General features: G+C 33.9%; 15 protein-coding genes and 1 pseudogene across 21 annotated transcripts; 14 read left to right on the forward strand and 2 right to left on the reverse strand.

Moving 5' to 3' along the window:
• The first annotated feature begins 217 nt into the window (after positions 1-217).
• LOC109800185 (endochitinase) lies at positions 218-1,611 on the forward strand. The gene is made up of 3 exons (XM_020360923.3): positions 218-574; positions 739-886; positions 1,068-1,611. The coding sequence occupies exons 1-3, from the start codon at positions 286-288 to the stop codon at positions 1,438-1,440; spliced, it is 810 nt and encodes a 269-aa protein (XP_020216512.1). The 5' UTR covers positions 218-285; the 3' UTR covers positions 1,441-1,611.
• An 847-nt stretch (positions 1,612-2,458) lies between these two features.
• On the forward strand, positions 2,459-3,337 carry LOC109800471 (uncharacterized). Its single transcript, XM_020361252.1, has one exon. The coding sequence runs from the start codon at positions 2,459-2,461 to the stop codon at positions 3,335-3,337; it is 879 nt and encodes a 292-aa protein (XP_020216841.1).
• An 11,330-nt stretch (positions 3,338-14,667) lies between these two features.
• Positions 14,668-15,975, forward strand: LOC109800179 (uncharacterized). Its single transcript, XM_020360918.3, has one exon. The coding sequence runs from the start codon at positions 14,882-14,884 to the stop codon at positions 15,797-15,799; it is 918 nt and encodes a 305-aa protein (XP_020216507.1). The 5' UTR covers positions 14,668-14,881; the 3' UTR covers positions 15,800-15,975.
• Positions 15,976-17,542: 1,567 nt separating this feature from the next.
• LOC109800181 (uncharacterized) lies at positions 17,543-19,485 on the forward strand. The gene has a single exon (XM_020360920.3). The coding sequence runs from the start codon at positions 18,475-18,477 to the stop codon at positions 19,345-19,347; it is 873 nt and encodes a 290-aa protein (XP_020216509.1). The 5' UTR covers positions 17,543-18,474; the 3' UTR covers positions 19,348-19,485.
• A 444-nt stretch (positions 19,486-19,929) lies between these two features.
• On the forward strand, positions 19,930-25,868 carry CMT1 (chromomethylase 1). Of its 2 annotated transcripts, none has more exons than XM_020360913.2 (20): positions 19,930-20,165; positions 20,261-20,363; positions 20,458-20,565; positions 20,652-20,771; positions 21,017-21,116; positions 21,263-21,483; positions 21,568-21,633; positions 21,721-21,981; positions 22,820-22,878; positions 23,003-23,069; positions 23,177-23,506; positions 23,633-23,701; positions 23,785-23,871; positions 23,998-24,085; positions 24,410-24,528; positions 24,604-24,705; positions 24,815-24,858; positions 24,943-25,012; positions 25,276-25,379; positions 25,547-25,868. In XM_020360913.2, exons 1-20 carry the CDS (start codon positions 19,969-19,971, stop codon positions 25,710-25,712), a joined length of 2,481 nt encoding a protein of 826 aa, XP_020216502.1. In that variant the 5' UTR covers positions 19,930-19,968; the 3' UTR covers positions 25,713-25,868. The 2 variants fall into 2 exon arrangements, with proteins under 2 accessions (XP_020216502.1, XP_020216503.1); XM_020360914.2 differs by having other exon boundaries at positions 21,269-21,483.
• Positions 25,869-27,966: 2,098 nt separating this feature from the next.
• Positions 27,967-28,993, forward strand: LOC109800180 (uncharacterized). Its single transcript, XM_020360919.3, has one exon. The coding sequence runs from the start codon at positions 28,037-28,039 to the stop codon at positions 28,913-28,915; it is 879 nt and encodes a 292-aa protein (XP_020216508.1). The 5' UTR covers positions 27,967-28,036; the 3' UTR covers positions 28,916-28,993.
• A 2,863-nt stretch (positions 28,994-31,856) lies between these two features.
• LOC109800183 (uncharacterized) lies at positions 31,857-33,035 on the forward strand. Its single transcript, XM_020360922.3, has one exon. The coding sequence runs from the start codon at positions 31,883-31,885 to the stop codon at positions 32,753-32,755; it is 873 nt and encodes a 290-aa protein (XP_020216511.2). The 5' UTR covers positions 31,857-31,882; the 3' UTR covers positions 32,756-33,035.
• Positions 33,036-36,862: 3,827 nt separating this feature from the next.
• On the forward strand, positions 36,863-38,449 carry LOC109800182 (uncharacterized). The gene has a single exon (XM_020360921.3). It carries the CDS (start codon positions 37,577-37,579, stop codon positions 38,447-38,449), a length of 873 nt encoding a protein of 290 aa, XP_020216510.2. The 5' UTR covers positions 36,863-37,576.
• A 7,984-nt stretch (positions 38,450-46,433) lies between these two features.
• LOC145953043 (uncharacterized) lies at positions 46,434-52,700 on the forward strand. The gene is made up of 2 exons (XM_083066521.1): positions 46,434-47,378; positions 51,078-52,700. The coding sequence occupies exons 1-2, from the start codon at positions 46,810-46,812 to the stop codon at positions 51,382-51,384; spliced, it is 876 nt and encodes a 291-aa protein (XP_082922647.1). The 5' UTR covers positions 46,434-46,809; the 3' UTR covers positions 51,385-52,700.
• Positions 52,701-53,069: 369 nt separating this feature from the next.
• Positions 53,070-56,219, forward strand: LOC109799772 (uncharacterized). The gene has a single exon (XM_083066520.1). It carries the CDS (start codon positions 53,178-53,180, stop codon positions 54,048-54,050), a length of 873 nt encoding a protein of 290 aa, XP_082922646.1. The 5' UTR covers positions 53,070-53,177; the 3' UTR covers positions 54,051-56,219.
• A 5,648-nt stretch (positions 56,220-61,867) lies between these two features.
• LOC145953520 (uncharacterized) lies at positions 61,868-67,455 on the forward strand. Its single transcript, XM_083067496.1, has one exon. It carries the CDS (start codon positions 61,868-61,870, stop codon positions 67,328-67,330), a length of 5,463 nt encoding a protein of 1,820 aa, XP_082923622.1. The 3' UTR covers positions 67,331-67,455.
• A 16,711-nt stretch (positions 67,456-84,166) lies between these two features.
• Positions 84,167-85,523, forward strand: LOC109800468 (uncharacterized; annotated as a pseudogene).
• A 2,428-nt stretch (positions 85,524-87,951) lies between these two features.
• Positions 87,952-96,046, reverse strand: LOC109799888 (uncharacterized). Of its 5 annotated transcripts, none has more exons than XM_083066438.1 (15): positions 95,896-96,041; positions 95,658-95,784; positions 95,142-95,412; positions 94,932-95,024; positions 94,739-94,829; positions 94,094-94,160; positions 92,492-92,535; positions 91,315-91,485; positions 91,117-91,215; positions 90,072-90,140; positions 89,645-89,783; positions 89,085-89,283; positions 88,642-88,739; positions 88,501-88,537; positions 87,952-88,319 (listed from the first exon to the last, which is right to left on the reverse strand). In XM_083066438.1, the coding sequence occupies exons 2-15, from the start codon at positions 95,763-95,765 to the stop codon at positions 88,162-88,164; spliced, it is 1,644 nt and encodes a 547-aa protein (XP_082922564.1). In that variant the 5' UTR covers positions 95,766-95,784; positions 95,896-96,041; the 3' UTR covers positions 87,952-88,161. The 5 variants fall into 5 exon arrangements, with proteins under 5 accessions (XP_082922564.1, XP_082922562.1, XP_082922563.1 ...); XM_083066436.1 differs by having other exon boundaries at positions 95,647-95,784; XM_083066437.1 differs by having other exon boundaries at positions 95,647-95,784; positions 95,893-96,041.
• Positions 96,047-103,476: 7,430 nt separating this feature from the next.
• On the forward strand, positions 103,477-105,969 carry LOC145953521 (uncharacterized). Its single transcript, XM_083067497.1, has one exon. It carries the CDS (start codon positions 103,477-103,479, stop codon positions 105,967-105,969), a length of 2,493 nt encoding a protein of 830 aa, XP_082923623.1.
• A 4,594-nt stretch (positions 105,970-110,563) lies between these two features.
• Positions 110,564-114,931, forward strand: LOC109799796 (lysine histidine transporter-like 8). Its single transcript, XM_020360426.3, has 5 exons — positions 110,564-111,073; positions 112,210-112,346; positions 112,791-113,218; positions 113,835-113,966; positions 114,169-114,931. The coding sequence occupies exons 1-5, from the start codon at positions 110,652-110,654 to the stop codon at positions 114,655-114,657; spliced, it is 1,608 nt and encodes a 535-aa protein (XP_020216015.1). The 5' UTR covers positions 110,564-110,651; the 3' UTR covers positions 114,658-114,931.
• Positions 114,932-116,860: 1,929 nt separating this feature from the next.
• Positions 116,861-122,599, reverse strand: LOC145949340 (protein S-acyltransferase 10). 2 transcript variants are annotated; one of them, XM_083067559.1, is made up of 11 exons: positions 122,125-122,595; positions 121,892-122,006; positions 121,629-121,703; positions 121,409-121,480; positions 121,135-121,272; positions 121,014-121,047; positions 120,222-120,331; positions 119,184-119,270; positions 118,644-118,727; positions 117,823-117,888; positions 116,861-117,590 (listed from the first exon to the last, which is right to left on the reverse strand). In XM_083067559.1, exons 1-11 carry the CDS (start codon positions 122,216-122,218, stop codon positions 117,416-117,418), a joined length of 1,050 nt encoding a protein of 349 aa, XP_082923685.1. In that variant the 5' UTR covers positions 122,219-122,595; the 3' UTR covers positions 116,861-117,415. The 2 variants fall into 2 exon arrangements, with proteins under 2 accessions (XP_082923685.1, XP_082923686.1); XM_083067560.1 differs by lacking the exon at positions 119,184-119,270 and having other exon boundaries at positions 122,125-122,599.
• Positions 122,600-130,987: the final 8,388 nt, after the last annotated feature.

Genomic DNA, 130,987 nt, shown 5'->3' on the forward strand with positions numbered 1-130,987 from the left:
TAGTGCATGAAATGATGGCCGAAAGAAAAAAACTAAATACTTAGTGCGTGAAAGAAGTCGTTCGTCCTAAATTTCCACAAACACAAACTCCAGTGCTAGATATTTTTCAACATGATGTCACATAGTCTATTTCAAGAACGGAAGTTAAGGAAAGACAAACCACGAAGATTGTCACCATATATTTTTTTGGGTTTCAATTGTCACTATATATATACCTACAAACTCTCACCTACAAAGCACACAACACACACACTTACTACTTTGAGTACTCATAACATCACAAATATGAAGTTAGACACTATCATTGCCTTAACCTTAGCTTGTGTCCTTGTTACCTCTTCGGAGTTCCCTAGTGTTGCTGGGGACGATGTTGGAAGCGTGATCGGTGCTTCTCTATTTGAGCAATTGTTGAAGCACCGAAACGATCCAGCTTGTGAGGGAAAGGGATTCTTTTCGTACAATGCTTTTGTGACCGCTGCTAGATCCTTTGGTGGGTTTGGCACCACGGGTGATTCCAACACTCGTAAGAGGGAGGTTGCAGCTTTCTTGGCCCAAACCTCTCACGAAACCACAGGTTATATCAATCACTCGTTAATCGCTAATAATATGCATAACAAAATGTCCAACACACCATGTCATACACCATGCATTATTTTACTAAATTTTTCCTTAGTTTCTAAAATATATGTGACATGTAAAATTTTAAATTACTCTTTATTAATGTGGTGTGTGATACAGGAGGAGCGGCAGGTTCATCAGATGGACCATATGCTTGGGGTTATTGCTTTGTGACTGAAAGAGATAAATCCAACAAGTACTGTGATCCCAATGCACCATGTCCCCAAGGAAAATCATATTATGGCCGAGGACCCATTCAACTCACCCAGTAAGTAGTATAAAATAAACAACATGCACTATTTTGATTTCTTGATCTCATAATAAGGGTCATTTTAAGTTATTTTACTAAGTTCCATAATAGTGTCCCACATGTTATGGAACATTATTTTTGTCACACAGTTAGTTAGTGACTACTATGTTGTTTATCAATGTTTTTGACAAATATGTAGTAACTACAACTATGCTCAAGCTGGAAGAGCCTTGGGAGTGGACTTGATAAACAATCCAGACTTGGTAGCACGAGATGCAGTGATATCATTCAAGACAGCAATATGGTTCTGGATGACACCACAGGGTAACAAGCCTTCATGCCATGATGTGATCACTAACAGGTGGAACCCATCTGCAGCTGACAGAGCAGCTAATAGAGTGCCAGGTTATGGGGTCATCACCAACATCATCAATGGTGGGCTTGAATGTGGGAAGGGTCCTACTCCTGCTTCAGGGGATAGGATTGGGTATTACAAAAGGTACTGTGACATTTTGGGGATCACGTATGGGCCCAACTTGAATTGCAGAGATCAGAGGCCCTTTGGTGGATAAGTTGGGCTTGGACTTCTTGCTTGTGTTTGCCACAGGTTAAGTAGTAATAAGAATAAGAATGTTGCCCCGTGTTCTGTGGTTTTCAATAAACTTGTCTATGTAATGAAAGCTACTGTTGAGGGTATTGCAATAATAAATTAAAAATTTACAGGCGCATGCTGGCAATAATAATATGGTAAACGATACTGCCAAATGAGTTAAAGCCTCTATCCTAGCATGAATTACTATACTTTTTCCATATATTTTTTTTAAACTCTCATATAATTGATCTTATCCTATAAATTTCTCTCTTTCTTCTTTATTAAAAAAAATTATTGTTAGAATTTTAAGCGAGAACAAGATTACCCTGTTTTGCATGACCATAGTATTTTGTTGTACGTACCTTCTTCAGGGATACAAACACAATTTGACTCGAATCTTCCAGCACATGGAATAAAAGTTTAGAATTAAATACCCAAACACGAAAAATGCATTTGCATTATTAAAGTTAGACGGAATAACCCTATACCTCCCCATACCAAAACCTAGATTCTTAGTCTATATTTCGTGCTAGATCCTGCTTTGTTTGTCATTTTCGTTTCACAATTACTAATCCTCTTTCATTTACACAGTTATATTTTATCATCATTAAAAACAAGACAATCATGCACTGCCAGCTTGTGGAATTCGTGAATTGTATCTTTGGATCAGATTCTACTGTTAATTATTGGGGAGACAAGTGAGAATGCTACTCCTCCAATTAGTACATGTCTGCACTTACAGGCACCTAAACAATTTGTTATACACCATATGTTGCCACTGAAATGACCAAGAGATTAAAGAAAACATTTGGTACTGAAAATTGTTGGCCAAAAAATGATAATAAAATCTTCAATATTGGTAAGAGTATACTTAATTGTAGTATTAGAACACAACATATTACTTGGCATACAGGGTCTATAGTGGTCTCATCCTATGTTTATATATATGTCTTGTTCCAAACCTAAGTAATTCAGAACAAATTAGCAACATAGAAAAAATGGCTAAGGAATTTCACTACCATGTTAGATCCATTAGCTTGCCTTGTAGGCTACACCCTTCACTACCCAAGATTGAAAAAGAGCTAAAGAGGCTTAAAACATGGGAAGCTTCATCATCACATTCTCAAACTGAGGCTATCAAATCAGGTTTAGCAGGGCTCACAGGGTTGTACAATTGTGTGGAGGAGCTTGTTGGTTGTCCACACACTCAACAAGCTCTTCTACACCATGAAAAGCATGTGGAGAAGCCACTTGACATGTCAGTTGGTTTGCTGGACACGTGTGGATCAGCAAGAGAATTGTTGTCACTGATGAAGGAGCACGTACTAGAGCTCCAATCAGCCCTACGCAGAAAGGGTGTGGACTCAAGTGTCAATAACCAGATTTGTGCTTACATTTGTTTTAGGAAAAGGGCAAGAAAAGACATCACAAAAAGGCTCAAAGCACTTAAGACAATGGAAAATTGTTTTAAGTCTTGTTCATGCCCTCTCTTGGATATAGACCACCATGTACCAATGGTGATCAATGTTCTAAGAGAAATAAGCAAAATCACCATCTTGTTTTTCAAGAAACTATTACTTTTCATGTGTGCACCCGTGTTAAGCAATAGTGGGAGGTCATTGTTGGGAAGAATAGTGTCCACTAGAGATGATAAGGAAAAGAGGGTGATCAATGAGATGGGGGACATTGATATTGCTCTATGCTCCTTCCATAGACGTTTTAAGAAAATTGATGCTAAGAGTGATGTACAAATTGTGAAGAGGAGATTAGGGGAAGTAGAGGGGAGTATTAGAGAATTGGAGGAGGGATTAGATTGCCTCTTTAGGTGCATGATACAACAAAGAGTGTCACTTCTTAACCTTCTTACAAAATTTTGAATTTTTGTACTGTAAATGTCAGAATGTTGTACTTTTGTTTTGCGACTTTGAAAATGTTTTGTTTTCTAATTTGGTAGGATCAGGATGAAATTTGTCACGATATAGATGATGATAGTGCGATTGGTTACACTTCTTTTGGGGTGATAGAACCATGATAAGGTCCTTGTTTTCCACAAAATAATGATTACAAAATTTGAAGGAAAAAAACTGTTACAGATATGTATGGTTTGAAGTTATAGTACTCCTTTATTACTATGACGAATCACGGTTAAGATTGCAATTGATTGACTTTGATATTGCCCTAACCAAACAACACTGCAAAAGCCTAGCTATTAATAAAATCAGAGAACTGAACACTTCCTTTTAACCTCGTTTATAATAAAAATTGTCTTTCGTTCAATTAGCCTTCTGTTTTTACATTTATTTATGAAATTAAACCATATATAAATAAATAAATTATTAGTTCTAAAATAAAATTGTGTTCCGTTCAATTTGACTTCTGTTTTTATATTTATTAAATTAAACCATATATATATAAATAAATCATTAGTTCAGCAAAAAAAAAACATTATATGCTTATAATGATGAATTAAACCATATATATAATTAAAACCTTATATACTTATAATGATAATATTTCAATCCAATGTGTTTGTAATGGGAATTTTTTTTTGGTTAATCAAAAGTTTAGATTAGGAGAAAACACAATCTCATATAAAAACATAATTAATCAGAACCCTTTTGAAGATTTATAATAGGATTACGGATCGTGTAACACATCTCCAACGTAAATATGCAAGATAAAAAATATAAAGAATAAAGAAAATCGGATTCAATGTCGAATCCTAACTAGTAGAGCAAAAGGATTTAATTACCCGTGCCAATGAGATTTTTATTTGTAATAAAAACAAATAAACAAGCAATAATAAAAATTTTAGTCGCATTACTCTTTTTTTAATGATGATTTACCTATCAATATTTTTTTTCACCTAAAAATTAATTGTTTGTTGAACATCAAGAATTAGTAACTAAAATGTGATAAGAGTTGAGATAATATATGTAAGATCTTAAGATGAAACTTTGGTGTCCTCATTATTATCATTTCATAATTGGAAGATAAATTTCTTAAAATAAGTGAAATTTGTCCGCAGCAACTCTTTAAGTAAGTATATACATTTCACTTAAATAATTTACTGGGGTAAAAACACAAGCCATTTGGTCCTTTGCGGTGGGATGAAATTGTGTCAATAGTAGTGGCAAGGGCTCAGCCTCACAATCATATTAGTATTTTTCACTTTATACATTATTTGATTCAAGCAAATGCCACTAATGCAAATATATCAACACAGATTCTTTTAATTAATGATGTTGCATTTCAAATAAAGCTATATATCTACAAAATAGTTTCCATGCATGCATTTATCAATTGAAATCGTACGTATTACCATTGGTTATATGTATGTGATTAGTAGTTTTTTTTCTTCTTGGTTTTGTTTTCTGCCTGTATCGTTATGCAATGTCTCAATGAAGATTTTATTTTATTGTTAGGTCATTCTCCACCCTTCACAAAATCGACTACTTAAAATTGAGAGGATGCGAGACTACAAGGGTTTTCTAATTGCTAAATATTTTGTGGGCCTGTGAAGGAGAGGTGTGTTTAGCACTTTGCTGGATTCAGAACCCAACGACGTACTGGCCCATTATCAATTTTTGTCACTTATTAAGTTTTTCAGTGAAATCATATACTAAATTCTTTTATTTTTTGGCCCTCAATTGTCTTGCCCAAACTGAGAATGATGACGATTCAAGTTGAGATTGTTCCCTTCTCTCTGCCATTATGTTAAACTTTTCCATTTCTATTTTAACTTTCTATTTTTTTTTGTTGGTAAAAGTTGTAAAAATGTCTGTGTATGTACAACATTGTTTATAATGATATATTATAAGGTTCGCTTTTGTAATGGTCTTGCAAAATTTAAGGTGCAGTTAAAAACAAAATGTATTTAAGATTTAATGAAACTAGAGAACATTTCATCAAAGCTCTAGTTATAACTTAATAAAGAAAAGCTCTTATAAATATTTATTCATGTGAAGTTACTGGAAAATGGATGTAAACTATTATATTGTGTCTTTAGATTGATAAGTACTAAGATTTATATTTTCTATATCTTAATGAATCAAATCACGAGTTTTAATGAAGGTGCAGCTGACCAAATGGACGATAGTATACATATTATTAATATAAAATATGGGCGTCAGAAATGACTAGCCAGTAGCCACACTAACTTGAACATAAAACTTTAATAATGTTTTAAAGTTATAGCTATGATTGATTAGGGTTTGGTTAATTCATACAAATCAAGTCACATGTAAGTCTTAGCATCATACATTGGAAGATCATTAATCAATGAATGGCGGTTACATCACATGCAGCTTTGAAGTGTGCATATTTATTGTCATATTGCACATTATAATTCAGAGTAGATCCTTTCTTCAACTGGAGAGACAAACAAATTTATAATATAACCGATTTCTTTTTTTATTATTTATTTTTTATTTAGCTATATTCGTTTGTAATTTGTAACCCTACTTAATATATGGGATCAATCTAATATTTCTAAGATTAATTATATCATTATTACAAATAATACTTGACTAATAAAAATTATATTTCAAGACAAAAGGGGAAAAGTATGAATAAAATAAAAAAAATTATAAACCTTCTTTTAAGGGATAAATTTATCAATATATTTGTAGATTGCATCTTCTATGTATTCTAGTTGACAAAGTCCAAATGTAGAAGTAACCGTTATCGAGAAAAACTCAAGTCTCATATCGATTAGAGATTAGGTAATTAAATAATATATAAGTGAAAAACAATCTTCATCTTATAAGCCGGTTAAGCCGGTTTTGTAGGGTTGAGTTAGGCTTAATCCACTATTCTAACATGGTATCAGAGCCATTTAGATCCACTTTAAAAATGGGTCACCCATCATTGATGCATGCCTCATAGGTGTGAGGGGGTGTATTGGGAAAAACCCAAGTCCCGTCAATCCTAGATCATTAAAAAGGGTCACCCACCATTTATCCACGTACCAAGCCCAATAGTGCTGGACGTGAGGAGGTGTATTGAGAAAAACTCAAGTCTCACATCGACTAGAGATTAGACAATTGAATAAAATATAAGTGGAAAGCAACCCTCACTTTATAAGCCGGTTAAGCCAGTTTTGTAGGGTTGAGTTAGGCTTAATCCACTATTCTAACAACCGTGTTGTTTTGGAGTATGAAGATATTAAATAATACTTAATAATCTATATAAAACTCACATGCAAACATTCTCAAGGATCAAGTTGTTTAAATCGAAAAGTAAAAAAGCCAGGGTTTTTTTTAATAGTTTTCCTACGCAATTTTACCAAAATGAATATTGCTTATTACCTATGGACATCTACGAAATTCTGCTAAATAATATGTACATATAACTATTGTTTTACCCGTATTGCAAACAAGAGTTATTAACTAGTTATTTCTTTCTCCTCATGTCATCAGGTGGTGTTTTCTTTAATAAATATTAAAATGATTTTTTTCACTAAAAGTATTTTATTTTTTTAAAATTTGAATTTTTTTGTATATTTATTTTTATATAATAAAATAAATTTTTATTATTAACAATAAAAATATATCTTAATTATATTATATTACGAGCTTAACTACACTCTTAGTTTTGAATTTAATTTTGTGTGTTTTTAGTCTCTTATTTTTTTTAGCTAATAAAGTTTTTTCTGTTTTTAAAATTAAGTAAAATTGGAGCTGGTTGATTTGTTTCTAATTAAAAACCCTTAAAGTATTATCTTTTGTCCAAATATTTGAAAGTTTATATTTCTACGGGCATTTTTTTTAAATGTTTTTAATGTTTTTTTCTCTATTTTTTTTATAAAATTTCTTCTATATATATTTTTGAAATTAAAAAAAAAAATAACACAGTGAATAGGATGGACCTAATTATAATGAGTTTGAATACTTTATACAAGACACACATAACCGTTGGATTGAAAATTCATATCTCTTAGATCATATATATGAAATTTTATATTAATTCAAAATGATTTGATACTTCATTTTTATAAAAGAAAATTGACGTAATATATTCATTTCAAAATATACTAAAATATGAACACTTTGATTACTTTCAAGTTGTTGTTCAATTTTAACAAAATTTGATATACACGTATAAAATGATATATTATTATATATTCTTTTTTCGATATATCTATAGAATCGAATTAAAATTATGATTCTATAATATATATAGAATATTTTTATTTACTTTTTTAAGAAAAAATTTCTAATTAATAATAAATTGAATTATAATTCTAAATTTTTATATTAATTATATATTCTATATTTTTTATATTAATTAATATACCACATATAAATAGATTTCTAGTATTTTAAAATTAAAATATTAATCTTATCTTATTCTTAACTAATCTTATCTTATTCTTATATAATAGAATAAATAAAAATAATAGAATATAATATAAATAGAGTATTCAAATTGAAATTTTAAATTTTTTATAGTTTATTTGATTTATTTTATTATTTTGAACTTTCAATCTAACGGTTAGATTTACAAAATTCATAATTAACATAAAGTTATTGAGCGATATAATAATTAGTAAAAATTACATTGATGTAATTATAACCTCCTCACATCTATATATATATATATATATATTAGAAAACGAATAGTACCAAAACATGGTGAATTCTCTGAAAGACCACCTTCACAAGTGGTCCATGGGTGCATCATCAATTTTCACCCTTAGATGCATCTAAACTAGTAGACCATAATACACCTTACCACACTGGATCTAAATTTTTGATTTTTTTACTGATTTTTTTTTTAAATTACCCACAAAAAAAAAAAACACGTGGCAACAGACGCAGCTGCTACTGACACTCGGAACGGGCCGTTCTGAAATCAGAACGAGCCGTTCCAAATGAACAAATAACACATAAATATTGGACCAGAACGGGCCGTTCCAGATGACAAAAAAACACATGACGAATGGAACGGAACGGCCCGTTCCAACATCAGAACGGCCCGTTCCGAATTCAAAAATGACACATCAATAATTAAATCAGAACGGGCCATTCTGAAAACGGAACGGCCCGTTCTAACTACAAATTTGTCACACGAATTTTTTAAAGCAAAATAATATATTTTTTTCCATTCTACTAAATTACATCTACACCCTAAGCCCTAAACCAAAAAAATCTTATACTAAGGTCCATAATACAATACCAAACAATATAAACTCTTGTACTACCAAATATATAAGAAAAGTGGTCATCCACTAAGGCTCATAATACAAGACCAAACATTATAAACTCCTATACTACCAAATATATGAGAAAGGCGGTCATCCATGTAAAGTCCAAGTAAAGAGAACCTTAGGCCCACCAAACCCATTGGGCTCACTAAGCTCAGAAGTAAACAAAAGCCCAAAGGCCCACAAAGCCCAAAACTAGGCCCAATAAGCTTAAAACCCAAAAAGTCTTATACTAAGGCCCATAATACAAGACCAAACATTATAAACTCCTATACTACCAAATATATGAGAAAGGTGGTCATCCATGTAAAGACCAAGTAAAGAGAACCTTAGGCCCACCAAACTCATTGGGCTCACTAAGCTCAGAAGCAGTCAAAAGCTCAAAGGCCCATGAAGCCCAAAACAAGGCCCAATAAGCTTAAAACCCAAAAAGTCTTATACTAAGGCCCATAATACAAGACCAAACATTATAAACTCCTATACTACCAAATATATGAGAAAGGTGGTCATCCATGTAAAGCCCAAGTAAAGAGAACCTTAGGCCCACCAAACTCATTGGGCTCACTAAGCTCAAAAGTAAACAAAAGCCCAAAGGCCCATAAAGCCCAAAACTAGGCCCAATAAGCTTAAAATCCAAAAAGTCTTATACTAAGACCCATAATACAAGACCAAACAATATAAATTCTTATACTACCAAATATATGAGAAAGGTGGTCATCTATATAAAGCCCAAGTAAAGAGAACCTTAGGCCCACCAAATCCATTAGGCTCACTAAGCTCAGAAGTAATCAAAAGTCCAAAGGCCCATGAAGCCCAAAACTAGGCCCAATAAGCTTAAAACCCAAAAAGTCTTATACTAAGGCCCATAATACAAGACCAAAACAAAAGCCCAAAGGTCCATGAAGTACAAAACTAGGTTAGTGAGCCCAATGGGTTTGGTGGGCCAAAGGTTCTCTTTACTTGGGCTTTACATAGATGACCACCTTTCTCATATATTTGGCAGTATAGGAGTTTATATTGTTTGGTCTTGTATTATGGGCCTTAGTATAAGACTTTTTGAGTTTTATGCTTATTGGGCCTAGTTTTGGGCTTCATGGGCCTTTGGACTTTTGATTGCTTTTGAGTTTAGTGAGCCCAATGGATTTGGTGGGCCTAAGGTTCTCTTTACTTGGGCTTTATATAGATGACCACCTTTCTCATATATTTGGTAGTATAGGAGTTTATATTGTTTGGTCTTGTATTATGGGCCTTAGTATAAGACTTTTTGGATTTTAAGCTTATTGGGCCTAGTTTTGGGCTTCATGGGCCTTTGGACTTTTGATTGCTTTTGAGCTTAATGAGCCCAATGGGTTTGATGGGCCTAAGGTTCTCTTTACTTGGGTTTTACATAGATGACCACCTTTCTCATATATTTGGTAGTATAGGAGTTTATATTGTTTGGTCTTGTATTATGGGCCTTAGTATAAGACTTTTTGGGTTTTAAGCTTATTGGGCTTCATGGGCCTTTGGACTTTTAATTGCTTTTGAGCTTAGTGAGCCCAATGGGTTTGATGGGCCTAAAGTTCTCTTTACTTGGATTTTACATAGATGACCACCTTTCTCATATATTTGGTAGTATAGGAGTTTATATTGCTTGGTCTTGTATTATGGGCCTTAGTATATGACTTTTTGGGTTTTAAGCTTATTGGACCTAGTTTTGGGCTTCATGGGCCTTTGAGCTTTTGATTGCTTATGAGCTTAGTGAGCCCAATGAGTTTGGTGGGCCTAAGGTTCTCTTTACTTGGTCTTTAGTATAGGAGTTTATATTGTTTGGTCTTGTATTATGGACCTAAGTATAAGACTTTTTGGGTTTTAAGCTTGTTGGGCCTAGCTTTGGGCTTCATGGGCCTTTAGACTTTTGATTGCTTTTGAGCTTAGTGAGCCTAATGGGTTTGATGGGCATAAGGTTCTCTTTACTTGGACTTTACATAGATGACCACCTTTCTCATATATTTGGTAGTATAAGAGTTTATATTGTTTGATCTTGTATTATGGGCCTTAGTATAAGACTTTTTGGATTTTAAGCTTATTGGGCCTAGTTTTGGGCTTCATGGGCCTTTGGACTTTTGATTGCTTTTGAGCTTAATGAGCCCAATGGGTTTGATGGGCCTAAGGTTCTCTTTACTTGGGCTTTACATAGATGACCACCTTTCTCATATATTTGATAGTATAGGAGTTTATATTGTTTGGTCTTGTATTATGGGCCTTTGTATATGACTTTTTGGGTTTTAAGCTTATTGGACCTAGTTTTGGGCTTCATGGGCCTTTGAGCTTTTGACTGCTTCTGAGCTTAGTGAGCCCAATGAGTTTGGTGGGCCTAAGGTTCTCTTTACTTGGTCTTTAGTATAGGAGTTTATATTGTTTGGTCTTGTATTATGGACCTAAGTATAAGACTTTTTGGGTTTTAAGCTTGTTGGGCCTACCTTTGGGCTTCATGGGCCTTTAGACTTTTGATTGCTTTTGAGCTTAGTGAGCCTAATGGGTTTGATGGGCATAAGGTTCTCTTTACTTGGACTTTACATAGATGATCACCTTTCTCGTATATTTGGTAGTATAGGAGTTTATATTGTTTGGTCTTGTATTATGGGCCTTAGTATAAGACTTTTTGGGTTTTAAGTTTATTAGGCCTAGTTTTGGCCTTTATTCATAAGATGTTTGATGTCATTGAGGAAGGGGCTTCATATCTCGCTCAATTGAAAAACTATACTTAAATTTTAAATGTGATTTAGTAGAATGAAAAAAAAAAAACAAATATGTAGCCAGAACGGGCCGTTCCGAATTCAGAACGGCCCGTTCTGGTTTAAGTAATCATATGTTATTTTTAAATCTGGAACGGGCCGTTCAGATTTCAGAACGGCCCGTTCTGGTGTAGTTTATCACGTGTTTTTTTTCCTTCTAGAACGGCCCGTTCTGGTGCATTATTCTTGTGTTATTTTTTCATCTAGAACGGGCCGTTCTGGTTTCAGAACGGCCCGTTCAGAACGGCCCGTTCTGGAAGTGACAGCTGCTGCGTCAGTCATCGTAATACGTGTTTTTTTTTAGGTAATTTAAAAAAAAAATCCAGTAAAATATTCAGAAATTTTATCCGGTGTGTAAAGGTGTACAATATATCTTCTCACTAAATCACAATCTCAACCATTCATTGTTTTTAATATTATATCTATGGTGATTTTAAATGCACCATCCATGGACCACTTGTCCAACTTCTCCATCATAGACATCACCGTAAAAACATACTCAAAAGTCAAAAGCCTCATCGAATGCAATAGTGAACCAACTTGCTAGACCATTGACCACGGACTTTGAAATTTGAAAGGTCGGATAAATTTTTCAAAAGTATTTTAAGAAAAGAAAAGAAAATATTTTTAAAATTTAAATTAATTTATTTATAAGTTATTTTGTTAAAGTACTATTATATTAAAAATTTTAATATTTTTCATTTATGTATAAATTCATTTTAATTTATACAGAATTTTATTTTAAATATTTTCTTCTGCTAGAAATTTATTTACTAGAGAAATTTATCCAAATAACATTATATGAAGTAGAAAGCATTTGATATTAATTTTGAATTGACAGTGGTTTTTCCGATTTAACCCTTTTGAATTGGACAATGTCATGCCTTCTAAAAAAACAACAGGTTTAAATTAGCAGTGCATCAAAGGGAACAGATCGATTACAGAGCATTATCAAAATGTTTTTGCTCACGAAAAATAGACATAGAACACGACATATTTTTATTGGCTAACATAGATCTGACATGTTGATTAGTGAAAGATGGTACACTATTCACTAAATGTTGACAGGTATAACGTGCACCCTTCATTAAAAAAAAATAATGATTTTGTTTTGTTTTTCAGAAAAAAAAAAACCCTATCATTTACAGCAAACAAATCTGTCTGATAGAACTATTATTAATAATAAAGTTTTTTTTTTTTAAATTTGTGGAAAATTGAAATGCATGGCGTGTTATAACAATTCATTCATCTTATTCAACATTCATCAAACTGAACATTCTGAATATTTAATTTTATTTAATTTATTAAAGTATTTAAATATTATTCTAGTCTATGAAATGTGTATATCTTTTTTATTTAATTTTAAAACAAGTATTATCACTTAATTTAAATGTAGATTAAATACATTTTAATCTGATAAAATACATGAGTTTTAATTTTGATTTGAGGAAGATAATTGCATATGAATGTTATGTGAAATATATACAAAGAATGTTTTAACTTAAGGAATAGTTTTGTTACATCTTTGGTAATGTTTTAATAATATAAAGCTGTACACGAAAGATATAAGTTCTTTTTTTTAATTAAATTTATAGAATTATATATATATATATATATATATATATATATATATATATATATATGAATGAGGTTATAATTACACCGGTATAACTTTTACTAAGTATTATACCATTCAATAATTTTATATTAAATGTGAATTTTGTAAATTCAACCGTTAGATTGAAAGTTTCTTACTCTTAGATCATATATACAAAATTTTAAATTAATTCAAGATGATTTGATACTTCATTATTAGAAAATAAAATTGACGTAATGTATTCATTTCAAAATATACTAAAATATTAATATTTTGATTATCTTTAAGTTATTGTTCAATTTTAACTAAATTTGATATACACATATAAAGTGATATGAACTTTTAATCTAACGGTTGAATTTACAAAATTCACATTTAAAATAAAGTATTGAGTGGTGTAATATTTAATTAGTAAAAATTATATTGTAATTATAACCCATATATATATATATATATATATATATATATTACAAAGACTAAAATAATAGCATTAAACAATTCAGATAACAACAAATAACAAAAAAATGTTAGCAACATGATCCTTTCGATTTATTTCCTATCATCAAGCAAAATTTATTAAAAACTATAATATTATAAGTGAAACTAAGTAAATAAAAATGAGATTTATAATTTTCTGTTATTTTTAATAAATTTTAGTTTAAATGTGTTCAACATTAAAAAGCGTACAAATCACTACATTAGGCATAATGATAGGAAGTTTGAGGGTGGTTTGCACAAAATCTTGTTAGAGCGTCATTTAAATCTTTCCTACAAATTAAAAATAAAATAAAATTAAAAAGTGTACTAACATCTCTCATTCAAACATTTGTAAGTACCCTGACACAAGCGACTTAATATTTTATTCATCAATTTGATGGAAAAATGTGCAAGTTAATTATCATAAGATTAACTTTAATCAAGTTTCTTAGTCCTAAACTAAACTGGTGTCTGCCAGAGAATATGATTCTTAGATACATCGCTCTTGAAACATAATGTTGTTTAACCTGCAAATATCTGAAGAGCTGAAGAACCCAACAAAGAGATTGAACTTCTCTATGTCCAATCAACATGTGATTCTTGTACGTGCACCTTTCTTTGGGCTATTCTGGATATAAACCACCCACCAAACTTAAGTACCTAAAATTATTCATGCTGCGACGTTTTCATCATGCAAACACATCAATTTCCAAAGTAGAAGAAATGTCATTGTTGATTGCCCCCTTTTGTCGCCTAGTAACAGTAAATGCACTAGCAGCACAACACCTTATAGCCACAAAAATTGAATTGATTATGGCAACTTGAACCCAATAACCTAGATTCCAGGTGTATGGTGCAAACTTTAGACTACAACCACTTCATAGTTTACTTGCCATGATTATTTAAATCTGTCCAAACTCATCTTTTGAATTAGGACATGAATTGACAAGATAAGCCGATAAATTTCAAGTTCAATAATACACATGATAATTTGGAAAAAAAATCTTATATTATTGAAAAAGGGTTGAGAAGATGGAATTATTGATGCCTAACAGGGGAGCACACACCATCAATTCTCTCAAAATTCTACGTTACTCTTCTCATGGCCATGAGATTAAAAAAAAATCTCTAGTGCTGCCAAATTGCTGACCTAAAATGTCAGAAAGTCATATGAAACTTAGGATGACCCACATTGCCATCACATGTACACATCATAAAATCCAAATAGTCCACGTTCATAAAACATGGTACCATGTTTAGGTCCTCCTAGACCATGTTCCTATAAATAGATTCATCTAAGACTAGTTGTAATTCAAGCATTCTTGTGTTACCTAGGAACACCATTCTAGCAAAAACAACAAAGATGGAAACCATTTCTAAGTTTCCCTGTTCAAATCAACCGGTAAGATCCATTAGTTTTCCTACTAGAGTACACCCAGTTGCAAAGAGAGTTGAAGCACTTCTAAACCACCTAAAGCCTAATCATTCTCAACCTGTGATCTCAAGCACTAGTTGTTTGGAAGCTGAGACAATTCAGAGTGACTTAGTTGTGCTTGCTGAGGTATACAACTGCATGGAGGAACTCTTCCATTCTCCACAAACTCAACAAGCTCTTCTACGCTACCATGATGGGAAACTAGTAGAAGAAGCACTATGTGGCTCCGTCACATTGCTAGACACGTGTGAATCCGCAAGGGATTTGTTGTTGGTTCTAAAGGAACACATGCAAACTCTTCATTCAGCTACACGTAGAAGAAAGGGAGATTCAAGCATTGAAAGCAGCATTTCTGCATATGATGGCTTTAAGAAAAAGGCAAAGAAGACAATTGCCAAACAACTTGGACTACTGAAGAGAATGCAGAATAAGGGTTGTTCGTTTTCTTTCTTGGATCAAGATCAGCAACTAGCATTTTTGGCTAGAGTGATAAGAGAAGCAAGCACCATCACCATCTCTATACTACGTTCCGTGTTATTATTTCTTTCCATGCCAACAACATTTGGAACAAAAGGGTCCTCCTTGATCTCGAAGTTGAAGCCAACGGTTTTGTTTTCTTCCCAGAAAGAACAGAAGAACACCAATGGGGTTGCAGATCTCAACAGCGTTCTTTGCTCCCTTCTCAGAAGAGAGAAAAACAGCGATTCCAATGATGAACTTCAAAGGGCACTAGGAGTGTTGGAGACACTGAATGTTAATATTGATGGCCTTGAGGGTGGATTAGATTGCATATTTAGATGTTTAGTGAAAAATAGAGTGTCCTTTCTGAATATGCTAGCTCATTAAAGTAAAAATACACTCTTGTAAATGTAAGAATGATCATGTAGTTCCCATTTTTTAAGGGTTTGCTCTACACAAATCAGTACATGTTTGAACAAGAACATCATGATTGGTTCAGAATTCTATTATATCTTCTCAACATTTCCCTATTTTAGTTTATTTATTTTTTATTTCTTGCAAATTATTTTTGAAAACTGATAGTTGAAAGGCCTTCTACCAAACTAATGCTGGTGTTCAAGATTTATTTATTTTTATAATTTGGCTAATACACACTTAACAGTTCATCAGCCATCTTCCACAATGGTGGACTCTATCAATAATAGCTGTTGCTTACAAATATCGGTAAAACATAGGCAATTGATTCAATTTATACTATTAAAAAAATGAGGTCTGCCTATTTACTATTTAGGACGAAGATGTAAATTAAATCGTCATACAAGATCTTCCTTCCAAGCCTCCATAAAGAAAATAATGAATGCTTTTAAAGCTTATAAGATGAGAAATTCTGCACACTCTTATAAAATTGAGGGATTTTGGTACTTGGTTGTGCTAATTTTTATACCAACTGCATTTTAGTTTTACCATATCAATTTTTTTTACATAATTTATATTAGAATACAAACAAGTCTTATATTAATAAAATAAAATAATAAATAATAGTTTATATAGTACAAACATATTTTAATGATTGAATTTTTTTTTGAGTGATGATTAAAAATAAAATTATAAAAACTTAAACTTAAAATAGATAATATCTCATTATTATAAAATATGTTTATGTAATAATTTTATAAAAATAACCCTCTGTCAGATAAATTATATAAAATAACCCATCAATTTACTAAAACATCTGAGTTAACCTCTCAATAAACATGGTGCCAATGTATTGATAAAAGCGAAATTACTAGAAATTAGTGTTAGACACTATTCCGAAGGTGATTGAGAGTACAACCTTGAAAATGAAGTGCACAACTACTTATATCTTTAATGGTAAAACAGATGACATGACAACAACTTTCATCTTTATTTGTCTAAGTCACCTTTTTAAAAGACCTCGATTTATGGAATATACTTACTTTTTTAATTTAATGCTTTCTTCATATAAAATATTCATAAGTAATCTTGAAGCAATCTGTTACCTGTTCATAGTTTCATACCACCAATTCAATTGTGCCAAATAGAAGCGTACACTCACACTGGAACTAATTCCACCAGCCCACTATAAACAATATCCATGGGCCTTAGTGCCATTTTCAAAAAACATATCCTTGATGAATTTTGTCTTGAGTTGGCCATAAGAGGATCAGAACTCGAAATCCAGAATAAGCCCTTCCTTAGGCTGTCATTTGTGCCTGGACCTAGCAGAGTACAAGAGATTTCGGGCCACTGGGCCTCCATCTTATTTGACATTCACAGTAAACACAGTAGCAGAGTAGCCAATCGATAACAGGTCATTAGGTAAGTATTTTTTTTTTTCTTTAGAAAAAGAGAAATCATTTTTCTTTAAAGGCTAAATTATCATATTTTTAACAAGGTCATCTACGTTATTATTATGTAATAAAATCACAATCTCATCAACCACTGTAGCTCTCTACACTACTCACAGGTTTCCAAGTCAGGTAAATTTTACGACTTAAATTAATTTAAATATAAATTCTCAATTGCATTCAATAATTCAAATATTAAAAATTGAATGGTAAATACACGTGTAGAAGTCCTCCGTTCGGGAAGTGAATGCTAAATAGAATGATTTGAGAAAGTTATAGTTTACAACTTTACATCATGAGAAGTTTTTTGCATATAGCCTATATTACTTGTTAGCCTTTTCTAAATAGTATTAAGTATTAACACATAAAACATATCTTCTTCCCTTATTCATTGTTGTGTCCCTGTCCCAGATGCATTATGATTGGGTTCATGTCTCATGTTTAATTCGTTATCTTGTTTCTCCGGAGCACATAATAACAATGGGGCCGTAGGATACTCGTCCTTTGTATGTACCACAAGATTTATGATGAAAAGCAAATATAGGAATGGGATTCTTCTTTGGTTTTAAACAGAACAAAATAATGAAAAAGTTGGTATCGGTAAAATAAAAAGCGGAGACATAAGGCTAAATGACCTATCTTTTGGTTCTCCAAATTGCAATCACGTTATATATAACTCAATTTGTTGTCGATTTATTTGTCATAACCAACAAGATCTGGATCTTATCGATAGAAGAGCCATTTATTAGACAATTTTGCAGCTCTAGCTCCTTGCTGTTGAGACAAGCCAGGTAATGGATATCACTGAAACAAACAACATCATTTTTATATTTGAAATGAAGAGGCAATGTGGCAGCAAAGGAGGCAAAGTAGGTGATGACTAATGAGGTTTTCTGATTGCCAACACTCGGAGGACATGCCAGTTATGCATCACAAACCCATTTCAATATTATCATGCATGTATTATATCACAAATAATACTGCACAATGTTTGGCAGAGATGTGACAAGTTCACCAAATTATTAGGGAACACATGCAGGTACCACATGCTCAAGTTGATTATGAAATGTTAATTGCGTTGCCTATTATGTTGACCAATAGGATTAAGTTATGAATTGCACCTATATATAGAGATTGAAGGAATTGGTGAGAGCACAAAAACATTAAGCTTCCTTTGTAACAAAAAGAGTAACCATGGCAAACAAGTTCCATGTTCGCTCAAACAGTTTTCCTTGTGAATCTCATCCTACCACCACTAATGTAGAGGAAGAGCTGAACAAGCTCAAAACTTGGGAAGCCACATCCACATCCTCATCAAACTCCATCGCCACCGGCTTGTCCTTGCTTCAAGATTTGTATATTTGCTTGGAGGATCTTCTCAACTTGCCATCAACCCAAAAGATGATTTCCAACCATCAAGGTGAGAAATGTATGGAAGAGTTGTTGGATGGTTCAGTGAGAATTTTGGATGTATGTGGCATCACAAGGGACACCATGTTACAAATTAAGGAAAACGTTCAATCCCTTCATTCTGCTCTAAGAAGGAGAAAGGGGGATTCAAGCATTGAAAGAATTATAGCGGAATATAACTTATTCTCAAAGAAAATGAAGAAGAATGCCAAGAAGTTGATCACATCTTTGAAGCAGATGGAGACCAAATTTGGAGTATCCACACTCTTGAATCAAGACCAACAACTCGCTGCTTTGGTTAGAGTGCTTAGGGAAGTGATTGTAATGAACATGTCTATCTTCCAATCCTTGCTAGCTTTCTTGACCGTGCCTGCTTCAAAGTCAAAGGCGACCAAATGGTTACTAGTAGCAAAATTGATGCACAAGGGAGTGATATCATGCGAAGAGAACCAAGAGAATTCCAATGAGTTGAAGAGTGTGGAAGCATCTTTAAGCCACCTTCAAAGTGAAGGCAGTAATGTTGCAAAGATGCAGGTTGCACATGAAAGATTGGAAGCATTGGAGAATGCCATTGAAAGCATTGAAAATGGATTGGAGAGCGTCTTTAGGCGCATGGTTAAATCGAGAGCTTGCCTTTTGAACATGATGACTCAATAGAAAATATTAGTCATAATTTTCTCCCCAAATCCTGCAGAGCATCCAAAATTTAGGGATCTGCTAAGGGTTGGAAAATTTTGCCTCCATCAATTTGTACATTTATACAATTCAATTTATAGAACAAGTGTTTATACTCTACATATTTCCATATATTTTTCACATTATCTCGAATCTTTGGTTAAACATTATGATTTCACCTAAAAAATATTTTAAAATCTTGTTCGAAAATGAAAAAAAATAATTATGGAACATTACTTGAAATAGTATATATATGTAGAACTAGGTTCGACCTCTACTACAACATTCAATATATATATTTTTTAATTTGATTTACTATATAAAATTTTGTTATTTATAGTATTTAAATAAAAATAAATATCTTAAAATTTTTTTTCATTACATTTACCTAAACAAAAATTCATTCTAAATATAATCAATTATTAAAATAATTTAATTCATTCTAAATGTAAATATCTTAATTTTTTTTTTCATTACATTTACCTCAACGTTTGAACTTCCCTACACGCTACACGTGGAATTCAAGTTCCCGCGTGTGTGCCTTTTTTAAAACCCCTTTCTTCTTCACCATTGCTTCCCTCACTTTTTCATTTCCTTTTCGTCATGGCCAAACGCGGAACACCCAATGCATGCGACGACACCGTATCGCTTCTTCCCTCCCACCGGAAGAAAGCCAAGCCCTCCGCCTCTAACCCCGACGTCTGCTTCGTCGGAAAGCCCATTCCGGCCACCGAGGCCCGCGCTAAGTGGCCCCACCGTTACCACGCTGAAAAGAAAGGTTCAGCTCCAAACTCAAAACAGTGAGTCTTTTATATTTATATTTATATTTCACTGTTATTTCATTCCTTGCATGGCAACTACGATTTAACACCTATGTATGCATATGACTCTGTAGAGGTGCCTGCGAGAACAGTGAGGTTATGCTTGCATTGCGTCATTACCGTCAAGCAAAGATAGATGGAGTTCTGTATAGCCTCTATGACGATGCTTATGTTAAGGTATTTGCTTTTCAATTCTATGCTATGAGATCATGTTAAAAACGAAAACCAAAACTACTTGAAAAAAATTAACGTTCTTGTTGGATTATTTCAGGCGGAAGGTGATAAACCTAATTATATTGCGAAGATTGTTGAGATGTTTGAAACCCTTGATAAGGAATTATATTTTGTGGCTCAGTGGTTTTACAGGGCTGAGGATACAGTGAGACTCAATGGCTTAACTCTTTTCTCTTTTTAAATCTTTATTATCTTTGAACTCACTCGTTTTGGGGTTTTGAATAAGTGTAGGTTATCAAAAACCACGGTGAACTTGTTGACAAGAAACGGGTGTTTATATCTGATGTAAAGGACGCGAATCCGCTGGATTGTATTGTTTCCAAAGGCAAAATTGTTGAAGTATCTTCGCATGTACGTGAGGGGGGTGTTTGGAAAAGTATATTTGAGCCTTTGGAATATTTTTATATAAGTTCTTGGAAAATATTGTCAAGATGAGTTCTAGCTTATTTCAATAAACTTTGGAATTTAGCGTATGAATGAGTAATTATTTGACGAGAATTTACTGAATAAATAGTTTATTATACTGTTTACTTTACCTTAACATGTCCTATAAATTTATCTTGAGATTGAGAGAGCTTAAAATTTGCCTGTTACAGGTGGACTTGACCGGAAACAAGAGAAAAATCCCGTCTTGTGATTTCTACTGCAACATGAAGTATACTGTGCCGTACTTGACCTTTTCAAACCTCGTTAATGGCAAGAGCGATATGATGTTTTGAATGAAATTACTGCACGATTCGTAGTCTCTATTGTTTAATAACTGCACGATTCAGTCTCTGTTGTTTTTGCACTACACATTGCTGAATTTGCCATCTTATTTGTGGTTCCCTCTGATTATCCAGAAACAGCCAAAATAGAAAGCGACGCATCTTCGACAATCTCTAGTGAAACGGGTTCTAATGGTGTTGTAAACGATACTAATAATCTTGCTAATGGAAAGAATAATGAAAATAACAGCTCTGATTTGTCGGAGTGGACTTTGCTGGATTTGTATTCTGGTTGTGGAGCCATGTCCACAGGGCTTTGTTTGGGTGCATCTTTGGCAGGCATCAAACTTGTCACGGTATGTAGAATATTTTACATCAATCAAACTTATTTGAGTTGTTCTTTTGAGCAGTTTATAATGAATTTGTATTTGATTTTAAAGAGGTGGGCCGTTGACATTAATCCACATGCATGTAAAAGTTTGAAGTTAAATCACCCTGAAACTCAGGTAAGGTTTTGTTAATATGCCATAGTTTGCACTTGTCATTATATTTTCAGTCCTATGCTGACATTGCTTTGCTAAAATGACAATCAGGTCAGAAATGAGCCTGCGGAAAACTTTTTAAATCTAATAAAAGCTTGGGCTAAACTTTGTGAGGAGTTTTACTTGATAGGATCAGAACGTTCAGATTCTGATCCAGACATGGATGAAGACGGAGTTGATAATGATAGCGGTGATGTGAAAAATGAAGACACAGGAAATCAATCTGACTCTGAGGATTTTGAGGTGGAGAAGTTGCTAGCTGTTTGCTATGGAGATCCCAATGATATCAAGAAACCCGGACTATATTTTAAAGTATGTTGGCTTTATGTTTGCACTATACATTAATTGGTTTACATATTTAGTTTAATGTGTTAATGTTATTTGGATTGACTTATTCACCAAGAGTTCTTTGCTCCTCTTATGTTATTCTTTAAAACTTAATTGGTGTCTAAGGGAAAACAAATGCATGTGTGAATGAGTACCAATTTAGGTTGTAACCAAGCAAGCACGTACAATCCAATGCAATCATCATAGAATTTATGGCTTTGGTTTTTACATATCTTGAAGGGTATTTATTAGGCGTTATAAATCATTAATTTCATCGAAGCATGCTACGAAAATTTTCTCTGTATTAATGTAGATAGCAGTTCCTAAAATGGTGCAACATGTGCGGTATAGATATGACTATATTTATTGTGTTTGTTGAGATAAGATTTGTAGATAACTGTTTTTACAAATGTAGGACATTGATATGACCTAATGTTTCAAAAGAAAATGAAATATAGTTTGATATTAAACGATCAATAGTTTATACGCTTTTTTTAAAATCATAATTAACAAACTAAAATTACTAAATAATTGCTATTTGCAATAACTATTCTACCAATTAAGTTGATGTGGTGCTTGAACTTTGATTTTAACTGGCTTCCTCCTCTTATCTATTGAGATACTAAGAACACCTTTAGTAGTAAACTGAAAAAACAAATGTTTTTCAAAGGTGACATTAGTTTTTGGCAGCATGTCCCAATTTCATTGGATTTGATTTTATTCGATTTTCAAGTGTTAATAGAGCCTCCTATATTTTTTTTCATGTGCAATGAAAAAATTCCAGTTAATGATCAATCAGTCATTCTGCTGTTAAATCACGTAGGTGCGTTGGTTGGGTTATGATTCTAGTTACGACACATGGGAGCCAATAGAGGGATTGAGGTGTGTCCTTTTCATCAAAATTATTATTCTCCTCACCTTTGCTTTGTGATTTTTTTTTTGTTTGCTTCATAACACATTCAGCCAAATTCTTGCAAAGTTCTGACTCTAATTATGTTTGTGCCAGCGATTGCAAGGAGGTCTTGAAAGATTTTGTGACAAAAGGATACAAGAAAAAGTTATTGCCGCTTCCTGTTAGTCTCCATTCTTGAATAAACTTAAATTCTTGGCCTACACTCGAGCACTTGGTTCACTTATAAAGGTTTGTCAATTGATTTCGTGATACCTAACCCTTGTGCAGGGTGATGCTAATTTTATTTGCGGGGGCCCTCCTTGTCAAGGAGTAAGCGGTTTCAACCGTTTCAGGAACGCAGAAGCTCCATTAGAGGATAAAAAAAATGGGCAATTGATTGTTTACATGGATATTATTGATTTTCTGAAACCAAAATATGTCCTCATGGAGAATGTCGTTGATATTTTGAAGTTTTCTGGTGGTTATCTGGGGCGTTATGCCATAGGCCGTCTTGTGGCAATGAATTATCAAGCTAGAATGGGCATGATGGCAGCAGGGTCTTACGGCCTTCCACAATTTCGTATGCGTGTTTTCCTTTGGGGAGCTCGTCCTACTGAGGTAACATTATTGTGTATGCTTATAGGTTTTTTATTTTTTATTCTTTTCCTGTTGGTTAGATAAGGTTAATGTATGTTGTGAATGGTAAGGTACACGATTTATCTAATTTCTCTATTTGTTGGACAGAAATTGCCTCCATATCCGTTACCAACGCATGAGGTGGTTTCAAGAGGTTGGGTACCCACCGAGTTTGAAGTAAGGACTGGTAGATTCAGACATATTTCCTCTGTTGTCTTTGATTTTAAAATCAACTGGGTCTGATAGCTTCCATAATGCAGGAAATTACAGTAGCTTATGAAAGCAAAGAAACCTGTCAGCTGGCCGATGCTCTTGTACTTGAAGATGCTATATCAGATCTCCCACCTGTATGTTTATTTTGATCTGAAGTACATTTGTTAATGAAGTTTGTTGGATTGATATGAAAGTTTGATTTTTATCCCATTTCTTGCCTTTTTCTTTTTTTCTTTTTTCATTTTGCCCCCATTAATTAGGTTTCAAATGATGAGAGCCAAGATGAAAGGAAGTATGGAACTGTTGCTCGAACCGAGTTTCAGAAATATATTAGATTGAAGAAAAATGGTTCGCCTTTATATTTGTTTTTGCGTTTTAGAGCATGCTTATGTTATTTATACTTTGGTTTGATGTGCTTTCTTCTATATGCATGCGAAACTAATTAGCTAAGAACATCCTCCAAGATATTGTCGAATATTTCGTCGTGCTCTACGTTGCTTTTGTTATATATAGAATCGTGTTGTGGTGGTTGACTGTAGGGAATAATATTTGTCACGTTGCTTTCTTTTCTTGCATCATGCATGTAATGTTTACGTACAACATGAATATATATTTTTTTGTTTTGAGGATGTACAACATGAATATTGACATCATACGTTCTCTGTTTTGAAGAAATGGTGGGTAATTTGGCTACTGCTCAAAGAACACCATGTAGAATGCTGTGTGATCATCGTCCTCTGCAATTGAACAAAGATGATTATGACAGAGTTTGTCAGATTCCAAAGAAGAAGGTTTGATCTTATGCACCGTCAGAAAATTCTTTTAACTTCGGTCTAAATTTAGATTGTTTTTTATCACATTTTCAGGGTGCAAACTTCAGAGATCTATCTGGAGTACTTGTGAAGGATAACAAAGTTGAATGGGATCCATCGGTTGAAAGAGTGATGCTAGACTCAGGGAAACCTTTGGTATCAATCTTTTGCCACCTTTTCTTAGGGAGATTATTTAATACTAACCCTTTGTTGAGTACCAAAGCATTTTTGTCAAATTTGTATATTTTTTTATGGTCATGAATAGGTCCCTGATTATGCTATGAAATTTGTCCACGGGACCTCTTCCAAGTAAGTATATGCATATCACTTAATTTTTTTATGCTTTTGGTCCGTTTCTATAAAAAATCTTAATATAATGGGGAAAAAACACAGGCCATTTGGTCGTTTGTGGTGGGATGAAATTGTGCCAACAGTGGTGACAAGGGCCGAGCCTCATAACCAGGTTAGCATTTTTTGCTTTGTACATTATTTGATTTAATTTGGAAAACTAATGTCAATTATACAAAAATCAGTACAGATTTTTTTAATTAATGGTGTTGCATTTCAAGCAATGTTATTTTCAAAATGGTTTTCATGCATGCATTTTATAATTAAACTCATGTCTCTGGTTTATACGAATGTGAGTGGTAGTTTTCTCTTGGTTGTGTTCTTCTGCATGTATCATCATTATGCATTGTCTCCATGAAAATGTTATTTCATTGCTAGGTTATTCTCCACCCTGCACAAGATCGAGTTCTTACAATTCGAGAGAATGCGAGACTACAAGGGTTTCCTGATTGTTATAAACTTTGTGGGCCTATCAAGGAGAGGTATGATTAGCACTAATCAGGATTCAGAATCCAGTGATGAATTGGTCCATTTTTACTTTTTTAATTAGTTTGATTTTTTCTACGTGTCTGATCGTCACCCATTAAGTTTTCCAGTTAAATCATATACTAAATTCTTTTTCTTTTTGGCCCTGAATGTTTCTATACAGGTACATACAAGTTGGAAATGCTGTTGCTGTTCCTGTTGCTCTTGCATTGGGATATACATTTGGTTTGGCCTGCCAAGGATTGTGTGATGACAATCCTTTGAAAACACTCCCCTTTAAGTACCCAAGTTGTCTTGCCCAAACTGAGAATGATGACCATTCAAGTTGAGGCTGTTGCCGTTCTCTTTGCTGTTGCCATGTTAACCTTTTCCATTTCTAATCTAACTATTAATTTGAAGGCCGAAAAGTTGAACCAATGATTGTATGTACACTTGACATTGTTTATAATGATTTGAGATTCGCTTTCGGTGATTGTTTTGCAAAATTTAAGATGTATTTAGAATCTAGATATTGATCAGCGTAATGTGTGGTTTATATAATGTAAGTGTTAATATATACATATTAGGAGAGATTTATATAATTTAAGAGTAAGGTTATCTTAAATTTATTTTATAATAATTTATGATTTATATTAAATTTTAGCAGTTTAATCGATGAATTAAAAATTTTAAATATATAAATTAAGTTTGTAAGTTTTTAAAAATTTAAAATCTATCTAATACTTCATATTTAAATTTAAACCAATATATAAAATATTTTTATTTATTGGTTAATTAGAATTAATGAAATAAAATATTAAATAATTTTTATTTTTATTTTTAAAATCTGTTGTCTTTATTTGTATGTCAAGAATTTTTAATTTAATATTTAACGTAAGTTTATTTAAATTTATTCTATTCAATAATTTATATATATCAAATTTTAATGATATTGTCATTGAATTAAAAGTTATTAGTTCAGAGTAAATTTGTAAATTTTTTTAAAAAATTAAAAATTATAGAATATTTTGTTTCATTAATTCAAGTTTATTTTTTTTTAAATTTGTATACTTGATTCATGTGTTAAATATTTTTAATTTAATTATTGAAATACTAAAATTTGATATAAAATATAAGTTATTAAGTAAAATAAATTTAAATCATTAAGTAGACTTATTTTAAAAGTAAATGAATCTCTTTTATCTCTATATGATTTAGTTTGATGATATTAAAAATATTTATAAAAATATAACAAACATTTAAATTAAATAGTAGTAAAGTAATTGTTGAATTTATACAATAAAGACTCGTTAAAATTATATTAATTAAGCAATTTTTTAATTAATATTTGTATATAATATAATTGAGAGATATTAGAACATTTGAAAAATTAAAAATTACATTAAATTATAAAAAATATTTATTGTAAAATATTTGTTGAACTTATACGTAAAAGATGTATATTTATTAAAATTATATTAATTGTACAAATTATTTGTAAATTTATGCGTAATTTTTAATTTATAAATAAAAAATTGCATATTATAGAAAACATATATTTGTCAAATTTAGGTGACAATTAAAATTTTTTTATGTTAACATTAATTAGATATAAATTATCAATATTAAACTCCCACAAAGTTCTTGTTTTGAACTACTTAGAATTTTTAATATTAAAAAACTACTTTTTGAAATGTACTTTTGAAGTTTGTAAATAATTTTATTCACTACCTCTACATGGATATGGTTATCAGTCATAATGTAATAAAAACCTGTTTATGAACAAATTGATAAAAGCCTATTTGATAATTTGATATATATGATCATATTTCTTGCTTCACATTCATCTCTATAGCATGTACAGTGATAGAACTTCAAAGAAGAAACGTAAAAAAGAATGATGTTTGACTTTAAAATGTTATGATCTATAGTATCTATAATAACATCGCCCCCTTGACAATGGGACCGTAGGATACTTGTCCTTTATAGGTACCACAAGATTTCTCAAGAAAAGCATATAAGGGATACATTAAAACAGAATGAAATAACGAAGGAGTTGGTAACATCAACAAGGGAGACATAAGGGTTACAAGTCACTCGTGCACACGCCAAATAACCCATCATTTTGTAATGAAAAATTCAAAACTATATATAACTCAAATTGTTGTCCATTTGTCACATCCCACGAGATCCAGATCTCATCAATCTATCAGAAATTAAATTATTAGACCATTTTGCAGCACTAGCTCCTTGCAATTGATACAAGCCAGGTAATGGATATCACAAACTTAAAACAACATCATTTTTATATTTGAAATGAAGAGGCAATGTGGCAGCAAAGGAGGCAAAGTAGGTGATGACTAATGAGGTTTTCTGATTGCCAACACTCGGAGGACATGCCAGTTATGCATTACAAACCCATTTCAATATTACCATGCATGTATTATATCACAAATAATACTGCACAATGTTTGGCAGAGATGTGACAAGTTCACCAAATTATTAGGAAACACATGCAGGTACCACATGCTCAAGTTGATTATGAAATGTTAATTGCGCTGCCTATTATGTTGGCCAATAGGATTGAGTTATGAATTGCACCTATATATAGAGATTGAAGGAATTGGTGAGAGCACAAAAGCATTGAGCTTCCTTTGTAACAAAAAGAGTAACCATGGCAAACAAGTTCCATGTTCGCTCAAACAGTTTTCCTTGTGGATCTCATCCTACCACCACTAATGTAGAGGAACAGCTGAACAAGCTCAAAACTTGGGAAGCCACATCCACATCCTCATCCTCATCAAACTCCATTGCCACCGGCTTGTCCTTGCTTCAAGATTTGCATATTTGCTTGGAAGATTTTCTCAACTTGCCATCAACTCAAAAGATGATTTCCAACCATCAAGGTGAGAAATGTATGGAAGAGTTGTTGGATGGTTCAGTGAGAATCTTGGATGTATGTGGCATCACAAGGGACACCATGTTACAAATTAAGGAAAATGTTCAATCCCTTCATTCTGCTCTTAGAAGGAGAAAGGGGGATTCAAGCATTGAAAGAATTATAGCGGAATATAACTTATTCTCAAAGAAGATGAAGAAGAATGGCAAAAAGTTGATCACATCTTTGAAGCAGATGCAGACCAAATTTGGAGTATCCACACTCATGAATCAAGACCAACAACTTGCTGCTTTGGTTAGAGTGCTTAGGGAAGTGATTGTAATGAACATGTCTATCTTCCAATCCTTGCTAGCTTTCTTGGCCGTGCCTGCTTCAAAGTCAAAGGCGACCAAATGGTTACTAGTAGCAAAATTGATGCACAAGGGAGTGATATCATGCGAAGAGAACCAAGAGACTTCCAATGAGTTGCAGTGTGTGGAAGCATCTTTAAGCGACCTTCAAAGTGAAGGTAGTAATGTTGCAAAGATGCAGGTTGCACACGAAAGATTGGAAGCATTGGAGAATGCCATTGAAAGCATTGAAAATGGATTGGAGGGCGTATTCAGATGCATGGTTAAAACGAGAGCCGGCCTTCTGAACATCATGACTCAATAGAAATTATTAGTCATGGTTTTCTATCCAAATCCTGCAGAGCATCCAAAATTTAGGGATCTATTAAGGATTGGAAAATTTTGCCTCCATCAATTTGTACATGTATACAACTCGAAAATTATACAATCAAATACAACAAATGTTTATACTCTACATATTTTGATATATTTTTCATATTTATGGTGTTTCTCTGCCTAAACATTATATGGTTACTGATTAATATTGTCTGGAGAATAATGTCTAACTAGCAAACCCCTTCAACATTCCACAAAACCGGAATCAAGAGGCAATACACCTGAAGAAACTCTGTAGAACACACTAATATAAATATAAATATATATATATATATATATATATATATATATAAAATAACAGAAAAAAGAAAAAAGAAGAAATACATAGCTATTCTGAGATGCAATCAACACATTCTCTGCTGGAGACTTGTTAACAGGAAAGTCATCCACCACACAGATAGCCTATCTCTCCCTTAGGACAGCCTCCTAAGCAAAGAACAATCACCCAATTTTCTACTACACTTATTGCCTCTGTGAAACTATAGGCGTAGAAGCAGCACAGTTCCATAATTCCAGACAAAAAGAATGCTAGCGACACTCTATAATCTTTATTTTTGGTTAAAAATTTATTAGAAATCACATTTTCGTGAGTTTCATTTAATGAGTATTTTTTCTGATCTACATGTTGGACTAATTAAAATTTGTGATTTCTTATAAATTCCAAGTTAAGGAGAGAACGTTAAGGAGATTGATATTAGCTTTCTTCTTTTGGATTTCTGGTGAACCCCAAAGCAAAAAATAAGAAGAAATCTGTAATCCAAAAACTGCAATAGCCGTTAACATAACTCCAATCCAGCAGCATCAGCCAACAAATACTAGCTAATGCTGCCTACAATAAGGCACAGGGTGATTGTCAACACTTCAATACAGAACATTTTAAAATATCATGTAAAAGAAAAAAAGACACACTATACAAATACTTCTCTATTCAACAATAGCACCCAAAATGCTAGCAACAAAATTTTCACCTCAGGAATTGAAATTGAAAATTTAAAAATTTCTTTTTATCACACTTGTTCAGTTGCATGATGCTAAAATCAATAAAGGTCCAACTAAAATCAATAAAGGCACTTCTTAAACTAATTTCAATATATGCAGATTTCACTAGCTAACAACCCATTGGAACTATGTCAACCATAGGTGCAGAAGGGATCTCAGTGAAAGAAATTTGTATAGATCACATTCTAGCCAAATTGAAATGCAATTATATGGACAAAATCACTTCATTAGGAGTTCCTATCTAGTTGATAATCTATTATCTATCTTAGTTTCACATAGAAATTTCACATATAAGACAAAAATACGGGTCTAAGGTGAAAGAGTATGAGGACTAATATTGTCGTTTACTTTTCGCTGCTTTATGATACTGTACTTAAAACATACAAGTGTTATATTTTCTACTCTCCCCTCCTTCCCGTAATAGCTAGCCTAAATAAGAGTATGATACGGCAGGATTAATTTATACAACAAAGTTGAGAGGATGGAAACATAATAACATTGCCAAATGTGATTAGAAAAATTACACGTAAAGAAAAGGTGTTTAGTTGTTTCCACAACCATTTTATTTTGAGTGAAGAAGATAGTGGGTCCTATAGGTTAAAAATTTACCCTCTAAGATGAGGGGATTGTCGCAGAATTGAGGAGAAAAGACAAAAATAGTCTTTATTTCTTTTGTATTATATGCATTCGTAATTGAAGAAGCAAAGCTCCATTCCATGTGTGATGCATTATTAAAAACAAAACTCCCTTCAGTGAGTAATACAATACGGTAATGCATTATGCTAATAGCTAATAACTAATAAATTATGCGTGAAAATCATCATATTTAAATATGGTAGAATCAGTAATACCATTACTAATAACTAATAACTAATAACTAAATCCTAAACCCTAATACATTATATTCATAAATATAGAAACAAGCGTGATAAAGAAAAGGGTAAAATTGTAATTATATATAATATTTACTTTTACATAAAAACTTACCTACATAAAATACAATTTTAAAATACTAACTTCCTGTTATTTCTCATCTAATTCTATCCTACCAATCAATTATAAATTCTATTCTATTTTCTATCAAATTAATTCTGACATATTCCTTCCCTTTCTTTTCAATTCCTCCCTCTCCCCGGAGCATAAGTCTCTCGCAGGATACTTGTCCTTTGTATGTACCACAGAATATATCATGAAAAGCAAATAGAGGAATGGAATTCTTCTTTGGTTAATTTAAAACAGAATGAAACAATGAAAGAGTTGGTAAAATCAATAAGGAAGACACAAGGGCTACAAGCCACTCGTGCACATGGGAAATAACCCATCATTTTGTTCTCCAAATTGTAATAAAAAAATTCAAAATTATATATAACTCAAATTGTTTTCCATTTGTCATATCCCTCGAGATCCGGAACTCATCAGTCCATAAGCCATTAAAATATTAGACCATTTTGCAGTTCTAGCTCCTTACCGTTGAGAGAAGCCAGGTAATGGATATAATTGAAGCTGAAATAACACCATTTTTATATTTGAAATGAAGAAACAATGTGGCAGCAAAGGAGGCAAAGTAGCTGATGACTAATCAAGTTTTCTGATTGCCAACACTCGGAGGACATGTCAATTATGCACCTCAAACCCATTTCAATATTATCATGCATGTATTATATCACAAATAATACTGCACAATGTTTGGCAGACTTGTGACAAGTTCACCAAATTATTAGGAAACACATGCGGGTACCACATGCTCACGTTTATTGTGAGAGATTGTAGCTGTGATGCCTATTTTGCTCACCAATAGGATTGAATTATGAATTGCACCTATATATAGAGATTGAAGAAATTGGTGAGAGCATAAAAACATTGAGCTTGAGTTTCCTTTGTAACAAAAAGAGTAACCATGGCAAACAAGTTCCATGTTCGCTCAAACAGTTTTCCTTGTGGATCTCATCCTACCACCACTAATGTAGAGGAAGAGCTGAACAAGCTCAAAACTTGGGAAGCCACATCCACATCCACATCAAACTCCATTGCCACCGGCTTGTCCTTGCTTCAAGATTTACATATTTGCTTGGAAGATCTTCTCAATTTGGAATCAACCCAAAAGCTGATTTCCAACCATCAAGGTGAGAAATGCGTGGAAGAGCTTCTGGATGGTTCAGTGAAAGTTTTGGATGTATGTGGCATCACAAGGGACACCATGTTTCAAATTAAGGAAAATGTTCAATCCCTTCATTCTTCTCTTAGAAGAAGAAAAGGGGACTCAAGCATCGAAAGAATCATAGCCGAATATAATTTCTTCTCAAAGAAGATGAAGAAGAATGCCAAGAAGATGATCACAACTTTGAAGCAGATGGAGACCAAATTTGGGGTATCCCCACTCTTAAATCAAGACCAACAACTCGCTGCTTTGGTTAGAGTGCTTAGGGAAGTCATTGTAATGAACATCTCTATCTTCCGATCTCTGCTAGCTTTCTTGGCCGTGCCTGCTTCAAAGTCAATGGCTACCAAATGGTCACTAGTAGCAAAATTGATGCACAAGGGAGTGATATCATGCCAAGAGAACCAAGAGAATTCCAATGAGTTGAAGAGTGTGGAAGCATCTTTAAGCCACCTACAAAGTGAAGGTAGTAACGTTGCAAAGATGCAGGTTGCACATGAAAGATTGGAAGCATTGGAGAATGCCATTCAAAGAATAGAAAATGGATTGGAGAGTGTATTCAGGTGCATGGTTAAAACGAGAGCCTGCCTTCTGAACATCATGACTCAATAGAAATTATTAGTCATGGTTTTCTATCCAAATCCTTCAGAGCATCCAAAATTTAGGGATCTGCTGTGGATTGGAAAATTTTGACCCATCAATTTGTACATTATACAATTCAATAGTTATGGAATCAAATACAATGAAATATGTTTATACTGATATATTTTTGTTTTAAGTCACTTTTTTCCTTGAGAAAATCTTATTTTACATTTATCGTGTTTCTCTGGATAAACATTATAGTTACTTGATAGGAAATATGCGAGTAAAAACACTAGGGTATCATGTTAAGGCATTAAAGTTTATGGGTCCTAACTCAACTTGTGGATGTCTTCCCAGTGTGAGACTACTTCACTCACAATTGTCACTCCAACATTTGTTATTTGGCTACCAATTGTCTTTGGTTTAAACATGAATTATTATATGATTCTGAATTAATGTTTAGAAATTGGAGATCCTGAATATTGCTTCGCTGAAAATTGTCCTCATCCTATTCAGAGCATATGACAGTTCATGATCTGATGTGTCCAAGAACCAAAACTAGGGATTCAGTTCTAATTCATCATTCATGCTTTGAGGTCCCAACAAGTGTCGGAGAAGATCTTGGCTGTAGCTCTCTTTGATTCATCTTATGTAGATCAGCAGCTATGGAATCACAATCATAAGGCCTCTATTTGGTCAAATCCGGATATAAGTTGTTTTTGGAGATATTAATCATTTTAAGGTGGATGGTGACTGGAACTTAATCTGGAATTTGAAAGTGCCTATGTAGAGGATATCCTGTCCAGCATATTCTGTTTTATGTGAGGAGTCTTTGGAGAATTATTTCCATTTATTTCACCTACTCAAGCAAAATATCAGTTTGGGCGCTATTGTTCTTTGGTCTTGGATGGGTACTATTATAACAGAAGTTGATTCTTTTAAAGACATGGTCTTTAAATTGCGTGGCTTATTGAATGATAACAATAGTTTTGCAATAACCCTGTGGTGTCTTTGGAATAGAAGGAATTCTAAATGCTGGAATTCGGTGATAGAGCATGATGTGGGGGTAATTAATAGAGCTGAATTAGTTTTGGATGATTGGCGGTTGATCTAGCTCAATCTTTGGAGGAGGGGTTGATGTGATTTGGTTTAGGGTTTGCTGGAGTGGAATACTGATGCAACATTCTTCAAGGAATATGCATGATAAGATTTGGTTACTGTTTAAGGAATGATTTGGGTGAGTTCATATCGGCTAAGAGAGGTTGGATTAATTCTTTTATAAATGTCCAGGAGGGTGAATTATTATTAGGATACAAACAAGTCCTACATCGATAAAATATGATAAAAAATAATAACTTATAGCATAAACATACTTCAATGATTGAGAGGCCTTTTGGGTGATGACCAAAAGCAAAACCGTGAGGACTAAGACCCAAAGCGGATAATATCTCATCATTGTGGAGTATGCTTGTGTAATAACCTTATAAAATAAAACAACCCTCATAAAATATCCCCTCAAACGAATACCATAAAAATAACCCCATCAAATCTTATGTGTCACTAATGGTTGATCTTGGCTTTTATTCAGTGATTTTTAAATCTGATTGCAAGGTACTGGTTGTTCATATCCTAGTAATCAATGATTGAGAGGCCTTTTGGGTGATGACCAAAAGCAAAACCGTGAGGGCTAAGACCCAAAGCGGACAATATCTCATCATTGTGGAGTATGCTTGTGTAATAACCTTATAAAATAGAACAACCCTCATAAAATATCTTCTCAAACAAATACCATAAAAATAACCCCAACAGATCTTATGTGTCACTAATGGTTGATCTTGGCTTTTATTCAGTGATTTTTAAATCTGATTGCAAGGTACTGGTTGTTCATATCAAGGACCGAGCAAAAATATTTCTGAATAGGGAGTTTTGATCAATCATATTAGGAAGCTTTTTGAAGTCAATCTGAATTTTCAAGTTCTTTTTGTTAAGAGGCAAATTAATACAGTAGTGCATACTCTTGCTAGTTATTCTGTTGTTAATCCTAGTAATCAATATTTCTATTTTATTCCTTTTTTTTATTTACAATGGAAAAGAATTGAATTTGCTACTGTAAAAAAACGTAAAACTGAATGTTGAACCAATGAACTTTAAAAGATAAGTGGAATAGTGGGTGCAAGTGCCAATTCTACTGGTGTGTGTGCCATAACAGTTGAAGCAAATGGAGTAGGCGTGTCTCTTAACCATCAACTTTTTTAGGATGTCTCTATGGTTGAATTTGAAGTTTTATATACATCTAATTTTTAACATTTATGGTATGGTTAATATTTTATCTGGTACGATGCATAAGCTAAATATTTTTAGTACCTTATCATTTAAAATTTCATATCTACAATAATTTGTTAAAACTTAAAACTACAAAAACTGCCAAACTCATAGCATGCTTTGCCAAGTAATTAAATATTTATTAGAACAATAAAAATATGACAAAAGTCGTCAAGATTCAATATGCTTACTTCCACTGAGGTGCTGAACAAGCAGGGGGATGCAAGCTGTAGACCACCACCATTTGTTTCTACTACTGTGCCTAACAAGTGATGCAGAGACATGCCTTCTCGAGCCACTTACTACCTGATGCTGGCTGCAATAAAGCACAGGGTGACTGTCAACACTTGATAAAAACATATTAAAATATCATGTTAAAAAAAAAGACACTGTACAAATACTTCGCTAGTCAACAATAACATCCAAAATGCTAACCACAAATTTTCCACTTCAGGAATTGAAATTGAATATTTAAAAATCTCTATTTTATCACTTGTTCAGTTGCATGATGCTAGCCACTCACTGTGCAACTAAAGTCAGTAAGTTCTTCTTAAACTAATTGCAACATATGTAGATTTTCACTAACTGCCTATGGGAACAATGTCGACCATAGATGCAGAAGGGATCTCAGTAAAACATACTACTATAACTTATTTCTTACAAAATGAAATTTATTAAATATAAAATTATTTCTTGACTTCTGAGTAGTGCCTTAAATATCATAATTATCACTTATTGTTGAAAACATAACATTAAAAGAAAAAAACCGGGTGTATGACTAAACAAAATATAAGAGATTTGAACTATAAAATCTGCAACTTCACAAAAAAGGAAGCAAAAACTGATATAATATATTTGAAATATGAACTTAGTTTTGCATACATTAAAAGTGTTACAACAAATACTTAAATATTAAAACTAATTAACCCCCCATTGGATTAAGCAAACAGCTAATGATGATTAAGTAAACAAACAAAAATTATTTTCCTGCAACTGCAATTTACTTTTTTTATATAAACAACCTTCAACCAAACTTACAAGTAAAATAAAAAACGACAGAAACTTTAAAATATTTAATTAGGATAATGGAAAATTTCAACTGCCAACACCTATACTATTTAATTCTATGAATATTTTTGGAATAATATTCTAGCCAAATTTAATCATTTAGGAATGCAATTATATGGACAAAAATACCCCTCTTAATAAGAAGCTCCTGGCTGGTTTATGATCTATCCTAGCTTCACATACAAATTACACGAGACAAAAATATGGGTCTAAGGTGAGAGAGTATGAGAACTACTGAGGTCTTTTGCCTTTGGCTACTTTATGATATTGTGCTATTTTAGGGGTGTAATATTGTGAACTCTTCCCCTTAATAGCTGGTCTAAATAAGAGTATGTTAGAGCAGGTTTATATAAGAAAGTTGGGAGGACAGAATCATGGTTGGCTGTTTGTTCGTTTTGACTACATGTTAATTAGTCATCTGTGGGTATCAGTGAAACAGTTTTAGTAGGTGAATGCTGATAGACTTTATACAATATTCTAGTATTCGGAGACACCATGCATGCATTTATATTTAATCTGTCTATCATTATTTGAGTAACTAAATGAAAATAAGGTCAGTTTGGGTGAAAGAACTGTCTGATATTGTTGTACTTGCTAATCCTTGTCTATGCCGATGCTTTGTATTCAATGAGAACAAATGTTATATGCTTCATATTCAATGTGATTTCTTATGGAGCTTTGGTGTTGGTCTTTGTGTTGATTCCTTAATATAGATGTTTAGGCCCTGTTTACAATATTAACATGGTCCCCTTGACAGTGGGACCGTAGGATACTCGTCCTTTATAGGTACCACAATATTTCTCAAGAAAAGCAAATAAAGGAATTAAATTTTCTCGTTTAAAATAAAAAGAAATAATGAGAGTTGGTAAAATCAACAAGGCAAACCCTAAACCCTGTTACTATTGTTCTATAAATTGTATTCAAAATAATACGTAACTCAATATGTTGTCCATATGTCATAGCCAACAAGATCTGGATCTCATCGATCAAAGAGCCATATATTACACCATTTTGCAGCTCTAGCTCCTTGCCCTTGAGACAAGCCAGGTAATGGATATCACTGAAACTTAAACAACAACGTTTTTATATTTGAAATGAAGAGGCAATGTGGCAGCAAAGGAGGCAAAGTAGGCGATGACTAATGAGGTTTTCTGATTGCCAACACTTGGAGGACATGCCAGCTTTGCATCACAAACCCATTCAATATTAACATGCATGTATTATATCACAAATAGTGGTGCACAATGTTTGGCAGAAAAGTGACAAGTTCACTAAATTATTAGGAAACACATCAGGGTACCACATGCTCACGTTGATTGCGAGATTTTAGCTCTGCTTCCTATTTTGCTCACCTATAGGATTGAATTATGCATTGCACCTATATATAGAGTGAAGGAATTCGTGAGAGCACAAAAACATTGTGCTTCCTTTGAAAAAGAACAGAATACAAAAAGAATAACCATGGCAAACAAGTTCCACGTTCGGTCAAATAGTTTTCCTTCTGTATCTCATCCTAGCATCTCTAAAGTAGAGGAAGAGCTAAGCAAGCTCAAAACTTGGGAAGCCACATCCACTTCCACATCAAAGTCAATTGGCACTGGCTTGTCCTTGCTTCAAGATTTGCATATTTTCTTGGAAGGTCTTCTCAACTTGCAATCAACTCAGAAGATGATTTCCAACCATCAAGGTGAGAAATGCATGCAAGAATTGTTGGATGGTTCGGTGAGAATTTTGGATGTATGTGGCATCACAAGGGACACCTTGTCACAAATTAAGGAAAATGTTCAATCCCTTCATTCTTCTCTAAGAAGGAGAAAGGGGGATTCAAGCATTGAAAGAATAGTAGCCGAATATAATTTCTTCTCAAAGAAGATGAAGAAGAATGTCAAGAAGTTGATCACATCTTTGAAGCAGATGGAGACCAAATTTGGAGTGTCCCCACTCTTGAATCAAGACCAACAACTAGCTGCGTTGGTTAGAGTTCTTAGGGAAGTGATTGTAATGAACATGTCTATCTTCCAATCCTTGCTAGCTTTCTTGACCGTGCCTGCTTCAAAGTCAAAGGCGACCAAATGGTTACTAGTAGCAAAATTGATGCACAAGGGAGTGATATCATGCGAAGAGAACCAAGAGAATTCCAATGAGTTGCAGTGTGTGGAAGCATCTTTAAGCCACCTTCAAAGTGAAGGTAGTAATGTTGCAAAGATGCAGGCTGCACATGAAAGATTGGAAGCATTGGAGAATGCCATTCAAAGCATAGAAAATGGATTGGAGAGCGTATTCAGGCGCATGGTTAAAACGAGAGCCAGCCTTTTGAACATAATGACTCCATAGAAAATACTAGTCATAATTTTCTTTCCAAATCCTGCAGTGCATCCAACATTTAGGGATTTGCTGAGGATTGGAAAATTTTGCCTCCATCAATTTGTACATGTATACAATTCAAAAGTTATAGAATCAAATACATCAAATGTTTATACTCTACATATTTCGATATACTTTTCACATTTATCGTGTTTCTCTGGCTAAACATTATATAGTTACTAATTAATATTGGCTGGAGAACAATATCTAACTACCAAACCCCTTTAGTTACAAAAATTCCACAACCGAGCAGAACACACTAGAGAACAGAAAAAATAAAAATAAAAATAGAAAAAAAAACCGCATATAGATGTTAACAGAAAGAAAAGAATAAAAAAGATAATCACAGGAGCAATTCTGACATGCAAAATCCTTGCATCAACACTTCCTCTGCTGCTCAAGACCAGTTAGCAGAAAAGTCATCTACCACGGATAGCCTATCCCTTAGAACAGCCTCCCAAGCAAAGAACAATACCAATTTTCATTCCCACTAATTGCCTCTTCGAAACTATAGGCATAGTCACTATAGTTCCATAATTCTAGGCAAGAATAATGCTACGGACACTCTTTAACAATCTTTATTATTGGTTAAAATTTATTAGAAATCACATTTTCGTGGGTTTCATGTTTCATATAATGAGTATCTTTTCTGATTTCCAAGTAAGACTCACCAAAATTTGAAATTTTCTAATAAGTTCCAACAAGTTAAAAGGAGGGTGTTAGAGAGAGTGTTACTTAGCTTTCTTCCTTCAGCTTTAAGGTAAATCCCAAAGCAAACAGACCAGAAGAAATTTGCCATCCCAAGACTGCAAAGCCAATAACATAACTCCAATCCAGCGGCATCAACCAATAAAATACTAGCTGATGCTGGCTGCAATAAGGCAGGGTAACAGTCAGGACTTCAATACAAAACATATTAAAATATCATGTAAAAGAAAAAGATACAATACAAATAATTCTCTATTGAGCAATACTACTAGCACCCAAAATGCTAACCACGAAATTTTAACTTCAGGAATTGAAATTCAATATTTAAAAATCACTATTTTATCATTTGTTCAGTTGCATGATGCAAGCTACTTACCTTGCAACTAAAATCAATAAAGGTTCTTCTTAAACTAATTGCTATATGTAGATTTTCACTCAGCCTATGGGAACAATGTCAACTATAGGCGCAGGCGGGATCTCAGTGAAAGAAGTTCAATAGATTATATTCTAGCCAAATTTAATCAATAACGAATGCACTTATATGGACAAAGTCACCTCTCTTCATGAGAAGCACCTAGTTAGTTTATAATCTATCCTAGCTTCATATAAAAATTAAATGAGACAAAAATATGGGTCTAAGGTACAATATGAGAACTATGGTCTTTTGAGCTAGTCAAAATAAGAGTATGTTGGGGCATGTTTATATTAGAAAGTTGAGAAGATGAAATCATGGTTGGTTTCCTATTAGTTGTATCAGGTTAATTAGTACCATCATTGTAATTATGGTGGATAAAAAAAATGTTAATTAGTCATCTATGGGTATCAGTGGAAGAGTTTTAGTAGGTGAGGGAAATGTTGATAAATCTTGTACAATATTCTAGTACTTTGAGATACCATGCATGCATGTATATTTAAGAAAAAATCACTCTCACCTCCCATGAGGTCTGTTTAAATGACACACTTTTTCTCTAGTTTTTAAAAATTACTCATCTCCCTAAGAATAACATCATTAGTTAAAGTGAGAGAAAGAGAAAAAATAAAAATTAATTCATATATGTCTATCATATATGTGTTTATCATTCATTTATGAATTATATACAATGTTATGTCTTTTTTATGAAAATTTTCATTGTTTCTCAATTTTGAAAATAATAACTTCTCAACTCGTTTATTAAAATTATTTTTTGAAGTTAGTATATTTTTTAAAGCACAATATGCACGATGTTTAGTATATAATTTTAAAGTTAAAATTGAGTAAAAGATTAAATCTCATTCAATTATTTGACACTAATACTAATAATTTGTTTCTATTTTTCATAATAATGCAAAGATGGTATTATCTTTATATAAGAGATTGTATATGTTACATAAATAAATAAGAATTTTTTTTAAACACAAAAAAAATTGTATACTCTTTTTCTATTTCATTATTGGGTGTCTGAAATGTATTATGATTGAATTCTACTATCAAGTTTTGCAAAAAAGCTCAAATAGCTGAGAGGTAGAGATTGACGAGCAAGATGCGTCCTGAAACTACTTTATTGGCTACATGGTATCAGGAATAAAAAGAAAAATATTGGGAAGAAAGTATATTTTGTGATAGTATATACATGTTAGGGTTATTTTGTCAGTGTTTGTGTCATAAAGGTTATACCTGCTAACCTTGGTTGCACTCACTCATTCACAATTCTCTTAGAAATTGCAGAGGAAACTGAATACTGAACTTCTTATTTTTCATAATCCAATTCTGTACAATAGGGTCTATTTATAATTCTGACTTCCCACAGATACCCTTTTCCCTGGGCCATAATCCTAATTTCAACCGAAAACAACTAATAACAGAATCCAAACAGAATTAATCCTATATTTTTAATTCCCTTAATTTCCCATTATTACAATTTCCCCTTCTTCAAACTAGGATTTGTCCCCAAATCCTTACTCCACTTGCCACTTAAAATCCGGATATTGGATCTGCAACTCATGTAATTCTTTCCATGTTGCATCCTCAGGGTTGGTGTGTTCCCACTGTACTAATACTTCAGTAATAGCTTTATTATTCTTCTTCTTCACTCTTCTATCCAATATGGCCAATGGTTTGATCAATAAGTCTCCTTCTTCATTAAATCTGGGTAATTGTTCTGAAACTACATGGCTGCCATGGTGCTTCTTTAATAATGACACATGAAATACATTGTGAATTCTGGTGTCTGCAGGAAGGTCCAATCTGTATGCTACTTTCCCAATTCTTTCAATAATCCTGTAAGGACCATAGTACCTAGCTGAAAGCTTGTGAAAAGATGTATTTGCCAAAGAGTGCTGCTTAAATGGTTGAATCTTCAAGTACACAAGATCACCGTCCTTAAATTCTTTGTCTGTCCTCTTTTTGTCTGCATACATCCTCATTCTCTCTTGAGCCTTATAGAGATTTTCTTGTAACATTCTTCCAATCTGCTCTCTTGTCTTCACCGTATACTCCACTGCCTCGATTAACGTCTCTCCATTGTCCACTAAATTGGGCATCGAAGGAACATAACCATATAAGGCCTCAAAAGGTGTCATTTGGGTGGCTGTATGGAACTTGGTGTTATACCATAATTCTGCCATTGCTAGATGATTTGTCCACTGTTTGGGCATACTTCCTGTAGCACATCTCAAGTAAGCTTCTAAAGACTTGTTAAGGTTCTCTGTCTGTCCATCAGTTTGAGGATGGAAAGCTGTGGATCTTAACAACTTAACACTATGTGACTGCATCAACCCTGTCCAGAAGTTGCTTAAGAAAATTGTATCTCTATCTGAAATGATTTCCTCTGGCCAGCCATGCAATCTCACCACTGTGTTCATGAATAACTCTGCTATTTTTGCTGCACTAAATGGATGTCCTAAAGCTATGAAATGAGCATACTTAGTGAATCTATCTATGATTACTAGTATGACACTCATCCCTTGAGACTTAGGCAACCCGGTGATAAAGTCCATGGAGATTGACTTCCAAGCTCTATTAGGTATAGGCAGAGGTTGAAGGAGCCCTGCAGGTAACTGATTTACTCATTTGAACCTTTGACAAGTGGCGCATTCCCTGATCCACCGCTTTACATCCCTTTGTAATCCTTTCCAATAAAATTGTTCCTTAATTCTTCTGTAGGTAAGGTCCACTCCCGAATGTCCACCAATGGAAGAATCATGAAAATGACTGAGAATTTTGTTTCTTAAGTCCTGTTGAGCACCTACAACCACTTTACCTTTTCTTTTTAACAGAACACCTTGAAACGTGTAGTGCTTATAAGGCTGCTGTGTAAGTCGTATCTTATCCACCAATTTATGCAATTTTGGATCTGTCTTCCAAGATTCAATGGCTTCAGTCATTAAACGAGATGAAAAATGTAGTATTGCAGCTACACTTGCATTCTGTCCCACTCTTGACAATGTATCGGCCACCACATTCTCCTTCCCCTTTTTGTATTCTATGCTGAAATCAAGGCCCATAAGTTTCTCTAGACCCCAGTTTTGCATCAACGTAGTTGGAGGCTGCAATAATAAGTGCTTAAGAGCTTTTTGATCAGTCTTTATGAGAAAATGTTGTCCCCATAAGTAGTGCTGCCATTTTTTTATAGCAAATAAGACTGCATAAAACTCCTTCTCATATGCAGAAAATAACTTGTATTTAGGTCCCATTGCTTTGCTGATGTACGCAATAGGGTGCCCATTTTGCAGAAGAACAGCCCCAATGCCTCCCCCCGATGCATCTGTCTCAATGGTGAAAGGTTGTTTGAAGTCAGGCAGCCTTAATACTGGTGCAGACATGAGTGCCTGTTTAAGCTTTTGAAATGCAACCGCTGTTTCTTCAGTCCACTTGAATGCCTTCTCCTTTTTCAACAATTCCGTTAATGGTGCGGCAATCTTTCCATAATTCAAGATGAACCTTCTGTAATAGCCTGAGAGACCTAAAAATCCTCTTAATTCCTTAACTGATGTTGGTGTTGGCCATTGTTGAATTGCTGAAATCTTGTCATTGTCTGGTTGTACCCCTTGAATTGAAATCACATGGCCCAAATACGTTATTTTCTTCTTCCCAAAACTACATTTTTTTATAGTTGACCACCAAGGCATTTTCCTCCAAAATATGTAATGTTGTAGTCAAGCATTCCAAATGATCACTCCAGGTCTGGGTATAGACTAATATGTCATCAAAGAATACTAAAATAAACTTCCTTAAATAACTTCTGAAAATATCATTCATGATTGATTGGAATGTGGCAGGAGCATTACATAAACCAAAAGGCAAAACAACCCACTCATAGTGTCCACTGTGGGTTCTAAAAGCTGTTTTATGTATATCCTCCTCAGCCATTCTTACTTGGTTATACCCACTTCTGAGATCCAGTTTGGAAAAGTAACATTCCCCATTTAATTCATCCAGCAAATCCTCTATTAATGGCATAGGGAACTTATTCTTGATGGTGAATGCATTAAGTTTTCTAAAATCGGTGCAACACCTCCATGAGCCATCCTTCTTTTTGACCAACACCAAGGGAGAAGCATAAGAGCTAGTACTTTCCCGTATAAATCCCTTTTCTAATAATCCCTGCACTTGTCTTTCAATTTCTTCTTTTTGGGCATGTGGGTATCTATAAGGTTTCAAACAAACCGGTGTGTCGTTGATCAGAATGATCTTGTGATCACTTTTCCGCCTAGGTGGCAATTTTGTTGGTTCCACAAATAACTGCTGAAATTGCTGTAGAAGTGTTGTGAGTTCCTGTTGTTGTTCTGTTGTTAGTGTCTCTTGATCCCCTGTATCAGCAACATTCAGTAAAGCTGAACCGTGCAATGCAAGAAACATGCAGCTACTTTGGACCATTTTAAGCTTCCCAGTCAATTCTTGAACTTCTGCACTTGGTTGTTCACCTTGCAATGTCACCTCTTGGCCTTGATGATTAAATCTCATAGTAAGAGTTGCACAGTTCCAGTAAATTTCTCCCAGTGTCTTGAACCATTGCATTCCCAAGATGATCCCGAATGTTTTGCTAGGTAACACTAAGAAGTCTGCTGTAAATGTATGATCACTGAATCTCCATGTTGTCTGTTCACACTTCCTAGTGATTAGGAGTTTTTTATCTGAAGCCACAGTTACCGGGAAATCCTTGACAAATTGTGTTTTCAACCCAAGCACTTTTACCCACTTGTCACTGATAAAATTATGTGTACTCCCAGTTTCCATCAGAAAAGGTACTTTCTGGTGTTTGATTAATCCTTTCAGCTGTAATGTATTGCCACCCGCTATGCCTTGTAAAGCATTGAGTGAAATGTGGACCTCTTCATCTTGAATCATGGCTATGCTTCTATCTACGATTGCTTGTTCTTCCTCACAATCCTTGTCCTGCATGATATCCTCAGCTATTTCTTCTTGAGCAGAAAAAATTGCATTTAGTTTACCCCATACTTTACATTTCATCTTATGGTTTTTATCCCACTTATCTCCACAAAATCTACACAAACCCTTAGCAATCCTATCGCTAACTTCCTTCCTAGAAATAGAAGCTGATGTGTTAATTTTAGAATCTGATGTTACCGGTGAAGACATTGATGACATAGGATGGTTTTGTTGCAGATTTGTGATAGAATGGCTCCTTTGAGAAGTACCTGGTCCTGACCACGATCTTGTGTATCTTGTTTGTGTTTCAAGACTGCTAGTTTTTCTTTGTTGCATCTTCTTTTCCCATTCTTTAAGAATTTCTTCTTGGAGTCTTGCAATATGCACAGCTTCTTGCAAGGACTGAGGTTTGTGGACTCAGATGGATTTTTCTAGATCACTCTTCAATCCGGACAAAAAGAAACTTAATGCCATGGATTCTGTCACTGCTACACGAGCCAGCAAAGAATCAAATGTTTCCAAATATTCCCCCAAATCCCCTTCCTGTTTCAATCTTGCTAACTCCGCAACCGGGTCATCAAATGCACTGTCATCAAACCGATATGCCACATCTTGTAGAATTTGTTCCCAAGATTTATCCTTGAATCTGGGTTGCTGCATATAATGTCTTTGCCATGAGAAGGCTTTGCCATCCATGGATAAAAGCAGTAACTTCCCACGTTGTGCCATCGGGGTATCCTCTAATTCAAAAAACTGCTCAGCTTTTGCTCTCCGTTCCCGAAAGTTGGTTCCATCGAATGTAGGGAATTGAATGTGCGCTCGTTCTATTACTGATTGACCGGAATCTACTGTGTTTGTGACAGCTGCTTCGTTTGTCACGATTATGTTGCCACCATTGATGGATGTTATGGAAGAGACGAGACTCTCTATCGTTTTCTGCAGCGAATCCAAAGTTTTCTGGGTTGATTCTTGTGCGTCTGTAAATTTCTGTTCAAATGTCTCCATGCGGGTTTTGAGTTCCTTCATGGTCACCATTGTCCCAACGTCCCACGCTAACTGATACCAATGTCATAAAGGTTATACCTGCTAACCTTGGTTGCACTCACTCATTCACAATTCTCTTAGAAATTGCAGAGGAAACTGAATACTGAACTTCTTATTTTTCATAATCCAATTCTGTACAATAGGGTCTATTTATAATTCTGACTTCCCACAGATACCCTTTTCCCTGGGCCATAATCCTAATTTCAACCGAAAACAACTAATAACAGAATCCAAACAGAATTAATCCTATATTTTTAATTCCCTTAATTTCCCATTATTACAGTTTGAGGGATATTACACAACTACTAAATTAAGGTTTATGACTAGGCAATAGTAGAGCCAAGAGTAAATAGAAATGATGTGTGCACACAAAATCTTTATCACCTTTGATTTTGAGAGTTGGAAATTTGTGATGTTTCCGTAATCATGTTTTTTTGTTTAACCTGACCAGTTAAAAAAATAGCATCGCCACCTTGACAATGGGACCGTAGGATACTTGTCCTTTATAGGTACCACAAGATTTCTCAAGAAAAGCATGTAAGGAATAAGAGATTAAAACAGAATGAAATAACAAAAGAGTTGGTAACATCAACAAGGGAGACATAAGTGATACAAGCCACTTGTGCACAACCGAAATAACCCATCATTTTATTCTCCAAATTGAAATATAAAAAATTCAAAATTGTATATAACTCAAATTGTTGTCCATTTGTTATACCCCACAAGATCCGAATCTCATCAATATATAAGCCATTAATTTATTACACCATATTGCAATTTTAGCTCCTTGCCATTGAGACAAGCCAAGTAATGCATATTCTTGAAGCTGAAACGACACCATTTTTATATTTGAAATGAAGAGGCAATGTGGCAGCAAAGGAGGCAAAGTTGGTGATGACTAATGAGGCTTTCTGATTGCCAACACTAGGAGGACATGCCAGTCATGCATCACAAACCCATTTCAATGATTATGGCCTTATTATATCACAAATAAAAGTGCACAATGTTTGGCAGAGATGTGACAAGTTCACCAAATTATTAGGAAACACGTGCTGGTACCACATGTTCACATTGATTACAAAATGTTAACTGTGCTGCCAATTATGTTGACCTAAAGGATTGAATTATGAATTTCACCTATATAGAGAGAGTGAAGGGATTGGTGAGAGCACAAAAACATTGAGCTTCCTTTGTAACAAAAAGAGTAATCATGGCAAACAAGTTCCATGTTCGCTCAAATAGTTTTCCTTCTGTATCTCATCCTAGCATCTCTAAAGTAGAGGAAGAGCTGAGCAAGCTCAAAACTTGGGAAGCCACATCCACTTCCACATCAAAGTCAATTGGCATTGGCTTGTCCTTGCTTCAAGATTTGCATATTTGCTTGGAAGGTCTTCTCAACTTGCCATCAACTCAAAAGATGATTTCCAACCATCAAGGTGAGAAATGCATGGAAGAATTGTTGGATGGTTCAGTGAGAATTTTGGATGTATGTGGCATCACAAGGGACACCATGTTACAAATTAAGGAAAATGTTCAATCCCTTCATTCTGCTCTTAGAAGGAGAAAGGGGGATTCAAGCATTGAAAGAATTGTAGCCGAATATAATTTCTTCTCAAAGAAGATGAAGAAGAATGCCAAGAAGTTGATCACATCTTTGAAGCAGATGGAGACCAAATTTGGAGTATCCCCACTCTTGAATCAAGACCAACAACTCGCTTCTTTGGTCATAGTGCTTAGGGAAGTCATTGCAATGAACATGTCTATCTTCCAATCCCTGTTATCTGTAGAAAAACTAAGAGAGACGAGTAACACTAAAATTGTGGGTGATCGTAGCAACTCACTGTGATTTTTATTGAATAAGAGATGGCCTTTAAATAGCCATTGTACAACGTACTGAATTAACAAGAAGATAATAAAATATCTTATCAAATCAAAACTTACCAAAAAACTATCTTATCTAATCTGAAACCAAATAACTCAAAATCAAATAATTCCAGATAACTAAATCGGATATCCCGGATATCTTGGATATCTCGAATATCTCGGATATCTCGGATATCTCTAGAAATTTAAGATTATCCAACAAAACTCCCCCATAATCTTAAATTTCTCCTTCTTCTTTCATTTCGATGCTTCTTCCACCAGAGCGCGATACTCCTCTGTGTACCATGGCCCCGCGAGCCATGCAACGTCCAGCACCCCCTGCGTCGAGGTGGCCGATGCCTCTTTTGGGACACAAAAATACCCGTTGCTCTTTGGTCCACCTTTAAACCCAGAAAGTACTTCATGATGTCCAAATCGGTCATCACAAACTCCCTCTTCACTTCTTTAAACTCCTCAACTAGCTCAGCTTTACTTCCCATCTCACTCTTCTCAATTGATCCGATCTCCTCATCCGTTGCTTTCTTCCATCTTTCATCAAGTACCACCTCTTCAGATTTTATGTCTTCTGTTCTTGTCAATAGACATACTACATGTAACTCGTCAGTGGAGTTGTAGATGTCTTGCAAGCTCCGAGTTCTAAGTTGCTCAGGTTCATCATCTTCCTCGGAATGCTCATTGGTCCTATCCGAGCTTCTCCCTATTATCTCCGAGTTCTCCCTTTCAGAGTTCGAGCTCCCCGAGGTCGTTTCCGAGTTACTCCAACTCCACTCACTTTCCTCATCTACTTGGACATCTCGGCTTACCAGAATTTTACCTGTAACAGGGTTATACAATTTGTAGGCTTTTGCCTTTTCATCATACCCGATCAAAATGTACTTCTTGCTCCTATCATCAAGCTTCGTTCTGAGCTGAGCTGGAACATGACCGTAAGCAAGGCTTCCAAAGATCTTGAAGTGACGTATACTCGGTTTTTGTCCACTCCATGCTTCTTGAGGTGTCACATCATCCAATTTTGAATGTGGGCACCTGTTCTGTATATATATAGCACACTGTACTGCCTCTGCCCAAAACTTCTCAGGCATATTCTTCCCTTTAAGCATGGTTCGGACCATTTCAAGAATAGTACGATTCTTTCTTTCAGCTACTCCATTTTGTTGTGGTGAATATGGAGCTGTGAGAAGACGCTTTATACCTTGCTCTTCACAGTATTCCATAAACTCTGCCGATGTGAATTCTCCACCTCTGTCCGACCTCAAAGCTTTAATTTGCTTGTTAGTCTCTTTCTCCACCATGACTTTAAACTTCTTAAAAGCTTCAAATGCCTTTGATTTTTCTTGCAAAAAATATACCCAGGTCTTTCGAGAGAAATCATCTATGAAAGAGATGAAATATTTCTTACCACTGAAAGATGCTGGAGAGATTGGTCCACACAAGTCAGTGTGTATCAGCCCAAGTTGCTCCTTCGCTTTGTGCTCGGACGAGCTCGGAAAACTTGTCCTTGTATGCTTTCCAAGTACACACGCTTCACAAAACTTCTTGTCAAACTCAACACCACGTAGTCCGAGTACCAACTCCTTCCTTGATAGCTCGGCCAAGCCTCCAAAGTTTAAATGCCCAAAACGAAAATGCCACATCATGGCTTCATCCTTCACGTCCAGCTTCAAGCACTTATTTTGAAGGATGTTCAGCTCCAGTTTATACATCCTATTCTTTTTCATCTCCACTCGGGCTATCAAACGATCATGCTTGTCCTTCAAATAAAGCACTCGATCCTTCATCAGAACCGAGTTTCCTTTCTCCATCATCTGCCCCATGCTTAAGATGTTATTCTTAAGCTCGGGAACGTAGTAGACATTCCTTATTTCTCCAACTCGTCCATCCTTCTGTATAAACTTGATGGTTCCACGCCCTTTTACCGCCACCTTGGAATCATCCCCAAATGACACGAATCCAGCCTTTACCTTGATGAGCTCATTGAAGAAACTTTCTTCTCCACACATATGATTGCTCGCTCCAGTGTCCAAATACCAGATCGAGTTGTTTAGGCAACTCGAATCAAGCTCGGCTTCTGACTTCTCATATGAGCTTGGAGGCTCAATTGTTGATCTCTCGACGCAACTCAAGTTTAGCTGGACCTCGGAGGCAGAACTCGGACGTAGCTTGGTCTCCGAGCTCTGCGTCATCATCAAAATTCCTGCTTCCTCGTCCTCTTCTTCTGTGAGAAGATTCTTCCCTTTTTCTTCACTTCGGCTTTTAGCTCGGCAATACTTTGCTATGTGACCGTATTTGCCACAGTTGTAGCAATTTGCCGATCTGCATTCCTTTGCGTAGTGGCCGAGTTTGCCACACTTATAACATTCCACCTCGGACCTCGGCTGACTTCCTTGGCTACGATCACCTCGTCCTTGTCCACCTCCATGGTCACCTCGTCCTCGACCTCGTCCTTGATCACCTCCATGATCACCTCGTCCTTTGCCTCGTCCTCCATGATCACCTCGTCCTTGTCCTCCTGATCTTCGGCCCTGAGTGTTCCGAGTTTCATTCAAATCAAGTTGCGCCTGTAATGCTTGATCAAGAGTATTCTTCATCTTCCTCCTCCTTTGTTCGTGGGCTTCGAGTGACCCAGCGAGCTCTTCCACTGAGAGAACTGACAAGTCCTTTGACTCCTCAATTACGCATGCAATACTCTCGAAATCATCTGTTAATGATCTCAAGATTTTCTCCACAATTCTACTTGCTGGCATTGGCTCCCCATTCCTTCCTAGTTGGTTAGCCACCTTCTCCACCCGAGTTATGTACTCGGATACTTGTTCCTTATCCTCCATCTTCAAACTCTCAAACTCTCCTCGGAGAGTTTGAAGTCGGATCTGTCTGACACGGTGGTTACCTCTGTGCGCAACCTCTAAGATCTTCCATGCTTCCTTTGAAGATGCAGCGTTTGCAATCTTCTCGAAACCTGACTCATCCACGGCATTGTACAAAAAATACAAAGCCGATTTGTCCTTCACTCGTGTCTTTTCCAATGTGGCAATCTGAGCCACAGATTGGTCTTCGTCCTCCTCGGGTTCTTGGAACCCCTTCTCCACTATGTCCCATAGACTTTGGGAACCCAACAGGGTCTTCATTTGTAAACACCAATTATCATAATTGGTTTTCTTTGACAGTTGTGGTACGGTCATTCCATTCACAACCTTTGCCATTACTCTCTCTTTCTTCTTTCTTCCCCCTTCACAGGCGCACACTGTTTTCCTCTCACACTCGGCACTCAGAGCATATAGCTCTGATACCAATTTGTAGAAAAACTAAGAGAGACGAGTAACACTAAAATTGTGGGTGATCGTAGCAACTCACTGTGATTTTTATTGAATAAGAGATGGCCTTTAAATAGCCATTGTACAACGTACTGAATTAACAAGAAGATAATAAAATATCTTATCAAATCAAAACTTACCAAAAAACTATCTTATCTAATCTGAAACCAAATAACTCAAAATCAAATAATTCCAGATAACTAAATCGGATATCCCGGATATCTTGGATATCTCGAATATCTCGGATATCTCGAATATCTCTAGAAATTTAAGATTATCCAACATTATCTTTCTTGGTCGTGCCTGCTTCAAAGTCAAAGGCGACCAAATGGTTACTATTAGCAAAATTGATGCACAAGGGAGTGATAGCATGTGAAGAGAACCGAGAGAATTCCAATGAGTTGCAGTGTGTGGACGCATCTTTAAGCAACCTTCTAAGTGAAGGTACTAATGTTGCAAAGATGCAGGCTGCACATGAAAGATTGGAAGCATTGGAGAATTCCATTGAAAGCATAGAAAATGGATTGGAAAGCGTATTCAGGCGCATGGTTAAAACGAGAGCCAGCCTTTTGAACATCATGACCCAATAGAAATTATTAGTCATGGTTTTCTATCCAAATCCTGCAGTGCATCCAAAATTTAGGGATCTGCTGAGAATTGGAAAATTTTGCCTCATTGTAAATATATACAATTCAGAAGTTATACAATCAAATACAGCAAATATTGATACTCTACATATTTCGATATATTTTTCTTGTTTTAAATAAGTTTTCTTTTTATTTTTTGTAGAGAACATACTTTCACATTTACCATGTTTCTCTGGCTAAACATTATATATTTTTACTAATTAACTGTGGCTGGAAGATAATGTCTAACTGGCAAAAACCCCTTTACAAAACCTTGCACAAAACCAGAATCAAAAGGCACTGTCCCTTAACAAACACAGAAGTACACACTAGAGAAACTGATAAAAACTCCAATTTGGAAGATAACAGGGAAAAAAAAAAAAACTAGTTTTGACATGCAAAATCTGCATCAACACTTCCTATACTCAAGACTCGAAAACAGAAAAGTCAACCACCATAGATAGCCTATCTCTTACTTTGACAGCCTTCCAATCAAAGAACAATACCCAATGTTCACCTATACTAATTGCCTCCGCAAAACTATAGGCCTAGTTCCATAATTCCTGGTTCTTAAGAACGTGTGTTTAATTATAACTCAATCCTAATTTGCTACTATAGTGTTTAACCATAGATATAGTTTCATATTTCAAGGTTCTTAAGAACATGAGTTTAGGATAACTTAATTCTATAAAACTAATCTACACTAAAGGATGGGTACTCCTAAAATCATGTCTTACATGTTGGGTACTCACGGGTACGTATCAAAAACATTTTTCAAAATTTTTTTTGAGTACTTTGTTAGGTACTTATGAGTACTATTTGGGTACATATTAATCACGTACCTATAGTCTGATAAATAAAAGTATCATCCTTTAGTGAAGAAATTTTTTTAAAAAAAAAATATTTGTTCTTGCTATATCATTCATGTTGTAGTTATGTCTCCTTGCTATAAGGTGAGGATTTTCCTTACTTATGTACTTTATTTTTCAACTGTTTTAGATTTTAAACTATTATTAATGTAGTAACATTCTTCATCATATACTTAAAAGTGAAAACTCAGCACAAAGCAAAGGAATCTCTGGTAAAATAAAGTGAGTACAAACATGGGCAAATGCCACTCGTTCACACACGCACCAAACTAATCTAATTCTATAGTTTGCGCATCATTTTGTCCTTTGAATTGCAATCAACTTATCTGTCACATCGATTATTGTACATTTTCTTATATGATGAGTGATTAGGATCTCAACCTACCGAAAACAGCTTCAATTCAATTTTTCAGCCCATGCGCCTTCATATTGAGACAACTCAGTGGACATCTCTAAAGCAATAAGCAGCACCAAATTTTATAAGAAATCAAGAAAGGTAACGTGGCAGCATAGGAGGCAAACCACAAAATAATTGATGAGTAATGAAGTTTCTGATTACCAACACTTGGAGGACATGCCAGTTATACACCAAAAACCCATTTTACTACCATTGTGTCTAGCAAAATATCACATGTAATCTCAGAGTGTTGGGCAGAGGTGTGACAGTCTTACCAAATTCAAAGGGAATCCCATGCGGGTACCACATGTTCTCTCTACACGTTGATTAAGAGAGGTGAACTTATCTGTGTTTTTGGCCTATAGGAATCAAAAGAACATGATTAATGAATTATCAATGGCCACTATATAAAGAGTTAAAGGACTAGTTAAGACCACAAAAACATTGAACTTTCTCTTAAAATAGAACAAACAACAAAAGAGAAATAAACCATGGCTAGCATGTACCATGTTCGCTCAAATAGTTTTCCTTCTGGATCACATCCCAGTTCCATCAGAATAGAGGAAGAACTAAGCAGAATGAAGACATGGGAAGCCACGTCCAAGTCCACTTCTGAGTCAATTGGCACTGGCTTATCCTTAATTGAAGATTTGTATATTTGCTTGGAGGATCTTCTCAAAGTGGCATCAACCCAAAAAGTGATTTCTAACCATCAAGGTGAGAAATGCATGGAAGAACTGCTGGATGGTTCAGTGGGAATTTTGGATATCTGTGGCATCTTAAGGAACACTATGTCACAAGTTAAGGAAAATGTTCAAGCCATTCATTCAACTCTTCGAAGGAGAAAGGGGGATTCAAGCATCGAAAAAAGTGTAGCCGAATATACTTCCTTCACAAGAAAGATGAAGAAGAATGCCAAGAAGTTGATGGTATCTTTAAAGCAAATGGAAACAAAATTTGGTGTATCCCCTACTTTGAATCAAGATCAAGACCTTGCTGCTGTGATAAGAGTTCTCAGGGAGGTTATTACAATGAACATGTCCATCTTCCAATCCCTTTTATCTTACTTGGCTGGACCTGCTTCAAAGTCAAAGGCAACTAAATGGTTGATGGTGGCAAGATTGATGCATACGAGGGTAATATCATGTGAAGAAAACTCTGAGAATTTCAATGAGTTGCAGTGTGTGGAAGGATCTCTAAGCACCCTTCTGAGTGATGGTACTAATGTTTTGAAGATGCAGGCTGTGCGTGACAGATTGGAGGCTTTGGAAAATGCAATTGAAATCCTAGAAAATGGTTTGGAGAGAATGTTTAGGCGGTTGGTCAGAACGAGAGCCAACCTTTTGAACATAATGACTCAATAGAGAGTGCTCAATTGTAATTTTCTCTCCAAATCCTGCTAAGCATCCAAATTGCAGGGTCCTGCTGAGGATGCAGAAATTTTGGCTCATCAATTTTGTACATGTATATACAATTCAATAGTTACACAATCAAATACAACGAAATGTTCATAGACTAAGTTTTGATTTCTTCTGTTTTAAGTCACCTTTTTCTTTAAAAACCGTACGTTCCTACCTTTATGTTTGTTTTGTTAACCTTTATGAAAGTAATTTCCAGAATATTAACAAAACTCTTCCAAAAAGTATGATTAACAAAAACAAATCAAGTACTCTCTTAAAGAGTGAACGATGTTTGGAAAAGTACTTGCTAGAAAAATGAATAATATGTTCCCTAAAAGCAAGTGATTATATTGTTTCAAAAAATATTTTTCATGATTGAAAAAATGAGGATTTGCTTCATACCTCATTGTACAATGTGGATGTTGATTACAATAGAACAAGTACAAATAAAAGTGCATGACTTTGACATAGTATCCATTCCTAGATAATACCTTTTAAGGTATTCTACTGTAAAATTAGATGCAGATAAATTTATCACTAACAAAAAAATGATATTCTAAAATGTAATATTAGACAATGCAAGTCTGAATCTTATTGTAGAAAAGCACCGATATCTAATTTAGTATGGTGAATTGGTGATAACATCTCATAAGGGCAGCATTATAGAATATAGATGAATGATTGAGAATTGGTGTAACTCTTTTAGAGTTGTACAGATATCAATTTGAACCCTCCTCATAAAAAAAAATTTACATGAATTTTTTGTTTCAATTTTCTATACCTAAAATATTCTTTATAGAAATCTTTTTAAAATAAATATCAACATAATTTTATTATTTATATGCATTTTAAAACTACTTATAATTAATAATTAATAATTAATATAATTAATATTTCATCATGTTATTACAGTTTTAACTTGCTATATTTATATTCGTTTAAAAACTATTCATCATTAATAATTAATATATCATGTCATTACAGTTTTAATTTGCTATAATGATTTTTTTTTGGAAGACTCGTAGGAAAATAATATTATGAAGGAAAATTATTGCATACAAATAATATAGAAAATGAATAACTATTGTAAGAAGAATTTATGATTCGCTGTTTTATAACAAAATATTTTTTAATGATATTTGTTTTGATATTTGAACTTTTTTTCACGCATAAGATATTATTAGTATTTTAATATGTGTATTTTCTAAGTTAAATTTTTATTATATATAGCAAAAATTATTAAATTATATAGACAAATAAATAATATATTTAAATATTTAAATTTTGTATAAATAAATATTTTGAAAAATCTAAATTATATTTTAGATTTAAGATATGTAATTGACACAAAATTATTTTTAATTATTGATAATTTTTATAAAATATTAAAATTTAATTTATAAAAAATATTATGAATAAAAAATTAAATTAAATAAAAAGTTAAAAAAAAATCGCTTAACACGCTTTGATTGAAAACTTACCCTAAAAATTTTTATGGGCAAATTTCCACGTTAAAAGAATTAGATAAATAAATTGGATTACATAAAAAATTATCAAATTTCTTACCATCGCTCTTATTGAATAATAATTCTTAAAAAAAACTATTGCATAAACTAATTGTGCACAATATTATCATTTACATATAATATATAAGAATTATAAGAGTTGATTATATCCTAAACACGTGTTAATAAAAATGATGAAATTAAGTATACGATGTTGTAGAGAGGGTGCATTTAGCAAATGGGGAAAGTGTAAATACTATATAACAAAAACCCAAACGAGGGTGTGATATTATTTGCAAGTCCAAAGAAAATGAGACCCAAAATAAAGAGAACTTCAATAAAAGTCCAACAAGCATAAAATATGAAGATATTTGGAGATATTAAGTTACTATTAAAAAGTAGGATATGTTTTTATTTATTTTTTAGATTTATTTCCTCTATTACAATGAAAATATTATATTATTATATATTTATATTTTTGAGATTTGTTTCTTCTATTAGGACAAATCTCTTATTTTATTACTAGGATTTATCCCAGATAACATTAAAAATTATAGTTATTATGGCCTGTTTAGGATTTATTCTCTGACTTTTTTTTTCTACTATTGAATACCACGTTTTACTGATGTATTAAATAAATTGTAATTGAAAAGTGGTAATGAGTCTCTTTAAAATATTGGTTAAGAAATATTATGTTTAAAACATACTTGGAAAGTGTTTGGAGGATGTGAAATGAAATGGTTAAGAAGAGTGATGAGAGATATGGAAATTAATTGCCGCATGCTTGATTCTAGAGGTATATATGGAAAGTGTGATCAAGCAATTGTGCAATTTATATATAATATAGATATGCTAGTATTTTTTTCAATATTAATGCATCTTTTATTGAAAAGTAACATGCATTTTTGTTTTGATAAAGTAGATACAAGAGTTAATGATTACTTTTTGAAGGTATTAAAATTTATTTAAGAAATTAATTTTTTTTAAAAATATTTTTTTTTATATTAATGAATCAGGAATTAAACTTCTAACATGTTTAAATGACAAAATGATATGAGAAATTATTAATTCAAATGGTTTAACACTTGAGTTCCTTAATCAAAGATCTAAATTCGTACTTCGTTTTGGATATGAAGTTGTAATTGAAGATATATCTTACAAGTTGATTTGGTGGGGAAAAAATTATATCTCTATCAAACAAAAAAATGAAAAGATTATCTATCAACTATACCATATTTTATTAATAGGTAACATGCACAAGCATTTTGTAACATCATAAGTTTTAATGATTAGTTTTTTAGCAATAATCATGTATATGGTGCTTGAGGTGTGTTGTTGGATTCTGAGAGTTGAGGAACTCTCAAGAGTTTGTTAGTTTTTAGGGCCTTTGGTCAGAGGTCCAATTGACCTTGAGAAAGAGAAATATATAAAGTTTCTATTAAAAACTAAGTCGCATAAGTTCATGTTCTTCAAAATCTAGAGAATGGTTCTGATTTACGTCTTTTCGAAACTTTCTTTTTCTCTTATTTCTTCTAGATTCCTCTAATGCGCGAGGATCATTGTTGGCCTGTATATTCAAAGCTTGAAGCTCATAATCAAGTTGGTGGTTTGCTGTGAAGCTTACCCGAAGCTCAGAGTTTTCTACTTCCTTTTTTCTCTTTTTCAAATTGATTGTGAAGGGAAGTTAGGATTGATTATTGGTGATTGAGCTGAGTTGTATGTTGTTAATTTTGATCAAACATGATTGTATTGTTGAAATTTTTTGAAATTTCATGATGAAGGGAGGGGTTTAGGGTGTTCTTAAGGTTGTTGAGATGATTTGGTTTTATTTGTTGTTGCATGTTGTAATTTTGGTGCAAAACAAGTTGTAAAGGATGTATATCTATGAATGGTTGCATTGCTTGCTTGATTGTTGCTAATTTTCAGGAATCGACAATTTTTGGGGTCTGTAATTGCAGAACTTTGGTGTTGCATTGGGTGCGCCTTCATGGCGTTGAGCATAACTTCAAACGCGGGTCTTTATTCTAATAATGTCAAGTGTAGGATGAGTTATGTTAGATGTGAAGAAAGGGAATTGCCTTGGGTTGAAGTGGCATTAGGCATGGTTTAAATGGTGTTGGACGTAAGTTGGGAAAATTGTCTTTGTTTGGATTGGTGTTGGTGGCGTTAAAGGAGTGGTGCCAAACATGAGACTGGATGTGGGATTTTGTCATACCAAACGTGAGGTCCTAGGGGTTTCGCACTTTACTGACATCAAGCGTAGGTTGGGTGGTGCCAAACATGGGCAAGACAGAGAACTCCCTACCTCACTTGACGTCAGGTGCAAGGTGTACGTGCTACGATGAGCGCAAGTTATCTTTTATGTAATTATTGATTGGTGAGTGGTATGATGACCATGAATAGATTTGTTAATTATATTGCATATTATATGTTGAATGGATGATAATGATGATTTTATGTATATTTGTTAATAGATGTTGGTAGGACTAGAATGTTGATAAGCATTGGCATCCTACACTTTGCATGGTTAAATTGTGGTTGAGCATTGATATGTTATGTATGATTGATATATTATAGTTGCATGGTTGGGGTGTTAAATATAAATTAATATGTTATTCTTGAATGAGTTGATAGGCATTAGTATGCTATATTGGAATGATGCGATTTTTTCTCTATATACATTGACTTGGGGTAATGTATATAGATGATGTATGTTGAGGTGTTGATATTAAGAATGTTATGGGCATTAAATCATGTTGATTGGCTTAAGATTAAAGGAAAAGAGTTGTTTTTGAAAGTTGAAGATCCTATGTAAGGGATCTTGTCGTGGCGCTCTAGGAGACTAGTTGAAAATCCCCCTTGAATAGGTGTGAAACTCTTGGAGTGAATTTTTTTAGTCTTCTTTAGGTTTTTAGTCAATGTAGAGTAAAGTATGAAGTCAAGGACTATAACCCTTAATTGATTACTAAAAAGGTTGTGTGATTCCTTAAGGATAGTTAGTGGACTAATTGCATAAGTGACTTGATAATGTATATTAAGGATCGTAGGATGTCTATATCCAAATTATACTAGTCTTGTCGGTAAAACTAGACTTTTCTAATGTAAGTTGTAACAAATCAGGGGAGGAATTGGTATTTCATTTTAGCTAACAATCTAGCAGGTGCATAGGACATGAAAATGATCAAGTTGTTTCGGTAGAGTCAAGCTATTTTGACTACTCAAGTGTGTTAGTAGATCTTCGTAAACGAATGCGTAACAATGCATTAGATGTTGTGCTTGTATATGATGTGGTGTGAGTTGATAGTATTTATATGCATGGTATGAATACCTTGATATATGGTATGATTGTGGTGAATGTTTGACTAACTTGAGTGTTTAGCTTTCAAACATGTTGATTGGTGACTATTGTAGGCCATGAGGTGTTTATAGATGATTTACATGTGGATGTTATTAGTAGTATGGATGTTTTCTTTTTATACTTGTATGTTTTTTAAAATTAATTTACCCTTACATGTTTTTAGGTTATTAAACTACGATGATCATGAATTTTCATGGGAGTTGGATAGGGTTAATTGGAGTCTGACAAGACTTTATGGGGCCATGTTAATAGCGTGTAGTTTCTAGCTATTTTTGGAGGTTTTGTATAGACCTTGTTTCACCGACAACTTAGAATCTATAGTTATATATTATGTTTTACTAGATGACTGTACACATATTATATATACTTGTAGATTTGTTTTTGTTACACTTATACTTATATACATATATATTATAGTATTAGTATACATATCCATATATTACGAGTATATAATCTTAAATATATTGGTTGTTCCACTGCTAATATTAGATGATTTATAAGTGTGATGACCATAACGTTGTTACACATTTACTTTAAAATAAGGACATTTTTAACAATGCTCAGAGAAATAATGAACAATACTAAAATTATATCATTTGTATAAATTTTTCTTGTTATCGCATCATCTATTTATCTTATGCTTCTCTCTGTTTTTTAATTGTCTTTTTTTTATGTTGTATAAAAATTTATACAAATTTATTGCAGTATGTAATGCAATTTATTTCTATATTGTCAACTGGTATTATTCTCCCCTTAATTATTTTGCAGTGTCGATAGATTGCAAGTTGTGCGTGTCAACAAATTGAATGACAGATTCTTATCTAGTAACAAGCATAGATGAGATAAGCAATTCATGTGTTGGTTTTTGGGAGCTTCTTCACTCTTTAATTATCATTTTATTGCAATTATACTAAAATCATGTTTAATAAAAGATATTAGCTCTTCATAAAGTGAAGAATTAAGGTTTGAATCTCGTCAGAAGACACATTCACATTAGTGTTACAGTTTCGAAAACAATGTTTCTTCTGAAAGATACACATGCACGTGAACACGTTTTAGGTGTAACAACTAATGATGATTATTGAAAACCTTAAAAGGAACGCCATGGAAGTATCATTCGTACAACACAAAATTATAATTTTTTTTTTCTTAATTGCACTTTTGGTCCTTCTAATTTAGTATAGGAGTAATTTTGATCCTCATAATTTGAATTGTTTAATTTTGGTCCATAAATTTAAATAATGGACAATTTTAGTCCCACAAATAATTTACCATCCAAAATTTAACAGACGTTAATGATGTGAATTTTTAAATTTTTTTTTTCATTTTGGATTTGAGCATGGTGTAAAACTGGATCCAGAACGGCTCGTCCTCCTTTCAGAACGGCCCGTTCTCCTTGCAGCATGATAAGTGTCTAATTAGCTTGATTTAACATTCATTTGAGACACTTATCTAATAGTTTTTGTGTTGTTATTAATGTTATTTTGATTTATATAGGCATGGAATCAAAGAGATACTCTTGATCAATGTTAGCACATAGAATAGGAAGCCTTTAATCTAATTTTGTGCTTATTTTGTAGGAGTTGAAACCTGGAGAAAAATGGCTCAGCCATTCTGAGGCGCTCAGCGGAATAAGAACAGAGAGTTTCCACAATGAAGGCGCTCAGCGGATCATATCCGCTCAGCGAATTGGTCCCTGGAAGAAAAGGAATGCTCTCTGCCTCCAATCCGCTCAGCCATTTCCAATCCGCTCAGCGGATTTCATCCAGAAATGTGAAGGTGCTCTCTGCCTCCTATCCGCTCAGCGAATAAAAGGCGCTCATCGCCTAGGTTCCTTCATGGTGAAGAATTCAGGTTTCTTCATGGTGAAGAACTCTCAATCCGCTCAGCCGTTTCGAGGCGCTGAGCGGATTCATATCTCTCTTGCTTACTCTGTTTTCATATATAAGGAAAGAAAGAGAGAGAAAGGGGACTGACACGAGAGGAAGAAAAAAAACAGAGTACTCTGGAGCTCGTGGGAACGCGAATCTTCAAAGGATCTTCTTCTTCTACCTCTCAACTTGTAACTTGGTGATTTCTTGTAATATGGAGAGCTAATCTCTAAGTTTGGGATTGATGTAGTCATCAAACTCCTATGTATTTCTCTTTGATTCATATATATATATGATCTATTACCCTTTGTTAGTGATTTGTATTCCATTCTTAATGCTTAGATAAACTGATCACTTATCTTTGATTTTGGATTTAGAATTTAGTTGGAAAACATTTTCTGGATCTAGACTTGAGTCAAATCACCTATTATTTTTAAGAGCCAGGGATGGTCTTGATCTTAATAGTTGTAACAAGTTCTGATTCGTAATGCGGAATATTGAACTAAATGAAGTGAGGAATCATTCATTGAGTTGAATATCCCAGAATTTCTTATGCCAAGGGATTGGGTTTGAATGAAAATAGAGAATGCAATAACAATGAGTAATGGAAATTTTAGAAAGAATCAATAGGAATACATAGGAGGGAGATTGATGAAATCAAATCCCAACTGTTTCTTATATCTGTTTTCTTTAAATCAAATTACTCTTTAGTTTCTTGAAGTTGGAAAATCATATATCTCAAGTTTGAATATGTGTAACTATTCCAGTTTTAAATTTATAAGCATCAACTAATATAATAGAAATCTAAGTTATCTCACAAGTCCCTGAGGTTCGACAACCTTTTATTTTTACTACAGAGACTTGGGTGCGCTTGCCTATTTAAAAATCTTAACAAGTTTCTTGGCGCCGTTGCCGGGGACTTGTGTCAAGATAGTTGTGATTTCTATTGTACTAGTTGGAGCTTATTGTATATATTGTTTAGTTTTCATTTTGTTGAATATATTCTTTACCTGTTGTTCTAACTTTTCTGTTTAAGTCAGTCTTTGTATGCGAGGAAAAATTCCTGCTGAGCAGCTGTTATTTGATCCAGAGATTGAGAAAACAGCTAGGAAAAATAATAGCAGAAGAAGGCGACAAAGGAAGCTTGAACAGGAGAGACGGGAACAGGAGGGTACTTCCACTTCAGTTTCAGCTCAACACTTTAATTCTGAATCAATGGCTGAAGAAGGACCAGGTGGTCATGGACCTCATCATCAGCCAAGGAGACTCCTTGGAGAATACAATCATCAATTGGGTCCTAGGCATTTTTCCAGTATAGCTAGACCAGCTAAGGGGGTGGAGATGAAACCAGCATTATTATCTCTCATCACTGCCAATCAATTTGCAGGGATGGACCATGAAGATCCCTACACACATCTGTCAACTTTCTATGAGCTTATTGGCACTATGGGCATTCCTGGAGAAGATGAAGAAGCAGTCTACTTGAGATTATTTCCCTTCTCTTTGACAGGAAAAGCGAAGACATGGTTGCAGGCTCATCCAAATCAGAGCCTAACTAGATGGGAGGACGTAGAAAGGAAGTTCTTAGCTAGATTCTTTCCTCCTTCTAGATATATAAGTGCCAAATCAGCAATTGCAACATTTTCTCAAGGCGCTGATGAACCTTTGTGTGAGGCCTGGGAGAGATATAAATCCTTGCTGAGGAAATGCCCAAATCATGGGTTTGATGATGTTGCACAACTCAACATGTTCTGTAATGGGTTAAGGCCTCAAACAAAGATGTTATTGGATGCTTCTGCAGGTGGTTCTATGATGATGAAAGATTCTGAGGAAGCAATCACTATTATTGATGCTTTGGCAGCCAGTGATTACCAAGCTCACCATGACAGGAGCCAGCCTTCCAAACGGGGAATTCTAGAATTGGATACTCAAAATGCAATTCTGGCTCAGAATAAGCTTCTTTCTCAGCAGATGGAAGAGATAAGGAAACAGATGTCCAAACTTCAAGTAGGATCATCTTCACGCTCTCAACAAGTAATGAGATGTGATTTTTGTGCAGGTGATCATCCAAATGGGCAATGTTCTATATCTGAATCAGAACAGGAGGAGGAAGTTAATTATATGAACAATCCAGGAAGGCAAGGGAATTTCTCTGGTAACTATAATCAGAATCAAGGCTGGAGAAATAATCAAAATCAGTACTCTGGGTGGAAACAAGAAGCAGGACCATCACAAAGGCAGCCTCCACAAAAGCCATATCAAAATCAGTCTTCTTATCAGCCAGATAGGTTGTCAAAAATGGAGGATGCTCTTACACAATTTATGCAGGTTTCCACAACTAACCAGAAAAACACTGAAGCGTCTATCAGAAACCTGGAGGTTCAAGTGGGGCAGCTAGCCAAGCAATTGGCAGATCAACAAAGCAAAAATTTTTCAGCAAATACACAAGTCAATCCTAAAGAGCATTGTCAGTCAATTACAACTAGGAGAGGCACTGTGATAGGAAAAGGGATTGGTGATAATTTGAGAGACAATAATGGTGGAGAAGAAGAAAAAAAGAATGGAGTTGAGTTAGAAAGTGAGAAAGGAGTGGAGTTGAATAATGAGGCTGACAAAAATGAAAAAAATAAAATAGAAAGCCAAAAAAATGAGAGTAGAGATGGAGAGGTGAAGGAGGAGAGTAAGAAGAAAGGGAAAGAAGTTGTCAGGCCTCCTCCTGTGAAGAATTTACCTTACCCACATGCTCCGTCAAAGAAAGACAAGGAACGACAATTTGCAAGGTTCCTTGATATAATCAAGCGGTTACAGATCAACATACCTTTTGCAGAGGCCTTGGAACAGATGCCATCTTATGCAAGGTTTATGAAAGAGCTTCTGACAAAAAAGAGGAAGTTGAGTGAAGATGGAACAGTGGAGCTAGAGGCAGGTTGCAGTGCTATAATTCAGAAGTCACTTCCACAAAAGTCTAGAGATCCAGGGAGTTTTACCTTGCCAGTCACTATTGGCAATGTTTCTGTGGGGAAGGCATTGTTGGACTTAGGAGCCAGTATCAATCTGATGCCTTTGTCTATGTTACAGAGGATAGGCCAAGTAGAGGTGAGACCTACCAGGATGACCCTGCAGCTGGCTGATAGATCCATTAAGTATCCTCATGGTATTGTTGAAGACCTCTTGGTGAAAGTTGATAAGTTTTGGTTCCCAGTTGATTTTGTTATCATGGATATGGAGGAAGATTCTGAAGTTCCTCTTATTTTAGGACGACCATTCATGAAGACAGCCAAGGTCATTATTGATGTTGATGATGGCAAACTCAAGGTTAGAGTTCAGGATGATGAAGTGAATTTTAATGTATTTGAAGCCATGAAACATCCAAGTGATAAGTCAGGCTGCTTCAGAGTGGATGTGATTGATGAGCTGTGTATGGAAGCTCAAAAGTCATTCTCAGTAGCTACACCATTAGAGAAAGCACTGGTTAATGCAGTCAGTGAAATCAATGAGGAGGATGAAAAAGAAATACAGAAGTGTTTGGAAGAGCTGGACAAAGCAAAGGAAATTTCTCCTAGTTCAACAAGTGTTCAAGATTTAAACAAGGAGGAAAAGTTTCAACCTCAGAAATTAGAGTTGAAGCAATTGCCAAGCCATCTCAAGTATGTCTTTCTTGAAGCAAATGGTGGCAAACCAGTTATAATCAATAGTTCCCTATCTGTTGAGGAGGAAAAGAAGCTAATTGAAGTTCTGAAGGCTAATGAAGGAGCTATCGGTTGGACGCTGTCAGATTTGAAAGGTATTAGCCCTTCATATTGTATGCACCGGATCCTGATGGAACAGGATTATAGGCCTGTAGCACAACCTCAAAGGCGCCTCAATCCAACAATGAAGGAGGTGGTCAGAAAAGAGGTGATTAAGTTGCTTGAAGCTGGCATGATTTACCCTATCTCCGATAGTGCATGGGTTAGTCCTGTTCAGGTGGTTCCTAAGAAGGGAGGTATGACGGTCGTGGTGAATGATAAGAATGAATTGATCCCTACACGGACAGTCACTGGTTGGCGGATGTGTATTGATTACCGGAAACTAAACCAGGCCACAAGGAAGGATCATTTCCCATTACCCTTCATGGACCAGATGTTAGAAAGGTTGGCAGGTAAGGCATACTACTGTTTTTTGGATGGTTATTCTGGTTCTAATCAGATAGCAGTGGATCCGGAGGACCAAGAAAAGACAGCATTTACATGTCCTTTTGGTGTGTTTGCATATAGGAAAATGCCATTTGGATTATGTAACGCACCAGCCACATTTCAAAGGTGCATGTTGGCCATCTTTTCTGATCTTGTTGAGAAGTGTATTGAGATTTTCATGGATGATTTTTCTGTGTTTGGAGCATCATTTGATACATGTTTAGAGAATCTCAACACTGTACTGAGGCGGTGTGTTGAAACTCATTTGGTGCTTAATTGGGAGAAATGTCATTTTATGGTGACTGAAGGAATAGTGCTTGGCCACAAGATCTCTGAGAAAGGTATCGAGGTGGATCCAGCTAAAGTGGAAGTCATCTCTAAGCTTCCTCCACCAACAAATGTAAAAGGGATTCGAAGCTTTCTTGGACATGCTGGATTCTATAGGCGTTTCATCCAAGATTTCTCAAAGATCGCCAAACCGCTTAGCAATCTCCTTGTTAAAGATGTTAAATTTAATTTTGATGATAATTGCTTGGCTGCTTTCTCACTTTTGAAACAAAAACTGTGTTCGGCACCCATAATCACTAGTCCGGATTGGAATTTTGGTTTTGAATTAATGTGTGATGCGAGTGATTATGCAGTAGGTGCTGTACTAGGACAAAGGAAAAACAAAATTTTTCATGCCATACATTATGCGAGTAAAGTTTTGAATGAAACTCAAATGAATTATGCAACCACAGAAAAAGAATTACTTGCAATAGTGTATGCACTTGAAAAATTTCGTTCTTATTTGATTGGCTCAAAAATTACTGTGTTTACTGACCATGCAGCAATCAAGTATTTGTTAACTAAATTTGATTCCAAGCCAAGGTTAATAAGATGGATTTTATTGTTACAGGAATTTGATTTAGAGATAAAGGACAAGAAAGGCTGTGAAAACCAAATTGCAGACCACCTTTCCAGATTGGAAAATGATGAGGTGACCATACTTGAAAGTGCAATCCATGAAGAATTTCCAGATGAAAAATTATTCTTGGTGCAGGAACGACCTTGGTTTGCCGATATGGCAAATTTTAAAGCAGCCGGGGTCATTCCAGAAGATTTTAATTGGCAGCAAAGAAAGAAATTCTTAAAGGATTCTACTTATTATGTGTGGGATGATCCTTATTTATTTAAGATTGGTGCTGATGGTTTGTTAAGAAGGTGTGTTTCAGGTACAGAGGTCAAGGATATCTTGTGGCACTGTCACAATTCACCCTATGGAGGTCACTACAATGGAGATCGCACAGCAGCAAAGATTCTCCAGTCTGGATTCTACTGGCCTACTATCTTTAAAGATTCTCATGAACATTGCAAGAATTGTGATAAATGTCAGAGAACTGGTGGAATTTCCAAAAGGCATGAGTTACCATTGCAAAATATTCTTGAAATCGAAGTGTTTGACTGCTGGGGAATTGACTTTGTAGGACCACTTCCTTCCTCTTATTCCAATGAGTACATTCTGGTTGCTGTGGACTATGTTTCTAAATGGGTGGAAGCTTTAGCAACTCAGAAGGCTGATGCACGAACGGTGATCAAGTTCTTGAAGAAGAACATCTTTACTCGATTTGGAACACCGAGAGTGCTCATTAGTGATGGTGGTTCTCATTTCTGTAACACACAGCTGAAGAATGTGTTGCAGCACTATGGTGTGAGACACAAGGTAGCTACACCTTACCATCCCCAGACGAATGGACAGGCAGAGGTTTCCAATAGGGAGTTGAAGAAAATTTTAGAAAAGACTGTAGCCAGTTCAAGAAAAGATTGGTCTTTGAAATTGGATGACACATTGTGGGCTTACAGGACAGCATACAAAACTCCAATTGGACTTTCTCCATTTCAGCTTGTCTATGGGAAAGCCTGTCATCTTCCAGTTGAGTTGGAGCATAAGGCCTATTGGGCATTGAAAGCATTGAATTTTGATTCGAAAGCTGCAGGTGAAAAGAGAAAGCTCCAGTTACATGAGCTTGAAGAGATGCGGTTACAAGCCTATGAATCATCACGGATTTATAAAAGCAAGGTCAAGTCTTATCATGATAGAAAAATTATCCAGAGAAACTTCCAACCAGGTCAACAGGTGTTATTGTTCAATTCCAGGTTGAGATTATTCCCTGGAAAACTCAAGTCCAAATGGTCAGGCCCTTTTGTCATCAAATCAGTTAAGCCATATGGGGCAGTAGAATTGGAAGAACCAAACTCTGGAAGATCTTGGATGGTGAATGGCCAAAGAATTAAGCCATACTTAGGTGGTGATATTGAGCAACTCACCAATGTCACTCATCTCATTGATCCATGACTTCAAGAAGTGTCAAGCTAATGACAATAAAGAAGCGCTTGCTGGGAGGCAACCCAGACGTTATGTTTTTAAAAGTGGTTTGATTATTTAGTATTGCATGTTTAATTTCATATGTGTGATGTTTTAGGGAGTGAGTTTAGAATTTAATGCTTAAAATAAATTCAAGAATATTGTGTTAGATTATGCATTTTCTTTGATGTTCAATGTGTGTTTGTTTTGATGGAGTAAAGGAAGAATATTAAGGAATTTGGGATCAAAACTGAGCTAGAATAAGAATTGTATAATTTCTGATCCAGGACTCAGTGGCTCAGCCCCTCTGAGTGGCTCAGCCCTTTGTATCAGTCAATAATCAGAGGAGTCCCTGGAGGTCAGGCGCTCAGCGCTTACAACCTCAAAGGCGCCTCAATCCAACAATGAAGGAGGTGGTCAGAAAAGAGGTGATTAAGTTGCTTGAAGCTGGCATGATTTACCCTATCTCCGATAGTGCATGGGTTAGTCCTGTTCAGGTGGTTCCTAAGAAGGGAGGTATGACGGTCGTGGTGAATGATAAGAATGAATTGATCCCTACACGGACAGTCACTGGTTGGCGGATGTGTATTGATTACCGGAAACTAAACCAGGCCACAAGGAAGGATCATTTCCCATTACCCTTCATGGACCAGATGTTAGAAAGGTTGGCAGGTAAGGCATACTACTGTTTTTTGGATGGTTATTCTGGTTATAATCAGATAGCAGTGGATCCGGAGGACCAAGAAAAGACAGCATTTACATGTCCTTTTGGTGTGTTTGCATATAGGAAAATGCCATTTGGATTATGTAACGCACCAGCCACATTTCAAAGGTGCATGTTGGCCATCTTTTCTGATCTTGTTGAGAAGTGTATTGAGATTTTCATGGATGATTTTTCTGTGTTTGGAGCATCATTTGATACATGTTTAGAGAATCTCAACACTGTACTGAGGCGGTGTGTTGAAACTCATTTGGTGCTTAATTGGGAGAAATGTCATTTTATGGTGACTGAAGGAATAGTGCTTGGCCACAAGATCTCTGAGAAAGGTATCGAGGTGGATCCAGCTAAAGTGGAAGTCATCTCTAAGCTTCCTCCACCAACAAATGTAAAAGGGATTCGAAGCTTTCTTGGACATGCTGGATTCTATAGGCGTTTCATCCAAGATTTCTCAAAGATCGCCAAACCGCTTAGCAATCTCCTTGTTAAAGATGTTAAATTTAATTTTGATGATAATTGCTTGGCTGCTTTCTCACTTTTGAAACAAAAACTGTGTTCGGCACCCATAATCACTAGTCCGGATTGGAATTTTGGTTTTGAATTAATGTGTGATGCGAGTGATTATGCAGTAGGTGCTGTACTAGGACAAAGGAAAAACAAAATTTTTCATGCCATACATTATGCGAGTAAAGTTTTGAATGAAACTCAAATGAATTATGCAACCACAGAAAAAGAATTACTTGCAATAGTGTATGCACTTGAAAAATTTCGTTCTTATTTGATTGGCTCAAAAATTACTGTGTTTACTGACCATGCAGCAATCAAGTATTTGTTAACTAAATTTGATTCCAAGCCAAGGTTAATAAGATGGATTTTATTGTTACAGGAATTTGATTTAGAGATAAAGGACAAGAAAGGCTGTGAAAACCAAATTGCAGACCACCTTTCCAGATTGGAAAATGATGAGGTGACCATACTTGAAAGTGCAATCCATGAAGAATTTCCAGATGAAAAATTATTCTTGGTGCAGGAACGACCTTGGTTTGCCGATATGGCAAATTTTAAAGCAGCCGGGGTCATTCCAGAAGATTTTAATTGGCAGCAAAGAAAGAAATTCTTAAAGGATTCTACTTATTATGTGTGGGATGATCCTTATTTATTTAAGATTGGTGCTGATGGTTTGTTAAGAAGGTGTGTTTCAGGTACAGAGGTCAAGGATATCTTGTGGCACTGTCACAATTCACCCTATGGAGGTCACTACAATGGAGATCGCACAGCAGCAAAGATTCTCCAGTCTGGATTCTACTGGCCTACTATCTTTAAAGATTCTCATGAACATTGCAAGAATTGTGATAAATGTCAGAGAACTGGTGGAATTTCCAAAAGGCATGAGTTACCATTGCAAAATATTCTTGAAATCGAAGTGTTTGACTGCTGGGGAATTGACTTTGTAGGACCACTTCCTTCCTCTTATTCCAATGAGTACATTCTGGTTGCTGTGGACTATGTTTCTAAATGGGTGGAAGCTTTAGCAACTCAGAAGGCTGATGCACGAACGGTGATCAAGTTCTTGAAGAAGAACATCTTTACTCGATTTGGAACACCGAGAGTGCTCATTAGTGATGGTGGTTCTCATTTCTGTAACACACAGCTGAAGAATGTGTTGCAGCACTATGGTGTGAGACACAAGGTAGCTACACCTTACCATCCCCAGACGAATGGACAGGCAGAGGTTTCCAATAGGGAGTTGAAGAAAATTTTAGAAAAGACTGTAGCCAGTTCAAGAAAAGATTGGTCTTTGAAATTGGATGACACATTGTGGGCTTACAGGACAGCATACAAAACTCCAATTGGACTTTCTCCATTTCAGCTTGTCTATGGGAAAGCCTGTCATCTTCCAGTTGAGTTGGAGCATAAGGCCTATTGGGCATTGAAAGCATTGAATTTTGATTCGAAAGCTGCAGGTGAAAAGAGAAAGCTCCAGTTACATGAGCTTGAAGAGATGCGGTTACAAGCCTATGAATCATCACGGATTTATAAAAGCAAGGTCAAGTCTTATCATGATAGAAAAATTATCCAGAGAAACTTCCAACCAGGTCAACAGGTGTTATTGTTCAATTCCAGGTTGAGATTATTCCCTGGAAAACTCAAGTCCAAATGGTCAGGCCCTTTTGTCATCAAATCAGTTAAGCCATATGGGGCAGTAGAATTGGAAGAACCAAACTCTGGAAGATCTTGGATGGTGAATGGCCAAAGAATTAAGCCATACTTAGGTGGTGATATTGAGCAACTCACCAATGTCACTCATCTCATTGATCCATGACTTCAAGAAGTGTCAAGCTAATGACAATAAAGAAGCGCTTGCTGGGAGGCAACCCAGACGTTATGTTTTTAAAAGTGGTTTGATTATTTAGTATTGCATGTTTAATTTCATATGTGTGATGTTTTAGGGAGTGAGTTTAGAATTTAATGCTTAAAATAAATTCAAGAATATTGTGTTAGATTATGCATTTTCTTTGATGTTCAATGTGTGTTTGTTTTGATGGAGTAAAGGAAGAATATTAAGGAATTTGGGATCAAAACTGAGCTAGAATAAGAATTGTATAATTTCTGATCCAGGACTCAGTGGCTCAGCCCCTCTGAGTGGCTCAGCCCTTTGTATCAGTCAATAATCAGAGGAGTCCCTGGAGGTCAGGCGCTCAGCGCTTACAACCTCAAAGGCGCCTCAATCCAACAATGAAGGAGGTGGTCAGAAAAGAGGTGATTAAGTTGCTTGAAGCTGGCATGATTTACCCTATCTCCGATAGTGCATGGGTTAGTCCTGTTCAGGTGGTTCCTAAGAAGGGAGGTATGACGGTCGTGGTGAATGATAAGAATGAATTGATCCCTACACGGACAGTCACTGGTTGGCGGATGTGTATTGATTACCGGAAACTAAACCAGGCCACAAGGAAGGATCATTTCCCATTACCCTTCATGGACCAGATGTTAGAAAGGTTGGCAGGTAAGGCATACTACTGTTTTTTGGATGGTTATTCTGGTTATAATCAGATAGCAGTGGATCCGGAGGACCAAGAAAAGACAGCATTTACATGTCCTTTTGGTGTGTTTGCATATAGGAAAATGCCATTTGGATTATGTAACGCACCAGCCACATTTCAAAGGTGCATGTTGGCCATCTTTTCTGATCTTGTTGAGAAGTGTATTGAGATTTTCATGGATGATTTTTCTGTGTTTGGAGCATCATTTGATACATGTTTAGAGAATCTCAACACTGTACTGAGGCGGTGTGTTGAAACTCATTTGGTGCTTAATTGGGAGAAATGTCATTTTATGGTGACTGAAGGAATAGTGCTTGGCCACAAGATCTCTGAGAAAGGTATCGAGGTGGATCCAGCTAAAGTGGAAGTCATCTCTAAGCTTCCTCCACCAACAAATGTAAAAGGGATTCGAAGCTTTCTTGGACATGCTGGATTCTATAGGCGTTTCATCCAAGATTTCTCAAAGATCGCCAAACCGCTTAGCAATCTCCTTGTTAAAGATGTTAAATTTAATTTTGATGATAATTGCTTGGCTGCTTTCTCACTTTTGAAACAAAAACTGTGTTCGGCACCCATAATCACTAGTCCGGATTGGAATTTTGGTTTTGAATTAATGTGTGATGCGAGTGATTATGCAGTAGGTGCTGTACTAGGACAAAGGAAAAACAAAATTTTTCATGCCATACATTATGCGAGTAAAGTTTTGAATGAAACTCAAATGAATTATGCAACCACAGAAAAAGAATTACTTGCAATAGTGTATGCACTTGAAAAATTTCGTTCTTATTTGATTGGCTCAAAAATTACTGTGTTTACTGACCATGCAGCAATCAAGTATTTGTTAACTAAATTTGATTCCAAGCCAAGGTTAATAAGATGGATTTTATTGTTACAGGAATTTGATTTAGAGATAAAGGACAAGAAAGGCTGTGAAAACCAAATTGCAGACCACCTTTCCAGATTGGAAAATGATGAGGTGACCATACTTGAAAGTGCAATCCATGAAGAATTTCCAGATGAAAAATTATTCTTGGTGCAGGAACGACCTTGGTTTGCCGATATGGCAAATTTTAAAGCAGCCGGGGTCATTCCAGAAGATTTTAATTGGCAGCAAAGAAAGAAATTCTTAAAGGATTCTACTTATTATGTGTGGGATGATCCTTATTTATTTAAGATTGGTGCTGATGGTTTGTTAAGAAGGTGTGTTTCAGGTACAGAGGTCAAGGATATCTTGTGGCACTGTCACAATTCACCCTATGGAGGTCACTACAATGGAGATCGCACAGCAGCAAAGATTCTCCAGTCTGGATTCTACTGGCCTACTATCTTTAAAGATTCTCATGAACATTGCAAGAATTGTGATAAATGTCAGAGAACTGGTGGAATTTCCAAAAGGCATGAGTTACCATTGCAAAATATTCTTGAAATCGAAGTGTTTGACTGCTGGGGAATTGACTTTGTAGGACCACTTCCTTCCTCTTATTCCAATGAGTACATTCTGGTTGCTGTGGACTATGTTTCTAAATGGGTGGAAGCTTTAGCAACTCAGAAGGCTGATGCACGAACGGTGATCAAGTTCTTGAAGAAGAACATCTTTACTCGATTTGGAACACCGAGAGTGCTCATTAGTGATGGTGGTTCTCATTTCTGTAACACACAGCTGAAGAATGTGTTGCAGCACTATGGTGTGAGACACAAGGTAGCTACACCTTACCATCCCCAGACGAATGGACAGGCAGAGGTTTCCAATAGGGAGTTGAAGAAAATTTTAGAAAAGACTGTAGCCAGTTCAAGAAAAGATTGGTCTTTGAAATTGGATGACACATTGTGGGCTTACAGGACAGCATACAAAACTCCAATTGGACTTTCTCCATTTCAGCTTGTCTATGGGAAAGCCTGTCATCTTCCAGTTGAGTTGGAGCATAAGGCCTATTGGGCATTGAAAGCATTGAATTTTGATTCGAAAGCTGCAGGTGAAAAGAGAAAGCTCCAGTTACATGAGCTTGAAGAGATGCGGTTACAAGCCTATGAATCATCACGGATTTATAAAAGCAAGGTCAAGTCTTATCATGATAGAAAAATTATCCAGAGAAACTTCCAACCAGGTCAACAGGTGTTATTGTTCAATTCCAGGTTGAGATTATTCCCTGGAAAACTCAAGTCCAAATGGTCAGGCCCTTTTGTCATCAAATCAGTTAAGCCATATGGGGCAGTAGAATTGGAAGAACCAAACTCTGGAAGATCTTGGATGGTGAATGGCCAAAGAATTAAGCCATACTTAGGTGGTGATATTGAGCAACTCACCAATGTCACTCATCTCATTGATCCATGACTTCAAGAAGTGTCAAGCTAATGACAATAAAGAAGCGCTTGCTGGGAGGCAACCCAGACGTTATGTTTTTAAAAGTGGTTTGATTATTTAGTATTGCATGTTTAATTTCATATGTGTGATGTTTTAGGGAGTGAGTTTAGAATTTAATGCTTAAAATAAATTCAAGAATATTGTGTTAGATTATGCATTTTCTTTGATGTTCAATGTGTGTTTGTTTTGATGGAGTAAAGGAAGAATATTAAGGAATTTGGGATCAAAACTGAGCTAGAATAAGAATTGTATAATTTCTGATCCAGGACTCAGTGGCTCAGCCCCTCTGAGTGGCTCAGCCCTTTGTATCAGTCAATAATCAGAGGAGTCCCTGGAGGTCAGGCGCTCAGCGCTTGAGAGGCGCTCAGCGCCTCATATGAGGAGGGGTTTCTGGAGGCAAGGCGCTCAGCGCCTGGGATGCGCTCAGCGCCTGGAAGGAGAAAACCCCTAGAACTCTCTGGAGCCAATTGGCTCAGCGAAATTAAGGCGCTCAGCGCCTGGGGTTAGTGATCTCTCTGGAGCCAAAGCGCTCAGCGCTTCCCAAGCGCTGAGCGGATGAGTTACGGGTTTGAGCCTTCATTTGAATTAAAAGCCTCAACTGCTCAAGGGTCACACATAACCCACTCAGCCCTTTCCTATTCTAAACGTTTGAAAGAGCCTTTCCCCCTCCCTTTTGCTATTTTTATTCTCACTTGCTCTCAAGTTCTTCTGATTCCTTAATCTTTTGTGTGCTTCCAAAATCATCATCTCAAATCCCAGGTATGCTCATATACATTCTTCTTTTGCGCCAACCCTTGGTTGTTATTCATGCAATACATTCTGCTGCTTTGCCCTATTTATGTTAGTTAGGATTTGGTTATTATTCTGTTCTTGAAATTTTGTAATCCAATGGTTTGTTTTTAAAGACATATGTCTAGGGTTTGAAATTGCTGCATTAAGGTTCGTACCTTATATGTTAGGGGCATAACTCTCTGCATTCCAAAATCAGGGCTTGAATTTCACTGCCATACATTGTTAAGTTTTAAGTATATTTTGGCGTGGGTTCCATAGCCATGGGTTTTAAAAATGATAGTTCAGTTTCAACTTCTGGAGCAAGGCGCTCAGCGCTTCCAAAGCGCTGAGCGGATAGAGGTCAGAAACCCTTGATGGCTTAAAGCGCTCAGCGGACAAGAGGCGCTGAGCGGATGGAATGCAGAATCTCATGTTCTTTTATTGCATGAATTAACTGAAATTGTCTAACATTTATGGTTTGCTCTTGTTCTGAATGAATTGCAGATGGGAAAATCAAGACCCACTCATGAGATTCCAGCCAGTAAAAAGAGGAAGGGGGCTGCTTCTTCAAATCCTCCTCCACATGATTCTGACACTGAGGAGCCTACCCATTCACCTGTGGCTTCAATCCGTTTGGACAGGAACAGATTCATGACCAAAACTAAGCAGCATCGATATACTGAGTTGGAGCCCCGCCAAATAGTTGCTGAAAGACGGGTGGAGTTGGAAGCTGGAGAATATATGGACTTCCAAAGGGAGCTGACTCGCAGGAAATGGAACAAATTGGCTACTCCTGAAAAGAAATATAATGAAGAGATCATCAAGGAGTTTTATGCCAATGCTTACCCGCTCCAGAGGACTGATCAAACTAGAAACAGCTGGGTCAGAGGCGCTGTGGTCAGTTATTCTAGGGATGCCATTCAACAGTATTTGGGTAGTCGTGATGTTATAGGAGGTGATGGTTTGGATGAATTTGGTCGATTGAAGAAAGCCCATGCTTTTAATGCGGACAAAATGGCTAAGCTGTTATGTTTGCCTGGATGTACATACACAGTGGGACTCACAGGTAACCCAGTTTCATTCCTTAGGAAGAACTTGACTACCACTGCACGTATCTGGCAGAATCTCCTATATTGTAATGTGTACTGCATCACCCACATATCTGATCTAAACATGCCCAGAGCAACACTTCTTTATTCTATTTTGCAAAAGACAGAGGTGGATATACCTACAATTATTTCAGATGAAATACACAAGATCGTGTTATCTTCTCCGTCTTCAACAGGTGTTTCTAGACCTTTGGGCTTTCCAGGTTTAATTACTGGGCTATGTTTATTTAGTGGTTCTCGTTTGCCTGGCAATTTAAATAAAGCTCTCCGACCTCCCATCAATGCTGCATATATTAAAATACATTGCAAAAGTGAGCAGCATGGAGATGCTTCACAACCTCGACCCCAGAGGCATGGGCAAGGCTCTTCCTCTTCCCAAGTACCTGCTCAGGACTTCATGGCTGCACACTTTCATCACATAGAGCAGCAGAATCTGGCCAACCATCTGGCACTGATGTCACTCAACACTAGCATGTATCATGCCCATCAGCACCAGTTTCAGGGTGGCCCTCCTTTCCAATGGCCATCCCCAGAGGCATTTCAGCAACACTTTTATTGGCCTGGGGACAGTCCACATTTTGAAGGAGGAGAGGATGAGCAGGAGCAAGAAGGAGGAGATGGAGCTGAAGGAGATGACCATGATGATGAGGACATCTGAGGGTTTTTGTGCAGTTTATTTTGTTTCGTTTTATTTATTATCAGTATTGTGCATTTTATTTTGGATACATTAGTTGCTTGCTTTGGTTTAACTCAACTGACAAATTTTTCTAGAAAGTGCAAATTTATGATTCCAAGTTTTCAATGATCAATATTTTCTAATCTGGGAAGTTACATTGTTGCACAAGTGGTTACAATTTTGACTTTGATTGTGTGCTTCAAGTTTGTTCAAGTGAAGTTGAAATGATTCTAAAGTTGTTGATGTTAGGGCACTTAACCAAACCGTGTGAGTGAGTGAGCCAAACAGTTAAAATACAATCTTGGAGAGTCATCACTAATTCATGCGGTCAGTTTTGTTTGAGTCTCTCATTAGTCACAGTTATGCTATGCATGAAATTTCTAAGGCAGTTGTTTAATTTAACCAGTAGCCAAAAAAAAAAAAAAAAAAAAAAAAAAAAAAAAAAAAATAGCCAACCCATGAATCCTTGAACATAAAATCTGACCTTAAACAGAACCCCTAAGCTCAAAATGGAAAACCATGATTGTCCTTAGCCTTGTTGGTAAGAGACATTTTTATGAAACAAGTGGGTTTGAACCAAGTTGGGGGTAGTTTGCATGGAGAGATCATGTGGTTGAAGCTGGATTGTATATCTCTATTACAGTGTATTATTATGTATATCTCTAAAAAAAAAAAAAAAAAAAAAAAAAAAAAAAAATTTTGAGTTAATTTTGTAATCAAGGTTCCTTGTTATCATTCCATTAATTTGTGCAATATTGAAAAGAGAAGGAACCAGTAAGTCATTCAAAGAGGGATGAGGTATAAAGAATCAAGAGAATTCAAGCTAGAGCAAGGATTTGATTAACCATATGAGTGAGAATGTCTCTTGTCAAACAGGCTTTCAGATCAGATTCCCAAAGAAAAACCAAATCTCTGATAGCCAGGCCATGTTACAACCCTCTTAAGTCCTTAGTAATTCATGCTTAGTCTTAACAATAGACTTGTGAGAGACAGGTAACAAATCAGACTTAGCTTGTTTGGTGCATGAAAGGAGAGAAACACTCATCTGCACAATATACTAAGAGAGTTATACACTAGTGAGGAAATTTGAGTGCTCTTGGCTGAAAACAATGGAAGATGATTGGATATTTTCCTTGAGTGTGCTTGAGGTTCACAATGTTTGTCATCAATTGGGTATCAATTGTTGTAGCAATCACTCACTGGATTTTGAAAAATAAGTTCATTGTATTCTGTGAAATCATGAAAAATGTATTGATATATTTGTTGGGTGAAACTTTTGTATTCACTGGAAAGATGAGTCAGTCATATTATTCTCAACGAAGATTGTTGTTTGAGGACAAACAAATTTCTAAGTTGGGGGTAGTTTGATAAGTGTCTAATTAGCTTGATTTAACATTCATTTGAGACACTTATCTAATAGTTTTTGTGTTGTTATTAATGTTATTTTGATTTATATAGGCATGGAATCAAAGAGATACTCTTGATCAATGTTAGCACATAGAATAGGAAGCCTTTAATCTAATTTTGTGCTTATTTTGTAGGAGTTGAAACCTGGAGAAAAATGGCTCAGCCATTCTGAGGCGCTCAGCGGAATAAGAACAGAGAGTTTCCACAATGAAGGCGCTCAGCGGATCATATCCGCTCAGCGAATTGGTCCCTGGAAGAAAAGGAATGCTCTCTGCCTCCAATCCGCTCAGCCATTTCCAATCCGCTCAGCGGATTTCATCCAGAAATGTGAAGGTGCTCTCTGCCTCCTATCCGCTCAGCGAATAAAAGGCGCTCAGCGCCTAGGTTCCTTCATGGTGAAGAATTCAGGTTTCTTCATGGTGAAGAACTCTCAATCCGCTCAGCCGTTTCGAGGCGCTGAGCGGATTCATATCTCTCTTGCTTACTCTGTTTTCATATATAAGGAAAGAAAGAGAGAGAAAGGGGACTGACACGAGAGGAAGAAAAAAAACAGAGTACTCTGGAGCTCGTGGGAACGCGAATCTTCAAAGGATCTTCTTCTTCTACCTCTCAACTTGTAACTTGGTGATTTCTTGTAATATGGAGAGCTAATCTCTAAGTTTGGGATTGATGTAGTCATCAAACTCCTATGTATTTCTCTTTGATTCATATATATATATGATCTATTACCCTTTGTTAGTGATTTGTATTCCATTCTTAATGCTTAGATAAACTGATCACTTATCTTTGATTTTGGATTTAGAATTTAGTTGGAAAACATTTTCTGGATCTAGACTTGAGTCAAATCACCTATTATTTTTAAGAGCCAGGGATGGTCTTGATCTTAATAGTTGTAACAAGTTCTGATTCGTAATGCGGAATATTGAACTAAATGAAGTGAGGAATCATTCATTGAGTTGAATATCCCAGAATTTCTTATGCCAAGGGATTGGGTTTGAATGAAAATAGAGAATGCAATAACAATGAGTAATGGAAATTTTAGAAAGAATCAATAGGAATACATAGGAGGGAGATTGATGAAATCAAATCCCAACTGTTTCTTATATCTGTTTTCTTTAAATCAAATTACTCTTTAGTTTCTTGAAGTTGGAAAATCATATATCTCAAATTTGAATATGTGTAACTATTCCAGTTTTAAATTTATAAGCATCAACTAATATAATAGAAATCTAAGTTATCTCACAAGTCCCTGAGGTTCGACAACCTTTTATTTTTACTACAGAGACTTGGGTGCGCTTGCCTATTTAAAAATCTTAACACAGCACTTGTAGAACGGCCTGTTTTCATTTTAGAACGGGCCGTTCCGGATGCAAAAATACACACATGAGGAATAGATCAAAACAGGTCATTCTGCTTGAACGTTCCAGTTTCAAAATTAATAGACTACATGTGTTGGAGAACGGCCCGTTCCAATTGCAACATTAACATACAACCTGAACTACAAACAGAAAAGAAATTAAATAATATATAATTAATGTTTATTTAGCATAAAATTCATATTATTAACGTCTGTTAAATTTTGGATAGTAAATTGTTTATGGGACTAAAATTGCCCATTATTTAAATTTATAGACCAAAATTAAGCAATTCAAATTATGAGAACTAAAATTGCTCCTACACTAAATTAAGAGGACCAAAAGTGTAATTAAGCCTAATTTTTTTTTGGCAATTTTTGTAGCCACTACTTAATAACAAAGTACTGAAATTTATTGAGTCTAAAATTTGTCATATCTTCAATCTTATAGCTCAATGCTAGTCGATAGAACTTTCCATGACAAGCTTTAATAACAACCAACGAAGCCAATTCATAGGTATCATGAACGAGGGATTAACTTTATTCACCACTGCAACTATGGCGTTTGTTTCGACATATGATATTTTCATAAATTACATTTCGAGAAATGTTATAACTATTAATGTTATTTTGAGAAATATTTCAAAAATGTATTTAATAGTATTTTAACATTTTCAAAATAAAATTAAAATAAAACAATAATTGAAATGGAAGTTACGAATGAATTAAAATATAACTTTTAACGTTTTCATGCGAATAAGTTTCTCATTCTTTGTCATGAGAATACAAAGAAAACTATGCTATAATTACTTTTTTGAAAATAAATAATACTAAAATATTTTTAAAAAACTTCAAATAAACCCGAGAATATTACTCCAAATGATCATTCTTTAAAAAAAAAGAGTTTTTAATATGTGAAATAAATAAAAAGTGGATGATTTTTTGAATTGTTTTATATTATGATTTTCTATACCTAAAAAAGAAGGAAGAAGAAGAAGAAGAAAAACGACATTAAAAAAAAGTGATATGATTAAATCAGTTTTTTTTAATCCATTCTACCTTACTCAAATAGGATAGTATAGAGAAGAAGAAAAATCAGTTTTCTGGGAGAAAAATGAACTTTTCAAATTGATAAATAATTAAATACAGCTACTGCAAATAATTATAGGGTTACAAAAGTTTGTGAGGGAGTTGCAACTACCTCTAATCATTCTGATATAGTATTACATAAATCAATTGGCCTACCTTAAATAAAGTAGGCTTCCAGAAAAATAACATTTTTGAAAAATATTTATTATTAATATTTTTCATAAAAAGGGAAATTAATAACTAATTCATACGTAATATTAAAAGTAAAACCTTTTCTTTAAAATTGTCTTTCATCTTATCATTTTTTCTCTTGTAACTAATAATTATCACTGCTAGAAAAATTAAAGTAAAATAACAATCTAATCGATTTGTTGCTAATTAAATAGGCAATTTCAGTCTCAAAATTAGTTTGCGATTGAACTGGTGATCGATTAGAGGCGGTTGTCAAATCTTCAATCGCTAAAGACTACAGTGATAATTAATAATTGATTGTTAATAACGAAAATAAATAAATAAATTAGTTGCTATAACTGTTCACTGGTGATTCTTGGTGACCAATTTAGCCACGTCTTATAATACTTGTCAAATTGCCCACTTTTAATTGCAAATTTTAATAATTTGCGATCGATTGATGTAGATTGCTAAATAGTTAACCAATTTGATCTTCATTTTAATGGTTTAGCAACAGAATTAGTGATATATTGTTGGTCTCCAATTGCGAATTCGGTTGTTAAATGACCAAATAAATGAAAATTGGTAGCAAAAATCAATCACACGCAAATATAACAATTGTCTTCCATCGATATCTAATTTGATTACTATTTGGAACTATTTTGTGTGCGTACTACTGATGTACTATATTGAATGGTAAATTCCAAAAAAAAAACATGTTTACGTGCACTATTTTACTGATACTTATTTTAATTCAAGATATTAGATAATATATATAAAAGTGGATTTTCTTCTAATCCCTTTATTTGTGAGACTTTTGTTTATTGTTTTCAACATAACACCAATATGTAGTATATAAGAATAAATAAGATATTTTTTTTATAGTAATTATGACATTGATACGAATTATTTATCACTGAAAATAGTAAATAATCTTTATCAAAAATCGTAATTAAACACACATAAAACAAGTATTTCTTGTATATATAGCATAGATTTTTTCATACTTAAAATCAATGAGAAATTTAATTATATGATGAGTCTTTTATCATTCTTTGAAGAATATAGAACCTAATATTCTGAATATATGTATATTATTTTTAAAGAAATTAACAATTTGATATTGGTGATAATGAAATTGTAAATTTCCTTATGGTGTGTTTGGACGAGGAATTTTACAAATTTAAGGAATTTTAAATTCTTGATATTTGAATTACTTTGATTTTAATTTCTATTATTCTTAAAATATTTTATTTGGATGAGTCAATTCAAATTTTTTAAAATTTAAATTGTTAGGTTAAATATGATAATTTGATTCCACCATAGTAAAATTGATTTTAAAAATATATTTATATGTTGAGATCTTTAAATTAAATTTTATAAAATAAATATTAATCCATTTTTAAATATTTAATAATTTTAAAAATTAATATTAGATATATTTAATAATTTTAAAAATATTTTTGAATATCCAATAATTAAAAGAATGAAGAGATAAGATAAAATATATAGGTGAAATAAGAAAAACAAATATGAAGAATTTCAAATTCTCCCAATTTTTGGGAGAATTTGAAATTCTACTATTTTAAAGAATTTCACAAATGTTTGAATTTTAAATTCTTTATAAATTCTTCATCCAAACAAAGTATTTCACCTCAAGAAATTTGAAATTCTTCAAATAAATGAATTACCTTATATAAATTCCACATCCAAACACACTATTAAGAATCATTTTAGAATCTATTACTTGTTATAAATGATAGTTCAAATAACTATTACGAAGTAGATTTGAACAATTTAAAAATACATGAAAATGTTTTAAATTTATTTAGTGCTAAAAAATTAAAGTTTAAAAGTAAATTAATTTTACCTTTGAAACTTCTTAAACCAAATTTATTCTGAAAGACTTGCCCTTTCCCAGACGAGTTGAATTCTTGTGATATGATTATGAATAAAACATTTTGACTCAATGTATCTAATATGGATGCTTCAACTAGACTTAAAAATGATAAAAGATTTAAAGAGAATTTGATTTACATATGAAGATCAAAGATTAATTTTAAAGATCATTTACACACTCTCAATAGACCAATCCAACTCTTTTAGATTAGGTAAGAAATTTTGATGGTTTAATTTTACAAAATAATCTTTCAACTTCCCTAAATGAAATAGAAATCACAAACCTTGATGATGATATTTATCTTTCAATTAATTGTTTTTAGAAAATGAACCAAAAGTGCACACAAAAACTACTTTTTCCTCTTCCAAATTATCTCTTATTTCACAAATTTTTTCCATCCCATGAAACCTTTCTTGCAAACCTGAACTCAATCTCAATTCTTACTAATGTTTTTTTTAAAGATATTATCTAATAAAATATGGAAGCAAGTCATCATAGATATAAAAATGGAAGTATTGAAGAAAAACAAACTGTGAGAGTTGGTTTCTTTGCCAAATGATTGTTCAAATATTAATGCATTAGAATTTTTTTTAAAAAAAAATTAATGATATAAGTAAAAATTATGAACACCTTCACATGCTTTATTATATAATAAGGAGATTTTATTCTTTTAAAATGCATATATTCGATATATGATAACGTTAATCATTTCTTGTAGTAATTATTGTTTTATCTGAAAAAGAATTTTAGAACCAAATTAATTTATCAACAAAGATCAATAGTATTTTAAGAAAAATATTAAAATTGAACTGGGATCGATCTTTTTTTATTATATAATCTTTCCTCTTATATATTACAGAAACATTTTAAGAAATATTAAATGAATTGACTTTTTATGTTAGCTACAACTAAACTCTTTAGACTTTTATGAATTGACTTTTAATTCAAGAGAAACCCTTGTGTAGTGTTGCTGCTTCTACTTCAATAGCTGGTGGTGACACTCCAAACTGATTTTGCTTTGAAAAAATCATCACCTCTATCATGGCGGATGTATTATGCCAACCTTTTTAATCAATAAACAATAAAAGTTGTAAATCAATTAAACTCTTTTCTCTCTTGCGAGGATTTGAAAAGGTAACTTGTCATAAATTAATAAGATAAGATATATATAACTACTATTCTCTAACATTAATTAATAATATAGATTGAGAGCAATTAAGTAGAAAGGGTAAGAGGATCTTAAGGATAATTTTAAAGAAATAATATCTCTCATTTGTTGTAACGTTCTCAAAGGCTTATGTAGGTACCACTTGTGCCTATCTTTTTTTATTTTTTATTTTACTGATACTTGTGCCTAGCTATCTAAGCAATAATAATACATTTTTCTTATAATAGTACAAAGAAATTTTTTGAAGAAATAATAAAAATTATTAAAAGGTTTATTATCATTAACCAAATTAATTAAATTTCTTAATTTCCATATATTAGTTAAAATAATCTTATATGTTGCAAAAAAAAAATTATTAAATAAAAATATATCATTACGTTATAAAATTAATATGAAGAAAAAAAATTACATTAGGGAATATTATATATGTTTCTAGCTTATTCTCACTTAATATGAAATAATTATTATATGGTATAGGATCATGTGAGTTTTTGACCAATTTCCACGTGATATCATATAAATAATTATATCATATAAACTTTATATATATATATATATATATATATATATATATAATAGGAATGAAAACAAAAAAAAATGCAAATGTAAATTTCTTTTTTTCAACACAATATTTTTACTTCAATCTTTAGACTAAAAGAACAAAATAAATGATATGATTGAATCACAAACTTAGTTGAATGTAGTTGATCACAGCATAGCGATTAAGCCGATACCGTGGTTCATATATCATATAAAGATTGATGCAACTATAAACATGCATAATCTCATATTATTTAATAATTTCTCCCTAACTAGAGGCTGCTACATGCCACTACTGTGCATGGGCCATGGGGTGCATGATTTTGTATGGAAGTTGAGTGACGCAGCATGAGGGACGGTGAGATCAAAAAGACAGCAGAGCCAATTTGGGAGGTCCACCTTACTCCCTATGTAACATAGCAGATAGGGTTTCCATTTAACACATGACATGACCTCACAACAACATCCATAAACCACAATTATATATAATCACAAACCCACAATATCGGAAAACCACACACATACATACATGCCTTGGTATTACTAAACAACACAACACTCATCATTGGCACATAATATTAGCACCCTTTCACTCATATACATATATTTTTTTTCATTACTAAAGAGTATCCTCATCAAAAACACAGGTACTAATTTCTCTTAGAAGTTTTGCAGACAGGTGAATTTTTCCTCTTAGTTCAAACTTTCTACATACACGAGTTTGAACCGCAACCACAACAAGAGTCACTCGTCACTCACGCCAACCTTTTTACTGAGATATGAAAAAGGAAGCTATGGCTTCTTCTACTTTTCGCTCCATAAGCTTGCCAACAAGATTACATCCAAGCACAGTTCCAATAGAGGAGGAGCTGAACAAGCTCAAAACATGGGAAGCATTTTCTTCCTCTGAGGTGGAGAGAATTCTCTTTGGTCTTTCAGGTCTTGCAGAGTTATACAAATGCATAGAAGATCTTTTGAAACTGCCACTCACTCAACAAGCATTATCTCATCACCACAACCACAAATGGCTTTGATGAGTTGCTAGATTTCCCTGTAAGATTCTTGGACATTCTGGGAGAAACAAGGGATGCATTCTTGGTAATGAAAGGAAGTGTTAGAGACCTTCAATCAGCACTCAGAAGGAGAAAGGTTGGAGACTTGGTGATTGAAAGCCACGTGTCTTCATATTTGAGTCTAAGAAGAATCACAAGGAAACAATGCACAAAATCTTTGGTTTTGTTGAAGCACACTGAAGGGCCATCATCATTAGGGGCCTCTCCTCCTTTGGATCTTAACCACCATCTCTCTTCAGTTGTGAGGGTTCTAAGAGAAGCTAGTTTGATCACCAGCTCCATTTTTCAGTCACTAGTGGGGTTTCTCTCTTCACCGATCTTAAGGTCAAAGGTTAGTAATAAGTGGACATTTGTGTCAAGAGTGATGAAGAAAGGGGTGCTACTTCAATGCAACAATCATGAAGAGAATGTAAATGAAATTGAAAAGGTGGACCTAGCACTTTGTAGAATGGTGATGGATAACACAACCAAGGAGTTTGAGGCTGAGAATATTCAATCTGCACATAAGGAGCTTGAGGCTGTGGTGGTAGTCATTGAAGGGCTTGAAAATGGATTGGATTGCTTGTTTAAGCACCTTATTAATACTCGAGTGTCTTTTCTAAATATATATAGTTTCTCCCTCAGGAAGAATATGATAGGCATGTCAGTGTCTGAGGATCTATACAAACAAATTAACCTTATTGACATTTTCTATTGGTAATTATATTTAAGAAAGTTGTCACTGATGTAATTGTACATTAAATATAGTTTTCTGTTTTCTTTTCTTCCTGTTGTTTTAGCAATACACCGGATATTCTTCTTGTGACTTGGTTTCGTTCATTGAATATTTTTTTTCTATCCTTTTTCTTCAGCATATTAAATTTGCTTGCAATTCAGGAAACAGGAACAGTGTAGCTGCTAGTATTTACTTTTCTTGCAGAATTAAGTGGAATATATAAACTAAACAGCGTATCAGGTTAGAGTTAATGGAAATTAATATTGAAAAATGATAGATTGAAATTATTGAAAAAAGTTACTAAAATTGGGTATAGTGGTGAAAAAATTGGATAATTTGTGTAAGATCATATTTTCAAATACCTTGGTAAAAAGAAAAGTTAAGAATACAAATCAATAATTAATCAACACAATAGGACTATCATCCATAATATCTACTTTTATGTTAAAAAGAACTCATTTAATTTCCCCAAAAGTTTATTTTAATTTCTGTTAACTTATGAAAGATATTTGATTTATTTTATGTTTCTATAAATATTTTTTGGGAAATTTTATCCATTGTGGATCTAAAGCTCAAGTTCTTAATTTGTACAAATAACTTAATTAAGAAGCCACCAATACAGTATCTGCTTTTCTGCTCTCTTAAGTGTTTGCAAGAATTAGGAGCTTTCGAGCTAAACTGCATATCCATTGTAATAAAACCGTCCTTGTCATAGTCATCCTCTTCCTTTCCCCCAAACCCCGGGAACTTCATTTTCTAGTCACTTTCAAGAGTGTGATTCAAATCTGCTGTATCACTACCCCATCTTGGTCCCATCACTACATAATTATTAATGTACTTATAATTTTGCCCAACTCCATACGCTAATCATTCAATCTATTTTTAACTGGAATAAGGATAAGTTAAGGAGACTTGCATACAAATAAATAAGTTAATATCGTTTTTGGTTCAGAATGATTATTGTTTTCTCATTATACACAGAGAAAATTATTAAAACAGAAGAAGTAAACTTTAAGATCAGATGAGTGTAACGCTACTTGTTACTTAACCACGAATTTAGAAAACTATAATGGTTTTAGCAACGTGTGAAATAAGTGCAAAAAAGTAAGAGAGCAGAATGTGACAAAACTAGGAAAAGAGTGACTACAATATTATTATAATAATTAAATAGTGAATTTGAGAAAGAAACTGCGCATTTAATGATTAAGGAGTATGGTAATGGAATATCTATTGCTTACATGTAATGTAATCACTGGTGGGGGGAAAAGAGAAAAAGAAAATAAAAATCCTCAGTGATAGAATTTTTCACGCAAATCCCTGCTTGCTGTAAGCCTATAATTCCAAAACGATAAATATCTTCATAATAACCATGTATAATTATATATCATATTCATCATAAACCGAAGAAAGAAGTAACTGAATAGTGAATACCCTATTATTTTTTATTATAATAATATATAAATTAATTTTGTGTGATTAAAGGTAACCAGACAAGTTTTCCAATAAAAATTAATCTTCAACAAAAACAAATATTACATACTGATAACATGATTAAAAAAAAATCACTGCAACTATTTCTATATAAAAAATAAAAAAAATTAAAAGTCTCTACTAGGTTCTGGTCGATGAAGACTTTCTTTTTTATGGTTATTTGGATAAGACCCATTCAAGTGGGATTGACGAATTGTAGTGGAATGAATTTAGATTTGATTTATCCATTCGACTAATATAATATTGAGTATGGCTGCTAATGTTTTTATTTTTTATTTTTTATTTTTTGTCTACATTCAACAGGCTGCTAATGGTTGAATTGATTCTTCAGCAATTCTATTAACCCATTTTTTTCTCTTTGTACTGCTGCATTTTATTTTTTTATTTTTTTGACAAACCTTTCCCGAAAATGATTTCCGTGAAATTAAGTAATGTTGTCAGTCATAAAAAAAGTTTGAGTTTTGAAGTTTTATTTACTTTTAAATGAAGTAAATTAAGCACGTATTTATCTCCAAAAGGCTGGAGTGTTATTTTTAAAATAAAAGAAAAAAAACAACATAATTTAAACTCTAAAAAAATTGAAAATGCATTTTAATCAAATGTTTTATTCACTGACTTATTTAAAAAGATTCTTCCCATATATATACGTATACATACATATAGCTCAATTCAGTTATTAATATTCATTAAAATTTATAAAATAAAAAATTTTATTAATAAATACCGCCACAGGGGCTTATCATTACTTGGCCAGAATCCATCCTCCAAGGATTTGGATTCTCTTAGTGGCGAGAAAGTTAATATACGTCATACGTGTAACTTTGAGGAATTTAATAGACATATTTCTATTTCATAATTAGTGTGATTTCACTCGAGTTTATTTTTCATTGTCACAAGTACCATCACAAAAATGTTTTCAGCAGAATACTAATCGTAATCTATTTCCATTTTTTAGTGTTCATCATTCAATCTCATCATTCACCAATTCTATTTCCACCACTGTTTTATAGTTATCAACAAAAATAGATAATTAAATGAAAACTACTTTCCATCTACCACTATATTTTTCTCTGTTTTTACAAATGTAATTAGAGATACTTCTTATAATAACAATGTGAATTCTAGGATCCATGATGATATTTAATCAACAAACCTAAGATGATATTTACCCTCCTATGTAACTTAAAAAAACATTGATACTCCTATATGTGTATTTGATGACTCTGAATGACACAAATTATTCATCAGAGTAATTCTCCTCACTATCTTCCTCGTATATATGATATTCTTCGTCGCTGCCATTTGCAAGTACTTGCTCACCATCAATTGCATTAGGATGGAAGCTACCAAAAAGTTCCTGTAAATGAGTCCTTGAAATATTCTCCATGTTGATGTCTGTATATTATAAAGAAATTCAAAAGTGCCGGCAGGTTCAATATGTTGTCTAATATAATAGCTTAACAATGTGAAACGTTAACTTCAACATGCAAAATTTGTGCGATGCAATAATGATGTTTCAATCTTTATAAACATAAGAGTACATGACTAAATTTGGAGTAGAAATAGAAAAGGATACATGAATTAGACGGCAGAGGCATTTCATTATCTCCAACCTACATGTGTCAACAACACATCAAAAAATATTGGATCAGAAAGTCATTATTAACACAATATAAAAATGAAAAACATAAAAGCAGTAAACATAGACAAGAATTACCAAATCAATTTCTTCTTCCCATTCTTCTTCACTATCATTACCCACGGCTGCCTCCTCTTCATCTTCAGCATTGTCAAGTTCTTCATTCTCTTCCAAACCTTTGTTTAAGATGCAAAAGTTTTATCAATAATCACTCAATTAAAAAATCATTTAACAGATCAGAAGATAGTAATTTTTTACTCGGAAATATATTAAATTATAGTTTTACAACAAATAAATAAATAAACTTTCGGCTCACAACACATAACAAATTAATTAAATAAAATTTGTCCAAACTAAATTACTAAATTCTGCTACGAATAACCTTTTGAGGAAGAAAATTAGAAAACTTTGGCTCAAAGAGTCGGAAGAACCTAAATAGAATTCTCCCTTTCAAGTTTCAATTATATATATGACTCAAAATAAATATCATGTAGGGACTTTTTGAGAAATAGAAGCATAACCTAAATTAGGTTGCTGGCATTCTACTCCATCAAGCTTCATGACATTCCTAAGGGACTCCCTCTTTAATTTTTCAAACCTTGAAGTGGCAGCTCTGAGTAAATTCTCTGCGCCAGGCTTGGGAAATACTGATAGGAATCTCACCATAAGACGTTGTCTAATACAATTGATCATGTGTTGTGAGAACCACCCATTTGCAAACTACAAAATAAACATTTTAGATGCAACTTAGTTAATGGGATTTCTTACAGTAACCTCAATCATGAAAGACAAAATCAAGCACTTTTTCTGATATCTAATCTATTTTGACCTGAACTACTGCAACAAAATTTCAGAATATAACAAGATTGTATAGAATAAATCTGCCACTTCATTGGTTTAAGCAAAAAGGAAAAATGAATAACTCATCATAAACATAAGGCTCTAAATTCATGCCAGGGAATTAGAAAAATATGAAACATGTCAAAAGCAGAGTAAAGCATGCTGGTCTTTCAAATGTTTGGACAATATCATGTCAACATAAAAAGTCAGATATTGAAAAAAAATCATATAAAAAAATTACAGTGCAAGTTGCTTGCAACGGAGGCTTGTTTATTTCTGATTGAATATAATCATCGACAAGCTCGAATAACTGTAAAGAAGTCTGGAACTTGTAAGGGAAAGCACGAAAGGCACATATATCCTCCCATCTATGTTTAGATCTGCATGAAACAATAGCAATAAAAAATGAGAAAACAATTCCAATGGCAAGATAATAAGCATATATAGTGACAATAACCATATATGCTGTATCAATCCAAGGTCTGCAAATATATTTAATTGAGATTGTAATTGGTTCTTGGTCTTCACTTGTGTTTGCTTATATGTATTAATCTACATTGCTATTTTCTATTTCCTCTTTCTTGTGCATTCACGCGAAAGGAATTGCTTCCAAATTATAGTGAACAGCTTTGTAAACAACAAGAGATAGAATGAAGAAGAAGACATACTTATTGGCAGAATGAGCATCACAGTAACTTCGTAATGGGACAGGAACTCGATAATCAATTCTTTGATAACTGCTAAACCAAAAATATAAACGTAGTCAACAGAATGGAGACTCAATCTTATTCAAAAATAGAAATATAACAAATAAAAATTCAGTAAAATAATTGACAGAATGAAGATTTTGCATTATCAGAACACTGGTAAAAATGTATTAATTCTTCATATTAATTTTGTATTTACAGGCAAGTGAAGATGTAATATGTTTATATGCAAACACCATAGGAGCCTTATTGGGGATAGGTAAAATATGAACCAAAAGGGAAAACCACATTAACAATAAGATGTGGAGCACAAAAAGGAACTTTAAAAAGAAGCACAAACAAAACAGGATATAAAATGAATATTTACAGTATTGTCTGTTGCCCACAGACTTTAGTTCATAGAAAATGCCAAATAGACACATGGAACCATAATCAACAAGTACTAACAATAACATTCATTAACAGCCAGGGATGCATTGTCATCCTAACAAGCAAAACAATAAAATAATATTTAAAGAGCCCCATTCTTCTAATGACATGAGTTTAGGATGTAAAGAACCAATGAATTCAAGCTACTTAGAGAAAAAATTAAATGTTGTCTGAAATAGCCATGCAAATTGCATAAAAGCATGGACCACCAGGGAGAATAATCAGTCCTTTCTTTCCAGCCAAGGTCCGGACAAACTCATTTATGCCAGCTATATTATTATCAAAATTAATGTTCCATAAATTGATTCCCCATCCTATAAACCAGTCTGAAATTTCAGCAGACAATACAGGCTTACAGAGTGATCATGATCCCCATCCTAAATCTAGCTCTTTCTTGTTACCTGATTGAAAGGTAAAAAAGAATAACATGACACCCTGGAATGCTGGTAGTTTAATAATATATACAAATCAAACAATAAATCAGAAATATATTTATCACAGGAATCAAATACTTTTCTGAGTGCAAATGTATAACCAGAATCCAAGATATCATTTAGAAATTAGGAGTAAGTCTTACATGCGAGAATCAGGGTCTTTGCGTGGATCATATCCTTTCTTGATCCAAAACCTTAGAAATGGACCACTAGAAAAGTAGTAAGAAATTCTAGATAGAAGCCTGCAAGAGAGAATGGAAGGTCACTGCATGAATATCATGGTTTAGCAACTCAATTATTGCAAGTTAAAAGAGCTAATCAGAAGAATTTGATCCTTTCACCTTCTGAGCATGCCATGAGAAAAGCTTAAGCCCTTATCAATCAAGCGTTCAGTAAGTGAATCTTTGGGCCATATAGGCCTCTCATCAAACATTCTAGACACAACCATCTGTGACTCCCACTGATCTGAGTCCTGTGGTATGTATTCTTCCCAATTCACTTTCTTAGGAATCTGTATGATAGCTAAGAAAAACCAGAACTACAAAAGTGCAATTTTTTGGCAATAAATCTTAAGATTTTTTCGTAGCAAAACCTTTAATCAAAATAATGTTTAAAAAAAAAAAGGTTAAAGAAATATCAACACAAAAAAAAAAAAAAAAAAACCCTCTGATAAAGTTTATAGAAAAAGAAAAGTTAATAAGTCTCGATGGAAAAATACAATGAAAGAGGTACTGATACTAAAAGATAGTACTAACTCAAATTATCAAGTAATGGTTTAAATGTAAACAACTTCAGTAAAAAAAAATGGATTACAACTTAGAAGTAAAGAAGATAACTTTCAGTTTTATTCCATCTCTTTCTATCCTGTTTAAGAAGTGACATAAAGAACATTACCTAACAGCACAACTTCAGAGAAATAAATGTCTTCTTTATTGGCATGAAAATTAAGGAAGGAATGCAACTATTTACTATATACTAGTATTATTTATTTACAAGATACTACAACATAACAAGTCCTATTATATGCTGGTTTATCACTGGCAAAAGCTATAAATTTTCCCACTTCTGGGAGGTGGTTAACTGATCCTCAGGAATAACTTGCATTTTAAAAACTAATGGTTCGTGTTTAGCTTTTGTTGGAAAATCTGCTTGGAATGTACAAATGACGTCAGTTACCACTTGATTTTCTTATTTATTAGTCCTGGGAATATCAGAACATATAAATTTGTGAAATCACTCAAGAAGCAATTTTTGTTATACACTGGAAGGAAAAATATATATATTTGAGAAATTCAAATAATTTTGAAATTAAATCAGTTAATCAATGGCAAAGCTATAAATATATTAACAACTCACTCTACATGTTTAGTTACGCACTCATGAACAATGAGAGTAAATTTTAGCAAAACAAAAATCACTGGAGCAAAAACAATAAAAATAGGCATGTCAGAACCACATAGAACTTTCAACTTCAACAAGTTTGAAATCTGATGGTTCTACTGATTGAGCAAAAGGATATCTTTAATGTCAAAGTCAATTGCAAGAACTGGCTCCATGCCCATCTGCACACAACATCACAGGAGAATTTTTTTTGTTAAAAATATCACACGTGACTTCTGACAATGACATTCAAACAAAAAAAATATGTAGAATTCATTTTAATTGTTATTCAGGTATATGTCACCTAGTAGCTACATGTTTTCAGAATGTGATTTTTCCCATCTCTGGCTGAAAACAAATGTCAAATTAACCTTATCACCTTTGACAAATAAACTGCCATTTGATTTAAGTAACAATGATTTACTAAAAATAGAATGAGGAATTTTTATTATATTTTTTTGAGGAAATTTGGGATGTTCCGTTATATGTTTCTTCTGGTCAAAATCCTATATTTGGGATTTTACTTTCATAATTCATAGATACTCGATTGATAAATAAGCCAGTCAATTACAAGTCATTTCGGCTTTACTAGATCATATTAATTCCTCCGCTAATTTAGATAGCAGGGTTTGGGATCAGATTCTTCCAGTTTATTTTCTCGTAAATTCTTCTATTAGGTTCTCATGCATTCTTGCTAGTCCAAAAAATCAAAGGTCTCTATTTCATTAACCCATTTGCTAGCTCAAGTCTTTTATAAGAATAATTGATCTTAACAGGACTGGCAACATACAAATCACATGTGAATATTCGTAAGTTAATACTTCTTTGTCTTATATAAACCTTGGGAGGACCACATCACAAAAGTAGGTCGTTATAGTTGGAGACCCCAAAATCTTATAAACCTCACACTAGAATTCCATACTACCCATGGGAGATTCAAGTTACATACCCTGCAATTTGATCCTACCATCTCGCCACACACTCCACAGCCCTAGCACCCACAGAGGCTGGCTATGAAATAGCTCTTTGACTTGTCCTAGGTAACACTACAATGCCAACATCACCACCTGCACCACTCGTTTGCAGCTGAGACATAGCAGAAAGCTTTGATACTAATTGATAAAAACCTTGGGAAAATCACAACACCAAAGCAAGTCATTGTAGTTGGAGAGCTCAAGTCCTTATAAACCCACACTAGAATCCAATACTTTGCAATTGGATCCTAAGGTGTTTTTCTTGGATAATTGAAAACAATGTTTTCAGGATTCCTGGAGAGCATATGATGGGTCCTACCTGGGAGCAGTTTCTGTTGGTCCATGTTCAAGAAAAAAGAAAACAAGGATTATTTTGAAGCAATGGGTGATGTATGTAATGTAATCCTTTAGTGAGCTTGATTGGGGTAATGCCCACATGTTTAAAGGGGTCTCTTTTCCTCCTAAATTTTGCTGTTTTTTACTTCTCTTTTTTTTTTCTTGTTCAATGATATATTTAGTTTTGGAGGATATGTTGTTCACCTCTGGATATAGGAAATTGTACAATCAACAAATTGGTAAGACTAATCAATAAAAAGACTTGAAAGAAGTGACTCATATTAAGGATTCTGCAAACAAGTAATTGTGACTGATAGTCAAAGAGACTTGGATCAATCACCAACACTTACCAGAGGCTGCTAATATATTTTAATACACCAAAAGGATTAAACTTTATGCCTTTATTCTATTAAGAAAAATTTATCCATACCTCAAAAGGGTGTTGTACAATTTCCTCTGGTTTCTTTTTTGAACTCGGCATGGTAGATGGTCTCAAGCTGAAATACAAAAATGATTAAATCACATCAATATAAAGTTAACACAAAATGGAATTGCCAGTCAAAACTTTACAAGGATAACTAACAAAAGTTACAACAGAACTTCATTGCCACCTCCTACTCCATCAGTGGAGAGAAAAATACAATAAGGAATGAAAACATTTAATACTTCAATTTTAAGAACCTTGTGTATCCCACTATCCAAATACCCCAAACTACAGAAACAAATGCACAGAACACGCATACATATATATAAATGGACAAGAAATAAAGCCTCATTGAAGGGTATCACGGAGGCAATGCACTATAAATGAACACAAGACAAGCTATATAATAATTTCAAACTAACAAAACCAAGAAAACTAGAAAAGCTAATGGAAAAAGAATAATAGATAACACAATTAATATCCTCTCAAGCGGACCCCCAGATTTTTCCTCGTCATGAAGATTGAAACTGTCCAAGTCATAGGACCCTGCCATCATTTACTTCGTATGTCCAACTCATTGTATGCTGATCCCTGATTTTTTTTCTTAAAAATAAGTAAATGATCATTAACCAAGAAAAGTTAGAAACTTACACTAAATTTTCTGGCATATCTTTTGGAGCAAAAATTGGAGGCACTATAATCATAACATCCTCATGATCCAGATCAATGAAACCACCCTTATCTACAACAAAACATGAAGCAAGCCACAAACTTTGTAAAATAGCCATTAAACACACTTCAAACATTAAATCGAAGAACATAAACACTGAAACGAAATATTCACCAAAATGTGGTTCTTCAAACTCTGACCAGTTTCGCTTCTTCCTCCGAGCAACATCAGCATGAACAGGAATCACATGTTGGTAGTCCGCCATTCCTTCACAATTTTGATATACAAAACAAAAGCAACCACATAACTTGCTTAGGAAGTCGCATAAAGCTAACTAATCTCTACACAAAAACACCAAAACCAAACCTATTTCGAGTGTCTAACCATCAAAAAAATAAGCCTCAGGAACACGAGCAACAATATCAGCACAAAGACTTCCCTCTTGGCCACGTACACTTTCTGGTTGATTTTCTTGCTCCCCATTTTTCACTCCAGAGCTGCTACAAGCTTCGGCATCATGAGCATTTGGTGGTTTTCTCTTGGATATTTTGAGAAGCAAATTGTTGGTGGGACGAAGCTCCCCAAATGCAGGATGCGAATATGGGTCTTCAGGGCGAAATCGAAGCTCTAACTTGTTTGGTTGTGAATTACGAGCCTACAAATGTCACTCCACAAGAAAAAATTAACATAAATTGCAATCAGTGTGAAGAAAGAAAATTTATACATACTTATACAATTTTTTGTATCCATAGATATATCAAACTTAGTATCAGGAAATTCACAACAGCTCATACACCATGTTCATTGGTACATACTCATACATATAGTATAATAATTGGCAATGACATTAACTAATTCAATAATATGATAAAATTTAGCTTGCCTATACCTTAAGAATACCTTGAATTCCCCCAAGAGTGTCAACAGCTCGAGAGATGGATGATGGATAAGCAGGATAGTGCACCAAAAACCCTTGAGGGTCCGGTATAACCCCTGAGATTGTTCCATCCTTTATCACTCCCATTCCCTACAATTATCACAATTTCAAAGTTTTATTGTTAAATTTTCAGCAACATACAACTGAATGAATTACTGATTTTTAAGCAACGATTATGCTAATCTACAAAATATTCACTACTTCATTCAGTGGTTTGAATAATTTCAAAGCAAAATTAAGCTCAAAGAACTATTATTGTGTTCCGCGTGCGTTGCGTCGTCGTGTTCGTGACCGGCGTGGCACTAGTGTCGTGTTAGCGTCGTTTAGCGTTTGAAATTGGGATCGGAACTCTTTTGGGCTGCCTTTAGTTGGGCTTTTTTTTTTCAGAAAAAACCCAAACCCGTGTCCTGCTCAAAATTGCCCAACTCTGCCAACGTAGAATACAGTTGGTTCCCCCACTTCACAGTAAAACCTAAATGCAGTAATGCACAAAATTTTGTTGTAAAAGGTTGTGTTTTGTATATTGCTTTTCGAAACTCAGAAAATTATAAAACGTGTTCAAAGGATTTATTGGGTGGTTATGTTAAGATAAAATATCTTGTAAAAAAATGTTAAGATTAGATATGCCATAAGAATGAGAATAGGATATAAAAAAAAGTAAAATAAATTATAATTGTATGTAAGATTTGGTATACATTAAAGACTGATTTCATAATCAAGATATGATAGTAGAATATGATAAGAGTAGGATAAACATTAATCATATCATATCATATATTTAATGCACATCATGAAAACAACTAAAATTATTATTATAATATATTTGTTTCATATTTAATATATACTAATTGTAACGACCCGCCATAATCTCTACACTTAGTGGAATCGCATTACTGCTAGTGAACTAAGAGAAATATTAAACTGGATAACTCATACATACATGTACAAATAAAAATAAATTATCTAAATTTTTGGTTATAAAATAAAATTTCATATATGTACAGTCATCCCAAAAATAATATTCCCTAGTACAGCTCAAGTACAGACAAAACCGTTACCCAAAATGATAACTCCAACACGAGGATCAAAACTTTCCGTCTCGCAACGGACACCTCAACTCCAAGCTAGCCCTAACCTGCTCTCATACCAAGTATGATCATCGCAGTTCCACACATGGAAGCAGAAAGGTAAGCTATAATTCACAAATCAATCATACAAGTATAGAACTATAATCTATACTACACAATCATCCAACCATTAATCATATTCATAGAGTCTCACCATACACTCTATCCAATACTACTCATGCATAACATACAATGCACCAATCATGAAGTCAAACACCACACTTCATCATATTAATAATCATGCAATAAATGCATCTCATGACAGATATCAATGCATATCAATCATCTAATGCGTCGTCACGCATACACCTAGGAGATCTCCACAATAATAGAGCTGTATAAGTGACATTTCATCCTACCGAAACCACCCCAACCGTTTTCACGCCCAATGCGCCCGCTCGGTCACAGCTAAACAGGATATATAATCCTCACTCGAGTTTACTCGGATGATGTCACTTACACAATTGGAAGTCCAGATCCACCGTCAGGTATAGCACAGCTGGGTACGGGCTTACCACGACCTTGGCATGCATTAACCAAGTCAATTGTGGAGTTCGCCCACCGACTATCCTCAAGGATCCACGCACCTTCCCGAGTACTTGGTTAAAGGAATAACCCTCGACCTCATACCCCGCTCCAACACTAGCTAAGAACTTAGAGGAGACTCACCCAACCCAGTGGCCTATCTGAGCACCACTCTCCCAAATCCAGTGGCCTCCCAGAGCACCACTCTCATATATCAGTGGCCTATCCAAGCACCACTCTCAAAAGACTCTATGTGAGCTCTTCCAGTTCGAAAATATTTTTCCTCTCCTCAAGTCCTAAGCTAGACTCATGCCATAAGGCATCACATGCAATCATGCATCATACACATATATGGTCCGCCCACCATCATGATCAACAGTCATACACATGTCATAAGACATCACATGCAATAATGCATCATACATCATACATGGTCTACCCACCATTATGATCAATAAACATACTCATATTCAAACATTCATACGTATCATCACAAAGCATACATATGAATCACACCGCACCATACATCATATATCACACATATATGATCTAACATTTTAACTTTAAACATGCATAAGCATCAATTTAAAATAATTATTTTTAAACATATTTACGCTCGGCGTAGCCTGAGCTCGCCCAGCCTAATCCCAACCTGAGAGTCCTAAAACTCATCCACGCCCAGCGCGTTCAACTCACGCTCGGTGTCCTTGAAACAGAGACTCTTAAGAGTATCCACGATTGACGCAACCAAATCACGTCTGCGCCAACATCCAACTTGAGAGCCCTAAGCTCTTCCATGCCTGGCGCACTCAACCTGCGCCTAGCCTAATCCCAGACAGAGAGTTCAGAAACTCTCATCCAAACCAACAAATTCAGCCACATGCAAACACAAAACACAATACATAGGCTCCATACAACTCAAAAGAACTCAAATCTCACATGCATCCAACCTATACATCAAAATCATCAAAATCCTCCTTTTTCTCAAAACCCCAAAAGATGAGATTTTCTTCAATCCATCTATGGATTCTCAACATTCACGCACCTATTGAGTTTCTAAACTCACATGCAACCTACACAACAAACATTCTAGCTTTCCTTACCTGAAGGTTGGCTCAGAATAGCCAACAACTGTGACGAAATAGAATCCCCTTCCAAAGCTCAACCCGAAACTTCAATCATCCCAAAGCAAGCTTTCTAATCTGAATTTCAAGAAAAGTCAGAAGGCATTAGTGGTCTAGAGGAGAAAAGGAGTCAAACAGAGAAATTTGGGAGAGAAAGGAGATCACTGACCCAGAGACCTTCTCTCTAAAACTTCTCTCTAAAAACTCACATTTTTCTGAAGGCCCCTAACCCCTATTTATAGATTTTCGGATTGCCCCAGAACGGCCCGTACCGAGTTCGGAACGGCCCGTTCCGAACTCCCAATTCAAGCACAAAATCCACGCCCAGAACGGCCCGTTCTGAAAACAGAACGGCCCGTTCTGGTACTCATCCGGAACGGCCATTCTCATTTCGGAACGGCCCTTCTCCAACCAGAACGTCCCGTTCTGTAATTTGGAACGGCCCGTTCTCCCTCCGGAACGGCCCGTTCCCAACCACGAATTTCAGTTTAATTTAATATCTTGGAACGGCCCGTTCCATATTGGGAACGGCCCGTTCCGGGCTACTATAACTGCCACATTTTTTTTTTTCAACCGCGTTACACTAATAACATATTATATAAATTATATTCAAATAACAAAATTTTTGTTTCCTTAAAATTATATATATTTTTTAAAATAAAAACTTTTAATGTTATTATTTAAAAAATCATTAAAAATTAATTTTAAATATATAATAAAAATTTACAAATTATTTTTAACTCAGAACATTTGCTACACAAAAAAAAATTGTATTTTTTTTATAAATTTAAAGTTGAAAATATTATATTTTAATATTTTTATTTATTATTTAAAAAAATAAAATTCTTAATAAATATTGTTTCGTGTGAATATCTTTTATATATGTTTTATTAAAAAATATGAGTTAGGAGTATAATTAAATTCTAGAAACTCATTCTATAATGTGAGGATTGTTCCTTACTTTACTTTTTATTTTGATCATATTACTTATTGATGACATACTATCTTATGTTGAGTGTAAAGCTTACAAATGATTCCATAGCAATTAGATAGTAAGATGTGTGATTTAAAAATTAACTCAATTCTACAAAATGAACTTGTAAGATGAGAATTATCCTTATTTATATGTTTTATTTTGGTATTATATCTAATCAATATAAAATTTCAGTTCCTCACATACAATACTATTTTGCCTTGGTGCATGTATAATAGTAGGTGACACTATTAATGAATCTAGGATAGTCTCATGAGATTTAAAAAAAAAATTAATATACTCTCTCATGTTCAACACTACTTGATTTATTGCTTATATAAATGATGAGTGGCCATTTTAATAGATTTATGATAACTAATTATTGTAAAATTTACCATAAATTTTTTACAAAATTGTTTTCATGTGAATGGAAATATATCTTTTCCAAAAAAAATTTTTTACTGAATTAAAAATATCACATTTTTATTGTGTTGTATTAGTTAATTATGTGTTTGATTTTTATTTTTAAGATTAAAAATTGATAATTATAACAATTAAAATATTTATAACTTAATTCAAATTGATATATATTCATAAAATTATATTATACATTAATTTAAATTTATATAATAAAATATTATATAATTTTTAAATTTTATAAAAAAATTATAAATTCAGTCTATGTATTAAGAATCAAATTATTAAAAATTAAAGTAAATTGTAAGTCAATGAATGCACTAAGTCTTCTAGGAGTTAATTTCGAGTAAATGAAGCTCTGACCCGACACATGTGCATTCAACACCCGCACTTGCCCGATTTACCCGAAACCCACATTTCAACATTCATACGCAACAATTGGCACCACCCTATCAACCCTTTGCTTTCATTACAAAACCTACGATCACTTAGATATAATTTTTTTTTTTATTTTTTTGCTTTTGGCCCCGGTAATATTTTTTTATTATTGTTCTATTTTTAACTTTTTATAACATTTTAAAAATATTTTCTATTGTCAATTCCTGTTAAAAAAAATTATGTAACATATTATATTTATTATATGAGTTAATTACCTATACACTGCCAGTGTAAAATTTTTTACACTGACAGTCAATCAGAGTCGTTAATAGTACTTTTTTATTTTAATTTAATTTAATGACGAGATGAAAAGACACTATTAACGGTTCTAATTGATTGTCAGTGTAAAGAAACTTTACACTGGCAATATATAAGTGATTAACTCTTATTATATTTCATTTCACCAGTCATATAAGTAAATTATTTTTAAATTTTTATAGACAAAATTCAAAAATACACTTCACTATTGTCACTTTATCATATTTTTCATGTATATTCTCTCCAAGAGTGGAACATAATGTCCTAATTGTCATTAGTGTTAGAGTTAAATCATTGATTTCATTTTTCCGATGAGATATCTTACTCATCATTAATACAATAATAACAATAGGTAGTAACAATTTTAACGGTCTTAAGCCAATTATTATTATTCTTCTTGATCTTGGAAGAGATGGCATTGATGGTAGGTCAATCATGAGGATGAAAATTTTACATGGAATAAAGTGTATTTTAAACTCCTTATTTTTTAAAAATTTATATTAATTTACTTAATATAACAATAATAAAATAGAATATAATAAATATTTATCATGTAAAACTTTTTTTAACAAAATTTGATAATAAAGACTATTTATAAAAAGTTATAATGAAACATCTACAAAAATTATGGGATGAAAAATAAAAATCAATACTCCCTCCGTTTTTTTTCATAGTCGTTTTGTTAGAGTTTGTTGTTTTTTTTTCATTGTCATATTACTAAAATTAATGAGTTATTAATTTTTTTCTTCCATTTTTACCCTTGATAATTAATACATGTTTCCTGAAAAATATGTGTATGTATTTTTAATATCTACCTAATTTTTCTCTAACTACTCATATAAAGTTAATGTGCATTTATAAGAACAATATGTTCCCAACAAAATACTATAAAAAAACAAAAAAAAAGGACAACTATTTAATGGAGTAGTTTAACAGTCTAAAAAATGCAAAAAAAAAAGAAGGGTAAAATAGGAAAGTAAGTAATAAATATTTTTGAAAACTAAAATATCAATGATTTCCTTAATTTCTGTGCAAAACCTTAAACGACTATGAAAAAAAAATGGAGGAAGTATATTGAAAAACTTTGTTTCTCTATCTTAGTCTCTCCTGAATTCTCTGCTTTCTAAATAGTCAGTGACTGTCCTTATTCTTATTTTTTCCCACTGAAGTTGGTTTTTTCACTCTATGCATTCAACAATTTCATGTTCTGGAGTCCCCTATTCTCCCTGCATTTCCAGAAGAGCATATAATGGAGTGAAAGGTTAGCTTCCCAAAGAGTGTATGATCAATAGTTACATCGGCGTGGCAGTGGTGGATGTGCAGATCAAGTTGTAATGTGGGTTTTGTAATGATTGTTGGAAGACTTAAATATAAATTCCTTACCTATAATTTTTAAAATTGTAAAACTACAATAATACCCCTAAATGATTTGGATAAAATAAAAGGTGATATGAATTTTTGGTCATAAATTCTAATAAAGACTACTAACATACTCCAACTACAATAATAGTGTATGTTAATGTTCTTTGTATATATGTGTGTTTATTTTCATTTCAATTAATTTGGATAATTATGACACATAATTTTTAAGAAATAAAATTAATTTTTTTTAACAAAAAAAGTTATTTTTAAATTAAGGTAAATACCTCATTTTAAGGAGAAAATGTGAAATGTATAATATAAAAATTTTAGGAGACTAATTTATCTTATCTTGATATAAAGAATTTATCTTTTTCTTACCATTTCATAGTGTTAGATGTGATAGAGGAAATGTTTTGTTAATGTGAACTAGATAATGCAAGTAGATTGTTATTAAATACTCATAAAAGAAAAAAAAATCCATTTGAAGAGGAATATGCTATGGAAAAAAAAAAGACTCACACTTGAAAAAAAAATATTAAAGTTAAAGTGGAGATAAGAGAATTTCACATCAGATAAAATTAGATATGTTAAGTAATATATAAATAAGAAAAATTTATTAATTTGATATCTTAAAATTTTGAAGTAAGATGTGATGTTAACTTAGCTTATATCATTTATTTATTATATATTGATGAAGTGCCGCTCTTGTTTAAACCTCCAATACATAGGTATTTAATTTGTCGAAATAAGATAACTACATAAGAGACAAAACAACAATTCTAGTTTGTGTTGAGCCAGGATGCTTAACTATACACAATGTGGTGGAGACACAAAACCAGGGAATAAAAGAGGAAGAACATGTTCAACATTTTATTTTACACATGCTTAATTCAGCATATCAGAACTTCAAAGATTTATTTTCAAAATGAAAAGGGTAGAAGCATACTATCAATGTGATGGAATGAAAACGTTCAAAGATATATACCAAAATGTATATGTGGAACTTGAGAACCACATATATATAGTAGGAGTTAATATTTCATGTACATGATGGATCAGAAACAAATAAATGGTAACACTGTTCTGACATAGACCCCTTCCCAAAACCTTACTGTACGGGTAGGGGCGTTCGGCCACCGCCAGTCGGCCGCCGAATGGCAGTACTTGGTGGCCGAACGGCAATCGGCCACCAGGACCGAACTATCATTACTCATTGCTCTTAACCCGTGATTAGGGGTTAATCAGATGATTAAGGTGTATTACCTGATACGGTAAATACGTTGCAGGGCCCATGGGGTCCAGGGCCCATAAATGTCAGTATAAATAGCTCAGGTCAAAAGGTAACGTCACTGTTCATTAATTATCCTAGATATCTGTGCTTGTCCTGACTTGAGCGTTGGAGTGCCTTTTGCAGGTACCAACCCCTCTACTCACATCGGATTGGAGCACTCGTTCGGCCTTCATACTACGAGAAGATTATTGGTGTACCCCCTTTGTAGGTACATTTGGCGCCCACCGTGGGGCCGAACGAAGGTAATTGGAAGTTTAACTAAGTGTAATGGCGATAACTAGGAGAACAAACACTCAAGACCATCAAAATGAGGAACGTGTGGAGGTTGTTGATGAAACGGATCTTTCCGAAACGGTTCGATTGTTGAAACAGGAAATGGAGTTGATGAAACAGCAGCGAGAGAGAGATGCAAGAGAGCTTTCGGCCTTAAGAGCCGAAAACGAGGTGTTAAAAAGTCAAGACACTTCCTGGAAACCGACTCATGTCACCAACACACAAACTCAGGGATCGTATCAATCCCATGCAATCCACACCTCAGCTCCACATGCCTCGGCAGTGGCACCTGGAAAACCCCCCTCGGCTTTACCCACCGTCGGTCGCCCTGCAGACTTGACAATTGTTGGATCGCACCGACACCCCTTCACTCCTACCATCATGCAACTTCCGTTGATGGATAACTGGAAATCCTTGTCTATTGATAAATATGATGGTACCACTGATCCTGACGAACATCTTGATGTTTTCTTGACACAGGTGACATTGAGTACAACTGACGATGCTGCCTTATGTCGGATTTTCCCAACGTCACTCAAAGGAAGGGCATTGAGCTGGTTTACTCGGCTCCCTCCCAATTCCATCGATTCCTTCAGCACTTTGTCATCTCAGTTCACCATTCAATTCGCAACGAGTCGCCCTCATAGTCTGACATCCCTATCTCTAGTCGGCCTTCGCCAAGACAAGAAGGAATCTCTTAGGACCTTTATGGATCGGTTCAACAAAGCAACTTTGGAGATTAGAGATCTTAACCCAGCCGTCGCACTGCATCATCTCACAACAGCCTTAAAACCGGGGCCGTTTGTCAATAGTATTTGTAAAAAGCCACCTTCGGACATGAATGATCTAAGAAGACGGGCTGACAAATACATGCAGATGGAAGAGTTGGCAGAGTATCGTAATCAGGCCCGAGCTGAATCGTCGAGCAAGATAGAAAAGCAGCCAGAACAATCATACAGGGGGCGAGGCAAGGAGATATCTCTTCGGGATCGGCCTAATCGGGGTCCGAAGTACACTCAATACACTCCACTCAATACCAGCCGTGCTGCGGTGCTTGAACAAGCTATAGTTTCAGAAGTGTTGACAATTCCAAAAAGAGCATCCACTCCGCCACGAGCGGACACTAGTAAATCTTGTCGGTATCATCGCAATCGTGGACATTCCACTGACGAATGTGCTGCCCTTAAAGACAAAATAGAAGATTTGATTAAGCAAGGCAAATTGCATAACTGTGTGGATCGGTCAGGGTCGTCTCAAGCTCGTTCATATCAACCTAGATATCAGGACCGGCGCAGGCAGGACCGTTCTGATAGAGCCTCACGAGAAAGAAGCAGGTCACGTGAAAGAAGCAGGTCGCGTGAAAGAAAAGATACTTCGGCACCATCACATAGGAGGGTAATTAATACCATTGCAGGAGGGTTTGCTGGTGGAGGCTCAACTTCTTCGGCTCAAAAAAGGCATCTTAGAGCAGTTCGGTCGGTCAACACTGTTCATAGACACTCTTCTCGGAAGATACCAGCAATAACCTTCACTGATGCTGATTTCAAAGGCATTGATCCCGAGCAAGACGACCCGATGGTTATTAGTGTGGAAATTCATAATTGCCTTGTCAAGAAAACGTTGATCGATCAAGGCAGCTCGGCTGATATATTATATTGGAATACATTTAAACAGTTGGGTATTTCTGAAAAAGAATTGCTCCCTTATGATGATCCATTGGTCGGTTTTGCAGGAGAAAGAGTAAGTACCAGAGGTTATATTAAACTCTTCACGCGCTTTGGTTTTGAGGAGCAGGAAAGCAGAGAAATTCAAGTGAAGTATATTGTGGTTGAAGCTAGTACTTCATACAATATTCTCCTCGGCAGGCCATCCTTGAATGCATTAGGAGCTATCGTTTCAACACCACACCTAGCGATGAAGTTTCCATCTGATAAAGGGAAAATCATCACAATTCACGCCGATCAGAAGGCAGCTAGGGAATGTTACTACGCTAGTTTGCGACTTGCGCCATTGGAAGAAAAAAGGTCGAGGTCAAAAAGGGTTCATGTCGTTAACGCCTCAGCACCAGTAGAGGAGCCGGTTTGGGATCTTGATCCAAGAATGAACAACGAAGAGCGAGTAGAACCGGTTGAATTAAAAGTGCAATTTCAGATCGGTGTTCATCCTGTTCAGGTTACATACATCGGCGCCGACATGTCTGGAGAAGATCGTTCCGCCCTGTGCGAGGTTATATTGAAAAATAAAGATCTTTTTGCGTGGACACCTTCAGACATGCCTGGTGTGGACCCTAAGGTTATGTGTCATAAGTTGTCAGTCTGCACTGAAGCAAAGGCAATTGCACAACGTAAAAGAAAAATGGGGACGGAAAGGAAGCTTGCAGTTGAAACGGAGATAGCCAAGTTGCTTGAGGCTAGGTTCATTCGGGAGGTTCATTATACCACTTGGTTAGCCAATGTAGTGATGGTGAAAAAACCGAATGGAAAGTGAAGAATGTGTACTGATTATACTAACCTCAATAAAGCATGTCCGAAAGATGCATACCCACTCCCAAATATAGATCGGTTAGTTGATGGTGCCTCCGGCCATGGAATTTTAACTTTTCTTGACGCTTATTCGGGATATAACCAAATCCCCATGCATTCTCGAGATGAGGAGAAGACGGCTTTCATAACCGACTCGGCCAATTATTGTTATCAGGTAATGCCTTTTGGGTTGAAAAATGCGGGGGCAACGTATCAAAGATTGATGAACAAAGTTTTTCAACACCAAATAGGCAAGAACATGGAAGTGTACGTGGATGATATGGTCGTAAAATCCAGAAGCATCGATCGGCATGTATCGGACCTTTCGGAAGTATTCCAACAGGTGCGCAAGTATGACATGCGGCTTAATCCGGAGAAGTGTGTATTTGGAGTGTCCGGAGGCAAATTCCTAGGCTTCATGCTTTCGGCGAGAGGTATCGAAGCTAATCCTGACAAGTGCATGGCAATCGTCAACATGACAAGCCCTCAGAACCTTAAACAAGTTCAACAACTAGCAGGTCGGCTTACAGCGTTATCACGATTTCTCCCGTGTCTGGCCGAAATAACGAAACCCATGATGGGATTGTTGAGAAAAGCGAAAAAATTTGAATGGTCTGATGAATGTGAAAAGGCCTTTCGGACCCTAAAGGAACGTCTCGGTTCGCCGCCTATACTTTCTAAACCCGATCTAACGTTACCAATTGTGCTCTATTTATGTATATCAAATGATACAATAAGTACAGCTCTAATTCAAGAACGGGAGGAACAACAACCTATTTACTTCATCAGTCGAATGCTACAGGAGGCTGAGACAAGATACCAGCTTTTGGAAAAAGTGGCACTGGGGCTAGTCCATACCGCTCGGCGCCTTCGGCAATATTTCCAAAGTCACCAAATCATCGTTCGAACTGATTGCCCGATAGCGAAAGTGTTGCGTAAACCAGAATTGGCAGGAAGAATGATGGCTTGGTCTATCGAATTATCGAATTTCGGGTAGGGGCGTTCGGCCACCACAATTCGGATGAGAGCAATACGTGCGAATGGCCCTACCACTCAACCTATTTATAAGCTCAAAAAGAGGCGGGAAATTTCAAGATTTAAGAGAAGATGTAACCGTTCGATCTCCAAGATCTAACGGTTACGATTGTGCAACCGTTCACTTTACCCTGGCAACCGTCTTTGCTCTACCCTTGAAGAAAGCCTCACCTTCCTTCAAGGCTGGGGGGCAGTGTACGGGTAGGGGCGTTCGGCCACCGCCAGTCGGCCGCCGAATGGCAGTACTTGGTGGCCGAACGGCAATCGGCCACCAGGACCGAACTATCATTACTCATTGCTCTTAACCCGTGATTAGGGGTTAATCAGATGATTAAGGTGTATTACCTGATACGGTAAATACGTTGCAGGGCCCATGGGGTCCAGGGCCCATAAATGTCAGTATAAATAGCTCAGGTCAAAAGGTAACGTCACTGTTCATTAATTATCCTAGATATCTGTGCTTGTCCTGACTTGAGCGTTGGAGTGCCTTTTGCAGGTACCAACCCCTCTACTCACATCGGATTGGAGCACTCGTTCGGCCTTCATACTACGAGAAGATTATTGGTGTACCCCTTTGTAGGTACACTTACATAAACAAAGACCCATATACAATAATTAGGACAATAATAGTTTTAAGAATTGCCTATGAATTAGCAATAAAAAAAAAGGAGCAGAAAAATGTGAGAATCTGACAGAGTGATCAAGGGTATCATGATCGCATCCTATCACCTTATAGGGCTAAAAATTAAAATTTATATCTAATTTCATGTTACAGATCAGAAAAGCACATTGGACTTTCTTCGTTTTGTTTATGGAAGTCCTAGCAGGTTAAAATTTAAAAACAACCAACATTAATTTAACCGATGATTCCATTCTCATACGTGTGTGTACGTTGGCCCCAACAAGTCAAGCCAATAACTTTTACCTTCGTTCCTAGACTCACCTAATTTAGTATTTGTATAAAGTGGGCTTTGAATTATAATATATAGTCTTTCATTCAGAAACGTTGAGTACATCTTTAAAATAGTATATGGTCTTATCAATGGTTGATAGAGAGCTGAATCCGTTATTGAGAATGTTGATTGAGATTTAATTAAATTCTAACTAGAATGTTGATTAAGATTTAAATTCTAATTAACTAGGTGCATGAAAACGGTTTTACTAAAAAAAAAATAACTCTAATTAGACCGTTAATTAGAGAATACTCTAAAACAAAAAATAACATATATATCCAAATCCTCTTGTTTACGCTATTGAAAAGTTCTACCACTGCAAATTAATCCTGTTATCCTAACCACAGAAACATGACTCCAACCTTGGTACAACCCCTGCCGCCAATAATTATTTATAACTTTCCAAGAAAGGATTTGACAAATGAAGATTTTACATCATTTTCATTTTAAATATAGTATGGGAATTGAATTCGACATTTATTCCTAGGGTTATGCAATACTAGTAGTAGTACACATGATGCCGGTCCAGGCACAACGTTGTCTCCTCCAAAACAAGTTTTGACACGAAGGGAGATAAAAAAGCATGATGAGATAAATATACATGTTTATACCTAAGATATGTTCGAAATTGATGAAAGAAAGTTGATTATTACTACCCTTTTTTTTTATAAGGAAAATGGTTTTACAAAGATGTTTCTTGTCTTTTTCCCACTATTCATTGGTGCATATATACGTTGGTGCTGTAATTTGGTGGTAATGGTGACGTAAGTATTAATTATTGACTGCAATAAGAAGAACATAGTAGAATCTTCAGAAGACAGCCACCCACACGGTAGTTGAGAGTTGAAAGTCACATTTCCAATTAGATGCATTTTGTTGACCAAGTACTCCTTTCTTACATATAAAATGCATATATTATATAGGTGGGTTAAGGTACGGAGGAGGCACTTATAGTTATATCACTAAAGAAAAACAACAACATGTATTAATAATATGTTAATGTTGTGCCAAAATTCTTAAACCGATAGCTTGAGAATTATCAACTCTAAAATCGTATGCCATAGAGAAAGATTATTTTATTTTCAAAGAATCATTTTAAATCTTCTTGCAACATCTTCCAGCTAATTAATCTTCCTATTTCTCTTGTATGGTAAATATGTTTTTGTAAAAGTAACATTCTCCCAACCATCTTGTTTGACTTCTTAATTAAAAAAATTGTCCTGCTTTAATTGTCGTTATTACAATATTAATAAAATATTAAATATTATATATATATATATATATATATATATATGTATATATATTATATATGAAATAAAATTAATTAATATGAAAGATAAGGATATAATAAAAAAATTGCATGACATTTTTTTTATGAAATCTAAAATATGATAAACATTTCTTAATCTTGTACATATGCTAGAAGAAGAATCTTTTTTATACTCAAAATTCATAATTCTTAGAATGAATAAATCTGTTTGGTGGCTAGTCACAAATATTTGTATATTTTCTTAGAAATTAAAGATTCTTGCATTTAATTTTAACATAGTTTTTTCAAAAACTTTAATTACTTATCACATTAAATTAGCTAATAAAAATAATGTGATATATTTTATCTATAAATATGATATTTATTCCAACAAAACTCTCCTCCCAAGTCCACAAAGTCAAAACATTAATTAATATTTATCACATTAAATCAGCTAATAAATAAGTAACAGTGTTTTCAAGAAATTAAATTAATACATTTATTTTTCATTTAACACTTTTGAATAAGATAAACTAGAGTATATTTTCTTTGTAGTATGTATTTTTTTATATAAAATAATAATTCAACCATAGAAGATTTGTAAGAAATACAGTCATGTTATTCAATTGTAAAATCATTTCGTATATCATTTGATAGTCTCTCACAACTATGGGCAGCCATTTTTATTAGTCAAACCCGCCGTTGAAAATAAACAGTATTCACTTCACCACCAACTGCTTAAATAATACTGAAAATTCTCCGCCAACCCAGCTAGCTACTTAAATGAATATGGTCACACAAAGACTCAAATAAATTAAGACCAATTTTTGTGAACACTATTTGAAATAGTCTTTTATTATTAATTAAAATTTTATTAAAAATAATAATTTTATAAATTTCGCATCTTATTTAATGGGTCTCTATTAATTTGGAAGTAGCACCATCAAAATTTATTATTTTGAATTAATAAAAAGAGTATTAGAAAAAAATATTGCTAACACTTTTTTTGTAAAATAAACCCATGTTGGCATGCCATGCCATGCCCCTACGACTCTCCATGGTTAATTTGAGCCATAATTTGGCATGCTTATTAGATATACCATATATCTTCTGAAAATGATTTTTCGTCCATCCCTTGATTATTAAATTAAAATCCCTCGCTAAAATTAGTTTTATATATACACATGCATGGGAACACATGAGAATATTTTATACGTTGAAGTTAGTCAATAATGTAATGTGGAAATACTGTACACGATGCCCCCACCTTTCATTTTGTATTTTCCCACACCACACGACACCACTATATATACATGAAAATGTTTGAGAGAAATTGCAGCACACACAAGGAGGAGAGACCAACACAAAGTGGTAGCTAAATAGAAAACTAGCTAGCTAGCTAGGGTTAACATGGCTGAAACTAAGGAAATATGGTCAGCACCAATAACTCCTAGAACAGCTTCAGTGGTTGGAACACCAGTGGTGGCATCTCCACCTGTGTCATGTCCACCCTCTCAGCTTCATTCACCATCTCTAACAAGGTCACCACTCCTTCACTCAGAGGATGGAGATGCACCACGTCCTAAAAGTAGGACTCCTAAGACCCCAAGAACCCCACTTAGAATATCGAATTTGACTCCAAGGTTTATCACCCCTTTGGGAAGCCCTGTGAGGAAGGCTTTGAAACTCACCAAGCTTGATCCTCAAGATGCTTGGCTTCCAATCACTGAGTCTAGGAATGGTAACAAATACTATGCTGCTTTTCATACTCTTTGTTCTGGGATTGGAATTCAGGCTCTTGTTCTCCCCGTTGCATTCACTATTCTTGGTTGGTAAGTCTTTCTATCTGTTAATTTGAATTTAATGGTGATGTATGTATTGTGAATATAATTTTTTTTACATGATCTATGAATCAAAAATAGTGTTGAGAAGATTTTCTATATAATTATATATATCATAAAAGTCAATAAATTTATCATAAAAAACTTGTTTTCATCACTTCAAATAATACATATATGTTACTTGTGTTTTCTTTTTGAGGAATGTTATTTTTATTTATGAAAGCATGTACGTAAGTTGCTGTTTGTTTTTCATTTAAAATAAATAAATAAAGAGCAAAATTTGACATAAAACAAGTGGGATTCATGGATTTATGATTTTCGTGAGTATTTGACACCTACGACTAAACATTTTTCTTTCTTTTTAATGTATGTTTCTACCTTCTTGGATTTAATTACTTATTAAATGTTAAAGGATTACCAACCTAACTTTGTAACAAAGTGTTATTAATTTGTTTTATATAAATTAAAAAATCTAACAACGTGTCACATAAAAAATGAACAGGGTGGTAAATATGTTTCTACTATCTAATAATTTCTTATTTTTATCCTCGATCAATCTCTTTCCTAGCTACAGTTTCTCCGTGTGTACGTATTAGTCTTCTGACACATATGAAATGATTTTTCCATTTCATCTTGTCTTCGTTTCCCCCTTAATTTATTGAATTGAAATGAAATATATATGAACAAAACTTTTAAAAAAATATAATAATCATGTTATCTAAAAAAGGCATTAAAACGTTCCTAGTTCTATGTATATGTTCTCTTTTTACCTTTCAATTTGGTGGAGATAAGGTTAATTAACTTGTGGTAGATTTTTAAATGTGTGCATGTTTGTAATGTATCAAATTACAGCTAGGATTCTTTGGTTACATCCAAACAGTTGGAATTATTATTAAAAAAACCATAATAACAATAATAGAGTAAGTTGTATAATATAAAGTGATACCACTTTGTTATGATTGTAACTGATTTACGTTTCATGCGATTATTTTTAATGGAATCAATTCTAAACTCAATTATTTGATTTTCAAATAAAATAACAGATATAATATATTTAATGGCCCCATGTGATTGCTCTGCATGGAATGATTTAATATTTAATTAAGAAAAAATTTGGTGGATTGTAGGACATGGGGAATCATAAGTTTGACTATCGCGTTCATATGGCAACTTTACACCTTGTGGCTGCTGGTCAATCTTCACGAGTCAGTAGAACACGGTGTACGCTACTGTCGATATCTTCAACTCTGCTCTGCTACCTTCGGTATGATTTCTCCACGTGTCCACTATATTTCTTTTCTATTTTTTAATCCCATTATTTTACATAAAATAATTCTTTTACCCAATAAATTACATTAGCATTTGTGTAAACAAGATGTTTTTTCCAAGCGTTTAATAGCATGAATTCTAATAAAAAAAATCATTGTTGTATATATGTTTTTAACATAATTATTATAAAAGTCAACAAATTTAATATATATATATATATATATATGTATATATATATATATATAAATAAGTGTTTATATAGATGAATGGTCATTGATCTAACAGATTTTTATATACAAATCAAACATTCGATCCCTGCCATTATATATATAGTTTATAATTAAATGATAGATATAAAATTATTTTATTTTTAGAATTTTTTCTCTATTATTAATCCCATTATTCTCAACTAATAAAGTATGGGAATGATGTGTTGCAGGGGAAAGACTGGGGAAATTGCTAGCCATGTTCCCAATATTGTACCTATCAGCTGGGACATGCACCACATTGATCATCATAGGAGGGTCCACAGCAAGGACATTTTATCAAGTGGTGTGTGGGGAATCATGCACTGCTAAACCTTTGACCACTGTGGAATGGTACTTGGTCTTTACCTGTGTGGCTGTGGTGCTATCACAGTTGCCAAACTTGAATTCCATTGCTGGGGTCTCACTTGTTGGAGCTGTCACTGCTGTAGTGTATTGTACCTCCATTTGGGTTACCTCTGTGGCACAGGGTGCCCTTCCAGGTGTCAGCTATGATCCTATAAGAGCTTCAAGCAATGTTGAAAGTGCCTTTAGTGTGCTTAATGCCTTAGGTATCATTGCCTTTGCTTTTAGGGGTCACAATCTCATCCTTGAAATACAGGTAATTATGTTCCTCTATCCTAGTTGAATTTTGTGAAATTAGTGAAAAATTGAATCATGAGATCAAAGGGTAGAATAAGTTGTCGTTGATTCATATGTTGAGTACTTTTCACTAGTCAGAGTCACATAAGCAGAAAGTTTGAATTTTTATTTTATTTTTTTGCTGTTTTATCTTTTGACTTGATAGGGTTGAAATTCGTATATTAATTGCTTAGTAGTTAGTTGATAATAGATATCAGAACGTAGAATACTGTATTCAGAGTTGAAATAAAGTGCATGAAAAGAGAGACCAGGTCAAACATACAACATTGCAAATTTGAAACTGAAGTTAGTGGACGACTTTGCTTTTTGTATGAATTAGTCCACAATGACGTTCGGCATATGGGGAAAAAAAATCATGAATTAACGATAAGTGTTGAGTATGATCAATCTCATTTATTAGGCCATCCAAATCTCAATTTTTCAACGAGGTTGAGCTAAGCTTTAGATATTTAATTGGTTTTTTAGATTCAAATATTAAATTATTCATGTAAAAAAAAATTCCTTGTTATATAATCAACATAGAAATACTTCATCATATATGTTTTTTTTTTATTTTTAAATTTCTTGCATTGCAGTCCACTATGCCTTCAAGCGAGAAGCATCCATCACACGTGCCAATGTGGAAAGGAGTCAAGGTTGCTTATGCACTCATTGCTGCATGCTTATTTCCCTTGGCCATTGGTGGCTATTGGGCTTATGGCCAATTGGTACGCACCTAACTATATCAATGTGTAGTAACATAATTCATAATCACATTTAATGACTACACACTACTTTTATTTAGTCATCTTATCACGATTCACCTTTTATATATAATAGTTTGTACCTTATTTTGTCATAATAATTTTTCATAGTCCTTAATATTATGAAATACAATGTATTCTAATTCATGTGACATAAAATTTGCAGATTCCTTCAAATGGAGGAATGTTGACAGCCCTATACCAATACCATTCCCGTGACGTGTCAAGGTTCGTGCTAGGGCTAACAAGCTTCTTCGTAGTGGTGAATGGATTGTGCTCGTTTCAAATCTATGGCATGCCAGCATTTGATGACTTGGAATCACAGTACACAACAAGAATGAAGAAGCCATGCCCTCGATGGCTGCGTGCCCTATTTCGAGTGTTCTTTGGGTTCATGTGCTTCTTCATAGGAGTGGCGATTCCCTTTTTGTCTCAGCTGGCTGGTCTAATTGGAGGAGTGGCACTGCCAGTGACATTGGCATACCCTTGTTTCATGTGGCTTAAGACAAAGAAGCCAAACAAGTATAGTGGCATGTGGTGGCTCAATTGGTTCTTAGGGACATTTGGGGTGGCTTTGAGTGCCATATTGGTTGCAGCTAGCATATATGTTATCATTGACACTGGTGTTAATGTCAGTTTCTTCAATCCTCAGTAGTTTAATTCACATCAAGTGGATGCATGCATGCATGCATCATGTTTGGAGGTAATTAGTGTAAGACAATGTCTTTTTCTTTTTTTCTTTTTCTTTTTTTGGTTTTGAGAAATTCAAATTTGTCACTCCCACTTAATTTGTAGCTTCATGCTGATTTTTCCAAAGGAAAAGTAATGATGATATTTGTACAAATATCATTAACTACGAAGGACGGGGGTCGTGGTTGTATAAATATTCTTGTTCTGGAAATTGAAATATATAGAGTTGATTTGTCATACATGATATGATGGTCGATGTCTGATTGTATAAAAATTGATATCATAAAATCTAATAGTATTTTAATATTATGCAATATTGTATAAAATACTATGTATTATATTAAATTTGATTTTATTATGTTAACTGAATTTTAGAAAAATAAAAGCCCACAATGGCATTAGAGAAGAAAACTTGACTACTTTATACATAAATTTGTTAGCGAAATTTCTATAAGGATCTAATATCTAATGGCCATTAAAAAAAATTTAGGAGAGTTATCCATGTGTCTTGAATTCCCCTAAAACATAGATATATATGGGCATATAATTAGCTTTTTATCAAAAGAAAAAATCATATGCACTAATTTTCTTTTACCATCTATTCATTACTATTGAGTTTTAAATATTAATTTTTTCATATGTTAGAAATAAAAAAAAAAGTAATATGAAATACAATTGAAACTAAACGCTAAAATGTGTTTAGGAGTCAAATATACTCAAAAACTTATTTTTATTTGGTTTTTATTCTCTCTATTGCTATTCTTTTTTTATTAAAATCATTCACACTCTTTAAATGTATTCCGCAAATCACCCACTATTATTTTTTAAAAAAAATATAGAGAGGAATGCAGTGTTTTTTTTCCACAATCTAATTAAAACTATAAAAATGTAACGAATTATTTATAAGTTTTAATATAATATATTGAATTTCTAGAGTAGCACCATTGTAGTTAGTTCAAATAGCAACCAACCATGCAAATAAAAAGTTGAGTAACAATCTTCATCGGAAACAACAATCTTATTGTCTACTCTATTATTTGTATGACGGATATGTTCAAAAGTCTTAATACTAATACCTCTCCAATGCCTAAATAATTCATGTATTATTTTTTTTTATCAATAAAAAGAGTTTGATAAATAAACTTATATATCACACAAAACAATTGATAGAATCATAATGTATTCGTTAACTTAGCCTTGTCGGGGAAAAGCATCCCCAAATAATAGAGAGGCTTGTCAAAGGTGACGAAGAGTCATTAACAAATTTTGAAAAAATGTCATACCAACATTTGAAATGGGGTACTTCAAAGGGGCATACAACATTTGAAAAATGCCATACAACAACATCACAGCATGTTCTAATTTCTAAAGCGATGATGGTGATTGGTGGCTACTACTATCACACACAACGTGTTCAAACGTAAAAATATATTAAAGCGCTTATTATAATATATATTCAAACTTAAATAACTTTTTGAATTTTAATCACTTATAACATAATAACATAAACTGTTGTGTAATAAAAACTCATAAAAAAAATTATTAAGTTGCTTTCTCAAACAGAAAAGAGACTTAGAAAATGTCTCTTACATGATTCAAACTTATGTTTTAAAGTGAGGAGAACAAGGCGATCTCACATCGCAATGGAAAGAAAAATCAGGTTACATGGGTCTCACAATGGCCGCAAGAACGTAAAATGTAGGTATATAATTGAAAGGCCTTTTTTATTTTTGGAATGGAGATATCAAGGGATTTACAATACACCAACCACGCTAAGTTGCTAAATAAACACTCTTAATTAAGAAAGGCCAGTTTGTATCAATAATATAATGGAATTTCAGTAAGATTGGTAGAAGAAAAAAATTACTAAACGGAACTTTGGAATCGTGTAACTCCGTTTACCCAGGCAAAAAGGCTAGAAAACAATTTAATACAGAAAGAGCAGCTAGCTAGGTAACTATTTTCTCTATTTTGGTTTTTTCCTTTCTTTCAAGGCAAAATTCACAAAGGATGAGCTGTATCGCTCTTCGGAAAGACCCAAACCGATTTCTACTATCAAACAGTATTAACTATAGTCGCAAGCCCAACACACTTTGATCGCCCAACTCTTCGGAGGTATGGAAACGGAAATTTCAACCCGAAATATTTCAAGACATGCTTTCCACAAGTGTCAAGTCTAGTCTTTCTTTTGTCACTAACCATGTTAATCTCACAAGTACTTCAATACCTACAAATTTAATATGAGCAAGAGTGCATGGTCTGCCACTTCTTCAACTGCACGCAACCAGGGGGGTGGATCTAGTCTTCTAGATAAGTTGAACACAAGTACGTAGGGATTAAATAACAACACAGAATTCATCAGACTAAAACAAGTTTTGAGGTTGAGGGGGGGCCAACGCCCACCGTAAAATTAACGATGCCGCACCCCTGCATGCATGCATGCAACTAAAAAACTTCTAGCGTTCCTCGGCAGTAATCTGTTTGATAATTAGCTAGATATCCAGGTCCACAAACTAACGAGTAAAATCATACCACTGCAACTGTACATCAAACTTGGAACTCTACCTCCAAAAATTAGGCAAAGAATGAATAACAGAAGATAAATCATAAACCAAATGGCCTAAAGATAAAACCTACCCATCTAAGCAAAGGTGCATTGACAAATTCCTTAATTTTCACAATTAAACTGTTGGACGAACAGACTTTCACTTACACAAAAACTATCAGCAACATCGACAATTAATGACATCCAAGCATGTATATGGCCTTGACTTTTCCTCTATCTCTTGAGAGGTAGGCAGTGGTTCTAAACTGTATATGCTGCTCCTGGCACAGCAGAAGTTGTATAAATTTCCACAAATTCCTTTGCTGAATGGATGCACTCTTTCCGGAATTGACCTGCAGGTTAATCAAATGTGCTCATCATAGATATCCCAGAAACAGTTTGCAAGCAAAAAACAAAAGTAATTCAGACATGTAACCGTTTAACATCAACATCTTGCTGATAAATTAAAAGCCATGCAATGCTAATAAAAATAATCACGTTCCACCAAAATGTTGTATTTAATGATTTAAGGTAAAAATGTGAAGAAGAAAAATACAAAAACATCAAGAGACTAACTTATCTAACCTTAGGTAAGGAATCCGTCTTCTCCTTACAAGTTCATAGGTAGTCTGATTTGTCAAAATAAGATAACTGCAGAAAAGACAAAACAGCTGTGATATTCTATTTGTATTGAACCAGAATGCTGAACTATACATTCAACGTGATGGAGAAAAAGGGCCAGGGTGTAAAAAGGGAAGAACAAGTTCAACATTTTTATTTTACATATGGTTACATTAACATAACAGAACTGCTAAGATTTAGATTAGATGCAAAATGAAAATAGGAGCAAACTCATTGTGATTGAACAACTCATAAACTGATAAGTCATTCCACTGTGCATCCTTCATTCAAGCACTCAGCACACTATTTGTGGTCATTTATTCTTAACTTGAACTTTTTAAATAGGTAAAAGACCAAGCTGGGCAGAATGCCTTTCTAAACCTTCTGAATATCATAAATTGGATTCTGAAGTCAGGAGTATTAGATTTAACTCCTCCTTAAAGCAAATATTTTATCATCCAGATATCTCCATTTAGTCTTCCATTAAACAAAATATATGGCTCCTCGACTTCAACTATTTGTAGCATCAAGGTGATGGAATAAAAACATTTAAAACCAATGTTTATTGTATGTAGCACATAGTATGTCAAAAAGAAGAACCACAGACAATAATGATTGATATTTCACTCACATAATTAAATAAGTGGTAGAGTTGAAAACATACCCTCCCAAAACGATTTCTCCAAACAAAAAAAAAATACAGAAAGGAACAGAATGAAATACCTATACAAAAAAGCAATCTTATGCTAGATACAAAAATTAGGATACAGAATTACAAGAATTACCTATGAACTAGCAGTAGGAGGAGCAGAAAGACAAGACACATTGAAAGAGTAATCAATAGTAGTATTGTGATTGCATCCTGCCACCTGAGAGCAAAAAAAAAAAAGGTATCAATCTAATCTCAAATTTCAAGAAATCTCAAATTGCAAGAAACACAGAAAGAAAGAGCATTGGACTTTCTTCCTTTTGTTATGGAAGACCTCATGATAAATTTAAAATGTAAAATTAGACCACTAGGTCAAATCAATAACCTTACCTTTGGGCCAAGACTTACCATCTATAAATCTAAAATTGAAAGTAGGAGAATCTTGGCACAAAGGTAAAGTTATTGGCTTTGAAAGGTTATACATCTAATCAAAGAAATATTCTTTCCACTGGTGGGTATCCGGCTGCATACACGAGCCAATAATCCAAACCCTTCCCCCCACCCCCTTTCTCCAAATACTTATGTGTATAACTTTCCAAGGGAGAATTTTACATCATTTTCATTTTAACAATTCAGGGAGTTTCAATATTCCTCCAAAATAATCAAGATATCATACCAAACCCTTGTAATGTGAGCCTTCAGGTATGAAATATACAAGACACCAGTCCAAAGGCACAATGCTGTCTCTTCAAAAAGGTACCACCTAAATAGTTTTGATAGGTAGGAAGAAAAAATCATCGTAAGAGATATTTTTACTAAGATATATACAAAATTAATAAAATAAGCAACTTCCTTGTACAATGCTGGCATGTTATTGATTACAAGGAGAACATATAGTCAAAGTCTTCACAAGGATATATAGCATTTCTTTAGATGAGCTCTAAAAATAATCCCATTCATAAATTTCACAAGTGTTCAAGCATAATAAATTACAAGGGTTACACTAACACAGAGAGCATATCAATTGAGAATTGTTCTCGTGAGAACAAATTATTTTGGTCATACAACCATACATAGATGGTCCAGATTCAAATTGAATAAAATCAATACTAGGCATGAATGTACCATTGTATGATCAATATTTGTTGTTATCCTAACTGAGAACAATTGTCACTTAATACCCCCCCCCCTTTCTTCCAGCTCTCTCTCTATATATATAGTTTAAAACTACCAATAATTTGCTTAAAAATATCTATAATTATTGAATCCACACAGTACTTAGAAAGACATAACTCAATGGGAAAATAAAAGTAAATATGCAGTTAAAGTAACTAAATAATGTAAGGATAACATAATTAAGTTTTTAAATATGTTTCTGAGTTCATCCACAATTTCTCTCATAATAAATATTGAAAAAAAGAAGACCAAGTGCACATTGCAATTAAAAGTGTTTGAAAAAATGTCGTGATTATGAAAGAAACAAAAGATATTCTACTGATAATTAGCAGTGATTGCATTTTCAGGCCACTGTTCCTTAATCTAAATATCAAGACTAATTACAAATAAATAATAATATCATCAAGCAAAAATTTAAATATTGGTGAAAGTTAAATTACTTATCTATAAAGAAGATAGCTCAGATAAAGTCTACAATAGAAAATCTTGAAACCAGAATGCAAATAATGAACTACATATTCCAATATAATTAACTCACCAAAATCGACAGTGATTACCCTGGCCAATGCAGTTACCAAGCCAAACACAATGATGATCAAACTGAAGAACACACTTGTCACAGTCATGACAATGCTTTGCTCGTGGAGGCTGCATAATGGCCACCAACAAAAAAATTGATCATCAAAGTTAAGAAGTTTAATTATTAGAACTCAAAAGAGAGGTCTCTAGTTTTCATTGTGCTAAGGAGGAACTCTTAATGTGCTAAAGGTCAAGTATATAACACAGGGAAAAAGCAGTTTACAAAATGCAGTTCAATACATCTTTTCATTATCCATGGAAATATTGCTTTCTCATGATTCTAATACAAGAATTCAATCCAAGATAAAAAAATCGATTCTAGTATTTTTACTGAAATCTTGAACTCGTTTTTAAAAATCAAAAACATTGACATTAATCTGTCTTTTCTCTGTTACAAGGCAGGTTGAATTCAGAATTTTAGATCACAAATGACAAAACCAATACCCAAACAATGTTTTTAAAGATACAAGATGTAGAGTAACATCCGGGAAAGGTTAACAATATTATTAACAATCTGATGGTTATACTTAATAAAGATGCTTCAATACATGACTAGGGCAACACGTAGTTTCTTCCATCCTTGCAGTGAATTTTATGACTGTACAAAATGAAATGTTGACAACTAAAACCATCAAACGAATGCAGCACCATCACCCAAAGATGCATTGAAGAAGCAATAAAATATGAAATAACATATTACACATACAATAGCCCTAACATAATACAGATTACAGAATGTCATTTGTCATACCTGCTCCACATTGCAGTAGGTGCATGTCCATGTTCTGCAAGGAGAATTAAGCCATAAATAACTTGCGAAAATTCAACCAAAAATGCATGAAATTGTAGATGCCAAAGACAGTCCTATCTACCTGATTGTTGACCCAAAAGGATACAAGTCAGCCACCAACTTTGACCAAGATGTTGCATTGCTTCCTGAACCATATCTTCCCATCTGATTTCCCTCCATGGAAACAACAAAGCTCCCATTTCTGCTCGACGCTGGTTGACTTTGCTTGAGCAACATAAAATTAAAAATAAATAGTTAGATGAGACCAGAAACACAAGTTTACCTCAAAGCACATGTTATTACATCCCTTCCTTTTCCTAATAATAAATTTATACTGAAAAAGTAGCATTGCCTACTTTGATGCCTCCGGTTCCTTTCTGTATACTACATTTCTCTCGTTAATAACCATCATAGCATCACGAACATAGCTGTGCACAGAAAATTAGCAAAGCAAAATAAATCACACTAGGCAGATATATAATTTATGCCAAAAAAAAATAACAAATAACAAAAATCGCAGCTCCTCATCACACTCATTATTGATTTCATCATAAGTAAACAAAAAAGTTTTATTACCCTGGAGAAGAAAGAGAGGTAACAAAGTATTGTATTAAAGTAACAACGAACAGCAACAAGTACAAAATAGTGTACCTGACAGAAAAAGCAAGCAGAAAATTAGAAAATCGGAAAAACTACAGTAATCATCCAAAACTGCTAGGAAGCACTAACTTATTCATTCATGCATAATACACATAATAATAACAAAATGCAGAAAATACAACTTCTATTAAAGCCAAAAAAAACGTTAAGAAGACAAAACGATAGGAGCAAACACTCACCACGGTTCCTTCTTAGTCTTTTCAATCAAATCCCCATCGAGCAAGAAGAGCACGCCAGCATAAACCACGTGAATCGTCACTAAGGCCAACTTCAAGCACAACGAAGACCTTCGACCTGAAATGAAATACAGGAACCAGCATTTACAATGAGAACAAAATTAAAAATAAAATAAAACAGAAATTGAGAAAAGCAAAAATCCAGTGGAACGAAAGAGAGTGTTGAAGAACGATACCGGGATCAGCGAGGCATGGAAAAATCCGGAAGCAGCGATCCATTGGTTGATCCCACGGGAAATGCTGCGTGCGGCATATATTGGCGATCGTCATCGAATTAAAGTGGAGCCGTTAGGAGAATCGGTTCGCATCGGAGATTTCGTTTCAATTTCTCAGTGGAATCAAAATTTCCAGAGAAAATGAACGAAGCCGAAGAAGCATGGGGGAGAGAGAGAGCGAAAGGTGTTGGAAGTGATAATGATTTTAATTTATACGAAGCTACTGATTTAACTGGCTAACTCTGAAGAGAGGATAGAGAGGGTGGGTGGGTGCGCATGGTGCATCCTTCGCGTAATTTAGCAGGTTGGAAATTTTGAGACTGTTAGTTGTTACAGTACCTAACAAACAAATTGAAAATTTTGTTACCAGAATTTCTGTGATTAACTCAACCGAGTTAATTTGGAATCAAACCATTCAATTCAACTCTGGAAATGCTTGTCTCCTCATCCTCAGGAAGATTTCTTTTTTTTTTTCTTTTTTCTTTTTACACTGTTATATTATCATGGATCTATCTTCATTGGCCTTGTAATAATTATTATTCTAACCGATAAAAGAGAGAATATGAGAGAGGCACTATTTCTCTCTATTATTCAAAAAATAAAATAATTATAAAATAGATGATTAATTAGAAACTTAGAAAATTAAAAAAAAAGTAAATAAAAGAAAATTAGTAAAAGGGAATGATTTGAAAGTAATTATAAAAGAGAAATAATTTTAAAAAAAATGTTATTGATGGGTTGATATTATAAATTTATGGTGTATATTTAATGGGCTAAAACCGAGTAACGTGATTAATTTTTCTTTTTTTTAAAATGTCGCTCCTATGTAGGTGGCGTATGTTACATAATACTAATATTTGAAGAATAGTGAGACAAATTTATTGGCTAAAAGCTACATTTGTAAAATCTAAATAAGTACCATTGCCTAATTTCGGGTGATGGGAGTCCTTGGCCAACGTACATTCAAATTGGTCATGGTCTTTTGATAAAACTTGGGGGACAATGAAATTTGGTGGGTTTTACTATTATAGATTACGATACAACAAATTAGCATGTGTGTCATAAGAGAATTGACTCAATACTAGTTGTTGATATAAGGAGAAGTGAGCTTTTCATTCTCTTAAGTCTCACCGTATTTAGCTCAAATAGACTTATAAATTATAATATATTTGTATATCAATTGAGTTAAAGACTTGTAATTTTAATGCGTAATTATTGTAGAATGAGTTATAGACTTGAAAAATATGAATTTAGATTTGTTGGATTTATAAGAATGGTGTATAGTATGTCTTTTATCTTAATAAGTAAGATTTAAATTATTTATTTGAAACTTAATTATTTTATATTTATCTTTTTTTTTAATGGATATATCTTTATTAGGAGTGCATATATGGGTTCAAGTTTGTAGGTTAGTTTTTGAAACTCATTATCTACACAGTTAATAGACCTATTTTTTTTAAAAAAAATTATATAATTATAGGAAATATTGAGTCTGGTTTGCGAATTTCACAGATTATTTTGTTAAAGATAATTATTTTTTTTGCTAGCTTTTATGTGAGATGTAACGACATGACAGGTGATGGGCAATAGATACGCATACCAAATTGTGTCTAATATTTTCAAAATAAAATTGTATTTCAAAAGACCTTATGCAATATATGGCAAATGTAACTCAACACACTATGTGTAGTTTGTTTGAAGTTGGACTTTTGCATAAATGAACTCTAAAGTAAAACAGCATAAGTAATAACAATAACTTTTCTTTTGAGATTTTTGTGAAACACACGAGACAATACTTAAGTAAAATCTAATGGAGAGAACTATTAGGATTGGATTTCACTAGACCACCATCATATATCAATTTATAAAAGATTTTCCTCTATATTCCATTTCAACATTAACAAAACCACAAAAGTCTTCAAACCTTAATTCCTGAAGAGCTTGAAACCATGTATTTCACTCAAATCTCTAATCCCTTGGTTAACATGACTAAAATACAAGCATTAAAAATGAGTAGTTCACAAATGTTCATTCAACTTCATATTCATTCCTAAATATGACTCTCAATGTGTATTTTAACTCCTACATAGTTGAAGAAGCATTTTCCAATAAAAACTAAAGTAATAAATCATTCAAGATATAATAAATCAAGAGAGCATTAAGAGAAGAGTGAAAACACTAATGAATATAATGAAACATAGATTAATGAAGTAAAGGTAATACATGATGTTCAGTTAGTTACATCCAATCTCAATGACTCGAAGTTTAGCCATAACTAGCCATTAGAACCACTAAAAATGATGAAGGATTGGAGATGTGGGGAAATATCATAGGGTGTTCCCACCCTTCAAGAGTCTTGTCAATAATGTTTGCAATAATGCCTTTGAATCCCTAGGCCAACCCTATCAGAGAGCATTCTCTTTGTCTCATAGGTCTAGGTGTCCACTAACTTTCGCTTAACAACCAGATTGGCTCGCTGAGCTAGAAAACGTTTATGATGCTTTAAGGTTGTCTCGTTCAGCGTCCACGTCTCGCTCAACGAGAAAAACTTTTTGTGATTTAATCTTGTTAACCTAAAAAAGGCTAGGGGTGGCAAAATGGGTCAGCCCGACCCGTCAATGGCTCGCCAAAAACAGGCTGGGTCGGGCCAGGCCGCCAATGAAAAATGGGTTGGAAACGCTGGCCCGCCCTGCCTAAGGACGGATTGGCGAGTCGATGGGCCAGCCGGCATACCAGAAAAAAAATTACAAAAAAAGTGGAAAAAAAACATTTTTAATGTTCAAATAAAAAAAATTCTACAAATAAATAAATATAACCATATGAAATTAAAAATGCATACATATTGTATATAATATATGTTCAAGAAAAACAAATTACAAACTTAGAACAAAATCAAATAGAAATTAGTCCACTTAAACCAAAATCAAAAACAAATTATAAACTTACAAATTACTAATAATCTAAATTTTTTGATAGTCTGCAAAACAAGTTCATTACTTGTGCAAGCAACTGAAGCTCAATTACTTATGCGGGTTGGCGGGTTGTGATGGGTCAGCTTGCCATTTGGCCTGACGGGTTGGCAGGTTTGGTGGGTTGAAATGATGGACCGGGCCTGCCAATTTTTGGTGAGTCAACGGGCCGACCCGCGGGTCACAATTCATTTTGCCATCCCTAAAAAAGGCTCACTAAACGAACCACTTGATTTGTGTTGGTCATCGAATTCTTGTTCAACGACCACGTTTTTGTTAAGTGAGCAAACTTCATTGTGACTTTCCATCATGCAACTCTCGCTCAACAAACAGATTGGCTCACTAACCGAAAATCCAACTTCAACTCTCAATTTTCTTATTGATTCTTTAAGTGTTGGAGCTTGCAACTCTCTTCATCTTCAACTTCTCTACAAAAAGAGTTCCATTTGTGAGATTTAAGTCAAGATTCCTAAAAATTACAATGAATTGTAAACTTAATGAACTTATACCAAAAAGAGATTGACAACACTAGAAATAACGGAAAAGAAAGGTAATTGTTGTCATTTACACACTTGATATTAAGTAAATCACATAATTATCAACAGGTCATTACACTTAGTATGGAATAATACTACATAGCGAAAATACTTAACAATAGTTAACTACCCTAGGAATCTCATGCAACAATTACCTTATCATTTATGCAATTTATACATGTATAAGGTAGAAAACATAATGCTAAAAGTATAAATCCCCTTAAGGGGTTACATATACACCATGTACAATATATAATCTACATGAACTATAATTATACACACACAAAATTCCTAATTGTTGGTTAAGTGTATATGCAATAAATATGTTAATCAAAGTTATATCACCAAAACTAGGCAATCACCAGCATGGCCCTCCACCAACTAACCAAGTCATTCTATTAATCTTGTTCTGCTCTTATACAAAGTATGATCATTACAATTCCAACCACAAGGGAAAAAAAGGGTAAATTTGTGAAAAAATTCAACACACAATAAACAATATAGAGTGACAACATAAGCAACTTGAACAACAATAGGTTATCTTACCACACATGTTCAACTTATCACCAATTAGAACATATACAACTTACTACACAACACAGTTTAGCAACTTCAACCAAAAAACATTCTCAATATCAACAATAATAAGAAACTAATATGTCATCACATATATCAACTACAGAGATCTCCTACAATAAAAATGAGTACTTTAAGTTATTAGACCTTACCAAACCACAACGTCTAACCTATCACAACTAGGTCAAGTATAGATAGCGTTAGGCCTCATCAAAGTGTCAAGTACACAACTTAAATTGTTTTCTCAAGTTTTGCCTTGAACTAGGAAAGTTTAGTACTACTATCGAGGTAGAAAAACTTGAATGTGAAATTAGTCTACCAACTACCCTCCAAGTACTATACACCCTTCTAGTAATCGGTTAAGTATTTTACCCCTTAACTTCATACTTTACTCAGTGGATCACACTTTATACATGTATGACTCAACTTGACCCTCATACAAATTCTACATAAAGTCTAGAGGAGACAACTTAAAAATAACTATCTATTTAGAAGTCAACTTACTTATTGAAGGGTTCTCAACTTGATCTCTTAGAGCACCATAACTTATATCTGCACAATGAAATATTTTAATTTCTAAAACAACTTTAATCTCCTATAATTTTTATGTATCTTAACTAAGACATATCTTCAACACATGCCTAACAACTTTACAACTTAATCAACTATAAACATCATACAACTTCACAATTTCATTAACTATCAACGTACAACTTACAAATTAATCAACTTCATCAAGTCTCTTTTACGAGCAACTTTAAACATCATCATATATATCATCATCCATATAAGTAATTCATCATACTTTAACATTCATTGTATAATTGAGTCATCATTCTTTAACTATTAAACAACTTAAAACATTACATTTCATTAGTTAACTAACGTCTAACGCCATTCTCTACACACTCATCATTATTGAGACATGAAACTTTTGTCTCGTCCATGCCCAATGCCAATCCACTGGCACCCAACGTGAATGAGGTAGAGTTTCTTAGTCTTTCACGCCTAAGGTGACAAAATCCATGTCCAACCTCATTTCAAATAGAGAGTCTCTCATTGATCTAATTTATTTTAATAATATTAATTTTTAGTTTATAAATAAATATGATAAATAAAAATTAAACTTAATAATTTTAAAAAAAAATTTAAAAATTCTCTCATCAAATAAATTAAAATGGCTAAAAATGCTTTTGTTAAAAAATACCTCCTAAAAATACTTTCATGTAAAATAGTCATTTATATTTAATACAAAAATATGAATTATAGTTAAATTTTATTTTTTTACATACATTTTATTATCGAATAAAATTATAATGAATTATTTAAAATGGTGTGAATTTAATTTTGTCTAGTCGGTTCAACGTTTTTATTAATAATTCTCACAAGAAATTTGCACTAATAAAAATATTAAACTGCTTTAAGTATTTCTTATTTACAAATATTTACCTTTTCCATATGAAAAAATAAAAATGTCGTTTTTTATTTTAATTTTTGAACTTTTTGAGATTTTTGAAAATTTTTGATTAGGGAGCTGATCTACCAATTTATTCGCATGATTAACTAAAGTAATTGGTCAGATGAACGGCTAATGAAAATGAAACTACCAACTAAATTAATTAAAAACATTAATTTTCTACGAAAGAAAAATAAAATAAGCCTAATTTATATGAATTTTTTTTTATAAATTAATTTATGATATGTTAATTTTAGTTTATGAAGAAGTTTTTGTTATTTTTTTATGTTTTTTTTTCAAGAAGTGTTTATGAAAAAAGTTTATGTAAATAAGCTTATAGTCCATATTTAATACTTTGTTTGAATTATGAAAATTTTGAAGAAAAAAAGTATAGTAAAAACTAAAAAGAAGTAGAAGAGAAAAGAAATAAATAAAGATTTAACAAGATTTGTCATAAAATATCTTCCCTTATAAAGATTTTTTTTTTTAATCATGGATGATACCAATCTTTTTCTTTCCTTACTTCTCTTTTCTTTGTTGTTTTTTTCTTTCTTTCAAACAATCAAAAGAATTATTCTCCCTTACACTTTATTTAATCTTGTTCTTTCCTTTTAAAATCTCTTAGAAACAAACACGACATATTTTAAATGAACCCCTCGTGTGATAAGTGTCGATTAAAATAAATTTTATATGTATTGACAAAACACCAATCTCATAATATGTAATGTAAATTTTACATACTAGTTAGTAATAAAGCATATTAAAAAATGTTTTAATGATATGTTATCATTGACACTGGTGTTAATGTCAGTTTCTTCAATCCTTAGTAGTTTAATTCACATCAAGTGGATGCATGCATGCATGCATCATGTTTGGAGGTAATTAGTGTAAGAGAATGTCTTTTTTTTTTTTTTTGGTTTTGAGAAATTCAAATTTGTCATCCCCACTTAATTGTAGCTTCATGCTGGATTTTCCAAAGGAAAAGTAATGATGATATTTGTACAAATATCATTAACTACATAGGACGGGGGTTGTGGTTGTATAAATATTTTTATTCTGGAAATTGAAATATATAGAGTTGATTTGTCATACATGATATGATGATCGATATCTGATTGTATAAAAATTGATATCATAAAATCTAATAGTATTTTAATATTATGCAATATTGTATAAAATACTATGCATTATATTAAATTTGATTTCGTTATGTTAACTAAATTTTAGAAAAATAAAAGCCCACAATGGCGTTAGAGAAGAAAACTTGACTACTTTATACATAAATTTGTTTTAGCGAAATTTCTATAAGGATCTAATATCTAATGGCCATTAAAAAAATTTTAGAAGAGTTATCCATGTGTCTTGAATTCCCCTGAAACATAGATATATATGGGCATATAATTAGCTTTTTATCAAAAGAAAAAAATCATATTCACTAATTTTCTTTTACCATCTATTCATTACTATTGAGTTTTAAATATTAATTTTTTCATATGTTAGAAGAAGAAAAAAGAAATATGAAATACAATTGAAACTAAACACTAAAATGTGTTTAGGAGTCAAATACTCGAAAGCTTATTTTTATTTAGTTTTTATTCTCTCTATTGCTCTTCTTTCTTCATTAAAACCATTCACACTCTTTAAATGCATTCCGCAAATCACCCACTATTATTTTTTTAAAAAATATAAAGAGGTATGCAGTGTTTTTTTTCCACAATCTAATTAAAACTATAAAAATCTAACGAATTATTTATAAGTTTTAATATAATATATTTAATTTCTAGAGTAGCACCATTGTAGTTAGTTCAAATAGCAACCAACCATGCAAATCAAAAATTGAGTTACAATCTTCATTGGAAACAACAATCTTATTGTCTACTCTATTATTTGTATGACGGATATGTTCAAAAGTCTTAACACTAATACCTCTCCAATGCCTAAATAATTCATGTATTATTTTTTTTTATCAATAAAAAGAGTTTGATAAATAAACTTATATATCACACAAAACAATTGATAGAATCATAATGTATTCGTTAACTTAGCCTTGTCGGGGAAAAGCATCCCCAAATAATAGAGAGGCTTGTCAAAGGTGACGAAGAGTCATTAACAAATTTTGAAAAAATGTCATACCAACATTTGAAATGGGGTACTTCAAAGGGGCATACAACATTTGAAAAATGCCATACAACAACATCACAGCATGTTCTAATTTCTAAAGCGATGATGGTGATTGGTGGCTACTACTATCACACACAACGTGTTCAAACGTAAAAATATATTAAAGCATTTGTAAATAATTTTATTATTTAATTTATATCAAACTTAGGTTAATTAATTTCAAAATAAATTAGGCGAAGACTTTCGTAAAAAAATTATTTATTCAAAATATCTTATCATTCAAAAAATATTTGAAACCAATCAAACTGATTTATTTAAGAAAATATAAATAATGTGAAATAATAACATTAATTTATGACTTGTGCGAAATTTTTGAAAATATCTACCTTCGAATCTTCTCATGACCAACATATAATGTGTGCATGTTTATTTTTGTTTCTTTCAACGAATTAAATATTTTCATTTCTTCACCCAAATTAATATAAATATGAAGTTTCACGCATACTGTCAAAAAAAATTTAAGTTCCACACAAATTATAATTATTTTTCGGCGGTAAATTTTAGATATATTTTCCTTCTTTTCACTAACAAATATAATTTAACCAAAAAATATATTTGTATATATTACTATAATGTATACATTGCTAGCAAAATTTTTGTTTTCTTCTACAACTGTGTGTAATGGTTGATTTTTATAATGATTTATTATCTCTGTATATTTATATTTTATTTATATATGTGAATGGTGAACTTTTTAAACTTATATCATATTTTATGATATATATATATATATATATATATATATATATATATATATAATTTTCTGGTTAAATTATATTTTTTAGTGAAAAGAAGGAAATAGGTGTATGGTGATTTGTGTGTGTGTGTCACATGCTATTTTTTAAAATTATGGTACATAAATTTTTGTTTCTTAAAAATAAAAATAAATGGTGAATAGATTTTTTAAAAATATTTTTTGTGATATATATATATATATATATATATATAATTAATTAATTAATTAATTGCTAATATATTAATTATTTAGATTTTAAATTTTTTACTAGTTTGGTCATCAATTTATTTACTATAATCATGATTTGGTTCTCTTTTTTAAAATTAAAAAATTTTAAAATGAGACAATATCTTGCAAGTATTTATGTAAT

This window comes from Cajanus cajan, chromosome 11 (assembly GCF_000230855.2).
Source record: "Cajanus cajan strain Asha chromosome 11, NIPB_CcT2T_4, whole genome shotgun sequence".
In the NCBI taxonomy this organism is placed as follows: domain Eukaryota; kingdom Viridiplantae; phylum Streptophyta; class Magnoliopsida; order Fabales; family Fabaceae; genus Cajanus; species Cajanus cajan.

Bases quoted from the DNA above. Each gene is read 5' to 3' on its own strand.
- CMT1 (XM_020360913.2), top strand. From the start codon at position 19,969: ATGGCCAAACGCGGAACACCCAATGCATGCGACGACACCGTATCGCTT. The intron at 20,166-20,260 runs GTGAGTCTTTTA...ATGACTCTGTAG, and splicing joins TCAGCTCCAAACTCAAAACA to AGGTGCCTGCGAGAACAGTG. The intron at 20,364-20,457 runs GTATTTGCTTTT...GGATTATTTCAG, and splicing joins ATGACGATGCTTATGTTAAG to GCGGAAGGTGATAAACCTAA.
- LOC109799772 (XM_083066520.1), top strand. From the start codon at position 53,178: ATGGCTAGCATGTACCATGTTCGCTCAAATAGTTTTCCTTCTGGATCA.
- LOC109800182 (XM_020360921.3), top strand. From the start codon at position 37,577: ATGGCAAACAAGTTCCACGTTCGGTCAAATAGTTTTCCTTCTGTATCT.
- LOC145949340 (XM_083067559.1), bottom strand. From the start codon at position 122,218: ATGACGATCGCCAATATATGCCGCACGCAGCATTTCCCGTGGGATCAA. The intron at 121,704-121,891 runs GTGAGTGTTTGC...TTTTTCTGTCAG, and splicing joins AAGACTAAGAAGGAACCGTG to GTACACTATTTTGTACTTGT. The intron at 117,889-118,643 runs GTAATTCTTGTA...TCTTTTCTGCAG, and splicing joins CTCCTACTGCTAGTTCATAG to TTATCTTATTTTGACAAATC.
- LOC145953521 (XM_083067497.1), top strand. From the start codon at position 103,477: ATGGCGATAACTAGGAGAACAAACACTCAAGACCATCAAAATGAGGAA.
- LOC145953520 (XM_083067496.1), top strand. From the start codon at position 61,868: ATGCGAGGAAAAATTCCTGCTGAGCAGCTGTTATTTGATCCAGAGATT.
- LOC109799888 (XM_083066436.1), bottom strand. From the start codon at position 95,781: ATGGGAGTGATAAAGGATGGAACAATCTCAGGGGTTATACCGGACCCT. The intron at 91,486-92,491 runs TATCCTTTTGCT...AGCTATCATACA, and splicing joins ATTGACTTTGACATTAAAGA to GATTCCTAAGAAAGTGAATT. The intron at 88,538-88,641 runs GTAATTCTTGTC...TGACACATGTAG, and splicing joins GGGAAGAAGAAATTGATTTG to GTTGGAGATAATGAAATGCC.
- LOC109800183 (XM_020360922.3), top strand. From the start codon at position 31,883: ATGGCAAACAAGTTCCATGTTCGCTCAAACAGTTTTCCTTGTGGATCT.
- LOC109800179 (XM_020360918.3), top strand. From the start codon at position 14,882: ATGGAAACCATTTCTAAGTTTCCCTGTTCAAATCAACCGGTAAGATCC.
- LOC109800185 (XM_020360923.3), top strand. From the start codon at position 286: ATGAAGTTAGACACTATCATTGCCTTAACCTTAGCTTGTGTCCTTGTT. The intron at 575-738 runs GTTATATCAATC...TGTGTGATACAG, and splicing joins AACCTCTCACGAAACCACAG to GAGGAGCGGCAGGTTCATCA. The intron at 887-1,067 runs GTAAGTAGTATA...ACAAATATGTAG, and splicing joins GGACCCATTCAACTCACCCA to TAACTACAACTATGCTCAAG.
- LOC109800181 (XM_020360920.3), top strand. From the start codon at position 18,475: ATGGCAAACAAGTTCCATGTTCGCTCAAACAGTTTTCCTTGTGAATCT.
- LOC109800471 (XM_020361252.1), top strand. From the start codon at position 2,459: ATGGCTAAGGAATTTCACTACCATGTTAGATCCATTAGCTTGCCTTGT.
- LOC145953043 (XM_083066521.1), top strand. From the start codon at position 46,810: ATGGCAAACAAGTTCCATGTTCGCTCAAATAGTTTTCCTTCTGTATCT. The intron at 47,379-51,077 runs ATCTGTAGAAAA...AGATTATCCAAC, and splicing joins TCTATCTTCCAATCCCTGTT to ATTATCTTTCTTGGTCGTGC.
- LOC109800180 (XM_020360919.3), top strand. From the start codon at position 28,037: ATGGCAAACAAGTTCCATGTTCGCTCAAACAGTTTTCCTTGTGGATCT.
- LOC109799796 (XM_020360426.3), top strand. From the start codon at position 110,652: ATGGCTGAAACTAAGGAAATATGGTCAGCACCAATAACTCCTAGAACA. The intron at 111,074-112,209 runs GTAAGTCTTTCT...GGTGGATTGTAG, and splicing joins GCATTCACTATTCTTGGTTG to GACATGGGGAATCATAAGTT. The intron at 113,219-113,834 runs GTAATTATGTTC...CTTGCATTGCAG, and splicing joins ATCTCATCCTTGAAATACAG to TCCACTATGCCTTCAAGCGA.